Source organism: Phocoena phocoena, chromosome 18, assembly GCF_963924675.1.
Source record: "Phocoena phocoena chromosome 18, mPhoPho1.1, whole genome shotgun sequence".
Lineage (NCBI taxonomy): Eukaryota > Metazoa > Chordata > Mammalia > Artiodactyla > Phocoenidae > Phocoena > Phocoena phocoena.
Genome location: NC_089236.1, coordinates 6,717,515 through 6,861,693, shown reverse-complemented (window position 1 = coordinate 6,861,693; position 144,179 = coordinate 6,717,515). Strand labels below are relative to the sequence as shown.

The window sequence follows — 144,179 nt, the reverse complement described above, 5'->3', positions numbered from 1 at the left end:
ACTCATAGTCACAGATCTTTCTCCGTCTTAATTACTTTCTCTTACGATTTTAGTTGATCCTCAAATCCCTAAAGATGGACCCTCTCTTTTTGGAGATTTTGCACATCGTATTTCCATAACAGTTACAAAAACATTGGGTGATTCCAGGAGTTCTGGTCTTCCTTTACAGGACTTAAGCAAGATCTTCAACCAGACCTAAGGGTGCCTGCCTACCTGTGGTTAGTAGGTCACAGCAAAGCAACCTAACCAAAACTGTCACCTCCATTTCCACGTTATCTAAAGATCCACCATCATATTTACTCTCGACGTGGTCACTGTATGAACAACCCTATAATGAAAAAATAGAAACAGAAAAAGAAAAAGGGGAAAAGGAAGACCTCAGAATGCCACCACCTGAGCCAGAGCCTTATTCAATTATTTCCATGTCATATGTAATTCTACACAGTTTCAGGTTTACTTTGAAAGAACTTTGGGTCCTTGAGTCAGACTTGAATCTCAGATTTGAATCCCCACCCTGATAACTATTAGCTGTGTGACTTTGGGCAAATGACTGAACTGCTCTGTGCTTCAGTTTCCTCATCTGTAAAATGGGGACAACAGTAGTCCTACCTCTTAGGGTTATTGTGAGTTAATACAGATAAAGTACCTGACACGTAGTGAGCACTCAAAAAAATGTCGGCTGTTATGACGAGGAAAGACAGGTTACCTGGGCAGGGTTGACAAATGAACGTAGGTTTGTGTCGTTGTAGTGACTGCTGTGTCCGAGCAGCCCTGTGACTGAACGTTGTCCTGAGGACCTGGGGCACTAAACACGCAGTGCAAGTGAGGAAGCCCAGGGAAGGGAAAGGCGTGGGGAGGGGCTGAGGTCTGGGCCCGGCTGAGGTATCTCCACAAGCCTCCAAGCAGCAGGAAGGAGGGGAAACTAAAGGAGGTGGAGCCATTAAAGAGAGGACCTAGGGGAGGGCAGGGCCAGCTCCGCCCCCTTGGTACCCTTGTGTCCACCGGCCCTGACAACTGGCTGCCATTCCTGGAATTATTCACATTTAGGGGGATTGGGGAGGGTGGGGAAGGTCTGGGCACAGACAGGATGAGACTGGAGAACATTCCCTAGCTGAGCTGGGCTGGGTAATTAAAGGGAAAACGGACGCTGGAACCCAACCGGCTGATGCGCTTTTGGTGCTGATCGAAATTCACGGAACACCACCCACCATCTGGGTTGAGAGGTGATGGTTTGGTTCTGACTTAAGAAAGTAAAGAGGGCTTCCCTGGTGGCGCAGTGGTTGGGAGTCCGCCTGCCGTTGCAGGGGACGCGGGTTCGTGCCCAGGTCCGGGAGTATCCCACATGCCGCGAAGCGGCTGGGCCCGTGAGCCATGGCCGCTGAGCCTGCGCGTCCGGAGCCTGTGCTCCGCAACGGGAGAGGCCACAGCAGTGAGAGGCCCGCGTACCGCAAAAAAAAAAAAAAAAAAAAAAAAGAGAAAGCGAAGAACCCAACTCCCTGGGCCCCACCTGTCTGCCCCTGGCTCTGGTTAGCTATAGGGAAGGGCACACGTGGAACCCCCAAATAACGCCACACACACCTGCTGGGCACTGGCAAGGAGGGGATCAATCTTCTTCTCTGCCTAAGAAAAAAAGGTCAACAAAAGCATCCCAGGACTGAGCTTGTACACAGTGTGAGAAATAAGAAAGATATATATATAGTATGTATATATGTATATGTATATACTGTATGCATGTATATATGTGTATATATATGTAACAAGTTTTACATTTCTGACCCAAGGAGTAATTGTCCATTCCCTGTGTAGGCAGATCTTCCAGGTGCTGCCAGGGAGTTCTTTATCCCCATCTGCCCTTCCATCTGCCTCTGTCCTTCCATCTGCCTCTGTCCCTCCAGCCATGATGGAGACAGAGAACGTTCCTGACAGAGCCTAGTAGGTCTGTCTTAGTACATGAGCATCTCACAGAGAAGAGCTAGTCTGGACCTGGGCTATTTCATTATTGCTGTCAATATTCAGAATGTCTCCTGGGCTGGCGACATGTGGTTAGATAATAAAGCATGCTGGTGAAATGCTTCAGGACATGATTAGAGAAAAAGAAAGGAAGAGAAGGCAACGCGCTATGGGATGGGGGTGGGAATTGGGCAACTCTAATTTTCCACTTAAGAAGGAAAACGGGAAAGGAGAAAAAATATAGACCCTATAGCTCATCTAAAGTGAGCCAAACTGGATTCTAAATCACAGCACTTAATGCAGTAAACACTGTGTAATTCAAACAGCTCTCAACACAGAAGTAGGACTGAGTGACATGGGATGCAGACATAATGGAGCAAGTATGGGCCCCGTCCTGATGGGGCTGAAACGTTAATAGTGGGCATGAAGGTAAGGGAGGCTCTCTAATCACACTCAGAAAGTTAGAGGATTAAATATTCCCCCAAACGGAAAAGGGCAGAGGGGAGGTGAAACGAGATTGGCAAAATGTTGATGAATGTTGAGTATATAATGGAGGGGGGGGGTCACTGCCCTAGTCTTTCTAGTTTATTGTATGTTTGGAAATTTCCCTGATAACAGTTTTTAAGTGGTGGGGAAGGCAGAGGAAAGAGAAGAAAAGCTACACTTCCATATTTTATTTGAGCAAAGTTTGACCTTGTTAGTGGGTTTGCATTGAGCATGATAGGGAAGGGCTAACTGTATTGGCTGGAGACCAGTAATTAATTAGAAGTGGAACAGAAGGGTAGCAAAAACGCTAAGAAGACGAGAGAATCTCAGTGAGCAGGAGAGATTCTGGAGTAGACACCTGGGGGGCCCTGAGGGCCCGTGAGAGTTAAAGAAACTACGAGAAGAATACCAGACTCATCCATTCTTTCACTTCTGTACTTCAGTTTCGTTCCAGGCCCTGAATCCAGCATCTTTGCCCTCACGGCACTGACATTCCAGGGAGGGGGCAGGTGAGGAGAGAGGGGCAGGACTTCAGGGATGTTCCACGGAGTCTCTTGGCTGGGTTTGGTGGATCCCAGCTCCTTCATTCAGCCCCTGATACAGCTTCTGGTCACTCCTTGATCCTTTTACCCAGGAGGCCGGACCAGGCAGTTAGGGGTGAGGAGTTGGGTACCAGCCACCAATGTCATCTTATTCCACTGAGAAACTGAGCTGTTCCCCTCCCTTCCTTTTTAGAGGTTCACGAAAGCCAGACCACTCAACCCGGCCGAAAAAGAACTGGCCAAACCCCGAAGAGTTTGCTTCATGGCCCAGAACCACCTCTGATGTCACCGGGACAGTGCTGGAGAAAGCCACGCCAGCTCGCGAGGCATCTTGAACTTAGCACCCATCAGCGCTTCCCCCTTTCCAGTGGGAACATTTCACAGGGGTCAGAAGCTGCTGAAGGAAGGTCCCAATCCTCCCTCCACACCTGGACCTTAACTCAGCTTGCGCTCTCCCCTGGCACCTGCCAGCCTCTCTCCACGCCCGCCGCCCACCCCGAAGCACAGCTCTCGGCCGGGAGGTCCTCCCCGCTCTGCTGTGCGTTGGTCACCCCCCCGCTGGGGCTTCCCTAGGCAGGGAGGCTGGAAAGGTTTCCGGAGTGGAAACGTGATCAGCTCCCGAAACAGGCGGTCCCAGGAGGCATCTGCTCCACCCCACCCAGGTCCAGCCGAAACGCTCAAATGAGAGCTCCTTAGCCGGATAGGTGGAAAACTGCTGCGGGGCTCGTTTGTCAGCACAGTGATGAGAAGCCCCAGTGTGTAAAGCCCGGTTTTATTTTTAACACTTCAGAGCCGACACCTCCAAACACCTATACAGTCAGCTGCGGGGGGCGGGGGGGGGGGGGGAAGAGGGAGGAGCCGGAGCAGCGGGGTGGGGCTACACCAGCCCCCACTCAGTACAAGTGGTTTGGGGACCACAGGGTCTGGGATGGGGATGCTCTGCTCTCACTGCTCTGTCTCCTACACGGTGAAGAACAGCCAGGGCACGGTGGGCATGGCAGAGTACCACGACCTGCCCTGGGGCTTTGTGAAAAAAACCCAGAGGAGACTCCGGCCCTCTGGCCTTGACTGGCACCTCCCAACTGGGACGCCCTCAGTGCCCTGCTCTGCCACCCTGCGCTTTGCTACTGAGCTCCTCGGGTGCCCTGTAATCTGCAGTGTTTGATCCCTGCCCCATCCCTGGCCGGGCTGGTGGCAATTGTGGGCACGTGTCCTTCATGGCAAGACTCCCTGGTTGGCTCAAGGCTCACATGTCACCTTGTCACCCGGGGGTGCCCCACCAGGAGCCCCAGCTGAGAGCCCCCCTCTCCCTCTGTCTCCTCACCTATTCTCAGGCCACTCAGCTGTACACCAGCTCTTGGCTCCTGAGCCCACTGGGCCACTTGTTTGTCCCAGGCAAACGCTGAAGAGACGTCCTGCCCTCCTGCCTAACGGCACATCCTATTTTTAGCCGCATTGTATAATACGTGACAATAATACTTTGTACTCAGGGTACTCCTTTTATCAGAGGAACCCCGTGCATTCTGAAAACACACCCTAGCACAGCTCCCTGGGGGTGGAAGGAACAGGCCAAGTATTACTAGTGAGTCAGGAGGCCGAAAAGGACCAGGGCTGCTCCCCTGAGGTTCTCACCAGATGCACCCCTTCCAGAGCTGTCAGAGCCTGCAGCTCCCAGAGCTGTCCTCTCTCCCCACTACAGGAACAGTCCTCTGCTCACACACACACGTCCCTGTGCCCGGAAACATTGGAAACTTGGCTTTAAAACTCACACATCCAGGGACTTCCCTGGTGGCACAGTGGTTAAGAATCTGCCTGCCAATTCAGGGGACATAGGTTCGATCTCTGGTCTGGGAAGATCCCACATCCCACGGAGCAGCTAAGCCTCTGCGCCACAACTACTGAGCCCACGAGCCACAACTACTGAAGCCCGCACGCCTAGATCCCATGCTCCGCAACAAGAGAAGCCACCGCATTGAGAAGCCCGTGCACTGCAACAAAGAGCAGCCAGCCCCCGCTCGCCGCAACTAGAGAAAGTCTGTGCGCAGCAACGAAGACCCAATGCAGCCAAAAATAAACAAATAAATCAATTTAAAAAAAAAATAAATAAAGCAAATCAGTTCATAAGCAAAACCTTAAATATATAGGCAAATGTAACCATCGGAAAACCAAAATTTATTTTTAAAAAAACTCACACATCCAGACTTTCCCGGAGGCCCACTGGTTAAGACTTCAAGCTTCCAATACACGGGGTGCGGGTTCAATCCCTGGTCCGGGAACTAAGATCCCACATGCCACACGGTGCAGCCAAAAAGAAAAATAAATAAACGAATAAATAAAGAAATAAAAATTTAAAAACTCACACATCCAGTTCAAAAGAAACCCAGACATTCAATCTGCACTGTGGCCACCTTTGTGTCACCGTGGTCCCTCACAGTTGGAAGAGATGTTTCCACCCAAACCCACGCCTTGGCTGACTCGGGGGGCAGGGTGGGATCCCAGAGAAAGTGGGGCAGAACTCTGCATAAAGCGGTGAGTCCAGATTCCGCCTATTTTATAACACGGAGTAGCCAATCAGATGCTCCAATTCAGGGAAGTGGCTGGTGCAGCAGTCCTGAAGTAAGAGAGACAAGGCTTTGGGGTGAGGGGGATTCTTGAGCACAAGTAGGATCTATCTTCTCAGGAAGAACAAACCACATCATACATTAGAAGCTCAAAATCAATGGCTTTCTTTGCATTCTATTATCACTGATAATTGATGCGCCTTTGCTAAAGATGCCGAGGATGTGGTAAGAGTTCTTGCAGTTTAGCGACAGCAGAAACGGCCGAAAGCAACACCAACCAGAACAGGTTTTGGGTACGGAGTGTCCCACGTGAGCGTAGGATGGTTCCATGGCTAAAGACGCAAGCTCTGCTTTTCCCGAAGATGGCCACACCAGGATACACCCTCCTCCACAACTGATAACTGACCCTTCTCTCCTTGGGATGGCACTTCCCCGTGGAGTGGTAGCACACATGCTTTTGCATCAGGCTCTGCTTTCTAGGGAAATCAGGCTAAGACAAAGCTAGTGTGCCGATGGAGAGCTCCCTTCCATCTGGGCTTTGCCCTCCTCTTCCCCACTTCCTCTCGGCCAGCTGGACTGAGTGCATCTGTCTTAGGAATGTGAAAGCTATTATTGGAGAACAAAAATCAGTCTTCTGGCGGGTGCGGAGTGGTGCTTTATCTAACGTTTCCCAATCTTGTCATCCCAGACAAACTCAGCATCCCCAGTTTAACGAGCTTTCTGGTTATATCAGGTTAAAAAAAAATAGCTTCGAAAATTTAAAACATGGTTATCTCTAATCAGCTTCTTTATGAAAAAACTTCATTTGCAGAACTCCTTTTTAATAGACGGAATTGAATACATGAAGAAATATAGGGATAAAATCTAGACAGCTTTCCCAAATACCTCATTCCCATTTCCCTGCCCTGCCCTGCCCCATGCATTCAGGGTCCACCCTTTGCTGGGCTCCTTATTTGCGTTCTCCTGGTCAGGTCTGGGCTTTCGCACCTGTGACCCAGGGCTTATGGGAATATTCACCATTTTTCACTATGAGCTAATTCTCAACACAACTCCAATTCAACTCCAATATTCTTAATTCTTGAAGGAGAAAAATCCATAAAAATTTAGAAATATTGGGCACTGATTCCTTCCCCATATTCTCCTTCACCAACCTACTTGTGATTTGAAAGCATTTGGGGGGCATCTGGCCAAAAGAAAATGAGTTTAATAATGAAATGGTGGTTATTTTACAGGGATTACGCTAAATGAGACCTTTTCTAAAGAGTAGCCCAACTTAAAGGGACTTGAGGGAACAAATATCTCTAATCTCTGTGACCACCCTCCTCCCCCATGGAGGAGGCCCCACTGTTTGGAGCCAGCGGAAGTGATAAAGCAAATCCAGACCTGTTCTGAGTTGGAAGTTCACAAATCCAATTCAACAACGATGATTTGGTCTGATGTTGTAATCACCCCTTCTCTTTTTTCTACAAAGGCGCCATGGCATCTTACCAAAAAAAAAAAAAAAAAACTTAAAAGATCTAATGTTGTTTCAAGAATTTAAATAATAAGTTCTTTAAACCCACTGACAAAATTGAAACAACGCTGGTGCTTGTAAAATATGGACTGGGGATCCTAGGACTCTGTTTCTAAAAAGTACTATCTTTCCCTAAATCTTTCAATACCTATCTGATTTATACAACTCTAATTTCACAATAAACCCATATTATTTTTCTCTCAAAATGTGTTTTCTTAAGTCAGAATAATCAAATCTAATTCCATCTGTGGTTCTGCAGCTTGTGAATTCATTCTGTTTAAATTGGCCAATATCGAATTAATTTATTTCCTATGGCAATGTCCTTGGTTACACTTTGGGAATTTAAGCTGCATTAAAATCTAAGGAAATTGTGAAACCTTTGAAGAAAACCTTGACTTTGCTTCTTCCTTCTTCCAGATCTAAGGATCCCTGGTTACCCCTGAATTATTCCCGCATCCGTAGCTGCCGTCTGCTGATTACATATCATCAGAAGCAAGCACACTTATTCCAAGAAGTTATGAACCTGAGTTATGGCTTTTCTAAACGTTCCTAATATCACAATGACTGTCAGGTTGGAGATTTTTGCTCTCAACCCAGTCCTGCTTGGTCAGTCCTGGGGTATTCAGAACATGTGTTGAAAACAAAGAGTTACATCACAGCTGCCAGCTGAGGGTGTGCCTCCAGGGCTGGAGTTGGGTTCACCTCGGTCACTGGGCGTTGAGAGCCAGCAGGGTAAGTCAACATCACCAAGGTTAACAGGTGAACTTGAGCTCTGACTTTAAATGTTATTACTAGAAAAAAAGAATCTGTTCTCCTCTCCTCCCTTGGCTTTCCCTGGCTGGTGTTTTCCTGAACCTGAAAAATGTATTTGCTCTTTACAGCGCCCACCTTCGAAACATGGCCTTGCAACTCAGCCAAATTTTCTGCTGAGCCAGCCAGTGGGAACAAACACCAGGCCCATGGCAACAACAGGCGTGCGTGTATGCATGTATGTGTGCATGTATGTGTGTGCGTGCGCGCGCGTGTGTGTGTGTGCATATATACACTTTTCCTCTAGTCTCCTCCTCCAGACCATCCGCCAATGCAACGCACACTTTCTAAAACAGAACCCACATCCCGTCTCCCCACCCCACCCTGTACAGGGAACCAGAGCGTAAATAAACCCTTGTGCCAAGGTCCCTCTCCACAGTCAGACCCAAGGACAGGAATTAGTTCTAGATTTCAACCTGCCCTTCCAGGTTCTTTAATTCTCTGACAGTGAGAGAATTTCGCCTTTACCGAATATCAATGTGTGATTCATCTATATGGCTCAGTTCTCCTACTTTAGGGAAGGAAAATGCTCTCTATGTTTAATTAATGCCAGAGACTCAGGAATCCCAGAGAGGTGGATCCTAATTAGTCAAGCAGGGTTTCCATTACACAGAACGCTGGAAAGGAAACCTTTTGGCTATTCCTGAGTCAGAACCCAGAAGCCTGAGACAGAGCAGAATATGGAGGTGCAGTTTTGTTGGTGGCCCCTGAGAGAACCAGAGAAGGAGTTGTGAAACCTGGACTAAATCCCCGAGCAAAACCGACTGTGGTCTCAGCCCTGCCACCCTCTCACTTACAGGAGCAGCCCTAACTTCCTTGTCTGTAAAAGGAGGGCGTTGGACTTGACCGCTAGATCTCCACTGGCGCACAGATTAGGGGACGCCTTAAAGTTCATCACTATTTGGTCAGTACTAAGGAGTGCCCATTGGAAAGCTGGGCTCACAGACAACTTGGCGGTGGGATTGAGAAAGCCGCATGGCATACCTAAGGAAGATAACAGACAATCCAGAGAGGAGAGGGGAAAATCTACCCCTGTCAGTGTGGTGAATAGATTTTTTAATGCAAGAAGGCTAAGCCCTGGGCAAAATTATGAAAGAGCCAGAGTTTATGTCCAGCTCTTACATAATCCTTTTTTCTTATCAATCTGAGTAAAGGATTTAAAATCAGCAACTTCCAGTTTAGATGGGTTTGAGTGTCTCTGTTTTTTTTTTTTTGCGGTACGCGGGCCTCTCACTGCTGTGGCCTCTCCCTTTGTGGAGCACAGGCTCCGGACGCACAGGCTCAGCGGCCATGGCTCACGGGCCCAGCCGCTCCGCGGCATGTGGGATCTTCCCGGACCGGGGCACGAACCCGTGTCCCCTGCATTGGCAGGCGGACTCTCAACCACTGCGCCACCAGAGAAGCCCAGTGTCACTGTTTTTTCATCAAAGGAGTATGGGAATTTAAGTCATATTTCCAGTTGTGAAGTGAAAGGCTTTTTCCCTCTCCTGTAGCAGGAATTGCAGGCATGAAGGAGTGGCCTGGGGAAGTAAAGCAGCTTCAAGGCTCTTCCTCCCTGAGAGAGGCATCAGGGAGCCCTGCTGGGTGGAGGGCAGCCTCCACCCCACCCCACCCCTGCCCAACCCCCCCACTGGAATAGCCAAGAGCCTCAGGAGCAGGCCAGGCTCTCTCCACTCTGTTTGTTTGCATTCCATCTGAGGAGACAGCTGGCAAACCTGTCCAAGTCTCAGCTGCATGGTGAGCACACTGGCTAAAGGCTCTAATGTGCTCAGAGGCGATGGCATGGACATGGAGCTCACAGCAGCCTCGCCTGCCGCCAGCCACGAATTCATGCATCCCCATGGCATCCAGGATGTGAGGGAAGGATTTCATAATCCACGCCCCAACTACTCCCAAATGAAATTCTTCTTCCCTTTGAGAGGAAGGCAGAGGGAAGCAGAAAAGACATGGCATCCCCAGGCACTGGGCATTTAAGCAGAGAGAGGTGGCTTGTAAAATAGGGAACAGAAAGTCTTTGACTCACTGCGGGGTAAGGCAGCCCAGGCTCCTAAACCCAGCAGAAGAGGAGCAAGACAGGTCACCAGCAGGGGGCGCTGGACCACTCTTGGCTCCAGGGGCAAAGGGAGTAAGTAAACGGGAGGGTTGGGCTCAGAGCCCATGAAGGGCTTTAGACTGGTTCTGACTCAGGTGCTGTTGTTGTTGAACGGTGTTGATTAGAGGCGTGCCTAAGACCGGGGACATCCTGAATCACGCTGGGGCACTTAGCTGGTGCCAGAATCACGTACTTAGCGGGTTTGTGCCTGTGCTCTGAGCCACTTCCTGATAGAACACAAATATTTGAGTTTGAAGAGCTGAGCAGAGCTGCAGAATGTTTTGTAGATTCTACACGTCCTCTCTGCTGCCACTCGAAGCCTCGGAGAGCCTTGTTGGCTGCAGCCAACACAAGAACCTTGTTTCCATAGGTGGTTTGCACTTGGAGCCAGTGACCTCATGCATTAACAATGTCCTCCCTGGCTGGTATCCTCCGTCTCTATTTGCTCTTCTGTTTTGTTTGTGCAGTTAGTGCCCAGACAGAATTTCCAAAATTGTCCCCCCAAAATGGAAGGGTCGGGGGGTTATAGCCCAGGAAGAGTCTCCATCTCCAGCACCTTGTGCCATTCTGCTGCCAAGCCAGTGTTCTCTACCTCAGAGCCAGAGCGGGCAGACACAGAGCTGTTGGAAGATTCAGGGGCTGGTTGCGTCTCTGCCACAAGCACGATATGTGATCTGGGTAACTTGCTTCCCCCCCTGCAGGCATTAGTTTCCTGACCAGTAAAACTTATGTCCAAGGTCCCATCCAACTGCACCTTTAAGCTTGAACACGTCTGGACCGAGGCCCAGGGCATTTCGGGGTTGTGGCATCAGCTCCAAGTCTCATCTGGGGTGTGGGTCCTCTTGGGAGTGGGTGTGCTGTGTCCTCTATGTCAGCTGGAACTCAGGCTCTGGGGCGAATGGGGCCTGTCCTCAGAATCACCTGAACAATTTCATGGGCCTTTCATGCAGGTTTTAAGTCACATTCTGGGTCTATTGGAAAAACAACAGCGATCACTAGGCCATCCAGGACCAGGGGTCAGGGAAACAGTATAAATTCCTCAGAGCAATTGCTTCACAGAAGTCATCTGACCCTCAGAATCCATTTTCCCAATATCCGTATCTCCTATCTCCAACATACACACATTTCTCTTTCTCTCTCCTCAGAGATCACATTTCCTCTGCCTTTTGGCATTATCCTCCACGTCTCGAATTTAATCAGCCTTTTTTTTTTTTTTTTTTTTTTTCTTTTTCTCCATCTTGGCAATAGAACCACTGGGCTGGACTCTTATACTAAAGTTACATAAGTCCTGCAGTTCAGAGAGAGAATTGAGTCAGCAGGACGGGACTGACGAAGCATTCCCAGGTTGGCCACAGTAGGGACACTTCTCCAGTCCTGATTTTGGCCTAATTCCCATGGAAATTCAATGCCCAGTAAGAACGACAAGGTTTATACATATAATTATGCACAAAGGCTTTTAAAAGGCTGGAGAGCAAGAAACAGAAATCTGCATCTCTCTATCGGCAATTGCCCTCTCCTTATTGCTATAATGGCCCAATTGTCCGTGTAGCCTCTGCTCACACTGGCACAGGCTGGCAGACCGTGGCCTCCTGTGCCCTCTCCGAGGCCCTGCCCACTCGTGGCTGCTGGGACGGAGCCCATCTCTCATAACAAGCCAGAGAGGAAAAATGAGAGCTGGAGGGTTGGAAGGATTTTGTGTATCCCTCCTCCTCTCCTATGTGTCACTACCCTGTGTTTTTATCACCTAGCATTTTATGCACTAAGTTATCTTGAACCAGCACTTGACTGCTTTGGGATTGGAGAGGGACACCAAGAAATATTAAAACGCTGAGTCATCACGGGAGCTTAGAGAGAATGAACAGTGGAAGATTTCTAGAACAAGGAGAAATGTACGTCTCTGGGTGTTAATAGTGGCGTAGTCTGGAGATTGGCTCCCTTAAGATTCCAGCTCTTTGCTCTAGAAATAGGACTGAAAGGATCTGTTACAGAAGTGGTAAACTCTCTAATGATTTTCAGGGTTTCTCAATCCCGGCCCTACGTGAGAAACACTCAGGGAATAAAAATCACTGGTGGCTGGGCTCCACCCACTGAAGCAGAATTTCTGGAAGGTAGAATCCAGGCTTCGGTATTTTTTAAAGGCTCCCCAGATGGTGTTGGTGCATAGGCAGGGCTGAGAACACCGAAATCTCGTAGGCACTATTTTCTTCATGAAATGAGGAAGTTGGGAGAGACCCCAAGCACTGAAAAGAGATCATTTCAGTATGAAATGAATAAGGTACAACTGATATACTATTGATAGTAGTAGCAAGGAGCACGTGCTATGTGACAATGAGCTCACTTCATTCTGACACTCATCCCTGTGAAGGACACATTGTTATTAGCCCCATTTTACAGATAAGGGCACCAAGGCTCAGGGAGATGCAGCGACTTGTCCAAGGCCAACACACTGAGCTCTAATATGTGGAAGCCACGGGTACCTAAGTAGCATGGAAAATGCAAAGATGGGTAAGACATAGTCAATGACCCTCAAGTTGCTACCTTCCAGTAGAGGAGCAAAGACATACACAAATGATGACAGCTGTCTCAGAGCTGCAAAGCATGATGGGACGATGGGAAAGAGAGGACTCGTAAAGGCTTCATAGAGGAGATAAACTGAGCTTTGAAGAATGAGCCCCGGATGCTGAGGGCCAGTGATGCCTGGGGTTTGTAGCGGCAAGAGGAGAACTCAGGGAGAAAGCACAGAGCCCAGAAATCTGAGAAAGCAGCTGAGAGCTGGGACAGAGCCCAGTCTGATTAAGGTTAAAAAAGAAGAAGCAGTAGAAGACTAAGAAGATAAGTTGCCCTGAACTGTGGTATCTTAAATAAGATCTAGGAGGAAACAGGGCCCCTCCCCAGGTATCCGCAGAGGGCATGTGATGGCACAGTGTCACAGCCTTGGAAATGTCATCTACAGGGGCAATCCGTGGATCCAAGAAGAAGGAAAAAATGCCTAAGACACCTGAGAAGATATTTAGCAAACAGCCCTAATGTTTTATCTCACCAGCATTGAGCTACTCTGTTCTCTTCCACAAAACCTACCTTACTGTCAGGAGCTGCACCCCTAGCTGGGTGGGACCACACCAGTGTCCCAATGTGTCAATTATTCTGTGTGAGCTGTGATTGTTGTTATAGGTGTTTCATGTGAAAGAGAGTCTGGTATATTTCCTGCATATTTGGGGTTGTTGCTCATGTATTTATTTAAATATTGTATGTTTTCTCAATGGCTATGACAACATAGGGTATCAAACTTTCCCACCAAGGCAGGAGTGAAGAGAATGAGGACACAGGAAGCTGGGCTAGGTGTGACTTCCTTATGTTTCCAGAGGGCAGAACTTTCCAGACTTTCTAAAGGAGAACCTCTACTGGGACTCAGGATTCTGGGGTGTGGCCCACGTGGCCAATGAAAAGCCTGCATTTCTTTGCAGTTCTGTGTTTTATCTTAAAATTTCACGTAACTTCTGCATTCCCATAATCTATCCACCCCTTCCTGTTATGATGTCCCAGGTTTATCCTGTGACTTTACGGACCTCTGGCTCACCGTCACGTACCTTTTAACAAGATGCCATCGTGATTTCTCTGTCTAGGACTGGATTAGTGATTTGGACCTGGGTCACTTTAAGCTATTTCACTATGCTCAAAGAAAACAGCTTGTACATCTAGCTTTTTTTTTGTTTTTGAACTTCATAGGTTAGAGTTGGCAGGTTTTAACATATGATCCGTGGGAAAATGCTCTTCTGTTGACAACAAGGTCCATAGAGATAGATGGATATTAAAGTCTAATTGCCTTAAAAAAAAAAAAAAGTCTAATCGCCAACTTCTCCATAGTGTGAAAGCTACACGGGGGCAAACTGAGGAGGGAAGAGGAGTTTTGGAGAGAAGAGGGGGTCTTGGTCACGTGGCTGATCCAGGTCGACAGCAGGAAGCTATCCTTGATTATCTTTGTGAAAAACCTCACACACGATAACACTCCCGCTTCACAGGACATCCCACGTATACTCCAAGCTGCTTCTCTGCTTCGCAAACTCCTGGCTTCCTCTCAAATCTTTGACTTCTGATCTCTAACATGCTCTTTTCGGGTGAGCATTTCTATTATTTTCCTCCTCTTGGGGGTTCTACAGCTCATTCACCTTTACCCCATCTTGATGGAGTTAAGAGATTCCGTCTTCCCATCTTCTCCCATCTATCACTTCCTGGTTTTCTCACGAGATGTTGCCTCTTTAGTGGAGTATTCATGTCAGGTTTCCCCCTAAGTCCTGACCCTTTTGTACACCTGGACTGAATGAGGGCTTTTGTCCTCGCCAGTCCTTGGCACGTGGCTCGCCTCTCCGTGGCAAGGTTGTGTTTGGCGGGGCTCACCTTACCTGGGGGATCATAAGGCCCCTCACCTGCAGGCTCTTCCTGCCTCACAACCTGCTTTAGAGCACCTGCTCTGATCCCCATACAGCTCTCCCAGTGACCCAATAGCGTGGGACCACCGTGGTTGGTAATAGTTTAGGATTTGGAATGATTTAGGTAATGGTTCCTTCTAAATACCCTTGTTCCGAATGTCAGCCCATCCACTTTCTTTCCTGGCCAACCTATGTTACAGCAGATAAAATGCATTAGTCACTCATTAAATATTGCTTGATTCTGATATGCTTCTATCAGAGAACCGTAGTCATAGACACATGCAAACACGAGCCAAGGAAAATAAATCGCGTGGCAAGTGCCCAGCGCTAATATCCTACCATCCACTTCCTGTTTACTGCTTATGACCTGAACCTGCATGTGTTTGCGCCCCGGGCACATGGGAGTCACCAAAACCCCTGCTGGATGACTGCACCGATGTGGCCAGGAAAGAATCTGTGCTCTCAGAACCTGAGGACAAATTTAGGACCCTCACCTGCCAGAGTCACTGCCTGCACCGAGCAGTTGAGAAGCAGCTGGAAGGAAGGCCAGGAGAAGGCACACCTGGGCCGCAAACATAAGCACGCGCGGTCTCTCAACCCTGAAGCTGACAGCCAAGGAAGTATCGCTCCAGGGAGTTGCCATCGGCTGGAATACAAGGTCCTCAAAGGGACACTTTCAGAGGGCCACTCTGGGGACAGCTGAAGCCATAGTTGGACCTATTACCTGACATCAGGGCTGGGTATAGAATGGTTCAGAAGAGGGGCTGGAAGCAGGAGGGAAAACTCTGGTCTCCAGTGAGTTTGGGGAGAAGAAGAGGAGAAATAAAATCTCCAGATCAACTCAAAGTTCCCAGTCTTGGGTGGGTCGAGGTCTGACGCTGTACCCTCACCATGCCCTTCAGCTTCCTGAAGCAGGGGCAGAAGCCACCCTAGCAGGTGCATCTCAGCGCCGGCCCAGGCCGTGAGCTTGAAGGACGGCAGGGAGTGTGCAGAGTGCAGCAGGGAAGGCGGGTGGCCTCACTGTGGACAGAGCAGCAGCAGACCAGGTCCTGGCCTGCAGGGCTTTCTCTGGACTCCCTTCCCCACTGATTCCCAGTTTCTGCTAATGACAGTTGAGAATAATTACCGACGATATGGGGAGGAGGCTGCGTCCTTTATACTGTAACTGGCCACCATCAGCTTTTCTAGAAAGCAACTCCAGAGCTTTCTACCCAACAGTGAAAAATTGTGAATGGTCATTTCTTTCCAAAAATAAACATCATTTCATGAGGCGTGTGTCCAAACTGACAAAAGCTTTGTTTCTGAGTTCCATGCCTTTGCTGGATGGACCAGTGAAATGAATCACATAGGCAGAGCCATTTAGAACAGGCCCTGTTGATAAACGCTCTTCATGAAAAGGGGCCTGGAGTGACATTGTACAAAGATTGGCTTGGGAAGCCAGGCCTTCACTGACGCTTGTCTGAATGACTCACCAGTGTCTCCACGTGAATGGGATTTCTTGTTGTCTTGGTTACAGCTCACAGGAATTCATTTCACCATAATGACATACATATACATCAATGGAGACATCAGATCTGACCCCTTTATGTCTGAAAAGAAGCACTGATGCCTCACTTTGGAGGTCCGTTAGGGCATTAGGAAGCCCTAGGCTGCTTTGGGCTTTCAGACAATCACTTAATTCATAGTTGTTGAAATCTACTATGTGGCATCTATTGTGCTGGCACTAGAGATGCTGGGATGAATAACTCAGTCCCTGCCCTTAGGGAGTTTAGAACCTGGTGGGCAAAATGAAACCAACTAGGTAAGGGCATCCATGAATTGGAAGACACTAAAAGGTCAACCCGGAAAAGATACACTGTTTAAATAAGCAGGTCTGGCTTGAGTTCCAGCAAACAGAATGCATTCCTTTCCTATTGCTGTTATAACACATCACCACAACGGTCAGTGGCTTAAAACAAAATAAAGTTACACCTACCGCTCTGTAGGTTAGAATTCCAACATGAGTCTCAATGGGCAAAAAAATCAAGCTGTTGGCCCTGCCATGTACCTGTTTTGGAGAGTCTAGGAAACACTCCGTTTCCTTGCCCTTTTCAGTTTCCAGAGGCTGCCCACATTCCTTGTCTCGGGGCCTCACTCCTCCATCTTCAAGGCAAGATGCATCTCTCTGACTATTCCTCCATGGTCGTTCTCCCTCTGGCCATATCTGGGAAAGGGTCTCTCTTTTTAAAACCCCACGTGATTAGATTAAGCCCACCTGAACAATGCAGGCTACGCTCACCATCTCAAGGCTGTAAACTTGATCCCATCTGCAATACAAAGTTATAGAGTCCCAGGTTCTAGGAGTTAGGACACGGGCATCCTTGGGGACGCCATCCTTCTGCCTACCACACTGAGGAAAGACTTGTCACTGTAGACACGCCGCAGATGTATTTTGTTTGGGATTGCTTCTGTATTTCTGTTTTTCCAATCATCGTCCCTTGGAGATGCTGTCTGACATCAAAAGACCATTTTCTGTGGTGGTGGATGCAGCGATACGCTGTGTGGAGCTAAGGGGAGGGCTGTTTCAGAATCTCCTGGCGGAACGTGGAGTTTGGAAAAGATAACAATTTTATGTTTATATTTGAAAGAAATTGTAAAAAGTCATGTTCCCATAATGCAGACGGTAGAGTTTAACCACATTTTCTTGGCCGGTGGAGCTATGCAGACGTGCTGACACTGCTACTTATGACTGGGAACAGGCCAGGGGTGGGAGGAGTGGACACCTCCCGGGGAGGGTGCGGGGAGGGTGTCAGTTGGACTCTTTCAAAAGAAGATTGAAAGGCACTGAGTCAGGCCAGGATAAAAGACTTCTAACTAGTCTCCCTCCACCACACACTCCCCAATTTAACCCATTTTCCAGTTGTCTCCACCCAGCCGTGCAGCCTATGAAGAGCCAGGTGCCAAAGCATCTTCTCGCAGCTGCAGCCTTCAGGTTGCTATTGGCGACGCCTGGCATGGGGCAGGTCCTCAGTCAGTGTTTGCTGAATGAGGCGAATGACTGCGGGTCATGTTGTGTCTGCAAGAAACCTGCCTAGGGTCCCCATTAGCCACTGAATAAAGTCCAGTTGTCCCCCCACATGTCCCCCCCATTCCTTTCCATCAGTCCCATGTCCAAATCCTCTTTTTCCAGTTTATATTCATCTGCTCCGGCTGCCATAATAAAGTACCAGAGAATGAGTGTCTTTAACAGCAGAAATGTATTTTCTCACGGTTCTAGAGCCTGGAAGTCAAATGTCAGGGTGTCACCTGGGCTGGTTTCTGCTGAGGCCCCTCCTTGGCTTGTAGACGGCTGTCTTCTCTCTGTGTCTGTCTGTGTCCAGATATGCTCATCTTATAAGTTCACCAGTCATTTTAAGTTAGGACACACACACACACACACACACACCCCGCAGCCTCACTTTAACTTAATTCCCCCTTTAAAGACCCCTTCTCCAAATACAGCCTGATCCTAAGGCACTGGAGATTAGGACTTGAACATGTGAATTTGGGGAACACAATTCAGCCTATATCAAAGGCCTGTCTCATTACTTTCTTCCTAAAATCTTGTCTGATTTCCCTCCTTTCCTCCCCCCACCTTCTCTCCACCAACTTCTCCCCACCTTGAACAACACACACACACACACACAGACACACACACACACACACACACACACACACACATCCGAGAGGTTATTTCTCTCCTCCAAACAGCCATAGCAATGCTGTAGGTTTTTCCTTGTGGAATTGAGCACTTTTTACCTTGCACCATATTACCCTGTGCTATATTTTATCTTGTATTATACTACCTTTTATTATAAGTATTATATGTGTGTTATTTCCTCACAGTAAGGCCCTCCCGGACAGACCCTATTTCTAACAAATCTCTGTCTCTGTCACATGACTTGATACAGTGCCTTGAACATAAAGGCAAAATCATAGTGGATGAGTGAATGAAAGTGGTGGGAGATAACGGTGAGACAGTCACTTGAGTACGAGACGAGTTAGATTATCGATGAATTATGTCTTGCTTGAAAAATAGTGCTTGGTGGGCAAGGAACCAGAATCACGTGTCAGTTTGTGATTAATAAATACTTTCTGACAAGGCTAATTATGCACGCCAGCAAGGCTGGTGGGTCCCCTGACAGCGTAACTCAGGATGGCTTGGAGACAGGAGATGTGAGTCCCATTGTTGAGAACGCCAGCTCTGGAGCTAGACTGCCTGGGTTAGATCTTGACCCTGTGACCCTGAAAAACTTGTGTAACCTCTCTGGGCCTCAGCTTCCTCACCTATGAATTGAGGATAATATATCTGTCTCTACCTCCGAGGCTCCTGTGGCACCTGGAAGACTGTACTTGGTAAGTGGTAGCTATTATTATCACCAGTGATTTCAGACATTTTTAAAGTGCCACCCCTTCTGCCACTCATATCTAGCCCTTAAATGGTGATCATTAAATTTCGGGGCAAAAAATATGAAAAGTTCTCCAAAAACATGACACTTCTGCCCAAAGATCTGCAATGTGCACCGCATCTAATTCTCCTCTGTGTGTCTCCGGACATCGGACATCGGACATCGTGCGGGGACAGCAGGTGGAACTTGTTTGCGTCGTGATTGGGCCTTTGTGAAATGTGACAGCCAAGCCCTTAATTATTCTTAGAAATGTCAGAACTCACTGGAAGCAATTGGGTTTGACAGTTCAAGGGCTAATTAACTCCAAACCCTTCTCCTTGGGTTGCCTCATTTGCAATTCTTGGTCACTTATTTTCTTACGCCTTTTAAAAAATTCCTTTTGCAGTTTGGTAGAGGGTGAGAAGGCTGGGTGCCACAGATCAGTGCGGAGGGGGCCCTCGACAGACACCAGGGCCCCATGGAGGTGCAGGGGAGCTGTAGGTGTGCAGGGGTGTCACTGACCACGTCTGACCTTGAACTGACAAGCGGAGCTAAAGTATGTGCAGGACCGCACAGAGAGGGATGCCAGCCCTGTCCTGAGTCCCTCCTTTTCAGAGGTGGTGGAGACTTCCACCACCTGAGTGTCTTCCAAAGACTTCGTGAACAACAAAACAAAAATATGCTAAGTGAAATAAGCCAGACACAAAAGGACAAATATGATATGATTCCACTCTTGTTAAATATCTAGTGTAGGCAAATTCCTAGAGACAGAAAGTAGATTAGAGGTTTACAGGGCCTGGGGGCAGGAAGGAGTGTGGAGTTACTGTTTAATGGGAACAGAGAGTCTGTTTGGGGTAATGTGATGAAAGGGTTTTGAAAATAGATGGTGGTGATAGCGGTGCACCATGGTGAAGGCAATTAGTGTCAGCAAATCTGCACACTTAAAAATGATGAAAATGGCAAATTCCATGTTAGATATGTTTTAGCACAATTTTTAAAATGTTGAAAGGCGAAAGTCCTCGTCCCGAATCCTCAGCATCACGTTTAGGATGGTGTACTTGGACTCCCGCCCATGCGTCGGGGGCACCAAAGGACCAGCAGCTCACAGGACACAGGGTGCTTGCTGTCCGGCCTCTGTACCTTCACATATGCTGTTCCCCTACCTGGAATGCCCTCTTCCTCCCATCTCTCTGGAAACGCATGCCATCTTCAGAAACCGCAAGTCAATTGCCCCCTCTCTCTGTCCAGGCTTCTCTGACCACCTCCCTTACCTCCCAGGAAGAGCTGCTGTCTTCTTCCTTTGCACCTTTCACACATCACCCTATTTATTGCAGCACTTACCGTGTTCTATTGTGATTTATTTTCTTTTTAAAAATATTGTTGCAGTACATGCAGAAAGGTTCATGCTTTTTAGTGTACATTTCTGCAAGTTTTAACAAGTACAATTAGTATTTAACTGTAACCAACACCAACGTAGTCACATGACACTCCCAAGCCTCCAACTCCTACCCCTCCGCCAGCCCCTGACAATCACGATTCTGTTTTTGGTCTCTCTAGTTTGGCCTTTTCCAGAATGTCATATAAATGAAATCAACAAGCATGTGTCAGTCTACTGTGATTTTTAAACATTTGTATGTCTGTCCCTGCTTGTAGATTTGAGCCCTTAATATCGGGGACCTGTCTTAGCCATCTTTCCCAGAACTAAGCGTGGTGTGTGGTCCACAGTGGTGCCCTGTGCCTGTTGGTGGAAATGATCGAATGAAGGCATGACGTTATACCCTGCTTCTATTAGAGACAATGCCAGTGTGGTGTCCTTGGCTTGGGAATACGTGGGAGGTTCCAGGTGGGAGCAGCTGGTAGCAAGACAGTCATGACCAGAAGCCTCGGGAGGTAAAGTTCGCCCAGCCATTCCTTCCAGACGACGGATGGGGCAGAATGGGGTGAGGCCCGGTCAGCACTCGTCACCCCTGAGCCAGTCTGCGGGGGCCACGCCCGTCCGCAGAGCCTCCAGACTGGGCGGTCTGGTCCCTCCCTGGGACACTTCCCCGGTGCAGGCACCTCCGGGACTCCAGGTCGGCCAGCCTAGGAGCAGCCCAGAGGTTTCCAAACCACACTCATCCAGGAAGTAGTGAGCATTAGCCCGGCTGGGCAGAGTGGGGACCAGGATGCTGGGAGGGAACAAAAACCAGCTGACGTTGCCCACTCCTACGTGTTCCCCGATTCTGATTCGTCCCCCCCCCCCCTCAGCTACACACAGTCAGCATATCCTTCGCTTGCTCCGACACCAGGCAAGAGCCATCACAAGTAGCCGTCTGAGTTACTCTTTTTCGCTATGGTTTTCTGTTTACCTTTCCTAGAAGAGCCTGGAGAAGTCCTCATCCCACATCCCAAGCTTGTAACTGTGGCCTCAGAAGGAGCAAAAGTCCCACATTCTTACTACCTCTCCTTCCTTCCATGCTTTATTCCGTCTTTCATTAGCCCCTCCCTGGGAGCTCCTCGAGGGCCAAGTGCATCACCAGGTCCTCGGGCCATTTTGCAGCACAGCCGTGATGAAAGGGAAATCGTGACAGAGCAAGGGCCACGTGGTAGACGCCACATAAATATCTGTTCAATACATGGGTTCCATAATTCATGATCAACAGTCTAGATTATCGAAGCTAGCCACCTCCTTCTCAGCCCTCAGGTTAGAGTGGTCACTGCCTCTAGATCATATTCTTGGGCAGAGACAGAAAGAAATAATCCACTACTCATGCCACTAACAACTCTGGTTAAATTATTAATGGGCAAGAAGGTCGAAACTTATGGTGGAAGTGACGTTTGGAGAACGGGGCATGGATGCTAAATCTATTTCTGGCTCTTGCAGCAATTGAGCATTGGCTTTAAAACTAACTTTGTTAATCAGTTTTTCGGTGAAAGTATTTAAAAAAAATGTTTTTAAATCCGTATCATGGATCAGAAGAGTAAGAATAATTTTCAGGCTTTTCACATTTGAAGTGACATTTCTTTAAAAACTTGGATCTCTTGCATCATCAACCAGACAGATGTGTTTTCACTTTGCCTTTTAACTCTCAGTGTTGATTAGTCCACAGAAATAAGGAAGAACATTGCCCCCCCCCAAAGTCGCGCAGGTGCTCCGGCCCCGGCTGTGCAGGTCAGAGGCCCTGCTCACACGTGCGCCGAGGTGATAGGATAGAGCCCAGCCTTCTTCCGGTGATGAGGCCACGGACACAGTCTTCCCAGAACCACGCTGTTGGTAGGTGCGTTTCACGGCAATGCATTAAAACCCATTAGACTGAATTTATTGATCCCAGAAGCACGTGCCAGCCTCACAAATCCCGCAGCTGTGATATCTGAAGGCTCCCTGGGTGGAGAGAAGGCGGCTACCGGCAATAACTGGAGCCGAAGGAAACAGGGGAAGGCGCAGGGCTGGGGACTTTGCTACCTCTGCAGAGGCCGGGAACCATTGCACCGTATCAGCAGACCCCGCCCCCCCACCCCGAGGTGTGACACGGGGGACTGTCAGCCATGACCCCACCAGCGCCAGTGGGGAAAGAACACAGGCTTCTTCTGAGCCAGCTGAGCTGGAATCCTGGTTCCCCTCTGGACTGGCTGGGAGATTTTCAGCAAATTTCTTGATGTCTCTGAGCTTTTTCCGGAATATGGAGCTAACATCCCCTGCCTTCCAGGATGGTCAAAAGTACTCAGTGAGATATTATATATAAAGATCTCACAAAGCATATAGAAGGCATAGTTTTTGGTCCCCCTGCCCACCTCCAGAGAATGAAGAGGCCTGAAGAAGCACACCCGTGTTATAGGGCGGTGGCAATGCGGAACAGCACCGTCACATGGTAGAGGCAGCGCGTTTTAATAGGGACGGGAAATCAGGGGAAGTCTGGAATGTGGAACATGGCAGGGGTTTATGCTGCTCTTTGGAGAGAACCAGGGGGTAGCCCAAGGGTGATAGTTGTACTCACCGGGGCTCACTAAGACAGGGGAGGAGAGCCAAAGAGAAACAAGGGCATTAGGAATAAACGTGCTCTCACACCTTGGCCTACGGCGAGCCCCACATCTACCATCGGCTCCTGAAGCTGGAACGATGTGATGGCCCCGTTGATAAGAGAGCTCAGGTCTCCCTGGTCAGTCCTGCCCTGGCCCGACACAGAGCTTGACTTCTCCCCTGATTCCTCGTGAGGCTGTTAACCCTGAAATGCCCCTGGCCAGGGTGTTCCAAGGGTTCACCGAGAGCAGATCTGTGAAACGCAGAAAGAAGCAGCTATGAGAACAGGTGAATGGAAATCTATGGCAGTGACCATTCAAAAGCCGTCTGCCTCTGCCTTCCAACAGGATGCCAGGCTGGAGCCGAGAATCACCCGCCCGGGGGGCCTCTCCTCCACGCTGGATGCAAGAAGCCAGCCATAAGGTGACAGGTGGCAGGTGGCCTGGGTGGAGGTGGGGGACCCGCTCCCCTGAGTGACACTGTGGGGAGGGGCAGGGCTTCCTGTCCAAAATCTCTGCATCTCTCCCCATCGGGACGCATTTCTCAACGCCCGGCCAAGCAAACACTTTCACTCAGCTTCCTGCTGTTAAGTCTTTGCTTTGTGCTTTCAGCCGCTTAACTTTTGAACACCAGGCCAACCGTTTAAATGTCTGTATGTTCCCAGCATGGCTCTGTGGGAGCATTTGTGACTCTGAATGTAAAACGGGAGACTCCGTCTCACACTGGGACTCAGAAAACCCCCAACGACTAGGTCACTCAATCACCTCCATCACGAAACCCTGGGGGTCATGATGTCACTTTGATTTACCCCAAACTCAGACTTGATCGTGAAAGGCCGAATAAACACATGATTGATAGTCTCTCTGCATAATTCAATTACACGCATCCTGGTAGCAGGAAAGCATTTGGACAAGGTGGCAGGTTTTTTCACATTTAACAATTCTGACTTGTTCAGAGGTTGTACCAATAAGATATTATTTCCCTAGGGAAATTTCCTCCTGATGGTGTGTACTGAGCTTGCAGCTTTTAGACATATGCAGATTTTGAGAATTTATCTTTCTCACCTGAAGCTATTTTTTGTTTGGTTTGGTTTGGCTTAACTCTGACAGTTCAGAGTGTTTATTACATTAGCTCAAGGAAATTTCGCCCCGCTTTTTTTTTTTTTTTTTTTGCGGTACGTGGGCCTCTCACTGTTGTGGCCTCTCCCGTTGCGGAACACAGGCTCCGGACGCGCAGGCTCAGCGGCCATGGCTCACGGGCCCAGCCACTCCGCGGCATGTGGGATCTTCCCGGACCGGGGCACGAACCCGTGTCCCCTGCATCGGCAGGTGGACTCCCAACCACTGCGCCACCAGGGAAGCCCGCTCCACTTTTTACACTTATGTCCTTACTCATTTCTTTATAATACTGTATGTGATCTTCCCATGGCCTCTGACCACAACTCTGGGAACAAGAGATGGAAGTTTCTAGGGCTGTCCTTGCCCACAGTCAGATGTGAGGGTGTAAGAAGCTACCTTCGAGGATTAGTTAGAAATGCAGGTGATTCAGTCTCAGCCTACAGAAAGCCTTCTTTTCTCAGAGGGTCATTTTGAAAGGATAACGACTACTATTCTCCAGATAAATCTCAGAAGCCAGTAACGAAGCATCCACCATCACCTCCAAGGCACACTCACGTCAGACAGATAACATGTATCTCGTTAGAGAGATGAGTCAGACAGAGATATACTCTTCATTCTACATACCAAGAATACATCGGTGAAGTATCACAAAATATTCAAAAAAAATTAAGAAATCAGAGATAAAGTAGATTCAGTGAATACGAGCCTCTCAAGTCCTTCAGCTATCGGTCTAAAGCAAAGTCAAACTGTACGATGAATGCAAATCGGTCCCACTTGGACCGCTGTAGGAATTGCCCCTCATATTCAACACAGGGTTTGATTTGGGTGGTGCCACTGCCGAGGGAAGTCGGAATGGGAGTGAAATGTGTTTGGGAGTAGTAACCAGACTGTCAGACTTCCGGCCTCCAAGACTGTGAGAGAATAGATTTCTGTTATTTAAGCTGCCCCGTCTGTGGTACCGTGTTATGGAGCCCTAGCAAACTACTACAGTGGTCAGCTCACGCTAGGCCAGCATAACTGGAACAAACTTTATTAGACCCTTTACGTGCCAAAGGAATATTTTTTTGGTCTCAGTGATGGCAACTTTATTTTGATAGGACCATTATCTTCATAATTGTGTTGGGGATGCATATTCTTTCCATGTTCTAAAAAGATTAAGCATACATGTTATGTGCATGTGTGTATTCATCCAGTAAGTTGTCTTTTATTTTTAAAAATCTTTGGGCATTTTTTTTTTAATTTTCGGAAGTGAATTAAATAATTCATATTTTTCCACAAAAAGGGGACCCTTGTTTACATTTTTATCATCATATTTAACAGCTCTGGTGCAGTGTTACTGTCTCCTTTAAGAGCGCCAGCCAACCCCTAGCTGGTACCCTGTGCTATCAGAAATGTCTGCTTACCAGCCCTTGATGGGAAACGAAATCGCCCTCTAGCAGTGCCATGCTACCTGAAGGCAATCTGAGGAAGAGGACTCATCCCCTGCATATGAAAATTAAGACTTGAACTCAGATCTACTGGAAATCACACGTCTCCACCTGAACGAGAGAACACATCCTGCCATCTTGGTTTCTGCTACCCAAAAGGAAGTAGGCATCTGCATAAGTGAAGACTCACTAAACTCGATAACTTGAGCCTCAAAGTTGATTTTATTTTAGACTTAATGATCAGGCTTCAGGATTAATTTTTAACCAATTAGTCTGTTTTTCACAGTCATGATGCCGTTTTCCCTTGGCTCATCGGAACAGCCTGGGTGTTGTACACTGAATAGAATTCCGTGCTGCCTTTCACACGTCCTGTCCTACCATTGTCTTGGTTTTGGGTTTTAGTTTAGTTTTGTTTTCTGGCTACAACTGATCTAAGTAAGGAGGGTCAAAAGGAGACTTTTAAAGTAATTCTATAGGAGTTTATATTATCACTGGGAAATATATATCACATTCCCTTTAAATGGAAAAAGAATACAAAATCAGCTTAAGATTCTAGGTAATCACGTTTTCAAAATCAGCTTTTGAAAGCGGGAAAATTGCAAATCTACTTTATAAAATCATTTTTTAAGCTAGAAAGAGAGAACTTCTGGCACCTTTACGGTTGAGAACTTTATGTGCCCCAAATTAACAAGAGAGACCAAACTACCCACTGCAGGTCAGTTGGTGAGGCAGAATAAAAAGCAAAGTCTTTAAAAACAAAACGGCTTCCTTTTCTGCAGAAAGTGTGTTTGGCATAAGATACAGATACAGACTCATCACATATATATTAAAAACAAATAATCCTGAGCATGGAAACTGAACTGAAAAGAAATACACACAATGTCAATGTCAACAGGGTTATGTTTACAGTGGTAGGAAGTGATTTATCCCTTTTTTTCTACTCTTCTCTAGAAATATGTCAGTCGATTACAATGGCAAAATGTAATATAATTAATTGTTAAAGTGATCAAAGAGCAAATCTGGTGCCATGGAACATGTCTACAGACAGCTGGGAAACAACCACGGTTGACAGAACCTGCTCTTACCCTGTTACCAAGGATAAGAAGTGGCCCAATTTGGGTGAAAAATGCTCACACCAAGGCCAAAAGTCAGGCCAGCAGCAGCGGGCTCTCCAGGTGAAGCCCCAGCTGGTTAATGGCCCAAGACCAGCCCTCGCCGTGCTCACGTGTCATGGCGCCCAAGCGGGCACTATTTTTGTAGTGTCAAGCTCACTTTGTCTTTCATCCCAGCTCGCTTTGATGTGTTCAAATGAAACGCTGAGAATTTTTAGAGCAGAGAAAGCAATGAAGAGTCTGGCTCCCCAATCTGTCCATCTGTACAGACACACTTTGAATCCAGAGAACTTTTGGCACCTTCACAGTTGAGAACTCCGTGTGCCCTGGAATTAGCAAGAGAGACTAAACTACTTATCACGGGATATTTGGCCTGGTAGGATGAAAAAGACTGTCTTCAAATAGAAAAAAAAAAAATAGCCTTCCTTTACTGTAGGAAGTACACTTTGCAGAGGAGATCCCTATAGGACAGAAGTATGAATCCTGAGGATATTAAAGAGGTAGCTAAGGAGGACTTGCATCCATCCGTCCATTCATTCATTCATTCATTCACACAACCAACCATTAACCCCAGCTCTGTGCACGAGCCCTTAAAGCAGTGGTTCTTAGAATGTGGGCCAGGAACCAGCAAATCAGCATCCCCTGAGCACTTGTTAGAAATGCAAATTCTCAGATCAACCCCAAAAGTACTGAATTACAGTCTCCAGAGGCGGGGCCCAGCAATTTGTGTTTGAACAAGCCCTCTGCACGGCTCCCAGGGCTGCTGTAGTTTGAGAACCACAGAGCTCCTGTATGGGTGTGTTACAGGAGAGTGGGGAGGATTACTGACAAGCGTTTCAAGTAAAAGAGGTAAGAACAGTGTGTGGAAGGAGCTCATCGTTCTAGGGAAGCACACAGCGTGAGGCAGCCCCTTACCATGCGGACAGGGCTTTCCAGAAGCTATATCCTTGCACCAAACACCCGATTCTGTGGTAGCTGCAGTGTTTTCCTCCGTGAGATTCAGTCATATTACTCTCTTAGGATGTCAGACAATATGTGTTCTCAGTCCAATATGGTGGTGATTTGAAGAATTGTTTCCATTGGCTTCTAGGATGAACTCAACTGAAAGGACCCAAGTAAAAATATCTCTCCTCTTTCTTGCTGATGTTCTCTGATCAGAATGGCTTGTGCTCTCGTGACATGGCTATACTCCGGTCCTCATGGCCCAGCGTAAGCTTGCCAAAAGGTATTCTGGATGGCTGTGGGAGATGCCATCCGACAGGTAGCTAGAGCCACACGGCTCACTTAGAACCAACGCTTCCTACTTAACAAGGACATCAACTCGTTTCTTTTATTGAGTTCCCTTCTCTTTTCCTCACAGCATTACACTTAGCGGAGAAAATAGTAATTCTATGAGCCAGCCCTCCTATCAGATTTAACAGGCCTGGGCACAGCTGTGTGGGAAGAGGTCTGCCCGTGATATGAGCCACCTCCAGGATTCCCCAGGTCATATTCTTGTTCTGCTGCAGGATCTGTGGCGTCTCACATGTTTTCTGCTTCTCTGGAGAGGCCGATCCAAGGGGCGTGGCTGAGGGGTGAATGCAGCTCGGCAGCAACAGCTGTCTGCTTACTTGATTGTCTCCTAGAGGTTTAATTTTGGATCCCATCCGAATAGCCACGTTTTGGAGAGAAAGCGCAAAAACAATCCAGCTGAGTTTGCTTTCGTTGCCTTTACTGTGGGCACCCTCCTTGTAGGTCCCAACTGGAGGACTGAGGTTATGTTTCCTATGACTAACGCATGTCTTTATTTAAATTCCAACACAGGAGAACCTAAGACCTACAACTAGTCACAGCAGTTGAAAATAATATAATTACTACCAGGTATTGAGTGCTTGTAATATGCTAAGCATATACTGATTATACTATATTTATACTAATTATACTAACACTTCCTGATAGAACCTCGCAACAACTCTCTGTGGTAGATTTTATCATCCCATTTTGCCGCTGTGGAAACTGAAGCTCAGAGAGGTTAAGTCATTTGTTCAGGGTGATGCAGCAAGTAAGCTGCAGGACCGGAATTCGAATTCAGGTCCCTCTGACTCTCTCATGCTCTGGTGCCTCTCTGATACACCAACAGCGAAGGGATAAAACTGTGACAATCCATTCGACTAAAGAACACACGGTTCTATCTTCTATAAATGTGCTCTGGCCGGGGCTCAGACAAAGCAGTCTAAACGAGTGAGATTTCTTTTCAGCCTAAGGTTCATTGAAGGAGAATTCACCGGTAAATGATAGATGCCAGAGCAGGCAAGTAAGTTTCATCTCATTAATTCTGAATATTGATTAGTGGAGGCCTGAACTGCTGTGTTGAGAAAGATTCTGAAGCCACGTGGGAGCCCAGGAGCGAGGAGGGCTCTGACGCGTGGGGGATACCTGGGCTGGCCTCGAGAGAGGCAGCAAAGGACCTGCTGCAACATACTTACCTCTGATGTATCCTGGATGCCAGGAGTCTTAAGCCGTAGGCTCAGGCCTTGAATTTAGATCATATGTTGAGTCAACAATTGCCATAGAAAATTAAGTATTAGGATGATGGGCTCAATAAAATGCAGTGGGATCCACCAGTTCTATGTGATGTGGGGACAATGGGACACATGATTGATCAGATTGGAATGAATGATACAGGCATGCCTCATTTTAAGGAAACGACTTTGAAAACCCAAACTCATAAAATAATTAATGATAAGATGCTTTTAATAGTGGCATCTCACCACCAGCCCATACACATCCAGTACTTGCAAGGGGTTGTTTACCATCCTCTGTGCGGCAGAAGGCGGAGGCAGGCTGAGAAGCATAACTGCTGGAGTCATTCTTCACTGAAGAGCAGTCAGGTGTGAGTGTTTATAAAACTGATGCTGGAGTAAAAGACCAGGGGAACTAGGATTCAGTGTATCCAAATTTAACCAAATTTAACGTACATGACTTTTCAAGAACAGTCTTAGTGGGCTTCCCTGGTGGCACAGTGGTTGAGAGCCCGCCTGCCGATGCAGGGGACGCAGGTTCGTGCCCCGGTCCGGGAAGATCCCACATGCCGCGGATCGGCTGGCCCCGTGGGCCATGGCCGCTGAGCCTGCGCGTCCGGAGCCTGTGCTCCGCAAGGGGAGGGGCCACAACGGTGAGAGGCCCGCGTACCGCAAAAAAAAAAAAAAAAAAAAAAAAGGCTTAGCTATTGATATCCTTGAAGAGAAGGAAGATGCCAGTGGACGGGGAAAGATCTTTATACCCAATTTTCACAGTCCATTCAGTGAGGCTGATTTCACAACATATGCTCAGATGGCGTGATGCTGTGTTCTCAGTGTAATCTGGCATCTCCAGGCAGCTTTGACACACGTGGAACAACCTGCCTCTGGAATCAAATCATCACTCCAGGGACATTAGGACCAAGGGTGACCCAGGGTCGAAGGCTTTCTGAAGACCACGGGTACCTCCTAGACCCACGTGGGGTCATCGCCTGAGATGGGCTCTTGGGGACCAGACTAGAATTTGATGCTACCTATACAAGGGTACTGGAACTGACAAGAGTTTTCTGTGACTTTGCTCAGAAGTCTGAAATAATTGCTTGATTTTCTGTTTCTGGTGATTGAACACTTTCCACTGTTAAAACTATGCAGGAGTCACTGTTCCCTGATTAAAGAAATAATGTCACATTGAGAACATCTTGTACAATCACCATAATTTGGGGCACTGCTTATATTTAATGAGCTTTCAAAGGACATATGCAATGTACTTTACCACCAGAAGACGAGGTGACCAAATGGCACACATCAGAGTCTGAAGGCCTGCAAAGCTAATCTGACATTTCATTCTCATTGGCATTGACTCGACAGAAGCAGCTGTCTTCTGGGCAGCAGCGGTGGTTCATAACATCCTGCATGTACCCAGCGGGTCACTGAAGTAACCCTGTGAGCCAGCGCCACACGGGGCCAGTTAAATCTGATAGGAGCGAGTAGATGCCTCAGGCTGGGAAGTATGGAAAGCTGAGACCATCCATCGCTAAACAGCGCCTGTCTCTCCTACTCAGTCGGAAGAATAAACTTACAGGAAGTATATATACTTCCAGAAATTAATCCGTACCCTGTGCAGTCTTGTACGACATAACCAAGAACCATGAGGCTGACAAAAATCCCACTTGGTCCACAAAAGTCCTTACGTATCCCCCTCCCTCACAACCTCTCCTTTCCTCTTCGTCTTCCCTCCACGTTTCTAGCCAAAGGTCACAAAAACCTGCCTCTTGACAGAGCCTTTACTATGACCCATGGTGAGAAATACACTTCACGCCACAACCGAGTACACACAACCACAGAAATATTGCTGAAACCAAAGACTCATGAAACAATAGTTACCCTTACTTGATAGAATGCACTCTCACGTGTTCTACCTGACTTCGTGTTTTGAGAAATGCTGGAAGTCAGTTTGGAACATCAGAGAAAGTTCTCTGAGCATGGAGATGGGCTCTGTCTACACTGTCCAAACAGTGACCACGAGCCACCAGGGGCTATTAAGCACTTGAACTGTGCTGGTGTAACTGTAGGACTCAACTTAAAATTTTGTTTGAAGTTAAATTTAAATAGCCATAAGGAGAGCCTACATCCAACGGCTATCACACTGGATAGTTCAGCTTTAGAAAACTGTCTGGTAGTATTTCCTAAAAATAAACATGCCTCAACCCTCAGACCCAGCAATTCCAGTCCTAGGAATATACCCACGGAAAAGTGAGTGAATATGTCCACCAAGGGACTTGTAAAGTCACAGCACAAAACTGGAAATAAACCAAATGTTCAACGTAGAATTAATTCCTTAAAGTGCAGTGAATTCATACAATAAACTACCGCACGGCTATAAAAAATGAACTACTGCCGTATGAACGTAACAGTCGGGTGAGAGAAGACAGATCAAAGAGTCTAATTGTACGGTTCTACTTATATGATGACTAAGAATAGCCAAGACTAAGCTGTGGTCATAGAAGTCAAAACAGTGGTTGTCTCTAGGGAAGTGGGTGAGTGTTTACTTGGATGTCACAGGAGGGGACCTCCCGGGTTGCAGGAGATGTTCTATATCTTGATTTGGGTATTGGTTTTATGCATATATTTTAAAATCTCTGAGCTATACATTTAAGACTTGTGTATGTGGTTGTATACATTAGACTTCAGTCAAAAAGTTTTAAAGATGCTGGTTCTCAGCCTAAGTTGATCTCTTGATCCTCTGCTGGGTCAGGACCTACAGTTTGAAGAACAGTGCTGACACAGATGTACCTGGCAGCCCTCTCTAGCACAGGATCCCCCCACGGAAAGGAAGGGCAGGAGTATTAAAGGGTGTTTTCTTATTCCAGCCTGGATTTCTTTCAGTTTTCTCCCAGGCTCTTGTTGTTCCCACATTTTGACATCTTTCTAGGTTTGGGTAGAAGAGCTGATATAAATGTATATGAAATCAAATCAAGTCACCCATTACCCGCACGCCTTTCCCTCTTTATTGTATCTGGTCCCTCTGTTCTGCTTCCCCCGCCTTTATCTGTTTGCATGGTCCCTGGGTGCCATGGTGAGAATCAAGGAGGTAAATGCAGCAATAAGAAAGGTGCTCTGTAGTCATGAGCCAGCATTTTATTTCCCCTTCTCCTCTCCCTGTTGCCAGGAGAAGGCCACTCACGTGCAGACAGTGAGTGCCCTCACCCACACAACTGCAGACACACCCGGCTAGTGGCAGGAAACGCTGTCCTCTCCACCGAGCCAGAGGGGCAGGGGGTCTGCACCACCCTGGCCTAATAGCTGGTGTTCTGCCTGGCACCGCCCACTTGCTTACTGAGGACCAAGGAGACTGGATACCCCAGTGCTACGAGAGGCACACGGCCACCTGGAGAAGCCAGAGCAGAAATGCCACAAAGGGGTTGCCCAAGAAGACACTGGGATGGGAAGTGCCGGGGAGGACATAGCAAGTAGCAGGGGAGCATCTCAAGGACCAAAGGGAAAAGAAGCTGGGATGTGGAAACTTGGTGGGATAGGGGAGACTTGTAGGAATGGAGCCCCAGGAAAACGGGACTGAGCCATGAATGGGAGAGGGGTTTGGGTACATGCACACGGTCTGAGACCACATGAAAAAATGAGGGAGATAGTTGGGGGTCAGTGAGGAGAACTGAGATTTATTGAATGCCTACTGTGTGTGGATTCTTTAACACTTGTGATCTCATTTAATCCTCACAGCCACCCTGTGGATAGGTGGCATTCTACCCACTATACAGATGAGGAAACTGAGGCTTATTTATGCTGGAGAACTTGGCCAAGTTGCACAGCTAAGACAACTGATGCTGTGCAGTTGTGAAGTCCATGCTCCTTCCACTCTATTAAGTGAGAGACCCTCCGGCCAAAGCAGTGACCGTCTCCACCCCGGACCCTCTCCTTCCAGCCCTGCCTCCTCAGATCACAAGGAAGCCTTTGCACTAGGGAAGTGGTGATTCTTTAAAGAGTAAGACAAGCTCCATTATGTTTGGGTGAGAAGAGATGGTCTTGTGTTCCTCAGGGTGATCAAAAGCATGTTACTCCAGCAACTTCAGACCAAAGACGATTTCTCGGCCCCTGGAAGCTCATTCTAGCCCCCAAACATCCCAAAGGATTCTAGAGCACTACAAATAGGCCTGAGAGTCCTGTTCAATGTGGAAGGGTCTCTGGGAGAGTGGTCTGAGAAGTTCCCCGTCCATCCTGAAGGGTCCCCAGGAAGGCGGAGCAAGTCCTTCTTCCAAGGTTTCCCGGAGACTTCCAAACCGAATCGTGTCTCCTTAAACCTTGATGCCTCGAACCTTCCATCGTTCACTGGAATTTCCAAAGTAAACAAGGAACCAAGAGAGTCCCTGCTTCTTCCAGGATGGAGGCACACTAATTTGGTCCAGTGCTGGCAACACTGACATTGTCCAGTGTTTGGTGATTTTTGAGTCCAGATTCGGGTTCAACTAAGGCTTATTAGGACCCACCAGGTGCCGGATGTACTCACATGTATTATCTCGTTTCATTCGTCCAAGAGCCTGGAAAGGACATGTGATTATCCTCCTTTTGCAGATGATAAAGAAGAGAGACTGAGAGACCTGTCCAACGTCATACCACTCATAAGTGGCAGGATTGGCATTCAAGTCCAGGATCTCCAGCCGTAAGTTCCCAGCCCATTCCACCATGTTGCTCAGCTTCACATGGGGTGTCCATTTGAGGGGCCTCCACTATGTCATCATGGTCCTTAATTACCAGGCACTACAAAGCTCATGATAGCCTCATAAAGGAAGGAGAAAACGCATTCACTTCACTAAGAGTTCAAGTGTGAAGACAGCTTACAATTACTCCCAGAGTGTAATCAGTGTGGGCCCGTCCTGAGCATGGCTCTCAGCCCAAACAGTGAATCTCTGATGTATTTCAGCTTCTTGATAAGGATACAAATGGTTAGTTACATAAAGTTCACCCCAGGTTATTCCTCAGTCTTTTGAGATCAGCCCCACAGAATCTGTAATATTAAAGGGTTATGTTTAGGATCACTTCACACCTGCTGAGGGTCTTGGGGTTCCAAGAGATGGCAACTTGAGTAGTATTCTAGTCCCTTAAATTGAAAGACAGTGGATTTTAATACACTTTTGAAAAGGGAGTCAGAATATAGATAGATAGATAGATAGATTATCAAGCATATATATAGGCTTGATCCCTATCTGAAAAGCTTTGTAAAATAATAAAACTGAAATTATTAAATTACTGACTGAACTTCAGTGTTTTCACCTCAATTTTCTCTAAAGCATCTGGCAACCAGATGACAAGATTTTCCAGTTTTGTTCAACGTATGGGGTAGATAATTTACCAGGAGACAAATTAAATCTGCCCCAGCAACACGGTTGTCCAGGTTGTATGGTCAAGCCTGACCTTCCTGAAACGTGTCGAAAGACGGTGAACACGTCTTTTGTAAAATCTCACAGACTCCAGCAGGCCCTAAATCATCACATCCAGCAAACTGGCGATCACGAGACAGATGATTAACAAAGCTGGGAGTGAACGCAAACATTACTCCCTCTTAGCCAATAAGTAACTGTTCCATAATAACTGGCGTTAAACATTTCATTCACCACACTAGAGGGGAAGCTTTAAATATATATCTTTAAATATATTTAATTCATAATTAAACATCTTAATTCAGTATCATTTAATTTATATCTTTATAAATATATAAACGCTCTTACATCTATACTATATACTATATTATTATTATATAATGATATAAAATGTCAGCACAGGGATTTGTCATGGGAACTTCCAATAGTTTCATGAAGTCAAAACCAATGACCTATTTATGGTAATGGCAGTTAAACTATGCAGAACAAAGAAAACTTGAATTCATTTAGGTAAAACAAACCCTCCCAAAGCTTTTCATTCCCTCTTTAAAACTCAGTCAGTAAAGACTTATCATGCAAAATGTTGACAGTAGAATTTCGTGGTGTTTGCCATTCTTAAAACCAGGCTGATATAGTTAAAATCTTTTAAGAATGTAATCCAAAAGGCTGTCATCTGATCGTGTAAAGGTTCTGGGTTCTCATCATTCTTACCTTGCTACACTTTGGTTTTCAGTGGCGTGGCTGACACTGCCAGTTCACAGTGATGTTTGTAGCATGCATGGGGAGTGAGAATGGGAGAAGAAGAAGGACAATGAGTCTAAATGAACTTGGCTTCAATGATAACTGTAGATCTTAGAAAAATGTTTTCTTTGCCAAGGAAAGGGAAGCTATTAAACTGTGACTAGATCTCATATAGAGCGTCGACCATCAACACTGAAGCAGGGCAGTGCAGCTCCAATCAGTTGGGAAACCAAGGTGGTCGCTTCTAATGAGAACAATACAGTTCACAGTCAATGTCAGCAACATGGTATCAGATCCAAGGCCAGAGTCACAGGCAGCATTAGGCCCTTCCAGCAGTCAGTGAACAATGATGCCTATGGAGGCTTCACGTGAACCGTGCCCAGCAGAGGATCCGGGACTGATTTTGACAATTACTTCCATATTCATAGGGCTTAACAAAGTCAGGACCTTCCTGTTCTGATCCAAATATCCTTTTCTTCAATTCGTCATCTCCAACATTATCAAAGCAAGACTGGGAAGAGGCAGGTTAGCAATGAATATTGCATCCCTTTCTATGGGCATCCTCAAAGGTCTGGTGAAGCCTTTGTCTTTCTAAAGTGGAAAAGAGCTTCTCAAAAATTAAAGATTTTTAAAAATTCATGTGAAGGTGAAGGATGGACTGAGATGAGGAAGTAGCTATCTTGGTAAATGACACAGACTAAATCTCTACAAGACCATCCACAGGATGGAAAAGAAGAAATTAAATCTCCCAGATGTTTTAATCTGCGTAACATGAAAAACTTCTTTGATTGAATTTTTCACTTTCATTTGATGTTGTATAGACAAAGTCAAAGATAGGAAAATATGAGAAGAAAATGAAAGGTGTGTAGAAAGACATCGTCAAAAATGCTTTTTTGATGCTAATAAAGTTCCCCTTTAATGTTGTAGAGTTTTCTCCCAAGCAAGACTTGATGGGTTTTATATTTATACAGGACATATATTAGCATAATTTGGGGACTTTGGGAGCTGTTGATCTCCGTGTCTAAAAATCAAAGAGGAGAGAGCCACACACTAAATTTTGGAATGTCCTCATCATAAAAAGCTTGTTCCTAGTGGTTATTTTATTTCAGTTGTTAAACCAAAGTAGAAGCTAATGCAGGAAAACTATGATTACAGGGGGAAAATCATAAAATCTGAGGAAATGCACTTAACAAAGGCAGCACAAGTAGGAAAATAGAAACACAACTCTGATGGCCTTGCGAGTCCTGTTGCTCTGAGACATTGCAGAGAAATGTGGATGCCAGGCTGGGGAGCAGCTATGTATTTGATTAGGCGCTGAGGAGCCATCAATATTTATTCCTAATTTTTTGCTTATTAGCTGCCAACAACAGAATCCACTCTGCCTAGTCCGAGCCGAAAGAGAATTTCCACACAAGATTAGGTAGCTTATAGAAACTTCAGGTGAGCTAAACATTTTGGCTCTGAAGCCAGGAAACAGGAGGTACTGTCATGAAAACACATCCCACCTTCACTCCTGAAGATCCAACCCCCCACATGCATTTACAGGAGAATGGATTCCTGAAATCATAAACCTGAGCCTTAGTTGCAAGGGAGTCTGGGATGTGCGGTTTCTATGTTAGGAAGACATTAGCCCAAAATATGGGAGGATGTTCAGTGACATTGGGCAGCTTCTACTGACAAATGTCCACTACAGCAAGGAGATGACTATAGCTGTGCTTTAGGAAAATTAATTCCGCATGATTTGTGAACAAGGATTGGCATGGGAAAAGGCTGGACAAGGCAGAAGCCTGTTGCAATTGTCAAAGGAAGTAGTGCTAAGGTCTTTCACTATCATGTTTGTTAGTGGTGGGAACCGGGGTGTGGGGGTGGGGGTTCTGAATCACTAAAGAGAGAGAATTGACAACGTTCACAACGATGATGTTACTGGACCAAACTTGGGTCCTCTTGACATTACACAGTAAAGCCCATCTACTGGCTCCCGGTGTGGTAAAGGAAAGTGAAGCGTTTATTGCAGGCGCCAAGCAAGGAGTCCAGGCAGGACTTAAAAGACCTGAACTCCCTGAAGGCTTTCAGGGAAAGGTTTTTAAAGACAGGGTGAGGGAGGAGGGTTGTGGGGTGTGTGATCAGCTCGTGGACATTCTTCTGATTGGTTGGTGGGGAGGTAATCGGGAGTCAACGTCATCAACCTTCCGGTTCCAACCAGTCTGGGGTCTCCATGCTTGTGGGCAACACACAATTAACTTCTTCCACATGGTGGAGATTCTAGTATCTGCAAAAGAGCTCAAAGGACATGGCTCAGAATATTATCTACAGTCCTTGAGGCGGAACTAAAGGTCCTTGACTTTGTCTAATGGCTAATGTATTATTATTTTGTCTTGTTTGACTGTTTTCCTTTCTTTTGTCACTTTCTCACTTCTCTGATTAAATTTACTCTTTAGAATTTGGGAAAAGCCTGGGAGGCTAGAGTTTTCCTACAAACAAGAGGCAGGCAGAGGACATGAGGGGCTCTCTTTCCCATAGGGTCCTGCTTGGTTACAAGAGTTGATGCCATCAGCAGAAACAAGGGAATCAAGAGGAGCTGGTATTCCAAAGGGGAGGGTGGAGTCCAGAGTGGGACACATTCAAGTTGGGGGACAGCAAGATACCCACTGGTGGACAAATCCAGCAGACGTTGGAAAGGTAGATCTGGAGTCCAGAGAGAAGCATCCAGACACAGGTGTTAGAGTCACCCACAGACAGATGAGAGCTGAAAAAATAGCACTGGGAGGGTGTAGTTCAATCTTAAGTGTTTTCATTCCTTTTGAAAATTGGTTTCTTTTCTGTGCCAATGTAACTGGTTTTCTGCCGAAGTGATTTAAGGAGACCTTAAACCAGAGACTTTTTTTCCTCCAGAAAAAAAAGGACGAGTTGAAGTTTTGCTCGTACCCAAAGAACACATTCCTTTCTGTTTCGAGGAACTTATCACCTGTCTTCAAATGATTCCCCTATTCTTTAGAGAACTATGTCTAGGGGGTTTGAAGACTTAATTGCATGTGTCCAAGTGACGGGATGTATCATAAACCAGGAAAACCCAGACTTGTTTTTATTACAGTCATTTTTTCACCTGGTTTGAGAAGAAACTAATGCCAGGGTTGATGGATCAAAAGCGTCTACATCACAAAAGAGAAAGTTTCCGAATCTCCAACCTGAATAAGCCTCTCTCTGAAAGGGGAGGGAGGGGCTTGTTTCCAAGTATTTAAGCGCCCTGAGAGCTCACAGCACGGCCCTCACTGGCCCACATTTCCATCCTCCAGTCCCCTAACAATGCGCCTTCTCTGAGGCCCCAGAGAAAGAGACCCTCTGGAAAGTGAATGGGAGGCTTGTTACCCACCAAGAGTAAACGAAGAAGTTAGGACCAGCGTTTTCTTTTACATCAAGGGACCCTTTTGTTTTGAAGGACAAAACTGTCTCAGAGCAGCCGGACGCTCCCTGGGGAAGGGGCCTCACCACCTGCTCCATTCCGAGCAGGACCGCAGGACCTCCCCTCCACACTGGCCAGGGTCAGGGACCCCAACACCCCGGAAGGACCCAGAAGCTGCACCACCCTAGGGGTCCAATCAGCCGCTCTGGACCAGTGAATGGGCATGATGTCCCAGGTGCCCTCCTTCCTTCTGAGAACTCACCTCCTGACGTGGGACCCTCTCAGAGGGTAACGGGGAGACAACCTTCACACACACACACACCCACACGTGCGCACGCGCGGATGCCCTGCTACACAACCAACCTTCACACCCGGCCATCTGTCTTCTGTCAAGTAAGAGGGTCTGCAGTTGCCCTGTGCTGAGACCAGCAGGTGCACGCTTCTCTCTGGCAAACCATCCAGTCCTTTCCACGTTAAGTCGTAAATAGTTGAGTCAGTCTTCAGAACTCTGTCTTCCCAGAGAGCCTCGGGAGAATCAGGCCATTCTTATTTAATATCTTGGAGCATCACAAATGTGCTTTCTTCTGAACAGTGACTAACATTGTTCCTGAGACAGAAAGAGTCCTTTCCCCAACTAGAAGACACAATAGGATCGCTCAGGCCGGGCGGGGCCGGGCTGGGGGTTTCCTTCAGGAGATCGGATGACTGAGAGGGTCAGAACCAGCATTTCTGCTCTGGTTAAACTCAAGTTTTATGCTGTCTCTGTGAGGGGGGGGCATTCTGCTGTCAAAGCCTTGACAGATGGTTCTAGATGGGGCAACGGATGATGAAAGGGAAAAGCAAAGACTTGCTCGGCACAGCTTACATTCCTCAGGTGTTCACTTGGGCTTTAGATTTTGTAGCTGTAATTGTAGAGGCTGTCTTGGAGGACAAGGAAGACACAGAAAGAGGTGCTGTGGACGCGGTCCTCCAAGCCGAAGGCAAGTGCTGAGGCGGGGGATTGCACAAGAAGAAGCAGTCAACACCCGATGACTCGCCGTGGATTCTGCTCCTTCCCAACTGGTACATATTCTCACACAGACCTTTTTGGAGGCCTCTAGGGGCCCCTGTAGTGGCTGCATTAACTCCTTGGCCCTGACAGTGTCCCGAGGCACTTGGGACTGAGCCTCACTCACAGTGCTTCCATCCAGCTGAGCCGTGATGGAAAAAAATGTGATGTTGCTGCCGAAACCTCCCAAGTCTCCCAGCAGCAGCAATAAATCCAGGGTCAACTTTTCTGCCCCTTAGGCCCTAAGCCAGCTACAGGAAGTGAGTGTAAAAGATTTTATGTCTCTCGGTTCTGCAAATAATGGAATGTATCCCAGATCTGCTCGGCTGTGCCCTCAGAAGAAAGTCAAGATTAAAAAGAGGACCCAGGGCTTCCCTGGTGGCGCAGTGGTTAAGAATCCGCCTGCCAATGCAGGAGACACGGGTTTGAGCCCCGGTCCGGGACGATCCCGCGTGCCGTGGAGCAATGAAGCCCGTGTGTCACAACTACTGAGCCTGTGCTCTAGAGCCCGCGAGCCACAACTACTCAGCCCGCGTGTGACAACTACCGAAGCCCGTGCGCCTAGAGCCCATGCTCTGCAAGAAGAGAAGCCACCGCAATGAGAAGCCCACGCACCGCAACGAAGAGTAGCCCCCGCTCGCCGCAACTAGAGAAAGCCCGTGCGCCACAACGAAGACCCAACACAGCCATAAATAAATAAATAATAAATGTATAAAAAAAATAAAAAGAGGACCCAAAGTGTCAAAGTCTGAGTTGTCAGCTTGCCCAAGGATTGTCTAGGACAAGAAAGAAAGAGGGAAGTCCGGGGGACTCTAGGACAGAACTGGGGGTGGTCACCCCCGCTGTTCCTTGCCACACTCCAGCCAGGGTTGCACAAAGATGTCATTTACCCTCCAGCCACCAGCCACTGCACAAACATCTCTTCATGGGTGGTCCAATCCGGTCCATGGGTGGAGGGGGAGAGAATAAGACAGAGAGGACAGGATGACTTGAGCCCAATGACCTTTTACCTTATCACATATTTGAGGGTGGTCTGGTTCTCAATGGGCTTCAGAAAAACCTCGGTGGTCCCCTTCCCCTCGGGAGGTCTTGCCTTCTTGCTGGGATTGGCTGAAAGCTTCGCCTTCATACCTGCCCTTCTCCCTCTGACAGGCGGTCGACGACAGCATCCTCACATCTGGAGATGTGTTTACAGACCACAGAACACGTATGTCTCTGATAGCCCTCACTGCAGCCCAGTGACTACTTATTATTGCCCTCATGTTCTCAACGTGGAAACTGAGGTCCAGAGAGGTGAAGAGACTGGTCCAACATCATTCCATCTAAGGAAAGTTGTCTAGGATCTAGCATTTACTGAGCACCTACTACCTTCTAGATAAGTGCTTTGCTTGGATTTATGATTTCTTCCTTGTAACAGCCCAGAGTTGCGGGGATATTACTGCACCCAGTTTACAGATGGGGAAGCTGAGGCACACAGAGTCCTCGTGCACCTTGCCCACGGGCTCAGCCTGCATGGGATGTCAGGATCATGTGAATTAGGCAGTCTGGCTCCCAAGCCTTGCCTCTTCATCCCAGGGTATTTTGCTGCTCCCACCACCAGAATCCTAGACCACCTTTCCCACGACACCGGGGACCTCGTTGAGATGCAGATTCTGATCCCACAGGTCTAGGATATGGTCCAAGGTTCTGCATTTTTTAACAGGTTCTCAGATGACATTGATGCTGCTGACCCGCAGACCCCGCCGTGAGTAATGACGCTCTGTACTACAGCTACCGCTTATTATCCGACTGCCAAAATCCATTTATTTATCTCTGATACCATAATCCATGACCTCCTCCCATATACACCACTACCATGCCTACTCCTAAATGTACCTTTTTCTTCAGATCTGACCTATTCTATGGGTGCATCGATTAGAACAATGGTCCTTTATCAAGCATGAAGACAACAATCATTTGGGAAGCTCTTTGAACACAATGCTCTCACCTCAGTTGCAGACCTTCTAATTCAGTGTGTCAGGAGTGGGGCAAGGGTTAGCACAGAGCTGTTCTCTGCCCCTTCCAGTATAAATCAGTCCATCCTTTCTTTTACCAACACCGAAGTAATCTACATAACGAGACCCAGGGAAATGGGCTAGCAAAATCAGAGTTCTCCTGGATGGTGAACCCTTATCCTGAAAATTTGTTCTTCCCCAACACACCTGGATAGGTTGACTTCTCTGCCAATCACACAGTGTCCATGCACGGGATTGGCTCTCCTGCCTCCACCCCACCCCCAGTGACGCAACTTCCTAACCACAGCATTCATTCTCCTGCTACTTGTCTGCTTGGCTAGCAAGCACGAATCTGAGCCTGATCACTTCTGTTCTCACAAGAATAAGACTGAAGGAGCGTCGATGTTTTTCTCTCTCCCCAAACGTCCTGAGCCCAGTAGTCTAACCCTTCTGAGCCTTGGATGAGAAAGAACTCTTTAAGAAGAGTCCTTTCGCTTTAAGGATTTTCAAAGACCAGTTCCCTGTGGGATTACGTTTCCTCCTGACTTTTTTCTACAATTCCGAAGAAAGCCTCACATTGAGAAAAACTAGAAAGGCATGATTCAGTGTTGTCAATGCTCTCAGGATCCCTCCTTCCAAAGTCTTTGTTAATTGTACCCAGTAACTATAGTGATAAATTTAAAGACACACGAAACAGCGGATCTGAAAGACACTGGACTATTGTATTGTCCCATTAAGTTGAAACAATGCAACAGAGTCTTGAGCCTGTTTCCAGGGCAACTGAAAATGCCAGTCACAGTCAGGTGGGCTTTCTGATGAATTTTTCAAAGAGAGTTTCACATACTTTCTTAATTAAAGATGGGAAAGTTAACTTATAAATATTTAGATAAAATTACAAACACCTTGAACAGAAAAATATCGATATACCTTTGCTTTCATCCCAAATTTTCTTTTTTGGTATTTGGTTGATTTGCGGCAAAAGAAGATTTCTCATATCAGGAGAAAAAAAGACCCCATGGAGAACCCCAAAGCAACATATTAGCAAAAGAAAATTTTTTACCTAAAAAAAATCTAGCTTAGTATTTAAATATGGCAACACCGTATAATCTGCGGGCTTCTGACATGTGATCTTCAAATTTCTCTCTATGGCCAAACTTTGCTTGGACGTCAGGCCTGAACCTTCTAAGAAGGCTGAGGCAATCAAATGCAAGTTAAGTGTTCTTAGGTGGAATCTAAAGAAAAAAGGGTTCAAATGAACTTATTTACAAAACAGAAGTAGAGTCAGGGATGTAGAAAACAAACTCATGGTTACCAGGGGATGGGGCAGAGGGATAAATTGGGAGATTAGGATTGACATATACACACTACTATATATAAAAGAGATAACTAATAAGAGCCTGCTGTAGAGCACAGGGAACTCTACTCAATACTCTGTAATGGCCTATATGGGAAAAGAATCTAAACAAAAAAGAGTGGAGGGCTTCCCTGGTGGCGCAGTGGTTGGGAGGCTGCCTGCCGATGCAGGGGACATGGGTTCGTGCCCCGGTCCGGGAAGATCCCACATGCCGCGGAGCGGCTGGGCCCATGAGCCATGGCCGCTGAGCCTGCGTGTCCGGAGCCTGTGCTCCACAACGGGAGAGGCCACAACAGTGAGAGGCCCGCGTACCGCAAAAAAAAAAAAAAAAAAAAAAAAAAGAGTGGATAGATGTATATGTATAACTGATTCACTTTTCTGTACACCTGAAACTATCACAACATCGTAAATCAACTCCAATGAAAATTTAAAAAGTAAATAAATAAAGAAAAAATACAGCTGTAGGCAAAGCGTCCCAAGCTGTGGGCTGAGGGGAAGCTGCCTGTGTGTCCCACACCCTCATTGTCTCCACCTGGCCTTGTCCGTCTCTGGCCCCAGGTGGTCCTCTGCGCTCGGCTTTGATGCCTTGCAATCGCCTCTCGAGCTTGACCACCCATTCTGGCAGCGTTTTTGTTGGCTGACCTTAGCGTTCTCCTTTGGCTAAGATGTTAAATCCTTGCTCTCTAGAACAACTAGGAATACAAAATTCTAGAACTATGCACTCCAATGTGGTAGCCACTAGCCACATGTGGCTGTTTAAATCATTTAAAACTAAATAAAATATAAACACCCAAGTCCTCAGTCACAATAGCCACGTTCCTTTTCCTGCAGAAAATTCTACCGAACGGGGTTGATTTAGAGACATTCCTACTCATATCCCAACCCTAAGGGGTGACCAACCTGACTTTGGCATCTTCCCCAAATTCCCCCAATCCAAGTAATGTGAAACTGAAATCACTGAGTCTGGAATAATCCTGTTAGTATTCTCTGGAGATAATTCCAGGAGCGGTTCACACTTCTTTCAGACGACTCCAGAGTACCTATAGTGCTACTTTGACTATCTGGATCTCCAAAAAGTCACAAACACTGGGAACTGGGTCATCAGTGAAGATTTAGGTTGAGGAACTCAGAGCAGCATGGAAAAGAGGAGTCTCGAAACAGTAGAATTCCACCTTCATTACAACACATTTGGACAGAGCGAGACTATATTAGTTTCTTTGGCAAGATGCCTGATGTTCCACCATCAGAGCTTCATTCCTCTGGCCTTTACAGGTATCTTCTTTAGTCTCCATACTGGGACAAGGTGCATGGGCTACACCGGTGGGCAGGAGAGAAAAAGACAGATCTGTAGGGTAATTAGAGTATTTGTTGATGCTCTCCGTTGACTTGCCACTGCCTCGAAATAACCCTATAGGTGAGAGAGAGCAAGGATGAGGCTCCGGAGTGCCTCATCATATATCACAAATGAGAAATCATTTTAAAATACAAACTACAGTATTATATACCCAGCACAGGGCTGGACCCATAGATGTTCAACACATACCTGATGGGCTAACTATAGATAATCAATTTTAAGAATAGTTTTAAGACTACCTTAGCATTTGAATCACTCTGAAGCATATTCATCCATCACGAATTTAAAATTAATTTTTTAAGTGCACAAAGCAAGTTTTCTCATGTATTTTTGGCCTAATGAGCAGAAATCGTCCCTTCCACATTCCCCACCCCCAACAAGACTTCCTTTTCTTCACTCATTGGGTTATTGATTCATTATTCAACAGCTATTTCGTGTACCTGCTCAAGCATTGTCCAGTCTTTGCAAAGGATAGAAAAGTTGACGAATCTTCCTTGGTCTACAAGCTTGACAGGTGACTGTGAGTCCCAACTAGGACCCACAACTTGTAGAGCCACAAAACACAAAAAGCTATAAAATTAGAACATCTAAGTTCTTACAAAAAAACAAAACAAAACATTAAACCGGTCCTATTGACCGTGATATTTTAAACTTCCAATTATCCTGATAATTGCAAAATCTTAGAACAGGACATGGAAAATGGGGAAATAAATTAATATTACCATGAAAACCCTAATTTTTAGACCATAACTTTGAAATAACTCTGTCTTTAATTTTTAATGCATAAAAGGAAGAAACAGAGCAGAATGTAATACTCACAATCACAAAGCCCATGGAGGCTTTGATGTTAGTATCTGACAGAGTTAATAAAAGGACCAGATCAGACCTTACCTGATGCTGATATTCAGTTGGGGTTAATTAAACCACCATCGGGTTTCCCAAGCAGGAAAAGAGACATGTGAAGAAACGAGTTTCTCGAAGTTCTGCCCAAACCATAACCTAAACTCACAGAAAGAACTTTGCTTTCAGTTGTGAATTATCTAAGGTTTTAACTGTAGCCGGTGCTTCACTTCCTTTTGCCCTGATAGTTAATGCCGGATCCTGGTCCAAAGCAAGGTCTGCCTCCCTGTCTCCCAGTGTTTCTGAGAGTTCCTGATGTGCTCCATGTGCTTGTGAAAAAGCCGAGCTGAATTTCTCAGGGGCAGCTGTGGCGTTGTTTCTTTTTTCTGTTTTTTCTTCAGGCTCCCTCTTGCTGGTGACCCGGCTCTTTCCTCCCCGACAGAGTGCCACATCCGCAGGCTCAGTGACTGGTGGCCATGTCCCTGAGTGATGGCTCCCTCAGCACCCTGCCATCTCTGCTGCTCACTGACAGCCTCTCCAGTCTCCTACTTCACTGACACACAGCAGACTTCTAGCCAGCACTGCCTACAAAATTGGTAGAAATGCTGAGGTGTGACTGAAACCCAGCAGTGGAACCAGCATAGATGGGAGCTGTAAACCTGTGGCAGGGACTCAGGATTCTCTCCCCTTTTCCCACAGTAATAGAATACATCGCTCACGATACAAAATAAAGACCACATATGTCTAAGTTCCGGCCCAAGAGACATAAGTGAAAATGGAAGAGAGGGGTCATACCCCTCTTTTCTCCTTCGATCTTTCTGTTGATGAGAATGTAGAGGCAATGGCTGGAGCTCTAGCAGCAATCTTGAGCCATGAGGTGACGGACGTGGAAAATGGAAACTATACATGCAAAAACAAGCAACCAACCAAACAAACAAAAAGAGTCTGGGTTCTCCTGAAACTATGAAGTACAATCTAGCTCGGAAGTAACGGTCTCTGGACTTACAGAACATAGGAGAAAAACAATCTTTCTTGCTTAAGTCACTGTAACGTATTACTTACAACCAAATTGAATCCTAACTATATGCCACAAATACAGAACTAGCCATAGTTAAAATAGTGACTAGGTGAATTGATTTTTCATCTTCTGGGCCCTCTTTTATGAATCTTCTCCCAGAACCCACTGTCCTCTGATGCCCTCTGTCTGCCTCTGCACTGATGTCCTCCACTGAAGCACCCATGCTTTGCAATTTTTCTAGTCACTCTTCATTTATCCAGATTTACCAATCCTACATCCCATTCCCTCGGGATCAGGCAGGTGACCGACTAGGTAATGCAATAATTAAATTTATACTAAATTATTCATGGGACGTAATGAGTGTTTTTATTCTACTATAACATTGTAGTAAGGTCTTGGGTGACTAGACTCAAGGAATGACTAACAGGCGTACCCTAGCAGGTAATTATGGTAGGTATTTTCAGGCAGGCAGGCTTCTTGACATCTGATACAAGAAATATAGTTCTGCAAACTGTCAGGCAGCTCCAAGTTTACACGCATAGCACATCAGATTCAATTAGGATTCCCAGATACTTATCTCAACTTTCCCCTCATATTGATCACTTGTGTAAAACTATGCCAGTGGTGTTCAAAATAAGATACATGGAGCCTGGGTGAGAGGGAATGTGGAAGTTTGCAGTTTGAAAACTTTTAAAATTTCAGACATGGTATTCTTTTGATTTTCCTACCACGGACATTGGAAACAATGTTTGAAAAAGACCCCCGCGTCCAACATAACAATATGTGTTGGAAAGTCTTAGACTCTCCCTAAAATCTCCATCAGCTCTTCCTCTGCTACCCCAAATAAGTAGACAATCTAAGTAAAAACAGTGCGTGCCACATGGAAACACTGCTTCTAGATAAGTCCCTTAGCTCTGGTCCTTCCAACAAAACTGTGACCCCTCAACATCCTTCCATTTGGAAATTATGGGGCTACCACGGATTGACACAACATTATGCTTTTTTACTTCTTGAAACCATCAAAGCCAACTTTAATAATTATTTGTGAAACGGTAATAAGTTGTTGTTATTTCGGTGGCTTATATATAGCTTCTCTCTAACTTCTTATAACTCAGAGCTGGCTAACAGCCAGGGAAATAGACAATGAGGAAGTACAGGAGCCCACCTGGGTCCCCGAATACCGCCTGAATAAACATCACTTTTCTGAGCCTCCGTTGGCATCGCTTCCAGAACAAATACAGTAATCTGAGCCTGTGTCCTGGACCCCGAAGCAACAGCTTATGACAGACATGTAATTGAAAACCAATTTCCTTGAAGACAGCAGTGCCTTGAAATGCAAGGCGGGCCTTGGAAAGCAGGGAGCAAGTAACCTCACGGTGACCTTCTATCTTTCCTTTCAGCGCCCTTATCTTGCCATTCTCTTCCTTCTCCCTCTCTCTTTCATCCCACTGCTGCAACAATGGACCCCCGGCAGGAAACGAGTTAAAAAAAAAAAAAACCTACCAAAAAACCCCACAACTATCAAAACACCTTATTTTCACGTGAAGAAATGTCCCCCACCCAGCAAAACTATCAATTCCAACTCAAGTGTAAAATAAAGCCGTTACTTCATACAAGCAATGTGCCCAGATTTTAGAGGATGGACTCAGGCAAAACTAGGGACTAAAATTAGAAGGGATTTGGGAGAAGCGGATCCAGTGAGGATGGGGTGGAAGGGAAGCCTGAATAATAACTATAAAGCAGGCTGATGAGGCTGGAAATCAGGTCGGAGCAGGGCAGAGAGTTCTGAGAGGGAGGCAACCAGGAAAAAGCAGAAATTCAAAAATGTAAACGACCAGATGCAGCATTGGGGATTATAACAAGGGAAGAGATGAGGCTGTTTGAAACTTCAACAATATAACGCTGTGCTCTAAAGAAACTGCAGTTCTGGTGTGTAAGTCTTGGCTCTGCAGTATATGATTTTTGTAGAATTATGACATTTTGGTAGAATTATGACCTTCTCAAGTATACTGAGAAGATGAAAGAGGAGAAAGAAATGTAATTTTTGCCTATCAAGGAAGAAACCATCAGGAAAGGTCTAATACTGAATAAGTAAATATGTGAGTATTAAAAAATAGTCCCTTACTATACAATTGTTATTGTTTCAGGCCCTTACCACCTAAGCTCACCAAGTCAGAGATCCAAGCCCCTGACACAGAGTCGAGAGCCAGAGCACATGTGCTGCACTCGTGATTTCCTGGGTGCCGTAGGGGAGTGTGAGTCACCTGGTGACGTGACTGTCTTGTCGGGGGAGACAAGACTGAATGAGCGCCACAGTTAGAGAACAACATCAACTGAAGGTAACTAACAATGATGTCATGCTATAAATCAGTCCTTGAAATAACAACATAGATGCCTAAAAATAGAGCCGAGGTGAGTAAGGAACGAGGTGGGTAGAGAGGTATGAGGACCGGAAAGGTCCAGTGAGGGCAGCGTGAGTCATGCCAACTTCAGAGAGAGTTTTCAGAACTGCGAAAGGCAATTGTTTGGCCAGAACTTAATCCTGTTAACATCTTTTGTGAAATTTCAGTTTTGAGGCATTCGGTACTGGTTAGGAGGAAAAGGACTCGGATGGGTGCCCTTTCTTCTCTACAGTGGGAAAGCCAGTTCCATCACTGGGCAGGAATGACCCGTAGCTCTCTTCTGTCACTGCCTACGAGAGAGCCTGGGGTTTCCTTCTTCAACAAAATCCTTCGGGATGCAAGGAGAGGAAGGAAAGAGAAACCCTTCCACTAAAAAGCTATTTGAGGAAATATATGAAAAAGAAACTAGGTTTTAATCTTACTTCTAAGCCATATCACGCATATATAATGCCTAATTCTAAGCTTTTTGTAAAATGAGCAATAATTTAGATGCACTAAAGTCAATATTTAATTACCCATGAGTTCAACATAATTTGTCCCTTTGCAAATGTAAAATTCTTGCCATTAGGAGGAAAAACCCAGTCTAAAGTGAGTAAGATTTTGCTTCTAATTCCAGATTTAAAGAAACGTTGCCTTTAAACATGGTTTAAATTGCTGGGTTCATCAGTTTATGACTTTGTGTTCAATGAAATAGAGAGAAAATGCCCAGCACACTGGCTGGCCATGGTGTGTGGTGCTCGGTAACTGTTAATCTATTATTTTGAACAAAACTGTACAATTAAGCTAGGATCCGAGCTTTCCACATTTTTCATTAACTCGCCTCATGTTTTTCCATTTAGATGAGTTCAAGATGCACAATGGGAACTCTTTGAAAATATTCACAGTTTTTTCATTATTCTGGACCCTCCCTTAAACTCTTGTCTCAAGTTTCTGTATTAGAGCTAATTCTCCTTTGTGTACTTTAGTAACCTGATTATCTCAGCCAAGATCTAAGGTCAGCCACTTACAATTACCTCACCAAGTCAAACAGGTCTCCATTGACAGACAAGACCATTCTGCTTCTCCAAAGTGGGGACTTCTCCAAAGTTTAGTGCAATGTATGGATGTCTGCCTGTCATTCGTTCTTAAAAAAAAACTCCCACCAACCCAGTCAGCAGTTTTAACAGATATTACCTGTCAGACTTTCTCTAGTAAGTGGTTGGCATCCTTGGCCATTTGCAGGATATCACTGCCTTTACCCAAGAGAAGAGCCCTTGGTGTAAATTAAAGGTAAGTAAACCAAATGATTTTCAGCGCAATAGAGCTTTCAAGCAAATCCTCTAGTGACTCCTTTGCAAAGTCAAAGATTCTTCTACAAAGCAAGTAATCACTCCCAAATGCATGGGGTTTGCAGATCTGGACTGTAATCCTTCAGACTTTCTTAAAACAGGTAGACCTTGCTTTATTTGCCACTCTGAGCGTTGGTCTTTTGGCTTAATTTTAATTTAAAGAATAAAAGAGTCAATTGCTCCAATCACGCTCTGGTTTTGGCAGTGTTGACGATTAGTGTGTAAAGGGTAATTTGCTGTAAATGGAAGGGAACGCAAGGTACAGATGTGGCCTGGGAGCCACTGTGCCACAGAAAGGGTGGTCGAGATCCTTGCATGGCTGAAGTTTGAATATCTCTGATTTTCTTTTAAAGTTTACCAGGCTATTTGGGAGATCACATCCTACAAAAACACACAAGCAAACAAAGAAACCCCTGATATTCCACAGAGCTGAAAAAGTAGGAATAAATTTACAACTGATTCTGTTCACAGAGTGGCAGTCGCAAGAGTGGGAGAATCCAGCACAAAGAGATATGAGGGCACAGCAAGGAAATCTGTAAATTGATGTAAAACAAAACCACGGAGATGGAAAAGGACAAACTTAGTTGGCGAAGCATGTTTTTCTAACCAGGAGAATAGGAAGCTAGCCCTATCAAGAAGGGCCGGACTGTGTCCTTTATATTTCTCCTTGGTGCCCCTCACTCACATTCTTGTCTTTTATTGTGCCATCCAATCCTCCAGGGAGAAAAAGAATCTTGCTTTGTCCCTGCCGGACCTTCAAAGCAAACGTAGCCCTTTATTTCAGAGCTCTTTCACCTTCACAAAATGCTGATACAGTTTCTACAAATCGGAGGAAATCTGATGGTGGAAGTGGGAGTAGGTTTTGCAGAGAAAGAATTTTCCTTCCTGCAACCAAGACAGGATGAATTTAAAGTCATGTCCCCTGCCATAAAGACTGCTGGGCTGGTGGCCTAGACCCTTCATGCCTTTAAGGGTTCCTTTCTGGAACTTTATCCCAAGCAACATAGGAATTAGGGGGAAAAAAGAAATCTATCCCACCTAAAGGCTCTGCCTCTCCATCGACCTACATTTTTCTCAAGATTTTTAATTGACTGTTGTTCAAAGTAACGCATTTTAAAAAGAAAACCTCTAATTCTGACTGTTCAGCTCAGTCAACCTCTATGAACTTCCCTTTTGGGTTCTCCAAATCCTCAATGTGTTTTACTACTTGAAACTGAACGAGAGGGCATTTCAGGGAATCAATCAAAGATAATAGGTGGGTTCTGAGCTTTTATAGTTTAAAAGAATGCTGTCTTCAGAAATGGTGAACAAGAGCACTATTATGAACATTTAATTATTTCTATGAATACATTACAAACTCCTCCATCACTAGAATGTAATAACTAAAAACTGCCTTATAATGACTTTTAAATGAATTTCATTCCATGAAAATGAGACTTTAAAATCAGCCAGGCAAACAATGGCATTTTTTTTTTCCTTTTCTTTTTTTTTTTTTTTTCTCGGTCCTTTGGTGTGCGGACACTCTGCCTCCTGCGCCCACGATGCTTTAGTTCGCTCCTCGCTTGCCCTGGACTCCCCCCACCCTTCAGGATCCCGCCACACCCCCCAGATGCTCTGTGGGCACCACAGATAATCTTTTTTTTCCTTTTCGTTCCTCAAAACTATTGCTTCATCAAAACACCAGAATAATGTTGTTCCTGTCACGTAAGATGTGATATTAACATAACTTTCATCCTGACTCCAAGACCCTAGTTATGTAATATTCCAGGGCAACGCAAGGATATTGTGAAATCTCTTTAAAAAAAAGAAAAACTAAATAAAGTTTAATACAGTTCAACTGAAAAAAGGACTTTGGCATTAAGGACTTTGGGAGGTGGAAACATCAATCACCAATTATATATATATAATATATATTTGTTCTACTGTGTACATAGTCGAAATATAAATCTCTACCAATTGCTAACGGCCCAAAGACCTGGGTCTAAAGGATGCTAGATTGAGCTATGAATATCAAAAAGAAAGAAAATCAATGCACATTTAAAATACATTCAACTTTGACTAAGAGTTAATGATACAGTTTAAGGACTTTTAATTTTTATTCTTAATTATAACTGGACCTTGGACAATTGTTCCTTAGGATCTTCCCAAGATGCTGGGTTTAGCAAGAGAGAGGATATAATAGTCATATTCAAGGACCTGTTCCAGCTCAGGTAAAAATAATAAATGTGAATATATATATATATAAATATATATGTTGTTACATGACCTTATGACGGGATGATATGCAGTCATTCACTATGATATTTACAAAGAGTTGTGACGCTTGCAAAGTGTTTATGGTAGTAAAAAAAAAAGAGCAAGATTCGAAATTTTTATATATAGGTTGAGTCCAAATATTTACAAGAAATGTAGAAAACAAGACAAATGGTGTGGGGTAGGAGAAGATTTAGGGTTAGGATTGTGGATGGAGTTTATTTTTCCATCTTTATGTCCTTTCACATTTTTCTAATGAAGATGTATTACATTTGTATTTGTGATTTTTGACAAGTTTTAAGAGACAAATTCATTTATATGCCTTTTCTGAACTCAGTCATTCTTAATTAATCCTTTTGTTATTTTTGCAAAGATTAGAGTAAAAGAAGCCTTTTAAGTATTGATTTTATGTATTGATACAAATAGATATTCCAAAGTACCATTGTAGTGATAATCTAGTTTCATGTGAGAATGGGTCAGAAAGCTAATTCAGGTAGGGTTCATCTTGAACAGTACATGGTACAGTGTATGTATCTGTTGAATGGCTCTCATGATTATTAAGTGTTATCTTTTTTTTTTTGCGGTATGCGGACCTCTCACTGTTGTGGCCTCTCCCGTTCGGAGCACAGGCTCCGGACGCGCAGGCTCAGCAGCCATGGCTCACGGGCCCAGGTGCTCCACGGCATGTGGAATCTTCCCAGACCGGGGCACGAACCCGCGTCCCCTGCATCGGCAGGTGGACTCTCAACCACTGCGCCACCAGGGAAGCCCCAGTCAGTGGTTTTGCATAATATTTTGTTATCTTTCCCCAATGCACCCCATTTTTCTGAAAGATTTTCATCTACTAAACTGCATTTATTAAGTTTTTATTAATAGATTTTTCCATGGGATGATCAATGCCATCATGTTCCAGCCAAAAATCCAAGAAATGTGACATTTGAGTCTCCTGAGCAGCCTTACCGGTTACAAATATACAACTTTTATTAACCTTTTTAAAGAGTTGAAATTATTTCAAGGATTCTTCCCTCCTCTCTCCCCCATCACCATCTTTTCAGATTCCCTGACATGAAGGAACTCAAGCTGGAGACCTAGAGGATTAACCCTTATAGGATATGCCTAAGTTTTCCTCTGATTCTAGAATCAGACTAGAATACATGGGCTGATCAAAACCTAGAAATGTCAACCCTCCACCCAGGACCATGTATTCATTTACTTGTCAGTGCGGATAAAGTGAATTCCAGACGCACAGCCAGTTAGGTTAGTTGCGCTGAAAACAAAGGCTGAAAAAAGACCATCCACTTTAGCCAAAGAATCCATAATGAATCATCCCATAAAACATGATCGGTTCCAAAAATGGTAGGTCCCTTCCTTGATCTGAAAGCTTTGTGTATCTTGCCGTCAGCAGAAAGTTTTTACAAGGATGGAAATAAACACACCCATAGTGCTATAAATAAAGGGTGAATAAGGTGGCCAGCATGAAGGCATCCCAACCGAGTAAAGCACGGGGAGCACCAGGCAGCTGTTCTGAGGACCACAGTGCCCCCCCGACAATGGAGGTACTGATGGTTTGTAATCAAGACTTTTAATTTTATACTTAGCCTCATAAGAATTATTGTTAATATGATTTATTCATAAACTTGAGACTTCGCACATTTGATTTACCACAGAAACTAGAACAAAACCGCACATGCCCATGTAAAGAATGCACGTATGCTGAAATATAATTGGAGTTTGACTTTTGGGGGAAAAAAAAGCGGCCTCCAATGCCAACAAAACCCTCCGCCAAATATTTTTATAACTGTTATTTAGCATATTCCAAAGGAATAACCTTATTCACAGGAAACCGGTTTTTTAATTTAACGACCGTACACGATAAGCCCCAAAGAACCACCAGGTGTAGGGGAAGCACACTCAAGTTGCAAGAGAACCATCTTTCATTTGTTCCATGTGCAGCCTGCAAGGAAATCTGAATTTGAAATTTGACAAGTGCTTCTTTAGAACACTTTAAAAAATGAGCTTTGGGCCACTCGCTCATGTCCTAAAGGGATGGAGCTTGCAAGAAAAAGAATAGCAAAAAGGCACAAGATCTGTTCAGGCCTCCAAGCATGTTACAGTGTCAGGAGATGCATTTAAGCTTGCCACCGTTTTATACTAATAAATGTTAGTCGTGTGATTTGATTTTAAATAAACGGCAAAGTTTTATTTGATTTCTTTGACTATGTCATGATGCAGAGCTACCTGGAATCATATTTGTGCAGAAAGTAGGAACACCCTTCCAGGAATAAGAGAACCCCAGGAGTGGATTTAATGGATAAATTATATCCTTAGAAGAAACTAAACTCAAAAGCCAGCATTTTATGACTCTAATAACTTATTTCTGGGTCCCTAAAGCTATTTATCTGTTTTTGTTCTTTATGGAAGAAAAGTGTATATGCATGAGCTAAAGAGAGTGAATGTCCTTCTAACGTTTGTTTTTTTTTTGTTTTTTTTTTTTTTTGGTACGCGGGCCTCTCACTGTTGTGGCCTCTCCCGTTGCGGAGTACAGGCTCCGGACGCGCAGGCTCAGCGACCATGGCTCACGGGCCCAGCCACTCCGCGGCACGCGGGATCCTCCCAGACCGGGGCACGAACCCGTGTCCCCTGCATCGGCAGGCGGACTCTCAACCACTGCGCCACCACGGAAGACCCCTTCTAAGGTTTTAACTCAACTCTACCACACGGTACTTTTTCTAATTGTTCCCTGCCCTTCTCCTTAATCCTTCCCGGAATTAAACAGATCTGAGTCTGAATCCCAGGGACCTTGAGAAAGTTATCTATCTCCTGAGTCTCTTCTCCATTTGTAAAATTGGGCAAAACGATGTGACCTCACGGGGTTGTTGTAAAGCTTACATGAAATAAAGGATGCAAAGTCCCAAATGGTGCCTGACACGTGGAGGTTGCCCAGGAGAGCTGGTACCATTCAGTTTGCCTTCTGCTGCCCCCTCCTTTTCTTTATATTCTCCTCTTGTCTTTTCCTTCTCTCTCTCTCTTTTAAACCATTTTTTAAATTGAAGTGTAGTTAATTTACAATGTTGTGTTAGCTTCAGGTATACAGCAAAGTGATTCAGTTATACATACATATACAGATTCTTTTTCAGATTCTTTTTCATTATAGCTTATTACAAGACACTGAATATAGTTCCCTGTGCTATACAGTATGTCCTTGTTGTTTATCTATTTTATACATAACAGTGTGTATATGTTAATCCCAAACCCCTAATTTATCTACCCACCCCACTATCCCCTCTGGTAACCATAAGTTTGTTTTCTATGTCTGTTAGTCTATTCTGTTTTGTAAATAAGTTCATTTATATCATTATTTTTAAGATTCCACATATAAGTGATATCATATGATATTTGTCTTTCTCTGTCTGACTTACTTCACTTAGTAAGATAATCTCTGGGTCCATCCATGTTGCTGTAAATGGCATTATTTCATTCTTTTTTATGGCTGAGTAATATTTCATTGTATATATGTACCACATCTTCTTTCTCCATTCATCTGTCGATGGACATTTAGGTTGCTTCATGACTTGGCTATTGTAAATAGTGCTGCTTTGAACATAGGGGTGCGTGTATCTTTTTGAATTAGAGTTTTCTCCAGATATATGCCCAGGAGTGGGATTGCAGGATCATATGGTAGCTCTATTTTTTGTTTTTTAAGGAACCTCCCTACTGTTCTCCATAGTAGCTGTACCAATTCACATTCCCACCAACAGTGTAGGAGGGTTCCCTTTTCTCTACGTCCTCTCCAGCGTTTGTTACTTGTAGACTTTTTAATGATGCCATTCTGATTGGTGTGAGGTCTCTTGTCCTCACTTTCTGTATCCTGAAAACAGGCAGACACAGGATGGAGTCTGGAAGGTTTGTGGAGGAACATTCCATGTTCTTTGCCCATTCTGTTACCTGGTTAAAACCCCATGCAGTATGAAAAATTGCAAGGGAAAATCATTCCCATCCATGACTTTGTAATTGGTGCAATTCCCCTTGGGCAAGTTAACTAAACAGCCTAGGCATAATCCACAAATGCAAGTGTTGAAAGCTAGGAGGAGACGAGACGGAGGGGGTCAAGGACCTTGCCCTGGGCCCCTCAGGGAAGAAGCAGAGCTGGCAAAGGGAGTAGTTGCCCTCCTCCGCCTCTTGCCTGGGGGCACGCATGGCATCTGTGCTTGTTGCCTGGTTTTCTGCTAACTCTTTTGCAAATGTTATGCCTGGGTGTACTGCTTCTGTCTCTTCCCCTTCTCTTCTGTTTATGTTCTCCATGTATTCTCTGTAGCACATGGAAATATTTGGGGGTGAAGTGTGCTTGGAGCTTCTAGGATTTAGGGAAAAGATGACTTTGCTAAAATGTAATTAAATATGGAGATTTTTCAGTGATAATGGAAATGGCTGGGCTTTACTTGTCAAATCCTTAGGCTACCATCGTGTGCATCGTAAGCACCACCAAGCACACTTTTGTGCAAATTGCTGCAGTGTTTTGAAGAACTTACAAAATAACGTGTTTTAGGGATATCTCTCATGTTAGATTTTCTATAAGTAGGAAATAACCTTTTTTTTTTCTCAGTTTTGAAGCTGGTTTAGAACTCACATGTGTTTTCATTTTCAAGCTAAATCCAAATACTTGTGATTTCAGTTCTGCTTAAAGATGGCAAGACACAAATTCACTAAGTAGAATTGGGAAATGTGCTTCCGGGGCTTTAACAAAATTACCATGTTACTCTCTCTTCCTGGGATCCTGATCTCACCGAAGACTTATGTTCCTACTTCAATGTCACGTGGGTATAAGATCAGGGATGGAAAAGTGATGAAGGTGAAAATAATTGTAGGAAACAAACAGAGGAATATTTCATGAAAAAGCTAACCACGAGGTCAAAACAGAAAATTCCTCTCTAAATCCCCATAGTACTTTGAAACTGTCAGAACTGGCCATACCCAGGAGCCAGTGGCAGCTTTGTTTACAAATCAGAAACTCAGTCATTCCCTGCTGACTCTGTTTTCCTTGCTTCCCCATGACAATCTGACCAATCTTGTAAAGCAATGTCTTCTTAACAGGGGGATAGTAGGAGAGTCCTAAGAGATGCAGAGCCCGGCCGCTGAACTTTCCTAGTATCTGCAGCTTAACTATCCAACTCACAGCATTTACTGAACAACTACCATGTGCTCTGAGGGCATACAGGGAAGGTTAGGATTTTAGATGTGTATGCACGATACGTCCCTTAAGTGAGAAATATCTAGAACCATCTGCCCCGTAGCCCTTCACTTGATTGGCTTTCCTGGCAGCAGCCCTGAGTGAGGGTTAAATGGAGTGTATGGGGGCTTCCCTGGTGGCGCAGTGGTTGAGAGTTCGCCTGCCGAGGCAGGGGACACGGGTTCGTGCCCCGGTCTGGGAAGATCTCACATGCCGCGGAGTGGCTGGGCCCGTGAGCCATGGCCGCTGAGCCTGCGCGTCCGGAACCTGTGCTCCGCAACGGGAGAGGCCACAACAGTGAGAGGTCCGCGTACCGCAAAAAAAAATAAATAAAAAAAATAAGGAGTGTATGGGACATGCTCAATACTTTAAAGAAGCTGATATTAAAGGAGGAACAAGATATAGGAGGAATTAGAAAGAATTCTGAGAAATGGGAGAGCCTGTTTTTTTTCTTTTTAAAGATAGGAGAGATTTGAGCATATTTCCATGGTAAGGAGAAGTTTGCCTGGGGTAGTCCCAGCTTCCCTGTGCAAGTATCAACAATGTCCCCTTTTCTTTAACTTTTCCGATTTGGGACAACATGTTATATGGTCACCCTGGGCAGAAGAACCTCGGGAGAGGGAGAGATGGAAGATGGAAGACAAGAGAAGGGTTGTTTGTTGGAACAGCGTTCTGGGGACAGAAGGAGTGGCTCCTGGGTGGGTAGAGGGCTGATTCTTAGGAGAGGCTTAGGGCTTCCCCCAAAGCTGATGAGGGAAGAGTATGGATGCTACAGGTTAAGGGCTGGATACAAATCTGTGAGATTTCTTACCTGACTCCTTTTGTCTGTGAAGTAAGAGGCCATGAGGTCACAGTTTAGGGTTCAAATTCCATGTTCAACTTGCTTTATTCTGCTAGCCATGAGGCCGACCTTTTCATAAATGTGGTTCCATTGGTCTCTATAACAAGAGGCCGACAGTGTTGCTGGATCCGAGCTGAGCATGAACAAATAGCTGAGAACACTTGCTCTAAGAGAAGTTGGTTTAGTCGAGTTACTATCACATGTGAAAATCCTAGCATAGCAGAAAAAGTAGACTGAGACAAACCTGTAGCACTAACACTTGAAGCCTCTATCACTGCATCCCATTTCATTATAATTATAATCGTAGATTAGTATTGAGAGCTTATTGTGTGCTAGAAAGAGTTCTCTTTTAAATTTATGTATTGTGTATGCGCTTTTTTACTTTCATAATTTTTTTTAGATGAGAAAATCAAGTAACTCACCCACGTTTACACATCTGATAAATGGCAGAGCCAGGATTTAAACCCAGGGCCCACACTCACAACCAATATGTTATTTCCCCCTCTCTCTTTCACTATAATCTGTTGATTTAAGTTCATTTTAGGTTTTCTCTTTTATCTGTGGTATTAAGTCAAAGGTTGTGTGATAAATTAATGACATATGAATCACCCCAAAAGGTGAGATGGTGATGTGGCATGAAGGTTCCCGATCGGCATGGAGGATGAGACTGATGGTTATTCAGTGTAGGAAACACGGTCGTGAAATTCAACCACAAGGGCAGTTGCCCAACAAGGCCCGACTCAAGGACTGAATCAGTCATGACAGAGGCCATTCTTTGGCCCAGCCATTCCGACTGGCAACCTCCCTGTCAGTGTGACACACTGGAAGCCTTCAAGGGCGTACACAAGGCTTTGGAGAAATCTTTCTTTGATGCTTCATTCTGCTCTCTTAGATAGTAAGATAATGTGCATTGCATTAATGATGGACAGGGTCACTCTCTGCCTTGGTGAAAAGAAAAAACCACAATTTGAACAGCGTGGAATAATTATGGATCGATCAATCAAAAAACTCGTGTCAAAAACAATGACTATCTGAAACTAATACAGCACTGTAAAGCAACTTCCATAAAAAAATAAAAATGAACAAACAAAAGCCCGATGACTATGGTGGAGGTTATTGGGGTACAAAAGAAACAGAATTTCCAGCTCATGCCACATGCCACAAGATTAGTGTTAAAGGACAGTTGTTTTGCCTGCACTGATGGGAGTGTAATGCTAATGCAGGATTTTTAATTGTTTTTTAATTGAATAGAGTTTTATTACTTTTGGCATTACAATTTTTTTTCTTCATTGAATAATCCTGTGATGGTGGGCTGATTTCTGTGACAGTGGAAACCAAGAATAATGATTGTATTTTAGGATACCAATTTGATGATACATTTTATATTCATTTGGTATATTTGTCATGACTTAACACAGAGTTATATAATAATTCAACAATTACATAATGCCACTAGGAACTATTCTGCCTTTTTGTTTCTTGGAACATCTTAGAGGAAACTCATTCTCGTGTACATTTGAAAAGTACAGAGAAAATGTGCGTGCTTCTCAAAAAGTTTCTATTTCCTCACTTGTTAAAAGAGTTGAAGATGATGCCATCACTAAGGTTCCTTCCAACTTTAGCTTTAGATATTCAATAGTGTGGGCAAACATGGGGTCAGGTCAGGAAGAAAGGCATTGTGGGACATCAGCGAGAGGTCAAACACAGGTATTACTTTTCTAGTGGCCTATGACTAGACTGGACTGCCCAACTCCCGTGGCTGTAATGTTTGCAAAAGCTTGCTAGAACTATGTGACCATTAAAAAACATAACTCTCGTTTTTTCAAAAGCGAATTCCAGCCTTCACACAAAAATTGTCTTTCCGTTGGCATATTCTCTTAGTCGTGGGAAAGCAATTGAGCTGAGCCCGAATATCATTGCTGCGTTAATGAGGCACACCTCTAGGTCTGAATAGAACATCAAAAGGTAATCCCCGACTTTACAAAATCATGGAACTGGGAAGAGAACATAAATGTTCATCTCTTCCGTGCACTTACTGGCAAGGGTGTTGGGTGTTATTCATTCACTATGTTAAGCGTTCAGGCTACAAAGATGAATAAAACCCAGTTCAGGCCCTTAAGGAGGTTACAGATAGTTGAAGACCCACGATCCAAACAGGTAGAAAGGTGGCTGCAGCCCAAGGGAGAAATAACAAAGCTGCCAACCTGTAGCAAAACTGGGTGTTACCTCCTTCACTCATGATGTGGTGGCCCAGGAGCTGTCTTATGTCAATAAATTATTTGTAAATAAGAAAATAATTTCTTTATGTTATCTGATTGATATCTATACTAAAATGACGCTTAAAACTCCACGGTCATGTCACCCATGCCCAGCTGGAGGGAAGATGCATCCTCCCCACGTGAGGGATCACCCCAGCTATGCACCAGGTAAGCTTCTTGGGCTTTATCCACACTGGCCCCAGACTGTACTGTGCTTGCTGTCCTGTTTCTGCTTGCTCTCTGTGTGTAAGAAATGAACATTCAAAAATGTTTATTTCTTACACACAGAAAAAGGCTCAACCAGATAGAAATCATCTCAATGCAAAATGAAAATCCACAAGGAACAGGATTTTTTTTAACCTAATGAATAGCATACATAGTCAGGGATAGATCCAAAACTTCTAAATATGAGGGGTCTCCTATCTGGTTGGGGTTGTGTGTGTGTGTGTGTGTGTGTGGATGTGGGTGTGGGTGTGTTGTTGAAGCTGCGCTTACATAGAATATACCTGTTTTTACTTGGATTGTGTCTTTAATTGGAGGAGAGAAGGGCTGATGGGGTAGCGGGGTGGAGCTCTGACTGCCCAGTCACCACTGTGCACTGCTGTTGTACGCAAGGTATACGTGCATATTATAAACAGGTAGTACAGCTATAGATACACATAAGGGCTGGGGTGGTGATGATGGTAAAGTTGGTATTCATATTCACAGACAGCATTCTGAGCAGGCAAACCCTTTGGAGAATAACTTGAATGCACAGTTCAAGAGCCATGGGGAGGCGTATAGACTTGACTCCATGATAACAGTTTCTGGACTCTCCCCTAGACAAGTAATTCGAAATGCAGAAAGACTTATTTGCACAAAGAGCATACAATTGCAAGCAACCTTTACGTCCCCCAAACAGAAAATGATTGTATAAATTATAGTACATGGACACAGTGGAATAGTATGCAACCGTTACAAATGAGTAGGAAGATTAGGTAGCCGTTTGTAACATTAAAAATTTTAATGTTTAAAAAATGAATTTTCAGGGCTTTCCTGGTGGCGCAGTGGTTGAGAGTCCGCCTGCCGATGTAGGGGACATGGCCTCGTGCCCCGCTCCGGGAAGATCCCACGCGCCGCGGAGCGGCTGGGCCCGTGAGCCATGGCCGCTGAGCCTGCGCCTCGGGAGCCTGTGCTCCGCAACGGGAGAGGCCACAGCAGTGAGAGGCCTGCGGAGCGCAAAAAAAAAAAAAAATTTTTCATTTAATATTGAAAAGAAAATGTTATGCATACCACAAATATGTGAAATTATGTACATAAAACAACCTGGAAGGAAATATACAAAAAACAAAAATAGTTTTTCTAATTTCCAAAGTTTCTATAATATTGGCATTGCTCTTTATTTTAAAAATAAAAGAGAAAAGTACATCCTGGGTTGACTATGTATTATGTAGTAGAATGACTCCTTGTTTTTGTGGAACTTTGTTAGCAGAAGAGAGTAACAAGCTCTGTGTTAGGAGGCAGTCCTGGTCTCCTATAAAACTGGTCTTTCTGATCTGAAAAAAAAAAAAGAAAAAAGAGTTGGGCTTTGATCATCTTCAGGACCGCCTAAGAGTTTTTAGATTACGTGGGTCCATGACAACTAACCCAAAACATACAGATAAAAGGTACTGTTGGAGTTCAGAGGCCCTTTTTCATCCTCCTATAAAAACAAATCTCATCATGGCATTCCCCCATCTACAACCTTTCAATGGCTTCCATTTGCTATCAGAGTAAATCCAAACTGCTCAGCCTCAGTTGCAAGGTGCTTGGTGACTGGCCTCCACGTTCTCTCTCCTGCCCTTTTCTTGCCTCACCCCTCCCCCATTCCCAAGCAGCAATCTGGGCTTCAGCCACCTCCCCTCCTTGACTCCTTGGCTTCCAGTCTGCGTCTCAACCCGTGTGTGTGTGTGTGTGTGTGTGTGTGTGTGTGTGTGTGTGTGTATGTGCTCTTCCTGAACACCCCGGCTGTTCACCTGGCCTTCACCTGGTTCAACTCCAGATACCTCCAGGCTGAATTTGCCTCATTTCCTCTGTGCTTTCAAACTGCCCAGTGCTTGTTCCCACGGACTCTAAGCAGAGGGAAATGTCTTGAGGTAAAGAGACTTGCGTTGTATCAGAGGAGAGGTCAAGGTCTGGGTGAGTAAATGAACACAGTGGGGCGGGGGAGGGGAGAGCAGCGGGCTTATGATTATTCCTTACATCTCTGTGACTGTGGCCACCTTTACAAATCACAGTACCTACAGGTTATCACTCTTTTTACTAAGACAAGACTGAGGCAAAGGAAGGAAGCTGAACTTGAAGGAATTTGACATACACAGTGTTTCTCAGTTGTGGCTGCACCATCAAAACACTTAGGGGAGGTTTGAAAAATACCGGTGTCAGGTCCGGTCCAGGAGAGTGTGATTTAATTGTTCTGGGGAAGGGCTGGGGCATCTGTCTTTTTAAGTGGTTCCTAGTGACTTTTATGGGAACTGGGTTGAGAATGTCTGGTTAGGGGAGTGTAGGGTTAAAAGGCTGGACATATTTGCAACATGTGTGTAGGGGTGCCCCCTCAGGAGTGAACATAGGTCAGCCAACGTGTCTGGCCTGTTCCCTTGCCTTACACAATATAATTCTTTTCTTCATATCCCAAACGCTTCAGAGCACGATTCTCAAATCTACAGACACACACAGTCCGTTTATTCTGCTGCAGCAAGAGTAAAGACTAAAGGGGGAAAGTCCATTACTAAACCAGTAACTAGCAAATCACATCTAGTTTCAGAGAAAAGACCTCGACCTTTTTTGTGGTAGGAAATGAACATTTCTTGAGAACACTTCTATGATGGGAGTCTTCACATTGGTTTTAGGGGACTTCATATAGATTTTCTCATGAGAAAGAAATGTAGTATAATTTTACAAAGCAAAACCTTGATGTGTCTCTTACACTGGGACCAAAGAGGACCAGGCCAGTCTTGGGTAAAACCGGACATAGTGGGCAAAGGAGGTTCTCAAAGTTCTTACTTCCACTTTGCCCACCGAGTATGGTATTTCCACAACCCTTGTCTCCACCCCCCAGGCATTGTTGCAAACCTTTCTCTGCCTCTTGTGGCATTTTCCTACCCCCAGATCTTTAATAAATGACAATGGATGGCATAATGAGATAATCAAGCAAAGTAATATCTGATTAAAGGTTACTGGTCTTATAGAAAATAATGCTTCTCTCTAGTTTAAATTCCAGAGTTTTTTGTGAAGACCCTTAAGGAATGATTCTAAGATGGAAATCATTTCAGACCCCTTACATGGCAGATAGGGGAGATTATATTTTTAACAGCTTCACTGACATATAATTTGCATATCATAAAAATCATCCACCTCAAAATAGCCAAAAGGTAGAAGCAATCCAAGTGTCCATCGATGGATGAATGGATAGGCAAAATGTAATATGTACATACATACAGTGGAGTATTTATTTCCTCTTAAAGAGGGAGGAAATTCTGACACATGCTACAACATGGATGAGCCTTGAAGACATTAAGTGAAATAAACCAATTATGAAAGGACAAGTACTGTATGATGCTAATTATATTAGGTACCTAGAGTTGTCAAATTAATAGAGACAGAAAGTATTATGGTGGTTGCCGGGGGCTGGAGGGAGGGGGAGGGGGAATGGGAAGTTGTGTATTAGGTTTGGAGTTTCAGTTTCACAAGATGAAAGAGTTCTGCAAGATGGATGGTGGCGACGGTAGTACAACGGAGTAAATGTACTTAATGCCACTGAATTGTGCACCCCAAAAAGGTAAAGATGGTACATTTTAAATTATGTGTATTTATAATTTAAAAAAAAATAAATTCTCCCATTTCACATGTACAATTCAATAGTTTTTAGCATATTTACAGAGTTATGCAGCCATCACCGTAATGTAATTCTAGAACATTTCCATCATACTCTACCCTCCACCCCACAAAAAACCCCTCATACCCATGAGCAGCCACTTGGGGGAGATATTTTTAACAGGTCGTGGGTGTCATGTGTTATTCTTCCAGGACTTGACTTCACAGACTCTTAGAAGGGGCCTTAGAGATTTTAGTCCCACCTCCTGAGATGAACAAATTGAGACTCAGAGAAGCAAAGTGTCTTGTCAAAGGTCACACAGCAAATTCATCACCAGGGCCAGGTCTTTTGATTTCCCATAGAGTTACTTTCTGTAATACAAAAATGCCTTGTCACTTGCTTCCTTCAAATTGATGCTGACAGTAGATTGAAGGTATTAAGAAGATGTTATCCTTTCCTGCCGGGGACAGATGGGCTCTTTTTCCAGTCTCTCTTCTCATCCACTTGAGTCGGGAAGTACAGAGGAAAGAGAGGAGAGTGGAAAAGTCTGCAACTGTGTCCAGTCATGCTCCCTTGTGCCTTAACTCTATTAGGAAAGAGCTATAATGAGTCTTATGGAGAATAATGTTGCAGCCTCTCTTAGAAGAGAGACTGGAAATACAGCCAGGTGCAGGGACTTTACTTTTGAAAGATGCTGCCTTTTGTGGAGGTGGCTGGGGTAACCAGTGTCAAACAGCAACACAAGGTATCAGAAATACCAAGGTCTTGGGCTGGCAGTGGTGGTCATTATGTCTCCTGTCGTCGCATGATTGCTGGGAAACAGCAGAGGAAGTGAGTTGAGGCTTCTATACATCCTGCCACCTTCTGCTTCTTGCAGAGCCTTGGCCAGGGCAGTAGTTGGATGAAAGTTGGGGTTTGGAGTAGGGTGGAGGACTAACTTTGTGAGCAACAGCCTTCAATATTCCTTCTGAACTCACTGAAAGATCTTCAGCTGCCCTTATTTCCTGGAGGGCTGCTGGAGAGGCCTCTGTGGTTGCTAAACATGGAGAATGAGGCCAAGGAAAATCATGTAGCTATGGACTCAGAAATATCTATACCAAGTCCTGAAGGCTAATCAGGGCAAGATTCATGCCTCTTTTTTCTTCTGTCCTTTGGTCTCTCTGGGAATTCAATCTACCCTCCTCCTCCCTGGTTACCACTCTAACTCACCCCAGGATGATATAGGCCTCCAGGAGGGCTTGGAATTTCTCCAGCAGGGCTAATCAAGAGGCAGGTACTCTAAACGTCCTGTGAGTTTCCATCATGATGAGACACACCTGACTGGAGAGATTGCTGTGGGGAATGACACAGGCTCCTAGACAATGGGGGACACTGCCTGGATTATTCATTTTTGAACTCCTGGTGCCTAGCAGAGTGCCTAGTGTGTTTGTTTGCTGGATGAATAAGTAGTAACGTTTCACATCAAATGATGCATTGTTATTTACAAAGTGATTTATTTTCCCTGCATGAATTTATCCTCACAAGTGCCCCTACTTTACCCCTGGAAGGAAGGCAAGACTGTTTCACAGATGAGGTCACGTAACTGTAGGTTGGAGAGGTGGCTGTCAGACTCTTACCTTGTTGGCATTTTTATACAGGTGTCTCATTGAGACGACCCTTCCTAAAATACCCTAAGAGAGGTATGTATAGGGAGTCAGATAGACATTTGTGGTCTCTGCATTTTGTTCCTAAATCTGGGGTAGATGTATTCTTCATCTAAGTCTCTCACTAATGGTATTATTTTCTGCTGTTTGCTAATCACTGCAGGTGTATAAATTTTCAATTACATCTTGAGTTAAATAGAATTTCAGGGCTAGCCTGGTAAACTGGCAAATCCTCATGTAGTTTGTAGTAGCTATTTCCTGATAGAGATTTAGCATCATACACTATCGTATCTAATACAGTTTTTGGTTCATACACTATTGCATCTAATGCAGTTTTTGGTAATTTCAATTAACTAGAGTGTAGCTTTATGGGCCTGGGTCTTCAAGAAACATATGTTCCAACATTCTCCCTGCTTAACTATATCCTTACTCTTGTTGAACTTCTATGACCTTATTGGAAATCAATGCTTCTGATCTTCCAAATGTATTGTTGAGGAGAGACCTAGACGAAATCACTATACAAAATGCTTTGAGATTGCAGGATGTGGAGAGCGTGCTATCCTTAAAAATGAATGGTTCTGCTTGGAGGTAAACCATGTTTCAACTCTGCGTGTATATTGTGCACGAGGGAATTTCCCTGTGCAGAATAATTTTCGCCCAATAATTCCCACGATCACAGCACTTCTGGTAGCAGGTATCTCCTAACTTCCCTGCTGCAGCTTGGCTAAAGCGAGCTTTCCTCTCCTAGCAACTGTTGCTAGGAGGGGCGTGGCTTCGGAGTCGGGCGAGGACGCGTTAGGCGGCCCGCTCCCTCCGCACCGCCCCCCCCCGGCGTAGACTACACTTCCCGTGATGCTCGAGGGTGGTCTCCGTAGTGACGCCTTTGGTGTTCGCGGAGCGGGAGGGGGAGAAGGAAGGCGGGGGCGGCGGCTGCGAGGGGGGTGCTGTGCTCTTCCCATGTCCCCGACTCGCGCTCCGGCAGCTGCTGCCGCCGCCGCCGCCGCCGCCGCCATGTTGGCTTGAGGAGCGATGACAGGAGGCGGCTGCGGCGTAGGGTACTGAAAAGTGGAGGAGGAGGAGGAGGAGAGACAGCTCTGAGAGGAAGCGGTTCCCGGGCTGAGGAGAGGAAGGACCCGGGCTCTTCCGGGGCCCAGCCGAAGTCGGCGTCGCGGGGAGCTCGCGAGGGAGGGGAGGGGAAGGCGGAGCCGGGGGAGGCGGAGGCGAGAGAGGAGCGCCGGGAAGCCGGAGACTATGTGTCCTGAGCCCCGCGGCTGCCCGGAGGCGCCCGCGGCCTGAGCCCCGACGGGCCGTGGGGTCTCCTGCCGGGCCGAGCGCCCCGCTTTCCACGCTCGCCGCCCCGGCTCTCCGGCCCGGGCTTGCGCTTCGGCTGCCAACGAGTTAAATGCCCTTGAGCGCGGGTTTCCGCGGCCCGGCTGGCAACGCCGGCCGCGCGAGTTGAGCCGTTTCCCCGCGCCGTCCGCCGGGGAACGCGTCCATGTGTAGCCCCATAGTTATCTGTGTACCGCGGCGCCGGGGCATTCTCCTCCTGCTTAATGAAGACTCGACTTGGGAGCAAGTGTGAATCACTGCCGGGCTGGGAAAGGAGGAAGACGATTTAACCCCCTCCCACCCCGCTCCATGTCCGTGTGTCACTCGGCTCGGTCCACCTGGCGCGGCCGGTCCTGGGGCTGCTGCTGCTGACGACGACGACGGGGCTGCTACCCCAGGAGTTCCCTCCTGGTCTGGCCAAACCGATCCCGGCGATTGTTCCTCCTCTTCGCTCGGAACCTCGGCCCGGCCGGCACTTTGGCTCCGAAAGAACTTATTTTAGGGGGAAGCACATCTCGAACCAGTCAAGATCGTGAAGGTTGATTTGTGTAGCTCGAAGATTTCTCTTTTTTGTTTGTTGTTGTCTCTTTTTGATTTTTTTTTTTTCGGCGTAAACGTCTGGGTATAGATATCAAACGGCAAGATGTCCAGTAATGTCCCGGCGGATATGGTAAGTGAAGGATAAGAGTTACGACACCCTTTGATTTAATTGTGGTTTCCAGCCTTATTAAATCAGGATACAGGCGTGGGGTGAAGGTTTGCGGGGGACTGTTGAAAAGCCACTGTGCTGGGAGATCTGGAGAAGTTGGAGGGTCTGGTGTCCCTCTTGAGAAAGTACTGCTTTTAATGCGGATTTTTCTCATTTGTGTTTTCTAAATGATTAAAGACAATGGAGAAGTTGGGAACATGTAGCAAGGTAGCCTGAAGTGGAGAAAATCTCTTCTTCTTTGCTAGAAGCCTCTGAACACTTGTGTCTTTAAAGCTTCTGAAAACGTCAGTGGCAGTGGGCAGAGCTCAGGACGGGTGTCCCTGCTAGATACAGAGGTGGACAGGAAAACGGGGATCGTGCTCGGTGGCACTGATCATTAACGCAGTAGGTACAAGCTTGATATTTCCAAAAACAGGGACGTGTTATCTCTTGGAGAGAAACTTGACCAGAATTTGCTGTGAGCTTTTTGAAAGGTATGGGTGAGCAAGTATGGCAACAGAAATATTAAGACGTTTTGGAATTTTCACAAATCTAGGCTGGCTGTATTTTGGTACTTTGAATGAATATTCCAGGACTTTTAGTACCAAATATTTAGTAGTGTTACATCACTGGACTTTTAAAAGCTCATAAAACGTATTATTGATTGAGCCTTCATACTGGAATGTTAAGAACCTGAAACAAAAAGTACTCTGCATAAAGGTTAAGGATCTGAGACTGTTGACTAACAGGAACTGTGTAGGTTTACAGTGCTGGGAGGTGGGTTTGTATGAGTGTGAAATTACACTTTGCTGTCCTCGGGACAAACGTAATGCAATTAACAGGAAGGTGAATAATCTTGTTTATGACAGAAGTGAAGTTAACATAGTTATGCTCACTTACATGAAGTTAACATTTGAGTGTTTGTATATTTCAGCGAAAAAACAAAATTGAACTTTCCTGGTGATTAAATTTTAAAATGACAGATGTTTCAATAAGAGTGAACCTCATTTACAGGCTGTAAAATAAAAATTAAATGGCTCTAACTGGCATAATTTGACCTTGGTTTAAAGACATTTTGCTAGCGTTTGATTTCCCTTTTAGTGCACTATTTAAATGCAAAGGAACCACAGTGTTCTGTCTCTAGGGTAGCCACATAGCAGCCTTACACTCTCCTTCCTGATTCTTAAAACTCGAGCATTGTCCTTTTAGTTTTCCCTTCCCTCCTGGTGTGCACACCGGAGAATAGTCTCCGGCCTGCTTAAGGATAGCTGGACTTGATTTCCTCCACCCTACTCGCGAAGTTGCCTGGAGAGGTCTCTGGACGGAGCTGGAAAATGCTCTTTCCTCTGTTGGATAATTGCTCTGTGGGCTCATCACCTCCAGCGAAGATTGGCTCTCTCTCTAAAGCCTCCATCTTCTATCATCATGCGCACTGTGAGATATGATCACCCTTCGTACTATTTATCTGTCACAGAAGTTGTCGTGAAATAGATTTGTGTCATTAAAACAGCGCCACAACTTTATTTAGGCCCAGTGATGAAGAAAAGCTGGAATGCGGGTAGCATCAGTCACAAATTGAGATGATTTGGGGAATACTGTTTCCAAGTCAGAGAGAAGGTGTGGAAGCTAGTGTTCGTATCAGGGGACCGGGAAGTAGTGCAAGGTTTTATTAATAGCTGCAGTTATAAAATACAACTATTTCTGTTTCAGACTGTATTTTAAGGCCATGATGATTCTTTGGTGCTTTGAGATCCCTTGATTAAAGGTGATATGCAAGGGCAAAGCAGTATTATGTAATAAACATATAATGCCCTGGTGATGCTATTTCAGAGTGTATCTAAGGTACAGCTCAGATTAGATGGTTCTGAATATTTTTTATGTGTCATTTTCTAGCTGTCCAACTTGTTGGAGGTCTTGAGGGCTTTTTCCAGCGTTAAAACCTTTTAAACCTTCATTTGCTAGTACTTACGTTGCATTTTTGCTTAAGAAGTGCCTTTATTTGATATGTACCTAGAATCCTCAACTTTTTGAAATATGACATGATAAATACTGGTTGAAAGTTGTCGATTAAATGCTTCATAGTTGTTCAACTTTTTATTATCAGTAATTGACAATCTGCATTTACATCTGTGACTTAAAGTGAGAAGACTTTTACCACTCTTGGAGAGCGTCAGCCGGTCCACTCCCACCTCTTTCCACACTCTGACATTTCCCTTGAAGTACAACTCTAAAGTGATCAGGATACACACTCTTGCAAGTACGAATACATACATTTTTGCTAGATGCAGTAAAAATGTCAAGTTTCTCAGTGGCGACAGTTCGTATGTGCTATTTAGAAACAAATGTTACGCTGTTTCACGTGTTAACGGTGCCTGTCAGTTGTATAGGAAAATCCTGTTTAGGAGACGAGGTGGGGCAGTGAAGTTATAACCCCTGTCATGTTTTCATTGGAGATAGTTCATAAATGAGCTATAATAATTGCTAAATCATTTGATGTTTTTGGTAAAGTCTTCTTACGGCAATTATTTTGACTCTAAAATCGATTTTTAGCATCACTTTTTTATTTTGTAAATATAACTAACATTTAAAATTTATTTTTAAACATTCAGTAAATTTTTTTGTTTACCATAAGTAGTCTCTTTTTCTTACAATCCAAATTTAGCAAGTCAGTCTTTTGAAGATGGGTGGGAGTGGTACCCCCAGTGAATGGATTTGCTATATTCTTTACAAAAAATAATTTGCAGTTGATACTTTTCCAATGAACATTCTGTAAAGATGTCCTATAAATTATATAAATGTGTTTACTTAAAATGTTGGCTTTTCCTTTGCTAAGAGTGATTGAGTTTGAACTAGGAGATTTACTAACATTCCAGTGTAATAACTTATTTGTGAGAAAAATCTGAAAATATCTGAACAGAATATCATTATAATACATTGTGTTTAAATGATTCATTTTTTTCGCCTCAGCGCAAATCATAGTTTATGATGGGCAATATTCACTGTTTATAATTGTAGCATGAATTATGTTAATGACTTAGGTTTTTCTGAAAGAAAATGTTTACTCTTTCTGTTAGTAATAAAGCCTAAGGCTGGGTGGATAAGCTGGTAATTTTCTGGATTTGGAAAGTTATCAAGAAATAAATTATTGTATTTATAAAACTATTATATAAGACATTTGAACTACTATTTAGAGCTTTGGACTGAAAGTATACTTTATGATATCTGTAAAATTGAAAACCCTACCTAAGAGAGACATTGACAATTAGTGTGAGAATAATGGCAAAGCAATTTTGGTTATTCAAAATGTTTTAGATGATAAAATACAGGAAAACCGTGTATCTTTTAAAACTATTAATGCAAAATTGTAGCAGATGTAACCATTTTTAGTCTGGGGTTAAGTGAGCTAATGATAATTTGAGTTTTTTCAGTGCTTAATGAATACTTTTATTGTAATGTCATATCTGTAACATTTGTGGAAGAAATGTTGGAGCCCTCTAGTGGACAGGAAATTATTAAAATGAATTTCTTTTCAAACTGAAGTTTTATCACTTTTCCAAGTTAAAATGACAGATATAGAGTATGCCAGGGGAAAATGTCATGCTCGATAAAGGTCTAGAGAATAGAAAAATTTTAACTTTGAAGAAAGGGTGTGTTAAGATCTAATGCCCAAGCAAGGCAAAAACAACAAATAACGTACAAGGGAATCCCCATAAGGTTAACAGCTGATCTTTCAGCAGAAACTGTGCGAGCCAGAAGGGAGTGGCGGGACCTATTTAAAGTGATGAAAGAGAAAAACCTACAACCAAGATTACCCAGCAAGGATCTCATTCAGATTCGATGGAGAAATTAAAACCTTTACAGACTAGCAAAAACTAGGAGAATTCAGCACCACCAAACCAGCTTTACAACAAATGCTAAAGGAACTTCTCTAGGCAGGAAACACAAGAGAAGGGAAAGACCTACAATAACGAACCCAAAAACAGTTAAGAAGATGGTAATAGGAACATACCTATTGATAACTACCTTAAATTTAAATGGATTAAATTTAAATTTTAATCCAAAAGACATAGACTGGCCGAATGGATACAGAAGCAAGACCCGTATATATGCTGTCCATAAGAGACCCACTTCAGACCTAGGGACACCTACAGACTGAAAGTGAGGGGATGGAAAAAGATATTCCATGCAAATGAAAATCAAAAGAAAGCTGGACTAGCAGTTCTCATATCAGACAAAATAGACTTCAGAATAAAACCTATTACAAGAGACAAAGAAGGACACTACATAATGATCAAGGGATCACTCCAAGAAGAAGATATGACAATTCTAAATATTTATGCACCCAACATAGGAGCACCTCAATACATAAGGCAAATGCTAACAGCCATAAAAGGGGAAATCGACAGTAACACAGTCATAGTAGGGGACTTCAACACCCCACTTTCACCAATGGACAGATCATCCAAGATGAAAATAAATAAGGAAACACAAGCTTTAAGTGATACATTAAACAAGATGGACTTAATTGATATTTATAGGACATTCCATCCAAAGACAACAGAATACACTTTCTTCTCAAGTGCTTATGGAACATTCTCCAGGATCATATCTTGGGCCACAAATCAAGCCTTGGTAAATTTAAGAAAACTGAAATCGTATCAAGTATCTTTTCCGACCACAATGCTATGAGACTAGATATCACTTACAGGAAAAGATCTGTAAAAAATACAAACACATGGAGGCTAAACAATACACTACTAAATAATCAAGAGATCACTGAAGAACTCAAAGAGGAAATCAAAAAATACCTAGAAACAAATGACAATGAAAACGTGACAACCGAAAAACCTATAGGATGCAGCAAAAGCAGTTCTAAGAGGGAAGTTTATAGCAATACAGTCCTACCTCAAGAAACAAGAAACATCTCAAATAAACAACCTAACCTTACACCTAAAGCAATTTGAGAAAGAAGAACAAAACCCCCCCAAAGTTAGCAGAAGGAAAGAAATCATAAAGATCAGATCAGAAATAAATGAAAAAGAAATGAAGGAAACGGTAGCAAAGATCAATAAAACTAAAAGCTGGTTCTTTGAGAAGATAAACAAAATTGATAAACCATTAGCCAGACTCATCAAGAAGAAAAGGGAGAAGACTCAACAGAATTAGAAATGAAAAAGGAGAAGTAACAGCTGACACTGCAAACTACAAAGGATCATGGGCGATTACTACAAGCAACTGTATGCCAATAGAATAGACAACCTGGAAGAAATGGACAAATTCTTAGAAAAGTACAACCTTCTGAGACTGAACCAGGAAGAAATAGAAAATATAAACAGACCAGTCACCAGCACTGAAATTGAGACTGTGATTAAAAATCTCCCAGCAAACAAAAGCCTGGGACCAGATGGCTTCACAGGCGAATTCTATCAAACATTTAGAGAAGAGCTGACACCTATCCTTCTCAAACTCTTCCAAACTATAGCAGAGGGAGGCACACTCTCAAACTCATTCTACGAGGCCACCATCAGCGATACCAAAACCAGACAAAGATGTCACAAAGAAAGAAAACTACAGGCCAATATCCCTAATGAACATAGATGCAAAAAAATCCTCAACAAAATACTAGCAAACAGAATCCAACAGCACATTAAAAGGATCATACACCATGATCAAGTGGGGTTTATCCCTGGAATGCAAGAATTCTTCAGTATACGAAAATCAATGTGATAAACCATATTAACAAATTGAAGGAGAAAAACCATATGATCATCTCAATAGATGCAGAAAAAGCTCTTGACAAAATTCAACACCCATGTATGATAAAAACTCTCCAGAAAGTAGGCATAGAGGGAGCTTACCTCAACATAATAAAGGCCACATATGACAAACCCACAGCCAACATAGTTCTCAGTGGTGAAAAACTGAAACCATTTCCTCTAAGATCGGGAATAAGACAAGGTTGTCCACTCTCACCACTGTTATTCAACACAGTTTTGGAAGTTTTAGCCACAGCAATCAGAGAAGAAAAAGAAATAAAAGGAATACAAATCGGAAAAGAAGAAGTAAAGCTGTCACTGTTTACAGATGACATGATACTATACATAGAGAATCCTAAAGATGCTACCAGAAAACTCCTAGAGCTAATCAATGAATTTGGTAAAGTAGCAGGATACAAAATTAATGCACAGAAATCTCTTGCATTCCTATACACTAATGATTAAAAATCTGAAAGAGAAATTAAGGAAACACTCCCATTTACCATTGCAACAAAAAGAATAAAATACCTAGGAATAAACCTACCTAAGGAGACAAAAGACCTGTATGCAGAAAACTGTAAGACACTGATGAAAGAAATTAAAGATGATACAAATAGATGGAGAGATATACCATGTTCTTGGATTGGAAGAATGAACACTGTGAAAATGACTATACTGCCCAAAGCAATCTACAGATTCAGTGCAATCCCTATCAAACTACCAATGGCATTTTTCAGAGAACTAGAAGAAAAATTGCACAATTTGTATGGAAACACAAAAGACTCTGAATAGTCAAAGCAATCTTGAGAACGGAGCTGGAGGAATCAGGCTTCCAGACTTCAGACTATACCTCAAAGCTACAGTAATCAAGACACTTTGGTACTGGCACAAAAACAGAAATCTAGATCAATGGAACAGGATAGAAAGCCCAGAGATAAACCCACGCACATATGGTCACCTTATTTTTGATAAAGGAGGCAAGAATATACAATGGAGAAAAGACAGCCTCTTTGATAAGTGGTGCTGGGAAAACTGCACAGCTACATGTAAAAGAATGAAATTAGAACACTCCCTAACACCATACGCAAAAATAAACTCCAGATGGATTAAGGACCTAAGCGTAAGGCCAGACACTATAAAACTCTTAGAGGAAAACATAGGCTGAACACTCTATGACATAAATCACAGCAAGATCCTTTTTGACCCACCTCCTAGATAAATGGAAATAAAAACAAAAATAAACAAATGGGACCTAATGAAACTTAAAAGCTTTTGCACAGCAAAGGAAACCATAAACAAGACGAAAATACAACCCTCAGAATGGGAGAAAATATTTGCAAATGAAGCAACTGACAAAGGATGAATCTCCAAAATTTACGAGCAGCTCATGCAGCTCAATATCAAAAAAACAAAAAAACCCAATCCTAAAATGGGCAGAAGACCTAAATAGACATTTCTCCAAAGAAGATATACAGATTGCCAACAAACACATGAACGGATGCTCAACATCACTAATCACTGAGAAATGCAAATCAAAACTACAATGAGGTATCACCTCACACCAGTCAGAATGGGCATCATCAAAAAATCTATGAAGAATAAATGCTGGAGAGGGTGTGGAGAAAAGGGAACCCTCTTTCACTGTTGGTGAGAATGTAAATTGATACAGCCACTATGGAGAACAGTGTGGAGGTTCCTTAAAAAGCTAAAAATAGAACTACCATATGACCCAGCCATCCCACTACTGGGCATATACCCTGAGGAAACCATAATTCAAAAAGAGTCATGTACCACAATGTTCATTGCAGCTCTGTTTACAATAGCCAGGACGTGGAAGCAACCTACGTGTCCATCGACACATGAATGGGTAAAGAAGATGTGGCACATATACACAATGGAATATTACTCAGCCATAAAAAGAAACGAAATTGAGTTATTTGTAGTCAGGTGGATGGACCTAGAAACTCATACAGAGTGAAGTTAAGTCAGAAAGAGAAAAACAAATACCGTATACTAACACATATATATGGAATCTTAAAAATAATAATAAAGCTTCTGAAGAACCTAGGAGCAGGACAGGAATAAAGGCGCAGATGTAAAGAATGGACTTGAGGACACAGGGAGGGGGAAGGGTAAGCTGGGATGAACTGAGAAAATGGCATGGACATATATACACTACCAAATGTAAAATAGGTAACTAGTTGGAAGCAGCCACATAGCACAGGGAGATCAGCTCCGTGCTTTGTGACCACCTAGAGGGGTGGGATAGGGAAGGTGGGAGGGAGACACAAGAGGGAGGAGATACGGGGATGTGTGTATGTGTATAGCTGATTCACTTTGTTGTAAAGCAGAAACTGACACACCATTGTGAAGCAATTATACTCCAATAAAGATGTTAAACCCCCCCCCCCAAAAAAGATGTAGTGCACAGATTTTCTCTTTACTTACAGCTCTTCTTAATTTTTCGTTTTCTTGGTGGAACTTCTTATTCCCAGTATAAGTTGGGAGGTTCTATGACGCTAAAGGGTAGATAGTACCATTTATGTATATATACTTATACACACACACATACACACACACACACACACGTAGGTGACTTGATGAACGGCTTATTAATTAACATATCTCTTATGGAGTGTTTCTTTAAATTGTTTTACTTGAATGTGTCTTAAATTTGGTGTTCTGAATTAGGCATTTTTATTGAGAAAACAAATGACACATTATTTCCCTCTGCTTTGAATGCCTTTTCCTTTCTAGCTCTGAATCCTACTCCAGCTCATGTCCCTCTCCTGTGAAAATGGTTTTTAGTTCATTCTACGCCATAGTGATCGTTCCTTCCTGTGAACCATTTTCTGTCAGTGTATTTCAGATTCTTACGTGATGTCAAATTTACATGAATATGTGTCTTACCTTTATTAGATCTCCTGTTAATTTCTAAAACAGAATAGACATTTAAAAACTGTTGAGGGGCTTCCCTGGTGGCGCAGTGGATGGGAGTGCGCCTGCCATCCCAGGCGGGGGACAACTACGGGTTCGTGCCTCGGTCCGGGAAGATCCCACGTGCCGCGGAGCTGCTGGGCCCGTGAGCCATGGCCGCTGGGCCTGCACGTCAGGAGCCTGTGCTCCGCAGTGGGAGGGGCCGCGGCAGTGGGAGGCCTGCGTACCGCAAAAAAAAAACAAAAAACAAAAAAACTGTTGAGAGTTTTCTTGACTCCTAAAACATTACTCTCTCTGTTACTTATGGGAAAGGTAAATATTGTCCCATACTACTACTATGTATAATAATGGTGTTAAATATGAAGTCTGTGATGTCTGCTTCTATTACTACTTGGAATATGAAAAATATATTTTTAGTGTAAGGCTTGAAGTTATTTTAAATGATCGATAAAGTACTGATGGCTCTACTGGTTTTCATAACATGGAACAGTAAATATGATTTAGGAGACTGAAGTATATACTTCTTAAATATGCTCTAAGAATTCCTCTCATTCTGAGGGGGGGAAGAACTGAAAGTGACTAGAATTCATGGTAACTAAAAACCCTGGGTAATAAATTTTTCTGAATCAGTAAATTTTTTGAATACCTAAAGGTTGTTTTGGGGAATATCCCAATTTATTTTGGATTACTGTCCTATTTGCTTACGTGTAATATGCTACGCATAATTTACTTTCCGTGACTTAGAGCCATCATTTGAATAATATTGATTCACTTCAATGAAGTTCATTGACTCCTTCACTGTGTAATCATTACTCTATAAACTATAGCTGTCATACCCTCAGCATCTAATATAGATTGTGAAGCCTTATGCCCCTTCACTACTAGTAATTTACAAAGTGAGATGAGGCAAGTCAGTTGCGATGTGAGAATAAAAATATTAGAACTTCTAGTTGTTATTTTGTGCTCCAAAAAGAGGGAAGAATTGAGGTTTTGTATTAATATATGGATTGGATCTGAAAAAGCCTCCAGGCTTTTCTAGGTCCACGTTCTCATGAGCATGGTTTGCTGGGGGAAGGTGTGGGAATTTTGTAATGTGGAGAACAAAAGCAGCACCATGAGTTTCTCAAAGTTTCTACAGCTTTTCTGTCATAGTGTATTATATAGTTACTTTTAAAAATACTTTTTAAAAGAATCTATGATACTTCGTATGGAAACGGAGAGCAGAGGTTCACTGTCAAAGTACTTAAAGAATTGTAGAACTCAAAGCTGAATTACACATTTTTATTTTACAAAAGATGAACATTTTAGATGCTGATCTTTTCCATGATGGCAAGAAGCTATCAACAGTGTGCTACCTGGCAGATAATTTTTTTTTTTTTTTTTTTGCGGTACGCGGGCCTGTCACTGTTGTGGCCTCTCAGGTTGCGGCCGGACGCACAGGCTCAATGGCCACGGCTCACGGGCCCAGCCGCTCTGCGGCATGTGGGATCTTCCCGGACCGGGGCACGAACCTGTGTTCCCTGCATCGGCAGGCGGACTCTCAACCTCTGCGCCACCAGGGAAGCCCAGCAAATAATTTTTAGAAAACAATTAGTTGTCTCTTTAAGGCAAAATTGACATTTTTAACCAGTAAGTGAAAAAAATACCTGCTTTTCAGAAGTGTTATGGAGAGAACATTTGAAAACATGTTTAGATTTTTCCAGTCTGTTGAAAAATCTTCCTCATAGAGAATTTCAGTGGGCTTTAGACCCGTTTATTAGAAACGTAAAAAGCAACACATTTTCCTTAGTTTGCAAAAATATCTGACTGACATCAGGTAAAGTAAAATTGTGATAACGTTGACATCAAGAAACTGACTTAACAAAGACTTGTGCATGTTTAGTGATACAATAGAAAAGTGATATGATTTTGTGAACCAGTAAGTGACATAGTGTTCTATATGAATCTTTGCATTTGTGAGCTAGGTTTTTCAGTTACGACTTGACTTCTCTTAAAACCGAGTTTCAGAGTACATTGAACTTTACAAAAGGGGAAAGCAAGATTTTAAAAAATAAGGCGTATTCAGTAACAGTGCTTTTACTTAGTATGTTAACAGTAATAGTAGTTTTAGTGATTGCAATATTAAAACAGATAATGTTTAAAATAGTTAATAATTAAAACAATATTTTAATTCTGTTTTAGTATACGTTTTATAATAGACATAAAATATATGGTTTATAAATGAATATATATATTGGGAGTATATGCTGAAGTATTTTATAGTTGGGATGTTCAGTCAAAAAATTTTAGAAGTTGTGTGTAAGATGACTTAAGATTTCTAAGTATTTTAAGTTCTGTTTGATATTTATAGTTTTCCCATCTCCTGCCTTGTTAAGCAACCACATGTTTCTGTGGTAAGTACCTATTCCTCTCTAACTTTTTACAGTTGCTGATTCTAATTTGCTGTGGGTGTGGAAACCAGATTTTCAAAATTTATTAGAATAAAGTGTGTTAAAAATGAGCAAATGGTGTCCAAGTAAGATTTTTAGGAGTTCTTACGGTAAAGTGCATAATCTTTATTTCATGGACTCGATCATGTCTGTTTTGGTTGCTTAGAGTTCTGTTTATTTCAGGGCTTATCTTTCTTGGCTGTTAGCTGTGTTTTGCAGAGATGTAGATTCTTGCAGGGATGAACTAGGTAGATGATTTAAAAAATAAAATTACATGTGTAGCTTTATTTTGAGCTCATAGGGGAGAGATGCTAACATTTGTTGTGTACTAGCAGTTTCCCAGGCAGATGCTTGGCATTTTACAGGATAACATTTAGTTTAATCCTCTCAGTGACCCTGGATAAATAGGTTGGTATATAGAAAAAGAAGCAGCTATTACCCACCAGGAGAAGACCACCAGGAATACATCTGTAGTGGAACGAGTCAGGTTTATTGACTTGCTGCAGCGAGGAGGAACCTGTACCTGAGCAGCCACGCAGTCTCCTAAGAGGGTATCCGGAGAGGTTCTTGCTGGGGTTTGTACTGTGCCTACTGATTCTGATGCGAGAGCAGGGAAGCGGAGACTAGCTCTGGACTGAATGCTGCCTACACAAAGTGGAAGTGGGTTGGTAATCAGATCTTTCAGCTGTCTTTGTTTAGGAGTCAGGAGAAAGGAAGGGGGCTGGGGGAGAGTGTTAGTCATTTTGGAGCTGAGAGTGGCCCTGGGAGGGTTTATTACCTGTCCGTCTTCTGTCGGCTTTGTCTGTCTGTCTGTCTTTTAGAGGCATCACAGTGTGATTGTCAGCAGAGCTGTTTTTACTTTCTCACAACCTAGGTTCAGAGAGGGCAAGGAACTTCTTTGGAATCAGGAGTAGCCAGGAAAATGCAGAGCTAGGGTAGGAACTTGGGTCTCATGGCAATACTGATAAACACACTAAGCCCTTTCCCCCTACCATACCTGAGCAGACAATGCTAAATCCCTTAGGCACTCCTTCCTAAGCAAAATACCTCAGATTCCCTCCCAAAACCTTGTTCCAGGTATCCGTGCAAAATACTATGTAACCTCTGGGTTGGAATGATTTTAATGCAGGTGGATTTTCTTATTAGTTGCTAAAATTAAAGGGAGTTTTCTTTAAACTTGTTGGAATTTTGAGTCCTCTTATATTTATATTATACAATAGAACTTTTTCCTATAAACTTACCACTTTGAATGCAGACTATTATTGTTATATATATATGTATATATATATATACATATATACACACACACACACACACACACAACACATAGATTGATTTAGTGCTTTTAGGGTATTTTGTTTTTGTCTTCATACTAGTATAACTGCTTATGTATGATGCAGATCTCTGTTGATAGATTCAAATCTAGTAGCATTTTTTTATGGTCTAAATAAAATATATACTTGGGCAATTTTCTTTGACTAGATTTTGAGAAGAAAATGTTCTTTCTGCTGAAGAAAACTGTCTTAAGTTAGGCATTATATCTTTTGTTTATGAACATAAATTAAGATGGCAATTCATTATGTCTAGACAAAATGTTCTCTCATGATATATGTTTAATTTTCTTCACTTTCATATAAAATTAGTGTTTTTGCCTTAGAAATACTCCTGCTTTTGTATCCTGCTTTTTTCATTTAGTCATATATCCTTAACAGTTACCCATACAAACAAGTTATAGAACCATCTTATAATTTTGAACTGATTCTGATAAATGTACATAAATTGTTTAGCTATTCCATATTCATATAGCATTTAAAAGCTATTATAAACAGTGTCATAATACATATCTTAGAGTATATCTCTGTGCCTTGTCTGATTATTTTCTTAGGATAAAATTCTTGAATGTAGTTGCTGTGTGTTTAGATATGTGTTTAAAATTGGGGGGATGGGAGAGGGATACACATTTACTAATTTTAAAGCATCCTTGAATTTCTGGATAAACCTAACTTTTTCACTATACATTATCTTCTTAATATACTAGAATATATTTCGTTTACATTGCATTTTTGTTCATGAAAAGGATTGACGAGTAATTTTTAATTTCTTGTAAAGTCTTTGACACTTTTAGGTATCAAGGTTATGCTGACTTCATAAAGTGACCTGGGAAATGTTTTCTATTCTCTGAGTTTGTGAAAATTGATTTTATTGCATCCATAAATGTTTGGAAGAATTCACTGGTGAAGCCATTTGGAGTTTTCTTGTGGGAATTATTTTTTTATTTTATTTATTTATTTTTTGCGGTACGCGGGCCTCTCACCGCTGTGGCCTCTCCCGTTGCGGAGCACAGGCTCTGGACGCGCAGGCTCAGCGGCCATGGCTCACGGGCCCAGCCGCTCCGCGGCATGTGGGATCTTCCCAGACCGGGGCACGAACCCGTGTCCCCTGCATCGGCAGGCGGACTCTCAACCACTGCGCCACCAGGGAAGCCCTCTTGTGGGAATTATTGATTCTGTTTCTTCAGTTCATGTAGGACTATTCACGTTTTCTATTACTTCTTTGTCAATTTTGACAAGGTTTGCTTTTAAGGCATTTGTCTGTTTTATCTAAATTTTCCAATGTGGCTTACTTACATTTTTTTACAATATCCTTTCATTATCTTTTTAATGTTTGTAGTATCTGTAATGATATGTGCTTTTAAAATCTGATTGTTGGTAATTTGTGCTTCTTCTTGATCACCATTGATTTTCAGAGCCAATTTTCAGATTTAAAAAGTTCTTTATTTTCTATTAGGTTCTGCTTTTACTTCTTTCCTTCTATTTCTTAAAAAAATTAATTTGCTGTTCTTTTTAAAGTTTCTTGAGATGGATACTCACATCAGTAGTGATCAGTCTTCTTTTTTTAATGTATGCGTTTAAGTCTATGAAATTTCCCTATAAATGCAACTTTAGCTGGATCTCACGAGTCTGATATATCATATTTTTATTACTCAATTAGAATTTTTTTAAATTTTCCATTGTGGTTTCTTTGATCCATTGGTTATTTAGAAGTATACTGCATAATGTCTAAGCATTTGGGGATTTTCTAGCTATATTCTTATTGTTGATATCTAGTTTAATACTACTGTGGTCTAGGATCATTCTTTCTCTGATTTCAGTTGTTGGTAATTTGTTGACACTTGCTTTCTGGTCAGTTTTAGAAAATTAAGTGTGGTGTGATTAATATCATGTAAGTCAAGTTTATTAATCATGTTCAAATCGACTGTATCACTACCAACTTCTTTGTCTTTTTTATCACTTCATTGAGAGAAATGTGTTAAAATCTCCAACTGTGTGAGGATTCATCTATATGTCTTTTTAGTTCTCTCAGATTTTTGCCTTATATATTTTGAGGCCAAGTTCTTGGTTGCAGATAAATTTACAAATAAATTTGTTGTATCTTCCTGTTGGATTGATCCTTTTATCATTATCTCTAGTAATAATTTTTGCCTTAAAGTCTATTTTTTTTGGATATTATATAGTACCTTTTTATTTTAACTTCTCTTTCCAGCTATTTCTTTAAAACCTTTCTTTGTCCTTATAGCTTAAGATGAATCTCTTTACGCATCATAGCTTTTTTTTTTATTGGAGTATAAATGCTTTACAGTGTTGTATTAGTTTCTGCTGTGCAGTGAAGTGAATCAGCTATATGTATACCTATATCCCCTCCCTCTTGGACGTCCCTCCCACCCCCCACCCATCCCATCCATCTAGGTCATCACAGAGCACTGAGCTGAGTTTCCTGTGCTTTATAGTGTGTTCCCACTAGCTACTTATTTTACGCATGGTAGTGTATATATGTCACTCCTAATCTCCCAATTCGTCCCCTTCCCCTTTCCCCACTGTGTCCACATGTCCGTTCTCTACGTCTTTTTGTCTGTTCCTACCCTGCAAATAGGTTCATATGTACCATTTTTCTAGATTCCACATATACGATATTTGTTTTTCTCTTTCTGTCTCACTTCACTCTGTATGACAGACTCTAGGTCCATTCACATCTCTACAGATGACCCAATTTCGTTCCTTTTTATGGCTGAGTAATATTCCATTGTAAATACGTACCACATCTTCTTTATCCATTCATCTGTCATTGGACATTTAGGTTGTTCCATATCCTGGCTATTGTAAATAGTGCAGCAATGAACATTGGGGTACATGTGTGTCCTTTTGAATTACAGTTTTCTCAGGGTATATGCCCAGTAGTGGGATTGCTGGGTCATATGGTAGTTCTATTTTTAGTTTTTTGAGGAACCTCCATACTGTTTTCCACAGTTGCTGCACCAGCTTCCATTCCCACCAACAAGGTAGGAGGGTTCCCTTTTCTCCACACCCTCTTCATAAGCTGGGATTCTTTTTTTTAAAAAAAATAAGTTTATTTATTTTATTTATTTATTTTTGGCTGCTTTGGGTCTTTGTTGCTATGCGTGGGCTTTCTCTAGTTGCGGCGAGTGGGGGCTACTCTTCGTTGCGGTTCGCGGGCTTCTCATTGCGGTAGCTTCTCTTGTTGTGGAGCACGGGCTCTAGGCACATGGGCTTCAGTTGTTGTGACACATGGGCTCAGTAGTTGCGGTGAATAGGCTCTAGAGTGCAGGCTCAGTAGTTGTGGCGCATGGGCTTAGTTGCTCTGAGCCATGTGGGATCTTCCCGGAGCAGGGATCGAACCCGTGTCCCCTGCACTGGCAGGTGGATTCTCAACCACTGTGCCACCAGGAAGCCCTAATTCTTTCCTTTCTTTCTTGGACTATGAATTCATGTATGTTAGGTCATTTCACAGTTTTCATACTATTTTTACCCCCTCTGTGTATCTGGATATTTTTGCTGAACTATCTTCAAGTTTACCTATCATATCTTCTCTGTCCAGTATCCAGTTATACCCAATTATTGAGTTCTTAATTTCAGTTTTCGTATTTTCAGTCCAAAACCTTACACAGATTGAAGTTCTCACAGTGTTTTACCTATTTTCTTGAGTATATAAACATTGTTGTAATGTTTCTGTCTGATAACTCTAATACCTGCATCATCCATGAGCTTATTTCTGTTGTCTGCCTTTTGATCATTTGATCCTTTTTTCCAGTATGCCTGGTAATGTTTTATTAACGTTGTGATGAAAAATTATAGAGGATCAGAATGATGTTATCTTTCTTCAGATAGAAAAATATTATTTCTTAAAAAAATTTTACATTTATTTTTTTGGCTGCACCGTGTGGCACGCAGGATCTTAGTTCCCCTTCCAGGGATCGAACTTGTGCCCCCTGCAGTGGAAGTGTGGAGTCTTAACCACTGGACCGCCAGGGAAGTCCCAGAAAAATATTATTAATATTCTCTGGCAGGCAGTTAGGACAGCATTGATCACTTTGATTCATCAATGATTGGTAAGACACAAGCCTGAATTCAGGGTAATCAGGAAATTCAAATAGCCTCTTAGCACATAGCTCTTTTGAGGTCTCATTTAAAAGTTTGAAGTATTTACCAAGATGCCTCTTCCTTGGCAAGCCCTGAATGTTAAGTATTGTGAGGCTGATGAAAGTTCTGCTCAGCTTTTAGCCTCTTCGCAACATCTGTTTGAGGAGTTTACCTCCACTTCATTCCATGTTCAGCACATTCCTGGAGGGCAAAAATTGAGCAGAATGATGGGCTCATTCTTTGTGGTTCCTTTTTATCTGGGATCCTCAATTCCTAGCTGCCCTGGTGTAGTACAGAATTCCGATTTTTGTCTTCCCAGCCCCGTGGGACTGATAGAAGCTCCGAGATGCTGCTTTCTGCTTGGCCTGTATACCCCGTAGTGGTAATTGGCAAATACCTCAAGGGGGAAATGGGGACCTTCTATGTGTCTCCCTTCTCAAGGCTCCTGACGTCCTGGCTCTCTTGGTTGTTCTCTCTGTTCCTTTAGATAGCTCAGTTTGTTTGGTATTTTATGTCACTTTTATAGTTGTTTTCAGTGGGAAGTTTGGTCTGATATTGCTCTTCCCTCACAGCTTGACCTAATTGTCCTTTCTGTCTGTGCTTTAGTGTCCCCTTCCTCCCTCCCTCCCTCTATTTTGGCTGTAGGATCACCAGGTTTTTTTCCTCTTGCTTCTATCCTAATAGTAGCTATGAATAGCTAAAATTAATTAAATTCTTAACTGTGTTACTTACCATGGCACCATCAGCCAAGCATTTGCTTAAGTCAGACATCTAGGAGTCATCTTTGATTTCTTCCGTTCCCTCATCCCCCAAATTCAATCCATTTCAAACTGTATCTGGAATCCATCAAGTCCTCTTCATCTCCTTGCTACCACCATATTGCAAGTACCATCGCTGTCTCCTGGACTATGGCATTAGTCTTGGAACTAATTATTCTACCTCTTTTCACATTCCCCTGTATTATACTTTCCAAAAATAGCTCTAGTGATTTTTATGAGATGTAAATTGGATCATCTGTCCCTCTGAAGAAAACCAGAAAACTTCAGCAGCTTTCCACTGAAGAATAAAGTCCCATAGAATCAAGTCACAAATTCTTACAGTGGCCCTCCAGAGTCCTGCATCGTCTGGCTTTTGCCTGTCTCTATGATCTTACCTCCTTTGGCTTCCTGTGCTTCAGTTACACTGCGTCCTCTCAGTTCCTCAGAGGCCACAAGCTCTTTCCCACACTTGGGCTGAGTCTTTGTATGTATCAGTCCCTTTGCCTGGAACCCTTATCAGTGTACTTTTGTGCCCTACATGTATGGGTAATGACTTACTAGCTTGCCTGTCCTCAGAGATACTTTTTCTGCCCACATCTAAGGTTGAATTCTCTCACTTCCTTGGTTTCTGACTCAGGACCCCATAGGCTTCCTCTGTGACACTTGTCACACTTGGTAATTCATTTGTTTGTCTTTAGATTTATTTTAGTTGTCCTAGATTCTATGAGGATAGGTATATCTCTTTCATTGGCCACTGTAGCCAGTAAGTATGATGCCTTCTGTATTCTTCATAAATATTTGTGTGTTAAAGGTGTAAATTACATTTACTCTGTGTAAATTACATTTACACTGTGCCAAGTTAATTACTTGAAACAGATTTAATCCAACAAAAACTCTCAGAACAAGCTTATCAGGTAGGTAGGTGCTAGTATTAGCTGCATTTTATTGATGAGGAAAGTGAGACTTAATGATATTTGGTCTTTTTCCTGAAGCCAGCCAGCTAGGTGGGCCTTTTTGTATTCTTGGATATTTTTGCATTTCTAACTTTTGACCATTCTTTACCTTTTTAATGTCATATCCTTTTCATTATATCTTAAAGCTAATGACTGTGCTTATACTGACATTCTGGTATTTCAACTTTAGCTTCTTGCATTTGCTTAATGTTTTAAAATAGCCAAAATTTCAGAAAGGACATTAGAAATTTGTAATGGAAGTTGAAAAGGTATTAATAGGATTTAAATACTTGAAGTGGTGGATTTGCAGTGTGGCTGTCAAGTATTGTGAGTGATTTTTCAAGCTATAAAGTCTCTCTCATTACTTTGTGAGTAAACAGAAACCCTATGTTAAAATTAATTACATATATTTGAATGTAGTATATATGAAACACATATTTGAAGAAAATATGTTTGAGCTTTTTGTACTTAAAGGACTGTTATATAGATTTTTACTTTTAGCACTCAATATAATCAATATAATTTCCAAGTTAGATATCAGTTTACTTCCATGCTTATCAGTATACGCGTAGTAATCCTGCTGTTTTTATTTCTTCGCATCATTCAGTCAATCAGCAAGTGTTTGTTGAGCAGGTGCTATATGCCAGGCACTGTTTTAGGCTCTGGTGTACAGTGGTGAATGAAGCAGACAAATTTCCTCCCCTAATGGAGCTTACATTTAAGTAGTAGGGAGACAGACATTAAACACAATAAATAAGTAAAATATATAGTATAATAGATGTTGGTATTTTTCTCCAGAGAAAAATAAAGCAGGAGGGGGCGTTGGAGAGTGCTGAGAGAGAACTCCTGTGCTGTTCAGTTTTAAATCATGCCATCAGGGGAGAACTCACTAAGATGTCGACATCTGCACAAGGGTCTGAAGGAGCTACAGCCATCCAGGTATCTTGGGGAATCACATTCCAGGCGGAAGGATTATGGCCTCGTTTGATTTCTTTGTTCCTTTTCAGTTTCTCTCACTGCCAGTCCTTCCCTTAAATTTTTGTGTTTCTCATGGTTTTCGTTTTCTGCCCTTCTCTGTCATCTAAGTGATCAGTATCTTTCTCACTAACTTGTGCAACAAACATTTATGGGATGCCAGTGTACCAGATCCATCCTGTCAATAGTCAGAGCTAACCAGTTTTCTCTCATGTCTCTCGGATGAATTTCCTGTTCTTTATCTCCACTACCTTCAGCCAGGTCTTCATCCAGATATCGTTCCTCTTTATCTACTGCTATTTATCTGCCTTTCACCCTTTTCCCAGGTTTGTCTTTTGAAAACACAGATCTCATCATTTAACTGTTCTTAATAACGCTTGGTTATCACTTACAGGCCAGGCTCCTTGGGTGGTGGCATTAAGGCTCTTAGCAGTTGGGTTTCAATCCAGCCTCATCTCCTGCTGTTGCCCCCTGTGTGTGCCCTGTGTTTGGGTTGTAATGAATCAATCCTCTGCTTGCCCACAGATCTTTCAGTTAACATTTATGCTTCTCTCTTTCATCCTTGCTTAGCCTGCCCTTTCTGCTTACGAGCACCTCTCCCCTCCCTTCTTGCTTCATTTCCACTGAATACTTGTTCTCGATTGCAGTGTTAATTCCTTGGTAATGCCTTAATTACTTGGTCAAGGACTTCATCATTATAAGTATAGCACGTGCTAGGAGCTCCAAACCAAAGGGACAGTTGAGGCAAAGCTGTTTCCTGGGAGGGACCAAGGGAAAAAAGCCAGAGTAGCAGGACGGTTTTTTCCTTCAAGGGTTGCCAGCAGTGTGAAGCACCAAGTCCAGGGGGACAAAGCTAACGTAACTCCTGTGTAGGTTTCAGCATCTTGGTTCCGATGAGCCCAGGATTGCTAGGTAGTGATGAGTCTCAGCATTATTTGCTGTACCATTGTAACACCAGGTGAATAAGGCCCGGTCCACAGAGAACCTAGATAAAATGATTGGAATTCCAGCTAATTGGTCTGGAGTTCAGAGCTGAGCCTCTTAATCAATTACTCTCTCATAAATGTTATTACCTCTATTCTAGCACTTGTAGATATTTTTTGTTTCATCCACTAGACAGACTGTGCTCCTTGAGGGCAGAGGGAGGCCTTATCTTACTCATCTTTCTATACTTCTGTCCCTAGCATGTGCCTGTTGTATAGGGAATACTCTGAATGTTGAATGAGCACTGCAGCTTTGTCCAATAGAACTTTCTGCAGTGATCGAAGTATTCTTCATCTATGCTGTCCAGTAAGGTAGCCATTAGCTACATGTGGCGATTGAGCACTTGCAAAGTGGTGTGTGACTGAGGAATGGAATTTTAAATTTTATTTAATTAACTTAAATGTAGTTACATGTGGCTAATGGTTACTGTATTGGACAGTGCAGTTATATAGTTTACATAATTATTTCTCTCACTGGACTAAAGAGATCTCTGACAGTTTTTTCTTTGGCTTGTATTTCAAATGGTCCCAAATTGCTAAGCTTTTGCTTTTACTTTTTGTGATTTTTGTTCTCTCAGTGTCAGCATTCACTTTTTGCTACTGTGATTGTGTATACTGTCATCAGCCTTTCTTTTAACTTTCTGGGTTTTAGTCTACATGACATAGAAAGATATACAATCAAGCTAATGGAATTCTTTTAGAAAGAGCAAATAGTATAGGTACCTGGGAGTCATCTTTGACCTCTCCTTAAGTAAGAGGAATAGCCCTCTTACTTAAGAATGTGAGCCTTCTTTCATGAGGGCTGTTCCACATTCTTACTGGAATAGCCCTCACGAAAGAAGAGAGGGCTAAAAATAGAAATTAGTGTGCATTAAATTGAAGAAAAATACCGATATGAGGTTACGTGAATTCATTGAGATGGGGAATAACCCAAACGTACAATGCCTCTATTTAGAGATAGGAGAGTTTTTAAAATGGGAAAAGAAACAGAGCTATTGGAAAAATAAACTTTTTAAAAAGTTTGACGCTCATGAAAGCCATGCAAGGAGAAAACCCAAGGAGGAGTAGGGGTGGACAACAGCAGAGGTTGCAGGAGGATTGGATGAGGACCAACTAAAGTCCATTTTGTGTAATTTGGTGAAGGTTGTGTGGATCTTAATTCATTGTCAAATATTTTAATGTGGACAAAACAGTGCTTTTGTTATAATTCACAGAGTTTTCTTCCATATTGAAGTGCTAGACATAGAAGAATTCAACATGTCCACTTTTTTTTGAAGTCATTACTATTTTTCAGTTTTGTGTCCATATCTACCTTTTCTCAACCCTTTCTGTTTTTCAAAGTATTTTGCTTGCTATTATATATAATCTGGACAAACATTAATAATACTTGCTCTTTGCTCTGAAATTGATCCTTTTTAATCCTGCACAGGGATATTCTTTATTACCTAGTAGTAGGGTTGTTGGTTCAGTAGCAGCCATTCAGTTCATGCTTTGATGTTTCTTGTTTAATTCTTCATACCCAGAGAAAGACAGGTTTACTAAAAAATTGAGACATCTCGCCTCGCAGAGGTACTGTCAGACTCCCAGCTGGCATAGGAAGCAAGCAAACAGCTCTTTCATTTCCCAGAGTGCTGTCTGCCTTACTTCTTTGGGACTTAGGACAGGCAGCCAAGAAAAATAAGAAACTGGGAAAACTTTTTCCATAAATATCATTATTCTGAAGTAGAGATGGGTTCCCTCTTAGGTTGTTTATAGTGCAGAGTGCAGATATAAGCTTATTATTGTATTTTTATTTTCAAATTATGCCAACACACGAGTCATATCTGAAATCTCCTTTCTCAAGTAGAACCACTAGCTATATAGCTGAAGTCTTCCCGGACTAGTTCAAATGGCCATCTCAGTTGGACAACAGGGAGGGCAGTCTACCCTGAAACTGTAAAACCCTTTCTTGTTTCCCAGATGACTTGAATAACTTAGTAAGTTATAGTTACCTGCGACATAACACCAAAGATAATCAAAAGTACAGAAGGGAGATGTCCCAGAATAGGTACATCAGGTAGTACAAAGGCAGGAACAGTAGTACCCACTTCTACTCTTATCTGTTTGAAAACATAGTCGTTACCTATGTGGTCCTATAGTATTAATTTTAGCTAAGGCGTAACTTTTTTTTAAGATAAACTACTTAGAAAGGTAATCATAATTGTGCATTATCAAGTAGGTTAGTGTGATTGCCACTTAGCAATCAATGAAATATAACTTATCTTCCACAGTAAGATGAATGACATTTATCCTTTCTGTGATGTCTCCATGTACTTGACCAGTGTTTTCTAAAAGCAGGTGTTTATCTAGCTTGTCTTACTTGCCCTTTCTTGGCCGTAGTCTATTTATTTTGTGTATTTAGTTTTAAAAATGTAAACTTCATTGTTTTGTTTGTTATTGTTTTATTCTAATTCTGTAACTGATTAGAAAGCAATAGGATTATTGAAAAACTTGTAAAACATTTTAAAGAAAACAATACCGTTTATAAAATTCTTTTACTTAGTATAAATACTGTTAATGTTTTTGCTCTCTACCCTCTAGACTTTTTCTCTGTGTGGTATATGTAAATGTGTGTATGCATACAGTTGATGATTCACTTTGAAATGTTCTGATTTGGGGAGGTCTTAAAGATCAAATTTAGCTATGTGTAGTCTTACACATTCACTCATAAGGTTATGTTTACTCTTAAGAACCTTTAAGTCTTCGGTTTTTCTAAAGAATAAAATAGCTTTATATTTTAATGGGTACCACTTTTGCTTTATATTTATATTTTTAAAAATTATTTAAGTGTAGTTGATTTACAATGCTGTGTTGGTTTCTGGTGTACAGCACAGTGATTCAGTTGTACAAATATATGTATTCTTTTTCATATTCTTTTCCATGACAGTTTATCACAGGGTATTGAATATAGTTCCCTGTGCTATACAGCAGGACCTTGTTGTTTATCCATTCTCTATGTAATAGTTTGCATCTGCTGATCCCAGCCTCCCACTCCATCCCTCCCCCAACCCCCTCCTCACCCCCCACCGGCAACCACAGGTCTGTTCTCTATGTCTGTGAGTCTGTTTCTGTTTCATAGATAAGTTCATTTTGTCATATTTTAGATTCCACATATAAGTGATACCATATGGTATTTGTCTTTCTCTTTCTGACTTACTTCACGTAGTATGATAATCTCTAGGTTCATCCATGTTGCTGCAGATGGTATCATTTCGTTCTTTTCTATGACTCTGTGTGTGTGTGTGTGTGTGTGTGTGTGTGCGCATACACATACATACACACATACATTACACCACATCTTTATCCATTCATCTGTCGATGGACATTTAGGTAGTTTCCATGTCTTGGCTATTGTAAATAGTGCTGCTATGAACTTAGGGGTGTACATTTATGCTTTTTATAAATTTATTTATTTTTGGCTGTGTTGGGTCTTCGTTGCTGCACACTGGGCTTTCTCTAGTTGCAGCGAGCGGGGTCTACTCTTTGTTGCGGTGTGCGGGCTTCTCACTGCGGTGGCCTCTCGTTGCGGAGCATGGGCTCTAGGTGCGCAGGCTTCAGTAGTTGTGCCGCGGGGGCTCTAGAGCGCAGGCTCAGTAGTTGTGGCGCATGGGCTTAGTTGCTCCGCGGCATGCGGGATCTTCCCCGACCAGGGCTCTAACCCGTGTCCCCTGCATTGACAGGTGGATTCTTAACCACTGTGCCACCAGGGAAGTCCCCATTTTTGCTTTTTAAAATGCAGTCGTCTTTCTGGGCGTTCTGTGGAGTCTAATATGGAGTGCCAGTGACTAGAAATATTTTGCTAATTTTATTTGGTAGCTCCCCTAAAGTCAAAGCAAAACAAAAACTCACCTAAATCAGAGCACTTTATCTCAGTAGAATCAAAGAAGGAGGAGTTTGAGTTTGTTTATATTTGAGTTTTGCAAGAATGCTTAAAGGCTTTCTGATCTTACAAAAGGACTCAACCTTTTTTTTTTTTTTAAAGTTTTTCCCTTCTCCAATTAGTACTTTGCTTTATCCTGTTCTAGGTTTGGAAGTACATATATGATATAAAGATAATGTCTATATACGTTTTTGGTATGCAAGATTTTTTAAAAGAATAGTATACTTTAAATTCTATTTATAGTTTATTTACTCTCCAGTCCACCTGTCAAAAGTAAATAAAATAAAAACAAGTCTCTGAGTGTATGATTTACAAAATTTATACGTTCTGTTTACTCTTTAGAAATCACATTTGTGTAAAGGTCATTGACTTACTGAGTTCCATCTCTGCCAGTTCATAAGCTACTTTGTCTGCCAGATATATTCAACCAACACAGCATATTACAGTGATGTTATTGTTAATTATATCACAATTAAGAACATCAACACTATTTCTCAACAGTCCTGAATGAGATTAGATTTCTAGATCTTCTAATTTAAGTAATTTAACAAAGGACTTTAGAAGACCAGTTGCAATCACCTGGCAACTATTTATAAAACACTCTTAATTTCATCTGAATTCCTTGAGAGCCACTGTTGATGGTTCTATTTTGGGGATTTTTACGTGCGATCAGAAAATTCAGAATAGGTATTTCTTTACAAAGTCAGTACACAATACTATAAACTGAAAGTAGGTTTAAAGAAAGTCAGAGTTTATATTATGGCCTTGTATTAGAGAAATATTAATTTTTCTGAAAGATTTTTATTGGAATACTAAACTTTGCTATCTGTGGAATACATATTCACTGAATAAAGGATATACAATAGAAAATGGTAGAGAATTCAACCAAAGAAATTAGCGTGTTCTTTTGGAAAGGACAGAGTCTTCAAGCCCCAGGTGAAATTTAATATCTGCAAAGCAATAGTAGCACCATCTCTTACTTCATTTTAAAGGTTTTAAAGTTAGACCTACCAAGAAACTTTGGCAGAATAGCTTCCTGAGCAATTTGATTAGTTACCAAGAACCATGACTACTATGAGATGACTTTGTACAGTTATAAATAATAAACACAGTTTCAGTCCTGATATGTGTTACAGCTTTGTATGTCACAAGGGAGGTATTTCACTTTTCTCTGATGAATTTAGTGTAATAAATCAGGTACTACAAACAATAGGTTTAAAAAAAAACCCACAAGTAGTATCAGATATACTGAAACATTGCTCAGATATCAGTCTTTTATAACAAGGTCCTTTTGGAGCCTAAGTCAATAAGCCTTCTTGTCTAGTTTCTGTTGTTTTCAATATGTAAATACAGTTTAGCTTAGTTAGTATTGAGTGCCCAGGTGGGCAGTATTCCAAGTGTTTCACACACATTAATTCAATAAAACTTCCCCACAATGCTATGAGCTAGGAATTATTATTATCCCCATTTTAAAAATATGGAAACTGAAACATGGAGAAATTAAGCAATTTGTTGGTGACTGATGGAACCAGGATTCAAATCCAGGTATTCTGTCTCCAGAGCCTGTTATGTGAGTATAACATCTCTGGAATTCTGGGAAGGTGTACTCTATTATTCAGTACTACTATGTACATTAGAAATGAGCCAGTTTCTTTTATGTATACATGTAGTAAGATTGCAGAGCAAAAAGGGAGCATTTATTTGACAAATAATAGCAAATCAGGTAAAGGGTGTCCTTTAATATCTTTATTATGCAGTTGAGTTTATTGTTTATATCATGGTTGTAGCCTAGCATGTTGATTTGAACAGTGTCCATATCTGATTCTTTAGATTGAAAGAACAAAGGAGTGGAAGATAACTCAAGGGAAAAAAAAAACCTTGAATTTAATATTTTTAAATGTCTAATACTATTTCAAATATAGGAACCATGAATGTAAAATAAACTCTAAGACTGCAAGGAATCTGGGAGTAGTCTAAATCCAGAATTCATTCTGTGTTACTATAAAAAGTCTAAGGACCTCTCAGTGACATCCTGCTTATCTCTGGTACATCTTTTTTGCAGGGTCACTAACATACCGCTATCTTCATTAGAGAAGCTTCTTTCCAGAAAACAAAGAAAATACCATGTAAGGGGAATACTATAAGTTTAGGAGACGTTGTTAGGCTTATCCAAATACCGCAAATCATTCTATTAAGCTTCTTTGTAGAATCTTTCACATTTCTGAAGTGGTTGACATTTTATCCTTGCAGTTGTCTATAGAAAAACTTGGTGGGTAGGGAGTGGGGAAAAGGGATTATTACCCTTGAGTTATTCCTTGTGATGGAGGTCTCTGGCCTTTTAATCAGCCTTTAACATTAATGAATGTTGCTCATTAATTCTTTGGTGGGGGTGGGGGGGTTCTTGAATTCTTTCTAAATTGTTTCTCTCTAAATTACTTAATATAATTCTCTTCTAACTTTTTTTTAAATGATGTCCTTTCTGGTTGAAAGAAGAGCACATTTTATTTTATTTTGGAAAACTTCTCATAAAAAATAAATCTGTATAATTTGCAGTGTCCTAGTAGTTTAATTCATTATTGTAAATAAACAGTAATTATCCAGGATGGATTACAGAAAATATATAACTGTTTTATTATATTAAGTCTTCTAATTCTATGGATAGGTAGGTTAATTTCTTCCGGATTTGTAAAAGTACCATTATAACACCCACCTTAGTTCATGGACTTGGTGGAATCTTTTTATTCACTGGTGGCTGTATTTCTTTTAAACTCTATAATCACGTTTCTTTATTCCCAGACTTCTGGTATGGATGCATACTGCAACAAAACACCTTACTTGGCCTTTCTCTTCTGTATTACACTATGAATATTTCTCATTTTCTGTCCCAAAGCTAAATGACCAGCTTTACAGTGTGACTCAACTCCTTTAGATGACTACATTAAGAGTCCCTTAGGTGGGATTTTGTAAACACTTATTTTAAGTTTTATGAAAAATTTCAGATATTTACAGAAATGGAGAGATGAGTATAATGAAACCCCCATGTATCCATCTTCCAGCTTCAACAATTATCAGCTCATAGTCAGTCATGTTTATTTGCTTTTCTTGAATGATTTTGAAACAAATCCCAATTATCATGTTACATGTGATATTTGATATATATGATAATGACTTTTAAAACAACACAGTAATCATCACAGCTTCACAATTAGCAATAATTACCTAATATTATCAATCATACAGATATAAAAGCATATAAAGACAAGTTTTTATGCTACCTTTTAGTAATTTTGAACTGAAGGCACTGAAAAATTTAACATTTCAAAATCTGTTTAGCATTAAAGTGATTTTTGTCTTATGAACATTGAGAAATGTTGAAGGCATAGTATAGCAAAATTCTTTTCTAATCCTACTTTAGGCAATATTCTTAGAGTTCTCAGTTTTTCTCTCTTACCGCTAAAAGAAGTAAAATGTATTCTGACTTTGCTGTCAGCATATAAAAACTTAAACATTGGCCACTAACGTTGAGCACAAGCGCACTTGTGACATACATATTATGTGAAGTAAGAATTTTTTCAGTAAGTAAGAAACTATTTTTGAAAGCTAAAAAAATTGCCCAAAGATTTAAAAATAGTTCTTGGACAGAGCAATATCTTTCAGGTGATTGATTGGCTTTAATCTGGGAAATCATTAGGTTGCTATCTTCCTTTTTTATCGGAAGGAAAAGGAAGAAAATAGTGTTTATATGTCTGGTCAGTGACCTAAACAGTTTGTTCTCTTTTTCCTTTGCTCTGCAATAGGTTAGTAGTCATTTAAATAATTGATGTTAAGTGTCTCTGAATTCCTGTGGTTTGAAGGCTTTGCAGATACTATTAACTTTCTCTTCCTGACTGAAGAGGATGTGTGTGATAGTATCTTTTTTCCTTAGTCCAAATTTAGACTTCTTGATCATGAATTAGAAAGCTTGTGAGTATATCTGAACTCGAGGTGAAGTATGGCTATTTTCTTATTTTTTAGCTTTATTTTGCTTCTTCCTTTTCTTCACTCCTTTATGCAGTTAAGGGTGAATGGAGAGCTAAAAATAAACATTTGCAAACAGTTCAAGCTAGAGGTTATTTTTCTATAAGCCTTGAACTGAATAAAAGCAAAAGTTTAAAAAAATTCTCTGAATCAAGTCTCATTTGGAATCCTTGGCTTACAGAGAAGGCATTTCTTTATGTCTGGTTGCCACTCACCCGGCTCTCTGCTCTCCCATCTCTCAAAACCCTGACCCAGTTCTGGATCCGAGTAGGGACTGGCCACATGTGCAAGTGTATCCGTACATGTACATGTGTACCTGTGAATTTGCACTTGAATATCCCTTTTAACAAACTTGATGACCTTCTGTTGGCTGGCGATTGTTTTTTCTCCTATGATTACTTTCTGCTTTTAGAGTTGGATTACAGGTTGACATTCAAAACATCACAAGCCTCTAGAAACCCTGTTTTTTCTAATACATTTAAGCTCTTTTGTTTATGGCCCTTTCCTTGTGCCTCCCCTGACCCATTCTGTCATTACAATTACTGCAACTATCCTCCTCATCACACATCCCCAACCCCCAAGAGTGGGGAGGGGACTATGGCAGCGATTAAATCACAAGAGCAAGCCTGGACAACTGAAATCATATTTTTAAAAATTCAAGGTTTCTGCTGCTTCTGCAGATCTGTCAAACAGGAGGCAAAGTAAACAGAGGAACTGAAATTTATTTATTGAAATTTATATTTTTATTTTAAACATTATAGCATACTAAGCTGTGTAGTAGTAGCCTTTCCCCGTGTTGACATTCAAAGTCTAAACTAGAAAATGCTTCCGTTCCTTTATTCCAGAATGAATAAAATAAAGCAGACAAGAAATTAAATTCACGTATTCACCTTCTATGTATGATTTTAAAAATCGAAGTGGTTTAGCATTTAGCACTGTAGCTTGGAATTGAACAGTCCTCAGCACAAAATGTCCAGGGATAAAGAGGACACAGCATAGCAGCATTGCCACAGTTTTGTCTTGCTCTTGAGGATTGTTACATGCAGCCAAGGTAATTCATGTTCCATGTCTTGAATCAAGATATAATACAACATAGGATAGATAACCCCTAATTTACCTAGTGGCTATGTAGCAATCTCTGCTGTGTAGAGTTTAGCCAAGACCAAGAAAATAACAATGAAGGCCTCTAAACAGCAATTTTTATAATCAATTCTTATAAACAAATTGATTTTGATTACAAGATTTCCAGAGGTCAACATTGGTGGCATAGTTGCTCTTATTTTAGACACAGTTTAAAACTGATTATCTTAGCCCATAGCAAGAGAGAAGCTCTCTGGGTAGCCACAACAGGCAGCTTCTATTATAAAAAACTCTTTACTATTAGTTGGTTCTAAAAGTAAATTCCCTAAATTCTGTGATTATATTTCAAAATCTAGTAAGTTTAATACCTTCAGTGCTTTAACTGAGGAGAAGAAGGGACTCTATGCAAAGTAACATAATAGGATCCCGCATGCCCCGGAGCGGCTGGACCTGTGGGCCACGGCCGCTGGGCCTGCGCGTCCGGAGCCTGTGCTCCCCAACGGGAGGGCCCGCAGCGGTGAAAGGCCCGCGTACCGCAAGAAAAAAAAAAAAAAAAAGAAAAAAAAGAAAAAAAGTAACATACTAATAGTAACATTAACATAATTAAATAATACTGAAAAGAGAATTCCTAGCAAGCTTTCTGAAAGTTTAGGGGAAAATATCCCTGAGCACCTACCTAATAGGTCCTAAAGGCATCAGTGTGTGATAAATGAAATTTATAATGGCTCCGTGCCGGGACTGGTTATTTGACAAATATTGAAAGCTTATCTCCATTAGAAATGTATAGATTAGTTGGCCCCAGAAGATAAAGTTAAGAAAGGACTGTATGGGTTTTCCTTTATTGCATTAAGAGAGTTTTCCAGACATCATCTGCTGGGTGCTTTTCTGTTTGGACTGGAATCCGTGTAACCAACCTGTGAATGATAAAGCCAATTGTTTGCCCAGGTGTGGAACTCATCTAGTAACTTAGAGTTAGATCTCTATGCAGTACAGGAAGCACAGCTTCCTGAAAATTTCCACAAAATGCCAGTAATGTTGCCTGAATTTTTGTTTTGTGGTTCTGAATTGAGAAGATAGTACATATTTGGGGATTAAATAGTATTCAGAAGACTGAGAATAAAACAAGGATGTTTTTAGCTTTGCAGTGGGTTAAATATATACCTTGACTTCTGGCCCTCCCAAATTTATTCAGCAAACTTCTAACTTGGTAATTTTAATCTCTTTGATTCCTTTTTCTGTGGCAGATTGGTAATTCATGGTAACTTCTCAAAGTATGTGTATTTACAATTCTATAGCCTTCAGACTAGAGGATCTCAGAGGTTTGAAGCCGATGTATTATAAGACGAATTTCCCCCATCTACTTTCCACTTGACTGACTCCTATTTGAGATCTCGGTGTAGGAGCCCCTTTTCTCTGGGATGCTGTTCTAGGCCTTTTAAGTCTGTGTTGGTGCTTGTTGGCTCTGTGCCTGTGAATGACACAGGATTTCTTTTGTAGTGCTGAGTTACACTGGATTGACATTTCACTTGCTACTTTGTTTTGCCTGGGGTTGGGTCAGTTCATGTGGGTTAGGAACTAATAATAATATTTTTAAAATGTTTGCTCAACATGTATTTAATGGAATAAGGATAAACTAATTTTATTTTCATAACATTTCCACATAGAAACAAATACCTTACGGCTTCATTTCTGCTTACTAAAGCAAGGTCAATTTTCTAAAAAAGAATTAGACAAAACATTTCCCAAGTGTTGGTAGTTTTAATTCATGAATTTTCTAAAGCAGAGAGCTTCTTAAAGGGCATTTAAAATTTAGATGATAACATTTATTATTCCTGATAAAAATCTCTATACTGTTCAGTTTTAGAGCTTGAGCTGACTTTAGCCATACATGGACAGTATAGTCCAGTGGTGCTTTAGTGTCCCTTATAGACCTGAATTCCTAGACCGCAGCCCACCTCGGCCCTGCTTAATCACACTCTGGTTTCCCCAGTGAGAGCATGAGACCTGTGCGTCTTATTCAGCCTTGTATCCTGGGCCTGTTATGGTGCTTGAAAAAGAGCAGGTGTTCAGTGACTCTTTGATGGATTGTTGAAAAAGTATTAGTTTTTCTCCCCTTTACCCATGTGGAAAATTTGGTTTGGAAAGTCAGAATTAAAATCTTTATTATTGTTTCTTATTACATAGTTGGTGTATACCTGTATGAAATGATCTATTCACGTGAAGAATAGAAGCTTTTAGCAGGCTTTCAGATTGTTACCATGAGTTTCATTTCTAGATTAAGTTTTCTGTTTGGTAGAATATAAATTTGTTCTTCTTGATAACATCTGTAAGCTATGTTGGTATGCTCGGTTTTAGTTAAGGACTTAGTAAAAGTCCTTAGTAAAAGTCTATCTGCCGAAAGATCTTGTTGCGCTTATGGTATTTGAGGTAATTAAACAATCTGTACTTATCATACTGGCTGTAAATGAATGAGAGAATTTCACAAAATCTTTAGTCAAATAACATTACATAATTTTTTTTTTTTAACCTTCTAAGTTAGACCTGAAACTGCTGTTTCCTCTTTGGTTAGGCTTATTAATAGGAGTGAATTCCCAGGAGTGAATTCGAGGAGCCTGATTTGGGTTCCTTCTTTTGTGACTCTGAACATTATTTCATTAGATAAAGCAGAACGGTGTCACTAATATTCACTAATGACACCTTTGTCCTCTAACGATTTTCGTCTTATTTCAAAAGTAACTCTGTTTCTCCTTCTCCAAAGTATATGAGAGTGCCTTGAACAACATGGGTTTGGACTGCACGGGTCCACGTGCACATGGATTTTTAAAAAATAGTAAAAACCACAGTACTGTACGATCTGCAGTTGGTTGAATCTATGGGTGCAGAACCATGGACACGGAGGTACTGTATCTATGGAAGGCCGACGGTAAGTTACACTCGGATTTTCAGCTGCTCAGAGGGTCCAGACCCCATCCCCCCATGTTGTTCTAGGATCAGCTGTATTGTGGTGTGTTGTTTAAAGGTTGCTTTATTTTCATTGAAAAGAATGAATTATGCAGAGTAAATTAGAAAATGAGAAATAACAGTTTAAGGAATTGAATACAATTTTCTATATTTAATTTAACTAAGTTTTGTTTTTAGTGTTTATCTAAGCTTTGATGCTTATTGAAGGTTATTTCCTACCTCACTGCCAAAAAAAAAAAAAATTTTGTGGCTTTCAAAAAGAAAAATAAAATCTGGGCACTAGGTAGAGAAGTGTTGCTGGAGAGTCTATACAGTTAATAAAGTTTGCCTCTTATTTGGCTCTGAGCTTCCTGTGGGCAGAGAAAGAAGAGGTGCCTCATTTGTAATAAGATTAGCATTGTTCCTAAAATAAAACTATACCAGTTGCTTAGGAAAAGGAATTTTCTTCCTGACACTGAAGTCTGAGAGAAATTTCAGACTTACACATGCCTTTCTAAAGGAGACATTGGGTAGCACAGTGAGTAGCTCTCTCCAAGTAAATGTAATAGAGAGTTTTAAATAGCATAACTCTTAGTCACAGTTGGGTAAAAATGATTCTTTAAAGAACAGTACTGTCCAACAGAAGTAGAATGCAGCAATACAGATAGTTTAAAATTTTCTAGTGGTCATATTAAAAAAGTAAAAGAAACGGGGGAAATCAATTATTTAAATATATTTTCACTTAGTATATCCAAAATATTATCATCTTAACATGTAACTAGTATAAAATTATTAATAGTATTTTACATTTTTTCGTACCAAGTCTTTGTAATCTACTTATACAACATTTCAATTCAGATGTTAAATTTTCATTGGAAATACCGTCTGTCTTTAGATTTCATAAAATCTACATTTCAAAAGTAAATCCACACACCCACATTCCAGACATAAAGTTTTCCTATAACTGAATCTCACATCAGATTTTAAATTTAAATTAATTTCAAGTCTTCAATAGCCACTTATGGCCAGCAGCTACCTTATTGAACAGTGCAGCTGTAGAATACCTACAGCAGAAAAATCTTACCCAGGGGTACACGTCAGTGTCACCTGGGACCTTCAACATGTGCCCTTGGAAATGAGTCAGTAGGTTTGGGATGGTTCTTGGTGTATGTATTTTGGAAAAGTTTCCCAGATACATTCAGATTTATACTTAAGAATTACTGATCCAGAAGAGAAAATAAGTTGCACATACTTAAAGTAACGTAACCATGAGTTTACAACTAGGCTTTCAGTTAAGAGTAGCAAAAGAGCCACAGTGAAGGTATTCTGCATTCCCAGCCTGAAAATTCTTAGATTGAATTTTGAATTGGCTAATTGCTGCGCTGATTTGAACGGGAGGGTTTATGTGGGGAATAAAGTAAAGGGGGTGGAGAATGGTGGGTGACTGTCAGTAAATGACTGGAGAGAATTGTGGGCATCAGGACATGGTCCCTGTGGCTCCTTTGGAACAGGTCTTGAGGAACACAGGAAGTTAAGTTAGGCCCTTTAAGAACTGATACGATTTAGAAGGGAGAGCATTCCAAGGACAGGACATTAGTACAATTTCAACCTATACTGGAGAAGAAACTTGGAAAGGAGAAGCAAAGCCAGAGTAAAGGAGGAAACGCTACACTTGCCTATTTGAAAGAAGGTAGGAATGCTTTTTGCTGGGGGGAAAAAAGAAAAAAAACTTTAAAAAATCGTAAATAATAAATGACTTTTTCAATAAAGACACTTAACTATCTTAAATCTGGAGAAAGGCAGTCTGGTTTAGCAGTTGGTGGTGCCATCAAGCAGCCAGGGTTTTTCCATTATTGGAGATGGGCTTTTCATCCTTGTGCTTGTTGTCCTGTGGCTTCAGGATGGCATGTGGCTCCAGATATCACAACCAGTTCAAAAGGCAGGAAGGGCAGAGGGCAAGCAGTGGTGTGGAGGGCATGGCAGGGACAGCCCAGCTACCATTTTTCTTCAGCACTTTCTTCTTATCAGCAAAGGGTTTCATTTCCTAGGAGCCCCCATCAGTCTTCCTTGTACCTCATTGTTCACAACTAGATCACATGCCACTCCTAGTTGCAGTGGAATTTGCTATAGTTCTGATGTCTTCTTGTATTAAACATTGCTTCTTTTAAAAATACTCTTACTGAGGAAGGAATGAAATGAACATATCATGTATCTGCTAGCATCGTGTTTAGCTATTATGGCTTAAAACAAGTGAGGGGTTTACATGCCTCCTCCAGCAAGAAATCTGGAAGGTGGCTTTTTAGGGCTAATACAGTGGCCTGAGACTGCCCTCAAGGAACCAGCCTCCTCCTGTCACTCCGCTCTACTCTCCTTAGCCTGTGGATTTCCTTCCCGTGGTCTAAAGATTACTGTAATTCCAAACATCACATTATGTTCCAGGTGGTGAAAAGGTGGAAGGACAAAAGGCTTTTCCTGAGCAGCACTTTATTTGAGAAAGAGCCCTTCCTCCCCAGGTACTTTAACCTGTACCCCATTAACCTGAAGTTGTCAAGGGCCCATGCGTACACGGGTGCTGGAGATTTGAGGATCTCTTTCAGGCCTTTATTGTAGAGGCTGGAAATTCATAACTGTTAACGGTGAGCAGAAAAACACACCACCAGCATAGTAGCCAGCCTTTCAAACAGAGTAGCTTTGCGTCCCTGTGCGTCCTGTGCAGCTTTTCCTACACAGAGTGCTAGTTCTTCATCGTAGTTGGTATTATAACAACATGGCTTCAAATAAGGTAAATCATGTTCTTTAACTGAATTTAAAATATCTAATTCCTACGGAGAGAACTCACTTTTGTAGGAAAAGTGGCTGTGTTTTCACTCAGTGGGATATAAGAAGTCATTAAACATTTACAAAGCTGTGCACAGAATAGACTGCATGCCACTGAAACTGTTCTAGGTCATTAGTGATCTCTAGGTTACAGATCCAGAAGACGCTTCTCTGTCTTCATCTTACTCGACCTCTCAGCAGAACTTAAAGTAGTATAGCATCTGGTCTTCCTTTAAACACTTCCTTTTGGTTCCCATGACCCCACACGCAGAGCTGTCTTGCTCTCTCATCAGCCCCTCCCTCTCAGTTTCCTTTGCCAGCTCTGATCTGCCTTCTGAATATTAGCCTTCTTCAGGGCTCGGGCTGGGCTCTCTTCTTATCTTATTAGCTACTTTATCCATACAACAGCCAAGGTGATCTGCAGTGGAATTTGGATCATGTGCCTCCCTGTTTAAAACTTTTAAATGGTTTCACAGTACATTCTGAGCACTACTCAGGCTCCTCCCGGCTTGTGTGGGATCTGGCCCGTGTGCCCTTCAGCCTCATCTGTACCAGCCTTCCTCGGCTGCTAGGCTGCCCTTAGCATTCGTGTTCTCTTTCCTGAAATGGGCAGGTTTTTCCTTTTCTTCCTTGAAGTCTTCATAAACGCTGTTCCCACTGCCTGGAGTGTCCTACTGCCTATTCTTTGTGTTTCTGGCTGCTAGTTTAGGTCTCAGTGTAAGTATCATCTCCTCAGAGAGCCCTTCAATGAAACCTTCCTAAAGCTCCCTATTCTAGAGCCTTGTTTCCTTTATAGCACTTTCTTTCAGGTTACCTTTTGTTTGTTTGCTTGTTTACATACCCAGTGTGTCCATAGTAGGTGCTTTTTTTCTTTTTTGGCTGAATGCATGATTAATACCATGGAGAGATTCTTAACATTATCTTGAGGAAAAGAAAAAATTTATATTTTTTTGAGCATGATCATACTGTGTAAAAAAAAATGTTAATAGTCTTTAGATGGTGGGAATCTATTTTTTTTTAATAGCAAAAGAGAAAAACTCTTCCAACTTGCAGTTTTACATCTAGATATAACTTTCGAGATCATTGAATACAATCAGTACCTCTCTAATCAGGGAACATGGATAATAATATGCTGGTTTACATTTTTACAAAAAGATGTAGAGTTTACAAAATACATTCACATACTGTCTCATTTGAGCTTCAGAATAGATTGTGAGTAGTTAGGGTATTCTCTGTATGTAAGCCCTGATCTAGCCACGGGGCATGTGACCTTGGGTAAGTCATCTGCAGAATGAGAAAATGAGGGTGGTGTGACTATCCAGTAACTTAATATATATCAAAACATTTTTCAGACTCTGCAGTATGAAACAGATGTTGATAGTAGTGATGTTACAACTAAGAAACTTAGCTCCCAGAACAGTCAAGTAATATGTCTGGGATGTCACAGCTATTAAGTGCTAGGTCTGATAACCAGACCCAGGCTGTACAGTGCACTGGAAAAACCTGCCACTTAACTTTGGCAAGATAGTTAACCTCAGTTAAGCCTCAGTCTGCTCACCTGGAAAATAAAGATAATATCTGCTTTATATAATTATAGTTAGCACACTTTCTGACACATGGTAAGTAGTCAGTAAATCCTGTTGTCATCACCACCAACAATAATATCAAGCATGTCAGAAATCACTAGAATGGTAGTTTGGTAAGTCTCACGGGTTTTTTAATTCTTTGCTGAATTCCCTCATTTGAGAAGTAATTCACATGTATGTTGTATAATAGCTGTGTGTAGCATAGTAAGACCACTTAGAAGTGGTTTGTTTTCCACGTATCTTCTAATTGTACATGCTTCAGGCTACCGTATTCAGATTTAAATTATGAAAATCATAATGGTTTAAAGACTGAAACATTTGTAGAGTGATTGCAGACATTCAGAGGACCTTGAGTCTTTGGAATAAGGATTGTTAGTAAGCATGTGGAATGTAGCTGCTGCTTTTTAGGGTTACCTCTTCAGTGGTTGCTATGGCTTGTTAGAGACAGCACCGTGATCCTGGTAATCATGGTATTTTCCTCTTTCTCTCTAATGGCCCCCTAATGATTTTATTGACGCACTTTAGGGAGAATGATTAGCTGGTTCCATACTTGTACCATGCCTTCATTAAGGATATTTAATAATGCTGCCACAAATACCCACTCTGTAAAAAACTGGCCAATGGTGAGAGGAAGTAGAAGGAAGTACAGACACAGAAGGAATTGAAGGTCTTGTGTTTCCTGTCCTTAAGGAGTTTATAGTCTAATTGAGGAGATAGGAGTTACATGTTTAATTCAAAGGATTAATAGGCCTAAATGTATGGCAAACCTCATATATAAGGCAGGAAATAATTGAGCAAGGTTAGGAAAAGGACAAATTAAGGACAGCCATTTTATTTGATTGAAGCGAATTATTCCTTATATATAAATATGAGACTAACAGCACTTTAAGGTCTTAGAATTTAGAGTTAAATGTTCATACTTATTTTATCTGATCTTTGCAGTAGCCATTACAGGTAAAGTAACAGTCATTAAAGTGCCTCCCAGATGCATGTAGGTAATGTATGTAATGTGAATTAAATAACAGATTTGAAAACATATTGGGGAATGTCAGGAAGGAATTAGGAGAGTAGTAGTCTCCAGCACTATCCTGGCCTAACGTAAATGTGTTAGGAGACCTTAAAGAAGATGAGGGGTATTCACCAGAGAATCCTATGTTGATGAAAACGTCCTATGGAGACATTACTACCCTCCTTTAATTCTAAGATTCTGTCTGTACTCCTCAAACATACTTTACTCAGCAACTAAGCTTGTGTTGACTGTATTACATCTCATTCACAAAATAACAAAGCATCTAGCATATACTTTTCCTCTTTCCTTTCCTTTTTTGTGACCTGAAGAAATGTACAGTTTTGATGGGGAGACAAAAACAAAGACAAACCAACAGAACACGGTGCACAGAACACACAGGTGCACAGAACACAGAATATGGGGAATAAGAAAAATACATAAAGATTTTTTTTTTCTTTAGAGCCTGTTTGATTAGGTTGTGTTTTTGTGAGGTATTTCTACTAATAAATATGTAAATGATTAATGTGTAAGTACATGAACTGCTTATTCCATGGCACTGTAATTGAAATGTCAGTTGTTAAAGAAAAGAGACACTTACATGTTCTCTTTACGTGGCAGGGACTTCCCGCCCTTAAGTTTTTTCCTAAAATTTTCCTGTCATTTCCTTAAATCTAGAATAGGAAACGCTTGGGGAATAGCAGCTGAATTTAGAACAGAACCTAATTAAAAAGCTGAAGGAATCTGCAAATAATACCTTTTAGTAGAATGGCCTTACCAGTTGTGATCAGAATTCAGACCAAGTCATGAAAAAGATCCAAGATTATATCCTTATTAGTTTATCACCTAAAAGAACTGTGGCTCCAAAAGGTAGAAAATATATGGAATACATACAAACCAAGTTCTGGGTTCTTATATATTTACATGGGAAGACATTCACATATCTTAAAATTCAGATAAATGTCACATCTCATCAGTACTGTAGCCACCTGAGTAGAGTTAGAGATTTCTTTGAGTAAACAGAAAAATTAAGCATATATACATGAATAGTAAACCTGAATCTAAGGGTCAGAGTCGTCCCACCCAAGGTAGAGGCACCATTCATATTGAACGGATCGTTGATTATTTTGAGTTTTTTTCATTTTTTATTATAATTGTTGACTGCAAAGGCAGATGATTTGTATGTATATGTTTGACAACTTTCTGGCAGGTAACGGTCAGTGTCTCGTTTGGAGGTCAGTAAGACATCCTTTAGGTTGGAGGCAGGCTGCTGAGGGACCTGTCTCCTTCTCTAAGTTCTGGTGTCATTGATGCAGCAGCTATCATGCAGGTTCAGCTGGCCGTGGTGGTTGCAGGCAAGGGTCTGTCCCTGGGCCTCTCTGATCTTGAAGAAATCTTAACAGCTGAGATGGTAGCCCTAAAAGTTGCATAGGAGAATTATCCCAAAATTGTTTGTGACGGTATAATTTTTTTATTAGACAAATGTCTTTTACTTCCTGGAAGATTTTGAATTAAGTTTAAAAAGAATACACAAATAAGCAATCTCTCCATATTTGGCAGTTTGTGTAGTTTTCATAGTTAAGAGAATTAGACTTCTTTGAATAATAAGACTGCCTTATAATTATAATTTAAAAAAACTTTTCATCATAGAAAGTTTCAGACATTCATAGAAGTGGAAAATATAGTCTGAAGGACTCCTATGTACCTATCACCATGCTTCAACAATTAAAAACATGTATACCATTCTTATTATACCTATTCACCATCATCCTCCCCCAACAAGTTGTTTTTAATAATTTTAAAACAGATCCCAGGTTTTTGGTCATTTTTCCTTAAATTCTTAAGTATGAATCTCTAACAGATAAGAATTTATATAATCATGACTTCATTATCACAGTAATTCCTTAATAACATTTACTCTGCAGTCCATATTGAGATCTCCCTTATTTTACTTAAGAGTTGGTTTGTTCAAATTAAGATCTAAAAGGGTTTGCACGTTGCATATGATTATGTCATTTGAGTATCTTTTATTCTCTTAGTTCCCTCCCTCTTTAACCCCCTTTCTCTCTCTCTTCCTATGCCATTGACTTGTTGGAAGAGCTGGACATATGTCTTGTACAATGTACTGCATTTTGGGTTTGGTTTAAGTTTTGCTTTTTCATAGTGTTATTTTATTTCTTCCTCTATTCCTCAGTTTTCCTGTAAACTGGTATTGAAGTCTAGAGACTCAGTTAGATTCAGGTTCAATGTAATTCCAATTCTTAAAAATTGAGAAATAATTCACATACCATAATATTCACCCTTTTAAAAAGTGTACAGTTCAGTGGATTTTTTGGAATGTTCACAGAGTTGTGTAAACATCTTTTTAAGGTATCTTTAAACAGAAACACATATAAAATCAGGTTATGCATTCATTGGTTGATGAAATTGTTACCAGAGGCTCACAACCTAACCCTAATAGTAGTGGCTCAGTATCCTCTTACTCAGTGTTCATGAAACTGTGTAGAACAGAACTACTACGTATAATGAGAATCAACCATACCTAGGACTGGAATTGCTGGATCATAGGACAGCTCTGTGTTTAACGTTTTGAGGACCTGCCAAACTGTTTTCCAGAGCGGCTGTACCATTTTACATTCCCCTCAGCAATATTTGAGGATTCCAGTTTCACCACACCGTTGCCAACACTTATTGTCTATTGTTTTGGTTATAAACATCCTAGTGGGTTTGAAATGATATCTTATTGTGGTTTTGATTTTGATTTCTCTGATGGCTGACTAAATGATGCTGAGGTCAATGTACTTCCAATGTAAAATATGTAATTGAGTTGATTTTTTTTTTTTGCTTGTGATTTCTAGGATAAACACTTATAAGTGTATTTACATTACTGTGACATTGACAAGAATTCAAGGTTCATGTTTTTATAAGTTTAGTTTATTAGTTTTATAGGAATTATTAAGTAATTGGGAAGATTTGCCATCAGGTAGTTGAAATATGTAAAAAGGAAAAAAATCTATTGAATTTATAATTGCAGTTTAAAATTTAAGAAGTTAATCAAAAGTCAAGTGATACATTTTGAGATTTGTAAATTGAATAAGAATTAAAGGTAATTTTAGAAGCTAGAACTAACTTGGAGACCCTGTCTCTTCATCTCTTTCTCTCTAGTTTGAGTCATCGCTGAGCTCTCTCTCCATCCTCCAGCCCTTTGCCCCTGCCCCTGCCTTCTTGTCTTCACAGAACAGCTAGTCCAAAACTAGTCCTGTATGCGCACCAGTGAATCTTTTGGATTTGAACCTCTGTTAGTAGTTCCTTTGAATCTTTGTTTCCTGGGGTGAGGAGATGGTGCTCCAAGATTGGTGTTGCCAAGAGCAGTAGAGGGGGAAATTGACAGAAAATGAACAGATGACGCTATCAAGCCCCCAGTAAATACAACATAGAAGACAACATTAAGAACAGGAATCAAAGTTAATTAATTCAGTGTATTTCTGGAGTGGTTAGTAGAAGTCATGGTAATTGTTCCTCCGTTTAACTTCCTGATAGAGATTATTTATTGATTTGTTTTTACTTTTATTTTTAAAAAGCAGGACAACTCAGATTTGTTTATTTAGGAAGCATACATTTTGGAGACAAATGGAGTAGTCCAGGGGCTTCAGCCAGGGGCCAGGGGCTCTGACCACGAACACTGATCCTGAAGTAAATTCTACGTGCACATATGTGAATAATTCATTAAATAATAGTGACTGAGTGAAGTAATGAAACCAGCCTCAGAAGAATCTTATTAAAGTGTCAGATGAGTCATTTGAAGTAAAAAACCGTGAGGTACTTGTAAAACTTTGGATGCTCTCTGCAGGCTGAACTAACTAAAACTTGTCAATAATTACAGGCAATTTAGCCTAGTGGCTGAAAGTGCAGGCCCTGGAACCAGGGTTGGATTGAAACCCAGCTCTGGTACTTCTTAACCAGGTTTGGGTAGGTTATTTAGTCTCTGCTTAGTTTCCTCCTCTGTAGACACAGGCGTAGTAATAATAGTAACTTTCCCATAGGGTTGGTGTGAGGATCAAATGAGTCAACATAGGAAAAACACCTAAAAGATGACCTGGCACACAGTAAGAGTTATGGGTGTTTGCGATTACTAATAATGTTACTGCTTTTCACTTCATATTAGGTGTATTTTAGTCATATTATTACAATAGATTACATAGACTTAGGAATTCGCTGGGAAACTAACTGCCGTAAATAGCCTTTTTTCTATAGAAATGTAATCCAGGTTTCAAACAGTGGATTTACACGTGAAGCCTTGGGACATCAAAGCTTATAAATGAGAGGTGGTTAGGATCCAGATGACTTAGTATTTGCTAGATTAAAGTCACTACCAGGAAGGTTGTTCCTCGAAGGCATGAGGTCCTGTGCACATAAAAATTTATGTATATGTGATCAAAACCGCTAATTCCATTCATGAGTGAGTAGCCTGAATACTTGAATGTGAAATGAGTGTTTGCAGTCTTATCATTTAGGAGTGCCAAGAAAGACTCTTTGGGCTCCAGGAGGTAATAATCCTAACAGTAACTTTGGGTAGAATTCTGCCTTTGTTATTTGTAGTCCTGATGCATTTAGTTCTTCCCCACAACTGCTGCAAGAAAGCATAATCAAATGCATAGCATTGTGGAATTACTTTTGAAGAAAACGGGAAAAATAATTTTTTTATATTCCCTAAGAAAGCAATTTTTATGCCCTATTAGTACTTTCTAAAACGGAAGATAGAGTAAGGACAGTATGTTAGGGATTGGTAATTGTTCGAACATTAACGTCATGAATATTCTGAAAATAAGCTCTAATATAAGAAATCAAAGTGATAGGAACACTGTTATTAAGCTCTTACAATGAGAGATCAAGAGACTCATTAAATATCTTTCCCAGACTTTTGTATCTATTTTATGGTGTTCGTTACTCTGAGCTATTGTTGATATATGTTAGAAACTTCTGAAATTCCTCACTTAACTCTTGTGGATTTTGTTTAATAGACATGAGTGTAGGCTATTTTATTGATTTAAAAAATAGAACATTGCTCAGGGTATAGCGTATAGCATATAGTCCAAGTCAGAAGATAGTCATACTTAACTGACCTGCACCAATTTATTTGGATTTCTAACTATCTTCTGTTTTTTTTAATAACCTTAGACAATTTTTCTTTAACTCTGAACCTAAGTTTCTAAATTTGCAGAAAGCATAAGTGATATTTTCTAGCTCAGTGCCAGGGGTTCTTTAGTTCTTGAAATGTTTCTCTGGCAAAGATGCATTCTACTCTTTTCATGTCCATGTTTCTAGACAATTGTCTAATCTGCTCATAACAGTCTTTCCTCCTTATAAATATTCCTTCTTTTGCTCTCTCTTAGTCATTTACTTTTTCCCAGGAGTTCATCTGCCCTTTTCCTTAACTATTTCTTTGTAAAGTTTTTCCTTTTAGTTTTAATTTGTACTTTACTACTGTGTAGTTTTCTTCTTTGTTTCCCCTCTTTGAAGCCATCTGCTGCCATTGCACTTGCTTTCTGTATTGTAATGCTAAACGATTTGATGCTGCTGGGTTTATATTTATATTCAGTAACAACTTCTATGAACATACAGTTCCTGTGTTTTTTTAAATGGATAGCATGATGCATTCACCCCCAACGATGAACACTTAGTGATTACGTTAAGTAATAACGTTCTTAGCTTAGATGGTACACCCTGCATAGATGCAGAATTTTACGCTATATTTTCCTGATAATTGTACTTAATATTATAGGCTGATGTCGATGCATTTACGTGTCTGCCTTTTTCGTTTCCTGCTTGTTTTGTAGAGTTCTGCTGCTACATAATTTTGTCACACTAAACCTAAGTAAAATCATTGATTATGGTTTTAAAATTTAGTAAATAACAATGAATAAAACAATTATATTCAAGTAAGAATTCATGAGTATTCCAGAGACATTAATTTATAAATGAGAACCTCGATGTTAAGAGCACACGAGGTTGCGGCTCTCTGGGGCACCAATGAGTGACAGTATCACTAGGCACAGGTTGATGCAAATTGTCTGCGTGAGCTGAATAGGCCTGTGAAGCGCAGGCAGCCTGGAACAATCGGCGTCTTCATAGCCAGACAGAATGTATTCTTCTTAAACAGGAGAGTTTGCTATCACTTTTGAATAATGAGTTGACTACAAACATACTGTAAAGAATAGGATGATTTTCTAAAATGTCTTTTTCTTTTTTCCCTCTTCAGGGTAACTGTTTTTTATTATCACTATGGGCTGTTTCAGGGCACGTAGTCCATGATAGTTGTGTGTGGAAAACAGTGAGTCTATCATCACCTAACTGTGTATAATAGTAAAAACATTAGAATACATATTTTCCTTGGTAGTTGTTGGTAGATCCACTTCCGGGTTATACTTAAAGTATCCTGTTACATTACGTTGTGGAAATATTTTAGGAATGTTGGCTGTAGTCGGGCATATTCTAGTACATTACTCATTCATCCTCCAGTATATTAAATACGTAGTAGTTTTCAGGCACAGTGACTGAGGTTAACTATATGAATTAATTTAAAATGCAATTTTCGTCTTTAGAGCTAAAAGTAGGATTTAATTGGGAAACAAAACCCAGCCAAAGGCTCATCTCCAAAATTGTTTTGTCGCACACACATAAGCAACTGTGCTTGTGTATGTTAAGTTAGCAACTTATGAAAGAAGAGAACTATGAAGTTTTAAGATTGATTTTTCCACCCTCGAGGACCATGATTTAATTGGAGAGTTAAAACACATGACATAAACTGTATCTTCCTACAAGAAATGATATGATATATGTAGGATGACCTTATTATTTATTGTCTAGATTGAGATATTTCTGAGAGTAAAAGGGGGCACTGCACGTCATAATAGCGAGACAACAATTGTACAACGACGATCACAATTCTTCCAGGCAAACGTGGACACATAGGGTCACCCCAGTATACACCCATGATTGGGTAGAAACTCTGACGTAGGAACGAGCAGTGTAGGCTGAAGTTGTCACATAGGCTTCAAAGGAGACATTAGAACTGAAAGAGAGGAATCAGGAAGTCATTCTCGTGATTCTTGCCAGGATAGGATTCATAGTGAATATATCAATTTGGCTGGAGTAGAAATTTGCCCAGGGAAATAGTACTACAGTCAGCCCTCCGTATCTGTGGGTTCCACATCCGTGGGTACAGACACCCTAAGCCCACTTACTGTACCATGCCATTTTGTGTAAGGGAGATGGGCACCCGCCACGGCCCCGGAGCCCCAATCCAGTGGACACCGAGGGGCAGCTGTGGTTGGATTGGGCTGAGAAGTTTCGACCGTGACTATGTGATCTTGAGAAGTTACTTCACCTCCGTGTCCCCATTTACTATCTATAAGATGGAGACAGTAGTACCTGTCTCACAGGGTTGTACGGCCACGAACTGCATACTTTCATGCAAAGTACTGTGTAGCACGTTCAAGTGATAAGTAAATGTTAGCTACCTGTAGCACACTGACAATTTTAATTGTCAAAAGTGTTTGGAAATGTGCAGGGTGGATTGGGGGTGAGAGAGGCAGCAGAGAGAACCTGAAAGGATTTAGTAACAGAGAGGGGAGAGGAGAAAACAGGGCAGAGTAAATGATGGCTCTGAGCTTTCAAGCCTGAGTGACTGGGAGACCGGGAGAGCTGAGCAGAAATAAATAAGTTGGGAGGGAAACCTGTTGTTTAGGAAGGGATAAGTTCAAATTTAAACATATGATTTTGAGGGGACAGCAGGCTCTCTAATTAGAAATGGTCGCCGACAGTTGGAGAAGTGAAAGTGGTCCTCCATGGAGAATGGGGGTGTCCCAAGCAGAGGCAGCTGAGGCCTCGGGTGTGGATGAGGATGTCTCCTGCATAGGGTGTTGGAAAGAAAAGATTGATGAGGGAACATTGGAAAGCCCGTATTTGGAGTAAGTGCAAGAGGAAAGAGAACAACTAAAAAGAGGTTCAAAGGAACAGGAAAAGTATTCTCCAAAGTATGTTTTACTGAACACTAGATCTGTGGGATGGTAACGGGTAATATGGGAAAGAAAATTGGTTCTGTGGTTAAAAACTACAACTGTGTGAAAGTTAAATGAATTTGTTCATTGCAAGAATTCTCTGGGTTTTTAATATGTTAGCATACATGGCAAATCTCCAAGAGGGGAATATATGAAGTAATGTTTTGCAGATTTATCCGATCACTTGAACCCTTTTCTCGCCCAGAATACTTAATGGATGCTAGTGTTCCAGAAAACACATTTTGGGAATTATAGAAGCCTAACAAGGAAAGATTTTCAAGAGGGAAGGAGTTAAACTGTGCCAAATGTTGCAGAAAGACTAAGGAACATGAGAAATGAGAGGAAGCTATCTATACTTGATGTTTTTTATTAGATGGCCCTCGGTGACCTTCACGAGTACAGTTCACTAGTGTGACTTCAATAGGCACAGGTTTATAGGGAATTAAAGATAAGAGTTAGTGATGTGACCAGGAAATCAAGGCAGTGGGTTTACATCATTACATCTCTGTTAATTCAAATACGAAGTGTGACGGATAGGAATAACTTGGTCATTAGTGAATGTTTATATATCCTATGCATTTTTATTATGCATAATAAAATGGTTATATTTCTAAATAACATGCCCTTTTTGTTTAATGTTAATCATATATTAGAGCTGGAAGGGACTTTAACAGTCATCTGGGACAATCCCTCAGAGAACTATTAAGTTTTTCTTTCTTAGGGCAAAGGCACACATTAAAATTATTTTCTTTTCTAGCCACAGCCAGACCATCAAGTCTAAACCATTTTCCTCATGTTTTTTAAAAAGTGGGAGGGACTTCCCTGGTGGCACAGTGGTTAGGAATCTGCCTGCCGATGTAGGGGACACGGGTTCGAGCCCTGGTCCGGGAAGATCCCACATACCATGGAGCAACTAAGCCTGTGCGCCACAACTGCTGAGCCTGCGCTCTAGAGCCCGCGAGCCACAACTGTTGAGCCCACGAGCCACAATTACTGAACCCTGTGCACCTAGAGCCCGTGCTCTGCGACAAGAGAAGCCACCGCAGTGAGAAGCCCACGCACCGCAACGAAGAGTAGCCCCCGCTCGCTGCAACTAGAGAAAGCCGGCACGCAGCAACGAAGGCCCAATACAGCCAAAAATAAATAAATTAATTAATTTAAAAAAAAAAAGTATATGGGAAAGATAAGACTTATCAATTGTGTGTTTTTAATGGGTCCATCTTATGTGAATTTTACTCTAATATTAAAGACCATTTTGGATATATACTGTCCTTTCATTTGACAGTGATGCAAATGTTTAATTCACAGTTACGCTGTAAAGAGGAAAGTCATTTTGACCTCCTCTAACAGCAGGTGTAGATGATTTTAATTAAAACTGTTTCAGCACTTTTTTGTGATAAAATATGCCATAGAACTGATGGCTGATTTTCTGTTCCATGCAAATCAGGCTCTGCGTCAACACACCATGCCCGACAAGTCTGAAAATCCGTACTGAGCGGTGTAGGCTGGAGTGGCCACACAAACTACTCCTGTGTGCCATTCAAGGAAGCAGACTTGAATTTCAGTGACCTTCTTGCCTTAGCCTCACTGTCCGTGGAGGTGGGTGAATGCTTGAGAGCAAACCCAGAGTACTGGAGAGCTACTGGTCATCTTTGTATCTTCTACAGCATCTAGCCTAGTTGCTTGTTTAACAGACATTTGTGTGTTCAGTCTCTGGGAATATCAGCTGAAAGTAGAAGTCTTGAATACTCTGATACAGACCCCTGTTCCCCTTGGAAGTTCACAAATTCATTTTGGCACATGAAAGATTCTGAGAAGTTTTGCAGTGAGGAAACTTTGAATTTTGCTTTATAAATTTTTTGTGTGTGTTTAGATTGTAGTAAAGTACATATAATATTTACCATCTTAACCATTTTTAAATGTACAGTTCAGTGGTATTAAAGGCATTCATAGTGTTCTGCAACCATCACCACCATCCATCTCCAGAACTCTTTTCGTCTTGAAAAACTGAAACTCTTTACTCATTAAACAGTAACTCCACATTCCTCCTTCCCCAAGCTCCTTGCAGATACCTTGTTTGAATTTTTTAACCTGGCACTTCCAAACTTATTTTACAGTAAATGAAAACTCTTTTCCTCTTGACATTTACTTATATTCTCTAGAAGTTCCATCATTCAGAGAAATGCAGGATTAGTTTTCAGCTAGTATGTAGCAGATAAGGAGTATTTTTGCCTCAAAAGTTGCCTGACTCCTAAGAGAAAAGCAAGCCCTTCTGGAGTGCCTATCTGAATAAGACATAAGTCCAATATTTTGAAAGCTCTAGAGGAGACTGGGAGGGTGGTTTAGGGAGGCACTGAAGTTATGCTGGAGCAAACCCTGACCTAGGAGAGAGGCTTGGGTTCCTGTTCTGCTTTGCCACTAACTAGCTAGTCTTCCAGGGCCTTTTGCCTTGTCTGTTCCCTGTCTAAGAGCTGGATGAATCCTGAGACTCCCTGCAATCTTAAAAGTTGAATGATTGAGGAATACTGTAAAAGGCATGGAATTTATAGTACTGAGAATTTGATAATAGCTTAGAAGAAGTAGGAGGAAGAGCATCTGGGAATTGACACCCACAGGAACCTCAAATGTAACCTGGCGCACACCTCAAATAATGGCAAAGCCAAGACAAGTGTAAGAAGTATAGATGTCTGAACGATTCATGCTGTGTCATACCTGGATTTATCGGAGTAGCTAGGTGATTAGAGAGGAGAGACAGTGCTATATAGTAGGTGCCAAAATACAATGTATGTAAGGAAAAGTTCTAGTACTTAGTTGGTAGTCAATAAATATTAGTTTCTTCTCTCATGATTTTAGGCTGTTAGCCAAAAAACTTAACACCATTGTATTTCCACTAAGGAGAGATGGGCAGAGAAAAAAACTGTCACCTTCCTGAAGTACATGAAAATACATATTATGAATATAGAAAAAGTTCTCTCCCTTCCCCAGTGTCCTTTATTGCTTTGCTTTTGCCATTTCCCTTTCTCCTGTCTGTAATTTAATATATTAAGTGCTTGGTTGACAGAAACAATTGTACTGAACTGTTGTTCTTATTAAAGTGAGTTATAAGACCTAAAAATCCTCAAAACAAGGGTTTCCCTGTATACAAACCCAGTGTCCCAAAGAGAGTGCTTTACTTTCATTCACAGTTGCTGTTTAGTTGATAGTATGTATAGGAAATCAGACTGCTACTATTTCATATTGAAATCTTGTTAAAGCAGCTAGTTTGTATCCTATTTAGGGGCACGTTTTAAAGGGATATCCTATAGTCAGGTTTTAAAGTGATGCAAAATCATAATTTAATTCCATTACTAACATGTTTTCTAAGTTTATAGGATTTAGAACTTGAAGGAAAAATTATAATATTAAGAATAATTTTCAAGGATTCTCAAGAAAATATATTATCCAGTTTTCTCATGGAATTTTAATTTTATCCAAGTTTCCCAAACTTATGTTAAAGTAAACGTACATTATTAAGTATCTAAAGAAAGAGCACCATGTGGTTAGTGTTACGTGACTTACTAAACTGATGAGGGTTATGACGACGATGTAACAGGAGACGTGTGATAAGAGTCAGTCAGGCACTTACTATGTGCCAGGCACTAAATGCTGCACAAATTTTAAGCTACAGTGTTTGATTTTAAATTGTACTTGTAAGAACTCAACATTTTCTTTGTTTCTTCACTGATGAAAAAAAAAAGTCAATCTATATAGAAAGCGAGTAGGCTAATTCACTATTATTATCAATTCATTTTTATTGTCCAGTGGTCAAAAAATAATGACTATAAACAGTTGATGGGTTCATGTAATTCAAAAAGCGTTAAGTGTTGCTTTGGGATGTAGTTCTCCCACGTTTTTAAATGAGTCAAATGTTCTGGAGATTAACATTCCACGTAACATGAGATGTTGTAAAAGTTTTACTTGGGACTTAAGCTAGAGAACTCTCTGACCTCCCCTTTACCTATTTTTCAGGGTAGGTGAGTGTTTCTACAATTAAAAATAAGGAATCCCACTGAGTTTTTACCTCTAAAGATTTCATATTTCATGTATATTAGACTCTACATCATTTTAAGTGTTAAAAAGAAGACAGAAACAGATCCCATAGTTTTAATCCATTTAGCAAGTCTCAGTGTACCTGAGTTTAAGACTACATAATACAAGTAAATTCCGAGACAAGAATTCAGGTGTATTTTCTTAGAAGTTAAAATCTGTTTTCATGAATGCCTTATATTAACTTCTTCACAAATAGGACTGCTCCTTCATTCCAGTAGAAAGTAGGAATGCTGTCTTGGCTTCTTCAGTTCTATTTTGAAATTCTTCTCCTGCTCTTCTTTCAAAGATTTAGTTTTATCGTTTCATCCAGGATGGTTAGGCTCGGGAGAATTTTTTATGTCATCCCCTGTCAAACATATGAGCCCAGAGTGTGTGTGGATTGGGGTAGGGAGCATGGGGGCACCGAGCGCTCCGACCAGAAGGAACAGCCTGGGTAAAGGCCTTGAGGCAGGGAAGAACTTGGCGATTTTGAGGAACTGAAAGAAGGTACCTGTCATTGGGGCATAGTGGGGGCAAGTGTGATCTAGATGACAGAGAATAATCATGGAGACCATGGTGAGGAATTCGCCAGGACCACTTGGTTTGCTTGAGCAGAATGGCAGACAGCAGGTTCTGGGTTGTTAGTGCACTGGGTTCAGCTCTCAGCTTCCCACTTACTAAGGTCTCTACACTCCTTCCCACAGCTCTGAAATGTGGGTAGGAACACCTGCGTCAGAGCCTGGCTAGACTAGTGCTAACTAGGTGCCTGTGTAGTAAGCCACACAAAAGACGGCAAGCCGGTAGCATTTTTACTTCTTTTCCCTACCCTGGAATCTCCAGCTCACAGGTTCTCCGTTCTGTTCTCTTTTATGTTCATTCAGCAAATATTTGTTGAGCATTTTGTAGCCACGCCTGTCCTCCATAATTATGTTTGTATGTCTCATAGCTTCAAGGGTATGAAATCCTCCAGGGATTTCATATTAAATGTTTTGTAATCCAGGCACCAAACATAGTGTCTGTTTCAGAAAACGTTTGAATAAAACAACTAAAAGAAAGTTTGTGAAATATGTAATTATCCTATTTTAGCACTGCAGTTACTTGAATAATTCGTTTTAAATCAGTCCTGTGTAGAAACGTGAACACATTCCTCCTTCATTCCATTTTTCTTTAACATACAGTTAACAAAAATTCAAAATATGCCATTTATAAAAATCCGTAACTCTAGAAAAGAAATGCTTATCTGTTTTCAACTTCATACCTTGTCTTAAGTCAATGGTCGGTTTATATTTTTTCCTCTAGATCAAGTAGCTATTTTAATACAAGATTATGTTTTAAAAAGCGCTTTTCATCTTCAAATGAAAATAAGAAAAATAAGTAGAGACAAACATAATACCATATCAACTATTAGCAAGTTGAGCGCTTGTTTTTACATCTTTTTATCTCAAGGTAATTATGGATTCACATGCAACTGTAAGAAATAGTACAGAAAAATCCCATACACCCTTCACCTACTTTTCCCTAATGGTAGTATCTTATAACTAGTACAGTAGCTCAACAGGAAATTGACGCTAATAAAATCCACAGACTTTATTCGGATTTCTCCAGTTTTGCATGCACTCATTCATGTCTGTGCAGTTGTATCACACGTGCAGATGTAAACACAGCAGCACACATTGCAGTTCCACCCCCGGGATCCCCGTGCTTCCTTTATAAACACGGCCACTGCCTTCCCTTCTTCCTAAAACCTGGCCACCACTCATCTCTTCTCCATCTCTACCTTAGTCATTTCAAGAACATTGTATCAGTGGAATCATACAGTATGTAGCCTTTTAGATTGACTTTTTTTTTTTTTTTTTACTGGGTATAATCCCCTTGAGATAAATTGAGAGCTTTTAAAAAGTGATTTTCAAAGGAAGTCTAACATCTTTCCCACTGGCCACTTATTCATCCTTTAGCAAAAAAGGCAGGAATGAGCACTGCAAAGGCCAAGGTGCTTCCCTAGGAAGTGGAGTAGCGTGCCCCAGGACTCAGTTTACTCCTCAGAGACTCTCAGGGAAGTCACGGGTTCCTTTTTTGATCAACATGTTGATCTTTTTGTAGAAAACAGCCATATTTTCATATTTCTTTTACAGCGCACGGTCCACCTCCTATTGCCCGTTTATATTCCAGTTAGTCCCCTCTTTCATGCCCCCTCTTTCCTTCCTCTAAATTTTTCCATCCTGACCAGTTGAAAACAAATTGTTGAGTGAATTAAGCTCTAGGTGAGATTTCTCCAAATTGATATAATGTAACAAATAGGAATGGCAATCAATTTGACCGAAAACTTTTTTTTTTAACTTGAAATTACGCGCATGGAAGAGCTTCCGTTGTTTCCATTGGCCTTATGGGAAATTATCGTGGTAGTTCTACCACACTAATAGTCTTGTTTTGTTTTGCCTCAAAAGTAATTATAAAATATATAATTCATTTGGATGACCTAAGTGCCATCCCTTGGGGATTTCATTACATAATAGGAGCTCCGTCTCATACCAAGTCATTGAGTCCTAATTAACAGTTTTGTTTTTAGATAAGTATGTATATCAGTATATCACATTTTAAGCTGTAAATAAGAGTGTTGTAATCCGTCGATGTGTTGAGAATCCCACTACCTCATGAGCAGAGGTTCTTTTAAGGTATTTTATAGATTGATTTGGCTTCAAAGAAGTAAAAAGGTCTTTCATTAATGAGTATTTAAATAATTAATACATAATCTTCTAAAAGAAAATTCCTACAAAGAAATTTGTAGGAATTGCTATACATTTACTGAGGGGAGCTATAATTGACATTATTTATCTGAATAAGCCTGAGAGATTCTAACTATATAATATAAGAACAATTAACTGCTGACCAACCTGTGTAGCTAGATGTTTGTCTGGGTGATTGCTTTCAGGACTTCTTCTAAAGGAAATGATGGGAATTCAGTGTTTTTCCTCCCTTGGTGTTACAGTCCTAAGATATACTTGACTGCATACTGAGGCAGATGGATTCATGCTTCTAGTCTAGGGACAAGGCTGTCACATAGATATAAGCATAGGAACAAGTCCAGACTCATCTGTTAATCTAACGTATCAATAAACCCAGTCTTTATCTTCATTTGAAAACTAGGCACAATATACATGTTAATATGGGAGCTCAAGATTAACTTCACTTTTCAGAGCGCCTTACTAAATGACAGCATTTATATAAATTGTGCCATATTGCTGACACTAAAGATCCAGACCCTGACAAATTAAACACCGAGGGTTCTACACATTGAAATATCCACACGTCCGTGTCACTACCACAAAATTACTATCCATTCTCATTCTACTTACTACACTTGTCATTTAATAAAATGCCCAGAATGTGGAAGCCTGGATTTTGATCTTGGTGCTGACCTATCCAGTCTAAATCTCTACTTGAGTCTTCAAACTGAAGAAACTGAAACATTAGTGAGTCAACAAATACCGGTTGAACACCTACTACGTGCCAGGCACTGCTCCAGGCAGTGGAAGTGTTTCAGGCAATGTGTTACTTTACTCAGCCACTTAGTTTTGTGGGTTTATTGCTGTTAGTTTTAATTTTGGACTTAAGCTTCTTTCCAAATGCAGTCTTTAACTGCTACTGTCAGTTACAGATAGTTTAACGGTAAGATTTGATAAATTCTTAGGTTGATGTACTTTTAGACTTACTCTTGCAGTTGTCACGTTCTCCTCTTTCCCCACCCAAAGGGGTGATTAGTTTCCCTCTAAGTAGGTTTTAAAGTCTTACTCTGCTTTCTGTTCTCATTTTGTAGCCCAAAGCCACTTTCAAACTTTACCACGCATTATAAACTTAAATGTTTTCTGGGGCCAGCCAGGTCTAAGTGTATGAAGCAGACCAGTGTGAGTGTATCGAGATTAGTAGGGTGTGTGTCAAACTGAAAAGTTCATGCCCACCTGTAAACATTTTAAAAAATACTTTTTAACCTGTGTCAAACACATCTACAGGCCAGAAGTTTTCAACATTCTGAACATCTAGATAAACATAAATTTGTTAGACCGTTGACTTTTAAATATGAAAGTGAAATATCAGTTTGTTAGTGACAGTGATTATATCAGTTTTAAAATAGGAAATGCCAAGAACTTTGCAGCATGAATGCACTTAGTGTTACGTATTTATGGGGTGGAGGTATGTGGATTATTTTGTTTTTGTTTAATGTATTGTGGATGTCTTGCCATGTCAAATCATATAGATCTATATCTTACGTCATTTAATGACTGTGGGAAATTTCCATAGTAAGGATGTGCTATCATTTACTTTTCCATTTCCATATTGGTGGATATTAGGGAAAATCTAAAGTATGCATTAGTGTAAACTTTATAGAAGATAAGGATTAGGTCCTCCTTCCTTCTTTTCTTTGCTATTTTTAAATATAATTTGAAGAAAAGCTCAATAGAAATGAACGTTAAACTTAAAAGTTGATTCCAGGAAATAGTAGGTTCATATCACTTACATAACTCTTAGGAAGCCTGAATTTAATTATATTTCTTTCTGGTTAAGCAGAGACATGTGGCTGAACCATTATGAAGGGCATAATTTCTTGGGCATTAATAACTGAAGGGCTGTTACACAGTAGTTTGAAGCTATTAAAAGATTCCATGTAAGTTCAGAGCAAATATGTATTTACCAATATTCACATGTAAGGAGACAGCCTTGAATAGTGATATATGTGTGAGAACTAAAATTCACATTGTATCGTGTAGATGTTAGGTTTCTTGCTTTGGGAATCACTCATTACTTGTTATAGGAGATGAATAAGGTGGTGCTTTCTTACAATAAAATCATTCTTGCAAACTATTGAATTTTGTTCTAATGGAACTTAGAGTTTCTGAATCAAATTACTTCTTTATAGCAGTGTGATTTCATCAGATCTCTTCCTGTATTAAGTTCTTTGGTCTAAGTTCATTTTAATTAGGAAAGGCAGCAAAAATTCATATTGGACATATTGAAAGGGCTTTTCACCTGAAATGTAGATTTCTTTTATCTTTTAAAATACTTTAAAAAATTGAGATATAGTGTACATACAGTTAGAATACAGTTTCTAATATGGAACCCAGTTCTATTCCATCTACTATGGAATTCAGTTGCATTCCATTGAATGCAGAATTGTTTGTGTATAGCCTTTTTTTTTTTTTTTTTTTTTTTTGCGGTACGCGGGCCTCTCACTGTTGTGGCCTCTCCCGTTGCGGAGCACAGGATCCGGACGCGCAGGCTCAGCGGCCATGGCTCACGGGCCTAGCCGCTCTGCGGCATGTGGGATCTTCCCGGACCGGGGCACGAACCCGTGTCCCCTGCATCGGCAGGACGACTCTCAACCACTGCGCCACCAGGGAAACCCGTGTATAGCATTTTTCTATAGGAGATATTTTATAACTTTCAGCACACTTTCAAAGCGGTGAGGCGCTGGGAGTGGCAATGGCCACTGTTGTGGCAGATAGTAAATCAGTGACCTGGCATCCTGGTGTTGCTGCAGTAGGCACCAGTGTTTTCACTGTAGGCTTTGTCATCTTAAAGATTTTCTGGGGTTTTTTTTCTGAGGAAAAAAAAATGTTAGTAACTGAGGAGGAGAGCTTGGGTAACCTAGGACCTGGCGCAATTCAAACTGGTACAATGACATTCTCTGTTCTCTCTATATAAAGAAGCTAGGCTAGTCCCAGCGCTGAGCTCAGGACTGGAAGTTTTAGGAAGGTGTTATTTGGTCTCTTAACAGACGCCTGGAGGTATAGAAAACTGCACTTGTATTTCTGTAACTTATAGGGGAAATTAATGAATATCGTGGTTTTAAATAATATCATTAATTATGGATAAAGACAAAAATGAAAAAGTGAACTTTTTGGAAAATACATGGACTTGGAATTGTAAATCCTGTGGATCTCAGAATTTGTAGTTCTCTCGTCCAGTTTAGGTTTTCCGGTGAGGGTGAATCTGTGTTCTTTGTCACACATGGCGCCTCCTCCCCTTCCCACAGAAATGAGCGATCATGTAATTGGGATTAAAGTAATTACAATTATTGAATCCTCTATTAACTCTAATAAAGTTCTTTAAAATTATAGTTTCTGGTTCATTTGTTTAGGTTTGAAAATTTTTTATAGGATAAAAAGTTGTATATAATCCTTGTCTCTTTCTTTTTCCTAAGAAGCAGATTAGCAAGTAACTATTTTTCCTGTTTAGTGATGTGATCTGCAGGGTAACCAGTATTAGCTTTTCAATGGAAAATGTGTATTTTGTAGTTATAGTGATAACCTGTAAAATTCTGAGCATTGCTGGAGTAAAGTTTAAAAGTATAATGAATTTTGGCTTTCCTTTGTTCGTTTATTATGGTAAATTACCCCCCCCCACACATATATATATTAAATAATGGAAATAAAATCATGTCTCAAATTCCCATTCTTTAAAAAGAATCTTTTTATAATTTAAGTAAATAAAAACCAGAAAATGGCATTAGTAATAACTGAGAATGTTACTGAAATGAAAAGATTATGAGTTATTACTTTATTTAAAAAATTTCAAGATTTATATTAAAAGAATCATTGTCTTCTTTCAGATAAACTTGCGCCTCATCTTGGTAAGCGGGAAAACAAAAGAGTTCCTGTTTTCTCCTAATGATTCTGCTTCTGACATTGCAAAGCATGTGTATGACAATTGGCCAATGGGTGAGTGGTATTTTTCTCTTGGGAATGAATAATGTTAATTCTTCATGCCCTACCTTGTTTCACAAACATTTTGAAAAAGTTGTAAGTAAATAAAAGAGAACAAACAAATGATTGAGGGTATAAGGCTTAAAGTTAAGGGGGTTGCTGCATCCTTCCTGGGTTTTGCTTTTCAGCTCCCTCACTGCAGAATGATAACGGAGCCAGTGCATCAAGTCCCTGGTTGGCTTTAGAGCTGTTTTAATGTATTGATAAAAGAAAATTATTTTTTTTAAAGAATACACAAGGTGGCTAACACACACACACACACACATACACACTTGCATATCAGTAACCCTATTTATACCAAAACACAAATAAAAGGAAAGAAAAACTGTCTTTAACAAATTTTAATACGTTCTCTTTGGTCTATTCTATACATAGCCTGCTTAAAATTGAGCTTGACACAAAGTTAATTTCTAATTCATGTCACTTCCTGTGTTCTCTGAACTACTACAAGGTCAAGAAGGTATAAAATCCATTTATACGTTGCATTTTCAAGCCAGTATCCATGACAAACAGAATTTGGGCGCGGGGGCGGGGCGTGTGTATGTCTTATTCCTTTCTCTGGTTCTTTTCTATGTAATAAAACCGGCTTGCCATCCTCAAGTGAGTCTTTAGCTTATGTTCTTCCTTTAAACTTAACCCAAGTCATCTTGACCCTTTTAATGGCATGTACCATAGTGATATGACTGTTTCAGCTGATTTCACTTAATTTTACTACCAAAGCAGCTTGGACTTTTAAATCACAAGACTTGTTTTAACAAAGAACACAGTGTATACAAAATGAATCAATTAGGTCAGTGTTTCTCAACCTAAAAAATATATATGGAACTCCTTACAGGAAGAAAATTCTTGTAGATTCCCTAGTGCTGACTTATTTTTGTTATAATGTTTATTTTTAAGGATAGAGACATATAACTCAATTAACTCTTTATCCTTATTAACTTGTATACAACCATAAAACTAAAACAGATCTACAAAGAAAATGCAAATAGAACTCTAAAACCGGTAACGTTCAAACTAACAACTCCAATGTGCCACATGATATATTTTTGCTAAAACTAACTCACTGCTTGCACCGTGAATATGGTACTGCTGAGTGTGGCATGCCTCTGCTACTGCTTGCTGTATGAGAACCCAGTTATCTGCAGATTCACCACAAAACCTTCATTCACACAGTGTACCAAATTGTCATTCAGCCGTCACTTAACAAGAATGCATCGTTTATGTATTAAGTCAACCTCTGTTCTTTTCTTGTTAACCTCTTGACAAAGAAGTACTGCTTGGCACCAGTACAATCATAAACTTAAATGCATACATGGGCACTAAAATCCCAAGGCTGTACTTGGTTGTAAGGTAATTATCTGAATTATCTAGATAATCTCTTGCAGATTATCATTAAAATGAAAACAGAATCTAGAACTTATTGAAGAGGACTTTGAGACCCTAAGAACCTGTCTTTGTGGATTCATAGACCTGAGTTTAAGAAATACTCTGCTTTAGACAAACACTTTCAAATGACTGGATCTTTCTTCTCACTGATAACCAAGGAACAAGTCAACACTAGCTCCTAAGTCAGGAAGAGACTGAAGCTAGAGGTCATAGATACGAAGGCATTTCAGAAGAGCTGAAGTAAACTAAACTTGGGTTCTTAGAATACTGGATTTTCTTCATAGCCAGACAGGGTAGATAAGTAAGAGTATGGAAAGCGTTTTTAAATACCTGTGTGGTGGTGATGTTGTACTAAGTGTAAAGATGCCTTTTGTGACTTTTGTGGGGTGGAGGTTGAAGATAGGCTTTTGACATCTGTGGGCGTGTTGTAGAAGAGGGCACTACAACCCCGGCTGCAAGGGTTACGCCATAACTTGAGGTAAAGGAGATAGTTTCACCTTCGTGATTGTTTGACTTAGACATTAAAAGTAGTTTCAGTTCCTTAAAGTATCCTGATTAATGGTAAACAAAGGTGAGATTCAAGTGCAGGTCCGTAACATAGTTTCCCAAACCATCTACCAGTGTTGGAAATTGTATCAATTCTACGTTACTTATTTTCATAGAAAAGGTTTTTGAACCCAATCTTTTCCTCAGTTTGCCAGTTCTACTCAGCAGTTTTAGACACTGCAGGGAATAAAAATAAATAATTTTTATTTTATATAAAGCATTAAAAAATCGAGGTCTGCTTTGTATCACATAATGCACTAAAGGTCAGCAAATGTAAGTATTTATTGGTGCTAATAATAAAAGTAGTGAGTATTAAATTAGTAGAAGGAAATACTTTGTGCGATATATTTTTGGAAGGAGTGGGTTTCCTTTGGTATATTCTTGTGCAGCTTGGTGGAACATTGTTAATAGATGGAAAGTCAGGCACATAGTGTTATTGGGTCAGAGTTCCAAAAAATAACCCACTAAATATATGTTGCTAGTAGCTGAAATTCCTCCTGTAAGCATTATTCTTCTACAGGTCTCTTTAAATTTCAGATCCTCTGAGAAGGAAAGGAAGACAGCGTGTTAAACCACAGAAGCACATGAGAATCGTGACACTCTGTGTAGGATAAAGAAATACGTGGCGTCACGTTTCTGCATCTCAAAAAAATACTTTAAACGTTTTTAGAATTTTTTTTCCGTGTAAATTAGACAATTACTGTCATTTGTCTTTATATCTTGACCAGAAATATTCATATATCTGATAAGGGTCTAATATCTAAAGTATACAAGGAACTCATACAACTCAACAGCAAAAAAACAAACAATCCAGTTTTAAAATGGGTAGGAGATCTGAACAGACATTTTTCCAAAGAAGACACACAGATGGGCGACAGGCACAAGAAAAGATGCTCAACATCATTAATCATCCGGGAAATGCAAATCAAAACCATAACAACATGTTACCTCATGCCTGTTAGAATGACTGTTATCAAAGAGACAAGGAATAACAAGTGTTGGTGACGATGTGGAGAAAAGGAGGCCAATTTACATTCCCAGCCACAGTGGTGGGAATGTAAATTGGTGCGGCCACTTAGGAAAACAGTACGGCGATTCCTCAAAAAATGAAAAATAGAACTACTATATGGTCTAGCAATTCTGCTTCTGGGTATTTATTTGAAGAAAATGAAAACACTTAATTCGAAATGATATATATGCATCCTTATGCCCATTGCAGCTTTATTTACAATAGCCAAGATATGGAAACAACCTGAGTTTCCATCAGTGGATGAATGTATAGTGAAATTGTGAGAGACACACACATACACAATGGAATATTACTCAGCCATTAAAAAAAAGAGTGAAATCTTGCCATTTGCAACAACATGGATGGACCTGGAGGGCAATTATGCAAAGTGAGATAAGTCAGAGAGAGAAAGATGAATACCGGATGATATCTCTTGTATGTAGAATCTTAAAAAAAAAAAAAGCCAAGCTCATAGATAACAGAGAGCAGACTGGTGGTTGCACAAGGTGTGGGGAGGGGAGAGATGGGTAAATGTTTTTTTTTAGTTTGAATAAATTGAATGAAAATTATTTTAAAAAGAAAAATTATAGGAGAATATTTTAACCCTGGCATTTTGACATTGAGGACATTTAACACAAAATACAATTTGACCCATGTAAAATTAGATTAGGTAGAAATTATCGTGACAGAATAAAATGAACAACGCTAAAGGAAAGGAAAAAGAAATATTCTATTAAACAATAAGTTTGGGTGTGATGAATTCAAAGTAATCCATACGAAAGTGTTAACAATTGACAACTTATTCTTTCTTCTGGAGAAGAGGGACCTGGGAGCCCTGGAGTCAGAAGGCAACAGAGACACCCCAGGGGGAGGGACGAGACGGGGGCCTGGGGGAGAAGGAATGAGTTTCACTTCTCCTTACCCACTCCTGTTGGGCTGAGTCACTGACAGGCACTGGTTTTATCAAATTCATATTCATCACTTTGAACACTCAGAAAAAGGCAAGAAGAAAAGTGCTCTACTTACCTCCTTTCTCTTCTGTCCCTTGCTCTTCAGGCTACTTTAAACTAGTTTGTGTGCTGACAGTTATCATCGCCTGAAAACAGGAGCTTCTATAGGAAACAAACACATGATACTAGAATTCTTGAGGAAGATGATGATGAAATTCTCAAACCTTTCAAAATCAGAGCTTCAAATTCTGTATCTACAAGCTAGTGAAAATTACTAACCCCATACCTTGTCATGATACTACTGTTCTCAAACCATTATTTTAACAGAATCATATTCCATATTTTACTATAATGTAAGTTATACACTAAAATGAAATCTTCTGTTATTCATTCTACCTACCAGTTTCTCTTTTGATTTTCTTTGTACATTATCCTAGCTTTCATACTTATATAGCACCTTCTAATATGTTATTTTTCAAGTTTATACTGAGAATTTTGGGTAAAGTGAACTAAAGTTGTGTCTTTAATGTTTATCAATTGGCTTCAAAAAGACGATAAAGTTATCAACATTACCCAAAAGTAAACACCTAAGTTTTTTGTTGTTCTGTTTTTTTAAATGTTTGTTTTCCAGTTATTGAGGTATAATTTTTTGTTATGCTCTATATCAATATATTAATTCTTTTAAAAATCTTTGTTAAACCTATTGTTTCCAGCCTCAAATGTATATTTTAAAAGGTACAAATATTGGAAATATTATCGGTTAATTACTGGTTATTAACATTTTCAGCTGACATTTTTAAAACTAGGATTCGATTTTCCCCAACTCACTTGTTTCCATTTTTAAACTTCAGGACCGTACTTTGGCACAGTTTAGTGTTCTTTAAGAAGCAAAAACTAGCCTTAAGCGGCTCTTGCTATTTGACGAGAACAGCAAGGACAGTGATTAAGTGGGCAGTGACTGCTCCAATTATAAGGAAGCGCCAAGCGTCTTCTCTGATGTATTCTACCTGATTTGGAGCCGAATTTTAGAACAATGCACTAATACCTTAATTTTATGTTGAAATGCACCTAACAATTCCCTGGTTCTTTTCAGACTGGGAAGAAGAGCAGGTCAGCAGTCCAAACATTCTACGCCTTATTTATCAAGGACGATTTCTACATGGAAATGTCACATTAGGAGGTAATAGTTACCTTTGTAATGGGATTTAATGCCTGTCTCATGGCAGCATTTTTCATTTGTTTGTTTAAATGCTAATGTCTTATCTTACTAAAAATGTATAATTTCAAACTGTGAATTTTGCCTAATTTTTGATATGTCTACTTCTTTACATTTTTCATTCCGTTTAATTTTAGCACTATGATTAAGTGTTTACTGCCTTGTAGAATAAACTCTAAGCCATTACAGATGGGAGTCCATACCTATATTTTATAAATGTAATTTAAGTGTACTTCTGGATAATATAATTTAGATGTAATATTTTTAAGTTAAAGCGAGACACACAAACTAGGAAAGGTTTATGGTAATGGATTTTCAAATAGAATACTGAAGGTATGTTTTCAGTTTGACTCTAACTGATGTAATTGCTAATCATGCAGGAATAAAGGTAAGTGAGTAACGTTAGAGAAACTGTAGTGTAGTGACTGAAAGAGCAGATTTTAGAGCCAGATTGTCTGAGTTGTATCTTAGCTCCACTACTTACTGGCTCTGTAACCGTGAGCAAGTTACTTCACTGCTTTCTGTCCTAGTTTCCTCATCAGTAAATTAGGATAACCATAATGCCTACCTCATAGGTTGGGAGGGTTGAATTAGTTTATAAATTCAAAGCACATAGAACAGTGCTTGGCACGTAGTAAACACTTTAATTGTTAGCTATTACTGCTCTTTATATGTGAATGGGGAAATGTAGCTCAATAGTGCCCCCTTCTGGGTGGAACATTGTCTACCATCAGCAGGATTTGTTTTTATTTAAGTACAAGTATTTCAAATATATTATGAGAACTAGAAATATGTAGGCGAAGGAAGTGATCTACTGTAATATATCTTGTTTACATAAAGTCATGACTTCTTTCCTCTAAACCTAATAATCGAAATGTTTAATCTGTTCTTCCTTAAAGGTAGAATATTTTCGTTCATTCATTCATTTATTCAGCATGTATTTCTTATGTGCCAACACTGCTAAACAATGAAAGATACAGGGTTGAAAAAGAATCTCTTCCTTCAAGGTGCTCTGGTATTACATAGTAGAAACACATAAAATTCACTGTCAAAATACTTTGTGACTTGGAGTAGATGAATGCAAATGATTACTATGACAATATCAAGTCGATGGGGTGTTTCAGTATGTAATTTTACACACAGCCAAGTTTTGGAGGCATTGATAACACTGGTCTAAAAAGTGCTGCTATCTACTGAGAGGTATCTGCCGTTTAAAATATAGCTTTTTGGTTTGTAGTTGTTGTTATTATTACTTCTTTATAGCTCTTTGTGTAGTTACATGGACCAATTCTTAATGTGTTGTCCATGGCTATATTTTACACTCATTAAGGATGGGGCCATATTTTAGTCTTTTTTTGATTGTCTGTGCCTCACATAAGCTCTTGTAGTGTTGATGGGTCAATGTTGATTGAATTACTCTATTGACTCCACGAATGACTCTTGAGACTCCATTTCCCTTTGAGTATTGATCTACATGAGCAATTTCTTATCAACTTAATTCTTTAATTACCTCTCTGTTGTGGCCCCAAAGTTCCAACTTCATATTAAATATAATAGAATTTGTGTTAAAATCAAACTATTGACTTTTCTTGGAATTTGTTTTTGACCGATTAACAGATTGACTTACGTTATTACTCTCATTCTATGTTGCTGTCAATCTTTTCAAGAACAGACCATCTCTGGTCTTAGTGATTTAGACAAAGAGCATAGGAATATAACCTAGACCTTTTAAGTTGATCAATAAATCTGGGTAATAACATTGAACTATTTGTGGCTTTTTGGTCGCTGTTTTTCTTTGTCTCCCTGTTTTTTGTTTTTGTTTTTTTTTTGAGGTACGCAGGCCTCTCACTGCTGTGGCCTCTCCCGTTGCGGAGCACAGGTTCCGGACGCGCAGGCTCAGCGGCCATGGCTCACGGGCCCAGCCGCTCCGCGGCATGTGGGATCCTCCCGGGCCGGGGGGCACGAACCCGTGTCCCCTGCATTGGCAGGCGGACTCTCAACCATTGCGCCACCAGGGAAGGCCCTGTCTCCCTGTATTGTTGAATGTGGATAAGGAGGAGACGGCACACAGGGTCATACAGTTGAATGGCTAGTGTGGAGAAGGCCTAGGCTTGCTTTGCACGGCTTGAGACTTGCTCTGTATGTATAACCCTGTGGGCATCGGATACTTATTTTTAAATGCAGATTTCTGCATGCCCACCCTCCCCCGCCCTGTCTCCCAATCTACTATCGATTTGCCGTCCCTGGTCATTTTTCTGTAAAGGGTGAGAACCTCTCTTCTGGGTACTGTGCAGTGTCCCAGTAGAAAGCAGAAGCACCACAGCGAAGGAGAGAAAGCATCTTGGATCTGGTATCCCTCTTCCTTTACCTTCTCTTAGTATCAATGTCTACAATTTCTAGTTAAAATTCAGATGGAGAAGAAAACTAAGTGCCCGTCAGTCAAATTTGTGGCTTCAAACAGTAAGCCCCTCAGCAGCTTTCTAGGCCTGTGCAACATCTCTGCACATTTACATCTCAGCTCACTCACCTGTTCTCTGAGGTCTGTTTTCCTGGCTGCCCGAAAAGATGATGATCATGGTAATATCTGTGGAGTGCTTTTTTTGTGCCAAGCCCCGCGGCAAGCACTTTCCTTGGATTGTTTCTTTTAATCAATACAGTGGTAGGGGGCAGGTGATAGAATTACTATCTCCAGTTTAGGTGGAGGAAGCTGAGGCGTAGGGAGGGGTCAACAGAACTCTCAGAACTCATCTTACAGTCAGTAAGTAAGTAGCAGGGTGCAACTGTAACCCAGGTCTGGCTTACTGGAGTCAAGAAGGTGGTGTGAGAGTGGAACACAGCTTGGTATGTGGACATTTTAAATTCAGTCAGGCTTTCCCAATACATTTAGTGAAATGTTTCATAATATAAAGTCCTGTTTGCATTTCAGTGTTAAGTCAGGCCAAGGAGATTATCCAATAAAGGCCCTCCTTTTGTCTCAGCCTAGTGTGTATTTTGGGGCCACGATGCTTCATTTTAACTTCAGAAATTAAGAGAACAGACCACGTAGTGGCTGGCTAGCTTTAAGTAAGATGGAAACTCACCTGGACTACATGAAATATTAGGAATATTGAAGATAATCAGGGCTCCTTTTAACCATCATCCCGTAGAGCAGGTCGAAAGAGCAAGTGGTGGGAGGGTGGCGCTCGCTGAGTACGGGTCTAGGCCTGCCTTAAGTCTGCAGTGAAGAGACTAGTCGGAAAAGTCAGAACTAAACGTCACAGCTGTGGGAACAACTCCAGATGTTAGATCTACCGGCTGCCTCTAATTTTATACACAGAATGACAAAGGGATTTGCCATGAAACTTTTGCGTAAGTGTGGTTCATGGGTGCGTTACATCAGTCTGTGTCTGAAATACTTCATAATAAAAATTATTACTTATAAATGAGAAAAACCTTTTAAAGACTTGATTAGAAAACAGTGATTACTAATAATGCCAAGACAGTGATTCTTTTAAAGTAACCTTTTTAAGAAAATTATTTTCTAATTGACGCATATAAGGTTAAAAATAATAAAATCATTATATCATTATTATGTTTAAAATTATGTTTGTCATTTCTTCTGTTTCTACCTTATAGTGGCCTGTCTGGTGCAGGAATTTTATTATGTGACTAAACATAATTAGGTTTAGAAACAAATGTCTCTTAATCTAAACTTCCCCCTAATGTAGAAAAAGTATTCTTTAAAACCTTGTTGAAATTCCTTCTCTCCTTTAAAGATTATCCAATATTAACCAGTTATGCATTTTCTCTTGTCCCCTTCCTTAAACAATGTGTATATATGTGTCAAGCTGATAGCCATAGCTAAATAATTTCTGAATTATAAAAATTGTTTCCGATAATATGAACCTAATTTCATTTTGTAAGAGATGCTCTCTCTGGTAAGAAGTGCCATCTGTTGAGGAAGTCATACAAAAAGCAATCAATTTTTAAAACGGTTTCAATTTTGGTTAGTGATTTCAACAGGTTGGTGTATATGTAACAAGTTGTCTTCTGCTTTTCACATAGCATTAAAACTTCCTTTTGGCAAAACAACAGTGATGCACTTGGTGGCCAGAGAGACACTGCCAGAGCCCAACTCTCAAGGTGAGCCGTGTGCTCGAGAAGGTTCTCACTCGAGCCACAGACAGCCATTCAAAAGTGGCTCAGCGTTTCTTGGAAATTCTGAGGGGAAGAAGTTTTCATAGTTTATGGTGACTGGTCCTTAGCAGTCAAACCAAATCAGCGTGTCCCTTGATTCTCCTCTGTGTTTATGTGTGTATCTTGGTTTGGGGGAGAGGAGAGGGAGGGGCAGGACTGTGGAATCTCTAGGGTGTCTGGGTAGGTAAGTGGGCCCTTATGTTAAAAACCTCTGCGGGCCTCTGTTTTGGGGGTGAAGACAGGTATCACCGCCCCGCCCCCCGCCCAGCCATCTGCTGGCCTTGCGGAAGCCTTCTGCTTCCGGGAAGGCTCTTGGAGGGTAGTGCAGGGTGAGGTGCTACCATCCATCCTGGAGCTGCGTCTCAGTGGAGAGGGAAGGTGACTTTGTGGATGATTGCTAAGACCTAACGAGTCACCAGAAACTCTATTCATAGTTTATGGATGGAACTTGTTAGTAAGCAAATAACCAGACATTTTGGAAACAGGCTAAAATTAAAAGGGTATTTACTATAGCTTTTTAATTTAAAAATAATGCAAACATTAAACAGAAAAATCCTGTTTCTTACTATGCTTGCTGTTTCTTATTATGCCCCTTTCCTCATGCTTTTTTTTTTTTTGCGGTACGCGGGCCCTCTCACTGCTGCGGCCTCTCCCGTTGTGGAGCACAGGCTCCGGACGCGCAGGCTCAGCGGCCATGGCTCACGGGCCCAGCCGCTCCGCGGCACGTGGGATCTTCCCGGACCGGGGTACGAACCCGTGTCCCCTGCATCGGCGGGCGGACTCTCAACCACTGCACCACCAGGAAAGCCCCCCCGGGGAGCCCCCCACATGCATTTTTATAAACAAGGCTTCTCTTCATCTTCCCTAGGTCAGAGGAATCGCGAAAAGACTGGAGAGAGTAATTGCTGTGTGATCCTGTAAACACTGTCTGCCAAGCGTGGTGTGATGTAGTCTTTGTCTTTCATGCTGCTGGGCCAGAGGAGACCCAACGTCGCTTCAGAACCTTTAGGAAGAGTCTGCCTATAAATACGTGGACCTGAACTATCACATGAACACTGTCATCTTTTCTCATGAAAGTAAAAAGAACCAAGAACATTTTTCACTATGATTTTTTATTTCCAGTATTTTTGTTTATGTTGAGCAGTTTTAAAATGTATTGATTTTTGAATGCAAGTCAATCTCCAGGGGAAAAGTTAACGAGTTATCTTTCATAGCAGAAACGATTTTGCTGCCACAAAAATTTTCATTACCAGAACTAACAAAATCAAGTGTTCCAAATACAGTGTGCACTAAAAAAGATTGAGTTATTTTCTTCATCAGCAGAATTTATAACACGGTTTATGGTACCTAGAAATATACTCATATATACAATCCACACTGGAAGACACAGCAATTAATGAAGTTAATTACTGGGCTAACATGAGAGTAAGAAATGGAAAAGAAACTGAAATGTTGGGTGAATGCTACCAAAGTCAGCCATGGCGGCTGCACTGGCACAGAATCCTACACTGAGTGCGACTGTTCTCACTGCAACAAGTGAAGAAACAAAAAGTGCCTCTTGTTGAAATTACTCAGCAGAGGGGCTGACGAGACTAGTTGTTTTTCCTTTAACATGTGCACTCTAGTCAGACAGTGACGGAGGGCTGGTTCACATAGCACAAGATGGGTGAGAGCTCGCGTCCTAGCCTTAACGCAGGGGTAAATTCCAGTCACTCGTAGACCTCCGTGATTGCGCAGAAATATTAGAAAACCTCATTTATTCATCACTTTTGTGTATTTGAATATCAGCAAATTGAATTTTTCCATAATTATTGCTCATCTCTGTGTCCAGTGTCACAGTTACTCATTAGAGACCTCAGATGAATTCTTAAAATTAAAAAATTCTCCATAGGACTAATTTTGTTTCTTTACGTAGTTTGCATTGGGTATTAGTGCTTGCAATTGTATTAAAGTCAAAAGCTGATTTTCAAGGCACACTTGATTAGGGATGCCATTGTTTTGTTTTGTACCAATAATTTAAAAATTGATATGCTAAAAACAATTTGCACAGCACTAAAGCATGAGCTAGTTTCATCTAAACCTGTAAAAAATATAAAAGATTTTATATTTTTTCACTGGGAAGAAATTCTTCCTGGATGAAATTACAAATACGTGTAGAATATATTTAATAAAAAACTTATAAAATACCTAACTATAGAACTTAAATATAGATTGGCGTGTAGTATATAGAACAATGTTCCATATAAATAACTTTAGCCTTTATAAAAATGAAGTTGCAGGCTGACGTTATGTTCTGTACTGAAATGAGTGTCCACGGCCCTTACAAATAGTAAGTGTAAATCGTTTCAAACGGTCAGCTTTGTTTAAAGGTCATCAGGTTATTTTATTCATTGTTAATGCTTTGACGAAAAGGCTTTATATGCAGTAGATCTACGAAAATATTGTTCATACTGATCAGAATTAAATTTGTATAGAGCAGAGTTTTAAAATGAATGTAAATAGCACTGAACATTTTCCTTTTGCAACCTGCACTTATAGATCCTTTCTGTAAACTAAATAAAAAAAATATTGTAATGCATTTTGGTGGTAATTTTAAAGGTCTTGATTAGGTTGATAATTGTTTAAGCACTGTCTCATCCATGTTAAAATTGTTCAGTTTTTATTTCTGAATCTTTAAAAAATTTGTTTAATATTCTACTGTTAGGTTTGGGACGAATCCCAGTGTATCTCTGGTATTTAACCTGGTTAATCTGTGCAGTCACGACAATGGGTAGAATTATGTAGTCCCTGTTATCACTAAGATGTTCTATTCAAGAGATGTCGAACATTTATATGCTTTGTTGACTAACTCACATGTGAATTCTGTTAGTGTGGACTAAAGAAGAATCTGGTAGTTACTTAATTGGGCAATTAAGCCATTTATGGCTGTATTCTTTCCTAATACAAACTACTGGTAATTATTTTTAATACCTATTTTAATTCTAATTATTCTTCTGTTTCTCCAAAGTTAAAGACTACATTTAATTGTGATTGAAATTTTATGGTTAACCATATTCTCTATTGGTTTTCAATACATTTTTCTGTGTGTTCCCACATTATAAATTTCCCTTCACAAGACCTCAATTTAGAGTTTGCAAAATGGATGAACTGGTTCATCAGTAGAGAATTATGTCTCTCAATACCTGATATCGTTGTGCAAAATGAAAAGAAGAATTTGAAAATTGCAGTAAAATTATATACAGGAAACACCAAAAATTTAGATGCCTTAATAGCGTATACATGAAAATACTCAACCATCCCTTTGAAAATAGTTCCTTGGACTGCCTGCCGGTTAAAATTGATCGATCATATCCCATTGAAGGTCCCTCTGCCACAAACAGCTTGCTTGCTGAAAGGCGAGAGCCGCAGAGGTCCAGTCCTGTAAATAAAACCTGAGCTACGGGCCTGTGACCCTGCCCAGCACTTGGTATTTAACTCATGTCTTTTACCTAAATTGTCCTAGACTTGAAGTATTCTGGAAAAGGCAAAGCTTTTCTTCTTTATTAAAACCTCAGCATGTCTCCTTGATCTGACTTATTTGGTTCCTCTTCAAGATAAGTTGTATCTTATCATGAAAAATGTAGTATTTAACATCATCACGCACATTACATGAGGTTTTCTCGTGACAAACATCTATCCTTTGTTTTATGTCATCTTGACCAATGTTACAATAATTTCTGTTAGCTGACTGTGGTGAACAATGTTTAATGTGAAAAGAAATTAAAACTTTCTTCATCTGTTGTAGAATATTTCCCTTCTTTTAAGTGACGTCATAATTTTGGTGTAGAAATATTCTTTGTCTCTACTATTTTTCTCTTTTTTCCTTCCATTTATTTTATTACATTCCTCAGTAAAATCAGCATTATGTCAGCCTTTTTTTCTTCTCTGTTACCGAAACCAAAGAGAAGCGGTCAACCAAAATTTTGTGTACCTTCACACCATCCTTACTGGTAACTGTTGCAGGCATCTCTTTAATTTTTTTCCCATTATTATTTTGCAATATAGCCACTGGTTAGCCAAACAGAGTGACTAGGGGTGGGAGGAGGGCTTGAAGAAGGGCGTGTAACCTATACTTGTGGTTGAAACAAAACTGCAGGCTGCTGGCTGTCTCCTAGGCACGGTTTCCCTGACCTAGCAGAGTGGGCTTCTCGGACGTGGGCAGCGGGTGGTTGGCTGCGGCTCCCCTGTGCGGCTCCGAGCGCTTGGTGCGCTTTCTTCGGAAGAATACAGCGTGTGTGTGAAGCCCCTTCACAGACCGGGGGATGGGGTGGGGACTGGCTTCCGAAAGAGTTCGTGGACAAAAGTAAATAAACGTCCAAGTCTCGGTAAAGTTTAAGCCAGTACTAGAATATGAAAACATACTTCATTTATTAAGTTATTTTGTGGCTCTTGACAATGACATCAAATGTCCTTCAATATTTTTTTATTCTGCCTCTTTTTCCAAACGCCAGCTTTCAAGAAGTATACAGTAGGCATGGTAAATCAATACTTGGGGAAAGGGGATGTCAATCTCTCCTTTGATTCAACCAATAAAAAAAGGAGCTGGGGGACTTCCCTGGTGATCCAGTGGTTAAGACTGCACTTCCACTGCATGCCGCGTGGCGCGGGGGGAAAAAAAGAAAAGGAATTGGGTAAACAAACATGTATTTCTTAACGTGGCTCTGGAAGTGATTTGTTTTAAAACCAAGAGTCTGAGGCAGAGACTCAACTGATTCTAGAGTGTAGTTATTACACATTCAGACATTGTTCAGTATCTGATTTTTATTTTCTCCAGACATTTCTCAAGCCTTATTTTGGTGTAAGGGGAGTCTACGTTGTAGTAGAAGACACTTTGCTTAACAAGGAGGGAACAGGATCTAGAGGGGAATATGCCTTGACCACACACGGAACTGGAACCTCAAGGTTTTAATCGGTGCTGCTTTTTAGACTGTCCACATGTTCCATGTGATGATAAAAGAGGGGGATTTATTCCGTTCTCAATTGTCTGCTGGATAAGATGGCTTTTCCGGCGTTCTGGAGCCTGGCCCCTCTCACGGTCCCCTTCTGCATCACGTGGTTTTCTCTCCGGGGCTTTGCTTAACTGAGTTCCACTAATTAGCGTGCGACCTTCCACCAGTGTTTCTCAAGCGTTTTTAAAAATTTGATTAACACATCTCCATTTTGACTGATAACTGCCATTCAGCCCTCAGACTGCAGGATACCATGCCCGAGAACAGCAGGGCTTTGGAATCAGGCCTGGCTTCGAGGTCCAGTTACTTAATCTTTGGGCTTCCGTTTTTTCATATACAGAGTAAGGATAATACCTATTTTGTAGGGTTGTAGGGATTATTTTAAAATAAACATTTTTAGCACTGACTGGCCCAAGAACTCATCTGACCGCCCGTCAGAGCTGTCAGAGGGCCTTATGTCAGAAATGGAGGGCCCAGCACCCATGTGTGTTCTAGACATCATGAAGAAGTAGCTTACGAAAAGGAGAAAAATTAGGAAGATTCTGCGTGCAGATCTCTCACAAGTAAATCACTATGTAGTCAAAATTATCCTGACGAGGAAGGAAAAAAGACATTGAAGAGATCGTTGTGGCCACAAGTCAGCTCTCCCATCATAATTTAAACAGCATGACCAGAACTGGGTGTTTGGCTACGTAAATCAAGGAGAAATCCAGCAAGTGTCAGACACCTCTGAGAATGGTGTTAGAAAGGTCTGGAATGAACTGGGGTTGAACGGAAATAGAAAGTACACGATTGCTGTGCTCAAAACAAAAAGAACATGGCAGGGATACACTGCTGGGTGCCAACCCTGGCTGCATGCCGGAACCACCGGGGGAGTTTTCATTATTTTAATTTTTTACTTTTTCCTATTGACGCCTGGGTTGCTCACATCAGCTGAACTAAATCAGAACACTCGTGGCTCGGAATGGTCTCCTTAATTCTTGCCAATGACCAAAACCAGAACCACTTAAATACCGAGAACACAACACAGTGGAAAGACTGCAGTAAGTGGAGTTAAAGTAGAAATGGAAACCGGGCGAGAGGATGGAGACGGGGAATAAGAGTCCCAGCCGCTTTGGATTCTAGGAGACCTTGCGCACGCCGAGTAGTACTGCCCCTGCGCCCCTCCCGCCGCATCGCCCTAGACCCCCTCCTCCCTGCGTGCCTTTGCGCATGCCCACCACCGCCACCCGCTCCCAGACCACGAGGCCAGACCCCCCCAGCATCCCAGCCGCGATACCCACGGGGAGAAATAATGTCGAAGTGGAATCCATAAAAATGAGAAGGATTTGTACATCAGTGTTCACAGCGGCGTTATTCACAGTACCCAAAAGGTGGCAACTACCCAAACAGATGAATGGAAAAGCAAAATGTGGTATCGTCAGACAATGGAATATTATTCAACTTTAAAAAGGATGGAAATTCTGACACGTGCTACAACACGGATGAGCCTTGAAGCCACTATTCTAAGTGAAATAAGAGGCCACAAGAGGACAAATATTGTATGATTCCACTTACACGAAGTACCTTGAATAGGCATCACAGAGATGGAAAGTAGAACAGAAGTGACCAGAGGCTGGGGGAAGGCAAGGATGGGGACACGGGGACACAGTTTCAGTCTGGGAAGATGAAAAGAGCTCTGGAGGTGGACAGTGGGGATGGCTGCACATCGTGAATGCACTTAATGCCCCGGCTTGTACGCTTAAGAATGCTTAAAATGGTAAATTCTATGTTATATATATTTTACCACAGTAAAAGAAAAATAAAACTTTTTTTCAAACACATGAGTAGGCCTTACCCAGGAAAAGGAGCCTGGCAGAGCTTCAGAGAAAATGGGCAGAGGGTGACGCAAGCAGAGCAAACAGAAATGCAAAGGCCCAGAAATGAAAGCGGGCACGCTGGCGAGGAAATTGTGAGTAGCTCGGTGTGGCTGGAGCACGGAGGACTTGACTTTGACAGGGAGGCAATGGGAAAGTTGAGGCTTGCAAAGCGAGCCGGGGCCACGACGTGAGGAAGCTCAGAAACCCCACCCGTAACTCCGAAATCTGGACTTTTCCTGCAGGTGGGGCTGCACCAGTGAGTGTCACGCACGTTCACACACCCCCAGAAGGGACTTGGCGATTTCCCTCCAGCCTTTCTACTGTAATAAATTATATAATAAAATAAAATACACTGTTTCTGTATTTTTTAAAATGCTTATTATAAAGAATTCAGAGTCTTAAACATGAAGAGGTGAAAAGTGTTTTCATTTTCGTTTTACCCCAAGCCCATCACGCACAAATAAGAACATGATCGGAATATTCTCTGTTCATATTGACAGCAGAGACGGTTCGTAAACAAAGCTGCTTTATAAACTTGGGGTCATACAACGGAAGCTGTTTTGAATTTTAGTTGCATTCAACAAAAGACATGGAAATGAAACTCAAAGAATCACTGTCACATAAAAGTTTCTTCACCACCAGAGGGTTGTTTCCTAAATATCCCTCTAGGATTAAAGAAAGAGTGATTATGAAGAAAAAGAAGAGGTTACTATTTATCTTTAGGACTTTATGTTTCAGTTTCAGACAATACTAATTGATTCCTTTCTCTGAAAGATGAAAGAGGTGTTACTTCTTCCATCTGACCCCCTCTGAATTTTGTTAAGTTATGATTATTTAAATACTTCCCATATTTCTAACACATACACTGCTCTCTAATTATGTGGTATCATAATTATTCAGTTTTAACTCTACATTTAAATGGATTCCATATTCACTTCCAATCTTTCATCAAAGCTTCCCGAGTCCTGATGGTTTTAAATCATGAGTCATCTACCAGTGGGTTAAGTTGTTATTGTAAAATATCTCTTGAAGAAGATTCACAGCACTGCCTAAAGATGTCTGTCTGTTACCTTTACGTTTGAATGACACCTTGATGGCGTGGAATGATCTCAGGCTGCACGTTCTTTCAGAACTCGGTAGACATTACTCCAATGTTCTCAGGCTCTGACTGTTGTGAACAACCCTGAGGCCAGTCTAATTTGTCTCTCTTGTAGTTGATTTGTGTTTTTCCAGATGCCTGGAGATTTCTTTGTTTAAGTCTCAAGTTCAACAGCTTCTCCAGGCTATGCCTTGGCAAAGAGCTTTCGGTGTCAAAATCTCCAAGAATGTGGAGTGTGCTTTTAACCTGCAGATTCAGTTCTGCCTGGGAAATTTTTCATATGTATCTCTCAGGACATCTTCTGGTCCTCTTGTCAATCCTCTGCTTCAGGGACACCAACTGTGCTTCTATTGGATTCTCACCATTCACGGGCCGGATGTGTTATCTTCTCTGCTTTAACACTGGTGTCTTTTCCGTGTGCAGTCACTGAGATGACCTCCGTCTTTCTTCTGATGTCAGCACTTTGATTCTCAGCTGGGTCCAGTCCTTTGCTTTTTAAGAAATTTATACTTTAGTTCTCTAAGTATGATGTGGAGTTTGTGGAAATGGGTGGGGGGGAGGCGGATGGAAGGAAAAGAAAGGAAACTCAGCTGCGGGCTGTGCAGGCTCTGTTGGAGAAGCTTCCCCTGCTCGCTCTGCTTATGTGTCACTGAGCGTCTGGAGCTGGTGTCCCCCCGCCCGGCTGAGGGTGTTGTTCATTCCCACCTGGGGTGACCCTCAGGGTCGGATTATTCTCCCAACTCAGGCACCGTCTTAGTCCCTCACTTCTGCCGGAGAATCAGCTCTATTTTTCACTTTCTCCCATATTCCTCCACCCCTCCGTCTCTCCCCCCACACACTCTGTGTAAAGTGCTTTTCTAGTTGCCGGTCACAAAGAGGGAAAAATAGGGACTTCCCTGGTGGCGCAGTGGTTGAGAGTCTGCCTGCCGATGCAGGGGACGCAGGTTCGTGCCCCGGTCCGGGAAGATCCCACATGCTGCGGAGCGGCTGGGCCCGTGAGCCATGGCCGCTGAGCCTGTGCGTCCGGAGCCTGTGCTCCGCAACGGGAGAGGCCACAGCAGTGACAGGCCCGCGTACTGCAAAAAAAAAAAAAAAAAAAAAGAGGGAAAAACAGCAAAATCTGTTGTCTCACTGTTTTAAAGTTATTTAATCACCTGCCTTTTGACGATCATTTACCATCTTGACTTGTCTTTCGCGCTCACCTGAGATCCATTCATTGGGCATCTACTGTAAGCCATGCACTGGGGGAGGCACTAAGAGTTCAAGGACAAGGGAGACAGTCTCTGCTCACAGAGTTTGTGGTTCATTTTGTTACCTGTCTCATCAGTCACTGAATAGTCTCAATTTACTGTTAGTTATTATTTTCTTCCTCTCTCCTCCTGCTGTCCCTGCTCCAGGCCTTCTTTATCTCTGAGATTATTAGCAGATCACAGCAACTGTCTCCTATATCTTCTTTTTTACCTAAGACTTCCTGGTGACAAATCTGGTTGGAATAATGTTTTTAGATAAATCTTTTCAAAATCACTTTTTTCATGACGCTTCTGGGGCCCAGAACTTCTCAGTGACTCCTCACTTCGGACCACAAAAATCCAAGCTCCCTGGCACAGGTCTCCTTCCTGCGGCTCCGGGCTCTCCACCTGCAGCGAATCCCGGGGACTGGCTTGTTCAACACTCATTCCAAACCCTTTTGCATCAGCTGCACAAGCGAAAGCTAAGATCCATTTTCCTGACTCTCTTGCAGCTAGAGGTCCAGTTTTAAGTTCCTCCTCTCGGAGGCAACCCGGGGAGATTCTGATTCACAGCTGGGGTGTGTCGGAAGAGGAGCCAGGCACAAAGCATCCGCTTTGCTGGTACCGATGGCACAGGGGCCGTGCGTTCTGCTTTGGAAGCAGTGACTTCTAGTTTGCAGCAGTATCTTAACGTGGCAGCTTTCTGATCATGACGGAGGCCTCAGCCCTCCCGGCAGCCCAGTTCTTCCGCATGGGGAAGGGACTCACTCTTGGAGGCTCGGCTTAGAGGCTGTTTGTCTACCTGTTCCATTCTCTAGGTGATATGTACCATTAAGTCCTTTCTGCTTTAACTAGCTGGGAGGGACCCTGGTTTCTGCAATCCTTCGCTCTGACCAATACACTACCCAGCTTTACTTCTCACTTTCCCCCCAAACCTGTCAGCCTGGTGCCATCACTGGCCCTGGGAAGATACCCTTCATGTCTGTCCTTCATGCACTTACCCCTTCACCTGCCCTCTCACTTTCCCCTGCGATGTAACTGTCTCCCTGGGTCCTCTAATTCCAGATCCAGAGCACATCTGTCTCCCCTGGGGCTTCTCTGACCCCGTGTCCCCACTGGTCCTCTTCACGGGACAGAGAAGCCCAGCCCCGAGGGTCAGAGTAGGCTTAGGGCCTCAGCTCTCCCATCCAATGGCGATCCCGGATGGACTTGTCCTCAGTTTCCTTTGCCATAAAATGTGGAGGCTGGACCACGTGAGCACCACCTTGCCCTCCAGCTCAAAAGTTAAGACTCAAAGAAAAGCTACTTCCCAAGCCAAGACAGCCGAGCTGCTCTCAAAAACATTTGGCTTCAAATCCTGTGGCC

At 41.6% G+C, this 144,179-nt stretch overlaps 1 protein-coding gene across 1 annotated transcript; it reads left to right on the top strand.

The window, feature by feature from the left end:
• The first annotated feature begins 50,147 nt into the window (after window positions 1-50,147).
• Window positions 50,148-137,422, top strand: UBL3 (ubiquitin like 3). The gene is made up of 6 exons (XM_065896155.1): window positions 50,148-50,160; window positions 67,682-67,861; window positions 124,203-124,311; window positions 129,341-129,427; window positions 133,508-133,585; window positions 134,508-137,422. The coding sequence occupies exons 2-6, from the start codon at window positions 67,835-67,837 to the stop codon at window positions 134,558-134,560; spliced, it is 354 nt and encodes a 117-aa protein (XP_065752227.1). The 5' UTR covers window positions 50,148-50,160; window positions 67,682-67,834; the 3' UTR covers window positions 134,561-137,422.
• The last annotated feature ends 6,757 nt before the right edge of the window (window positions 137,423-144,179 follow it).

What these genes read in the sequence shown, in the direction of transcription:
- UBL3 (XM_065896155.1), top strand. Translation starts at nt 67,835, where the DNA reads ATGTCCAGTAATGTCCCGGCGGATATG. An exon ending in TGGAAATGTCACATTAGGAG is followed by an intron (nt 129,428 to 133,507) that starts GTAATAGTTACC and finishes CTTTTCACATAG; the next exon opens with CATTAAAACTTCCTTTTGGC. An exon ending in GCCAGAGCCCAACTCTCAAG is followed by an intron (nt 133,586 to 134,507) that starts GTGAGCCGTGTG and finishes CATCTTCCCTAG; the next exon opens with GTCAGAGGAATCGCGAAAAG.